This window comes from Uloborus diversus, chromosome 1 (assembly GCF_026930045.1).
Source record: "Uloborus diversus isolate 005 chromosome 1, Udiv.v.3.1, whole genome shotgun sequence".
NCBI lineage: Eukaryota > Metazoa > Arthropoda > Arachnida > Araneae > Uloboridae > Uloborus > Uloborus diversus.
The window spans coordinates 176,653,764-176,797,942 of record NC_072731.1 but is presented as its reverse complement, the minus strand read 5'-3'; the positions used below and the strand labels follow the sequence as shown (position 1 = coordinate 176,797,942).

Sequence of the window (144,179 nt, the reverse complement as noted above, 5' to 3'; positions counted from 1 at the left end):
CATTGTCGTAAAACGTAAAAGGAAAGTTCTAAGTGAAATTACGTGCTCTAAAAACGGGGTGTAAGGCAATTTTTTTTTTTTTTTTGAAATATAGGTCCCCAAAATAACTAATAATAATGTAAATATTTGGTCATGTTAGGCGGAGCATAATGCTCCCCCCTCCCCTCCCAAGGCAGTATCCAGAAATTGTTTTCGGGATGGCCCAATTTCGCACTTTGTCCTAACACACACAGATACACACACACATATATACATATAGACACACATACACGCATAAAAATATTTAACAAAGAAGATGTTTTTTGTCTCGTTTTTTAATGATTCCACTGTTTGGACTGCTGTTATTTTTATTTAAATTTCTTATTATTTTTTAAAATTAACCTTGTAGTGTTAAGGATAGCAAGAGAGAGGAGAGTTTTTGAAAAATAGATATAAAAATCTGTTTTGAGGTCTTATATGGGGTAATTGAGACTATAAAATTATGAAGAAAAAAAGCAAAGTCTTTTAAAGTTATGTATTTTTTTGCAAATCAAGATCAATCAAAATAAAAAATATTGCTTGCTCGACAAATCGACGGAGAGGAAAAATGGAGGAGAAAAGAGAAAGCACATCGTCATTTGCTCATACAGTAAAACCTGTAAGTTGACCACCCTTGCAAGTTGACCACCTGCCTACGTTGACCGCTTTTATCGGGAACGGAATTAGTCCTATCTTATATAATAAAGGAAAACCTCTGTAGCTTGACCACCTCTCTAACTTAACCACCTGTCTATCTTGACCACTAATGTACATCAAATTTGGTTTGGAGTATTGTAAAAATCCCTTTGTAAGTTGACCACTTGATTAATTTTTTAAAACTTAATCAAGCAAAATATTTTATTTTATTTGTATTTATTTTTTTATAGCTTTCTATGAATAATTTTAATGTTTTGATGCAGGATTGCCAACTGCTCCGCAAAAATAGCTTAACTCCGCAGTTCCGCAAAAAAAGTTATCTTGCTCCGCATTTCCCGGTCGAATGTTTTCAAGCATGACATAGTGTTTAATGCTGTTTTTTTTTTTTTTTTTTTTTTTCTGTTTGAGATAGCCTTTTGTACTCTGTTCAATGAAAACAGGCGTCAGTAAAAAAGTACTGAGTCTTTTCTTCCACTTGCAATATTTTGTGGCAACACTGGAATTGTGCTTAAGAGTAAAGTTATTTATTTCTGGTGCGAGGGATTAAGAGATAGAACATTTTAATTTTCAACAGCCTTTATGAACTAGGAGAGTCCAGCTTGTTGCTCTTTGTGTTATAAGTTTTACATAAAATGGCTTCAAAAAGAAAGTTAGTTGAACTTTGTTTTGTTAGTTTAGGTTTGTAAAAAGTATGAAATATTAAAATTAATTGAAAAGGGGGAAAGTACGAAAAAATTATCTGACACATATGGAATTTTTTAAAACTACACTGTCTAATTTAGTAAAAAACAATAATATTTGAATAACATTTTTAATTATTGTTTCAAAGTAATGTTTATAAGTGAGTTGAACAGAAAGAATAAGTGTGAATTTGTCAAAAAATGAATACGTAATGCAAGAAATGACGAAAAAAAAAAAAAAAATCAGTACCACCCATTATAAGCTGACCACCTGTCTAAGTTGACCACCAAAGTACTGCACCGCAAGTGGTCAACTTACACAGGTTTCACTGTATCGGCTATTAGTGTGATTTTTTTATATATATTTTTTTTTGATCACTTCTCCAACATCCCCCCCCCCCGCCACCCCCCCCCCCCCCCTTTTCATCAAATGCCCTATAGTATTAAAATTGTATAAAATGGTTTAAAAGAAACGGATTCAGATTTTTTGAGATTCAGAAAATAAGAACGAAATAGTAATATTCTGGCCATTTGGACAATTCATACTTTATTTTCTTGATAAGAGACAAAATTGAAGAACTTTTCAAGGAATTTCAAAAACGTAAATAATTTACAAAAACTGTAGAATATTTTAAATTATTTAAATCACTTTATTTGCATTTTTCAGAAATTGATTGCACAGTCTTACAAAATGGTTATAACTTTGAAAGACACGCCAGTTATAAGTTAAAAATAAATGTATAATGAACTATTTCTCGAAACAAACATTTTTCTTTTTTTCATTCACAAGTAGTGCAGAGAATGAAATAGAGTAGAGTAAGTGTTTTTTTTTTTCCTCATGCTTAAGATATTGACAGTATGCAGTAGAAGTGAGACAAAAAACAAACAATACCAAAAAAAAAATCCGAAATACTAAATTCGGTATTAAATAAATGGCAAGACATGGAACATATCAGTCAAAAAAAAATTATCTTTAAAAATATGCTTCAAACACGCGAGAATCATGATTTTGCATTTTTTACTCAGGATGTGTCAAGGAGCGGAATTTGGCACATCTTGGTAACCAAATACTAGGCTAATCGGAAACTAGGGGCCCGGCCCTTGGGGAGGCCCCGGCTCGAAATCGGTGCAGTGTAAGTTTTATGAGAGTTTTAGGGGGAGGAGGGCAGGGGCGTGCACAGGGGGAGAAGGGACACCTGTTGGCCTGGGCCCGAGCCTGAAGAGGGCTCAATATTTTTGGAGGGCTTTTATTTGGGCCCAATTACTTGGGGTGAAAATAGGGATACACAATATGTAGGGGGCACGAAAAAATCATTTGTGACAGGTCCCAAAATTTCTGTGCACGTCCTTGGAGGAGGGTGCAAATCTACCAAACTGACAAGGGGCCTGCCTTGGCCCTGAATTGAATTGGGAAAGAGAGCAGGAAGTCCTAATTAAGGGCCTAAATTTCAAGTATGCTTTGCAGCTAACGAGAACTAGAATTGCTTTTTCTCTATTTCTTCAAATTTTCCACTCTTTAATAGTTGTGAAATTAAGAATTTAAAAACTTTGTTATTTTTCGTTTCTGTCATTAGAAACTAAATAAATAAATAAATAAATAAATAAAACTTCTTCTGTTTTACAATAGAAAACATTTCAGGTCTTGGGGAGGGGGCGGTCCCGTTGGGGTCCTCTCTGGTTAAGGCCCTGCCCCATAGATCTTTAAAAAGGATAGATAGCCCTTTCTCTTACAACGCAAAATATTTCGCCTGAAGAAAGTGGGTTCATCTTGATTCTTCCGAGAATCACGTGATCAAGGGACATCGAATCTCCCTCTTCTCGGGTAGCAATGACATAACAATGCGAAGCGTCTCTAAAAGTCTAGGATTGATCTGAAAATTTTCATTATACTTATGTGAGAAATCTCTATCTGTGAATCTGAGATTTTCGAGCGAACGATGGTTTGATGAATGCGATGCTAGTGCCAATCTTATTCAAAAATTTAAAGACTTTCTGGTTAACAGAAATCTTTCTGCTAAAGGCAATTAAAGTCCCTCGCAGAGTCGAAATTTTGAATATTTTAAACAATTTACTGTATATGCGGAGCATTATATTAAGTTACTAAAAACAAGTAATGGAAAATTAATTATAGGATTTCTGCGAAAAACTAGATTTTTAGGTTTCATAATTTCTATGAAAACTGTGCTGGAAACATATAAAAAGTATGTAAATGCCCGAATTCCAGTTCTAAACTACATAATGACTTATAAGCTTAATAGGGATCACCTTGAAACGTTTTTCAGTGCGATCAGGTTGTGACGGGGATTCAAAAATAATCGTCGGACAATTTCGAAGTGCCAACAAAAAGATTATTAATTCATTCTGAAACTGAAGAGTTTTGTTTTTTGAATTGCGCTGACTTTGACAACCTTCAAATTTGAAGCGTAACAAAAATGCTTTGGAAGAATGCAACTTTTCTTCCACAACTTGCGCTCTGTTGTGAACTGCGACGACTGTAAAGCAGCCTTCTACAACAAACCAAAAAACAGGATTAATAAAATTTAAGAATTTTGAGACACATTCAAGTATAATAGCTTATTGCAACCATCGAAAGATGTATATTTGTGCAGAACAACTGAGCGTGTTAGTCGAGAATGAAAAAGTTTTGGAAATAAAACACAAAAATATAATGGTACTCATGACCACAAGAGTTATGGAAAAAATTTCGAATTATGTTTTTCTAAATTTAAATGAGCATATGTTGGAAACAGAAGCAGCTGATAATCACGTTAACAAGTTTATAAAATTAATCGGTTTTAAATATTTAAGCATTAACGCAGTTAATTCATACAATGAAATTAATTCACAAAGACCAATACGTGGGAGACTAAAAAAACTAATACTGTTTAAGGGACAATACACTAGTATTCTTCACACTTGATTTTAAATTGTCAGAACTATCGTTTTGTGGAACAAAAAAAGGGGGGGAGGGGGGTCAAACGACCATTCATGTAGTTTATGATTGGGCTGAAAAGTAACAAATGGATTTATTTTCTGAACACTTAAAAAAAAAACTGAAATTGACTAACAATTGCGAACAAACCAAAATTAGTGTTTGATTAATATATTACTGGGGTGTAATGCATGTAAATACTGTTTAATTAACTGATATTCGATTGTATTTGCATTTGTATTTCTAATTAATTTAGGGTTTTACGTATGTTTTTATGAAAAATTGCTGCACTATTTATTTATCTGTATTTGAAAAATTTGATTTAAATAAAATAAAATTTAGGAGGTTAATTTTTGTTGAAACTATTTGTCTTTTACATTTAACATTGAAGCCATTTATACTTAGGGCACTTAGTTAAGGCACTTGAAAAAATAGTTTAAACAGCTTATTTGTTATATAAAAGTTATGATGGGAAAATATCTAATAGACCATTCCATGAAAAAGCTGCCATTTTATCCTTCATTTCATTAAAAAATGATAACTTAAAAAGGCAATGAACAACATTTTTGGCTAAAGTACGCGCATACATTTGTGATTTCTTAAGCAAAAAATTTTTGTTCATTCCACCTTTTAATTATTACTTTTAATGAAACATATGAGCTGTCACGTGAGGACAAAGTGTCCACTTTTTCCGGAATTGCGCTTTTATTTCCCTTAATTGTGCAAATGATCTCGGCGAAAAGCGATTCTCTTCGATAAGGGAGTTTCTCGCGAGGGGTGTCCCATAATCACGAGATGTCCAACGGGGGATGTTGACTCGCGCCCTCGCGCTCTGAGGCAAAAAGCGGGGAGAAGGCACATTTACTCTAAGATCTATGCCCTGCACCCTCCCTCTGGATTCACGCCTGCGTACAAGCCGCCAACGCGGAACAACATCATCGAAAACCGTCAAAAACTTTCTTATGAGCTATAAAATTACAGGAGAAAGGTGAACATCAATGACATTAACACAAATCCCTGACGCCCTGGACATAAAATTAATATCATAATCATAGGTGCCCATATGGGGCAAGTGGGGCTCAAGCCTCTCCCCCTTAAAATGAGAACTTTCTTGCTTTTAGTACTTTTTTTTTTTTTTGCAAAAATGTAAAAACGCTTCTTTCCCAGCCATCAATGAATAAGTTATTAAAAATGTCAAATTTTAAATACTCTAATCTGTACTGAAATCAGTTTCCATAGGGAAAATATCCCGCTGAAATATGGGGAAAATATCTGAGCCCTCCCCCCTTAAAATTTTGCATATGCGACCCCAAGATTAATGTTAAGGGATTCTTCCCATAGAACGATGGCAAATGGCATATAATTACATTTTTAAAACTTCAATTTTATACAGGAAAAAGTTAACAGTACAAATAATCTAAAATTGCACTCGTAGAGCTTCGTCCCATTTTTTACTTGAACTTGAACTGCATTGTTTCTCTGCTTACGTTCGACGTGTTCGACTAGAGCTCAATCGGTGGCGCCCGGTTGATTGTCAGATAGTGACGTCACTGATACTAAAGCATTTTAGGTGACGTCATTATTTTAATCCGTGAACTACGGTCGCTCATCGAGCACACCCTCTGGTTGCGTTCGACGAACCTAATCAGTGTCAATCAACCAATCAACAGCTTAAAATGGTAATCGGGGCGGTAACCGATAGATGATAAAACGCTGCTGTTAGTAACCGGTAACTCATCGGTTGATCGGTGAGATTTGTCGAACGCATCCTCTGTTTCAGTTTCTCTGTCAAGTACTACAACTTTCACTTCAAAAAATTAAAGCGCGGTTTCAAGAAAAGCACAACAGGGAAAATTAATATGTGTTTCCTGTATTTTTCGTTGTGTTTTAGTGTTGTTTATTTTGTTTTTTCAAAAGAAATATAAAGAAATGGAGCCCTCCGAAATAGAATTCTTAGCAGAAAAAGAGCTGATTACTGTGATACCCAATTTTTCCCATGGTAAACTTTATTTAATTTGCGGAGATTGTGGTCCGTTTGTTCCTAGTATTCCTGTACAAGTTCCACTTTGGCTTGCTATCAATTTGCGCCAGAGACAGAAGTGCCGAATTTTACCTCCAGATTGGATGAGCCTTGAAAAATTAGAGGAAATTAAACAAGAAGAAACTGATTCCAGCATATTTTCACCAATGCCCAGTGAACATTATAAAGAAATCGCTCAGTTGTTATTTGATGTGGCGATATCTGATATCCCAAATGCTGATGAAATTCAAACTCTGATCAAAGATATTTGGGACATAAGAATGGCAAAATTACGAACTTCAGTTGATGCATTCGTTGCCAGTGAAGCGTCACATGCTCAACTTGACAATTTGACAGTGTTCGAAATTAATTTTGTGAGGCCTCTACTGACAGCTGCTCTATATCAACTTCAAAAATTTAAACGGGTAAATATTTTTTTTTCTGTTGAATTGTTTAGTTTTCTTATGTAGTGAAAAAAAATATTGTGTGGTTACATTAATATAATGTTCCTCAGTGTAATTATTAAAGTATAAAAAAAAGGATAGTGCATGTAAATCAGGGGTCTGTCCAGGATAAATAATTTTGTGAAAAATGAAATAATTTTGCAAAAAAAAAAAAAAAATGTTAGAACAAAATTTTAGAATTTAAAGATGGCACAAACTGAATCATTCAAACTTAAAGTTCAGTGTTTTCTTCTTCTATGTTGAGAATATCATTCTGGGGTGTTTTTCTAGTATTTGGCGGGGGAAAGGGGGGACAGCATCACTCTCTCAAGTATCTATTTATCTACCATTCTACATTATGTTAAATTATGCTAGAAATATTTCTGTACAGTATTTAAAATAATTGTAACAAAAAATAAATAAAATTCAGACAAGGGTTCAGCATTTAACTTTTTGACACAAGACACTCTAAAAAGCACAGAATTTCGTTTAAAACTTATAATTTCCATGATTTTAACAAAAATATAAAATGATTTTATTTTTTACCTCTTAACAAAGTGTACTAAACATCAAAAATAAAAAAAATCGTATTTCTATAGCGGATGCCAAGAGATCACAATTCTCAACGTGAAGTCATCAAAAGTATAAAAACGGCTTGTAAAAGAAATATTTTTGATAAAATTATTTTAAAATTGCATTTTAGAGTCCTGTGATAAACATATCATTAATATCTGCGTACGCAGTTGAAGCAAAAAAATTAAATAAATAAACCATGGATTCAGCATTTTAATTTTTGACTCATAAAAGAAAATCGAATTTTGCTTTAAAAACTTGAAATGAGAGTTGTAACAAACATAAAAGAGTCTTTTCATTTATTTGTATCCTAATAAAGCGAAGTTAGCTTGAAATCTAAAGAAAAGAAAACAGTAAGTAAAAGAGTTTATTTAAAGTTAATCATCCTTGTTTGCATCGAAAAATTAAACCCATTTAATTTTCTCCCAAAATAACAGGTTAAACATAGCTCCACACTGTAAAAGCGCAAATATTGACAAGCTGGTAAAATGATGAGAATATTTTCTTAAGTTTAATGCCAGACCCTAATAAGTGGCAATAATTTTGAAGTTGGTAACCTATCTGAAGCAATCATATTTTTTCCCCACCCTTACTATCCCTTTGCAGTTCTAAGTTCATTTCGCTGATTGATATATATTATTATTATTATTGTTTTTTAAATCATGAGCAGGGAGAAAAGTGCTTACCAACGCCTTTTCAGAAAAGTTTACAACAACACCGCTACTAAAATAAGCTGTGATAAAACAAAGAAAATTATTTAAAACCTAACTTATTTTCAGCTGTTAATTTCTTTCCAAGAAACAAACAACTTAAGCATTATATTTATTTGGCAGGAGAAATTATTTATCGCTTGAAAGATCGGGATTTTGTGAAAGGTCCGTTTTGGTTGATCAGATTTTTGTGAAGGGTCGGTTAACAGACCCAAATATCCTCTGGCCAGACTCCCTGTAAATTGTTTTACATAATACTTGTGTTTGATATTCCTGTTGTATATTCATAGTTGAACATCAATGCTGCCTACTGCAGCCTAGTGGTTTTGCTTACTGGCAGACCTATGAAGAGGCAAGATAGTTTGATTCCCTCTTATGCTCTTGATTTAATTTCCTTCGTCAAAAATTTACGTGAACTAATTGGAAATAGTTGATAAGTGGGTCATGAAGCACACAAATTATTCTAAATTACGTGACATGTGTCTTGTTTGTTTATCAAAAACAATTAATGTTGACATGTATAAAATTATGTATATTTAGGTATAATGAGCCTTGATTAAAAGAATGTAACCCTCCTCTCCCGTTTTCTCTTTAACATTCAGGTATTTTTATTAACTCGCTATCTTCCCCTGGTGTAATTGATTCTGGGGCTGCCTTAATGTTTAAAGATAAATGTTATGTTTCACTTAATTTAAAATAATCGTTCTAAAAATATAGTTACAGTGAAACCTGTGTAAATTGACCATTTGCGGTACACTACTTTAGTGGTCAACTTAAACAGGTAGTCAACTTACAAAGGTTGATTTATATGATAAAGCCTAAGTTCTTGCCTGAAAAAATTGGTCAACTTACAAGGGTGGTTGGTCAACTTCACAGGTTTTAGTGTAGGGGAGAGGGGGGCACATGTAAACATGGGGCAGATGTGAACAAACCATATTTTACCCAGATAACATGAGGAAAAAAATCTGAAAAAAATTCATGTTGATGGCAGCAGTAGTACTGTATACTGCCTGAAATTTCAAAGATCTCAACCATTTTGCTTTTTAGTTATCATAATAACTTCTGTTTTGGAAGGTGCCAGTAAACTTTCATGTTCCAGTTTTCAGAGTAAAAACACATTCAACACTATCTTTATTGTGATTTGAACTTTATTCATTTTGAAGTGGGATTTATAAAGTAAGTTTTTGTACTCGATTTTTTAAAAAAAATTTGAAAGAAATATTGTTTTTTATCAGATTAGGCTTAAGTTGTTATATGGGGCACATGTGAACACACTATGTAGGGGCAGGTGTGAACTGTTTACATGTGCCCCATATTGTTTTTTTTAGTTATTTCAATTTCAAAAATTGTTTAATTTTTTTATTTGATTAGGCTAATTAAGAAACATTGAATAATTAAAAATTTTAACAATTGAAGTTAGTATCAGCTGTAGCTCGACTGTGTTGGAGGCTCCAAAAGTGATCGCGGTTTGTGGAGAGAAACAAGTTGGACAAAATGTTTCAGGCGAGAAAGGTGAACTTGTATCATTTTGTGGTATAGTTAGTACAATGGGGAAACACTGTAGCTCCTGTTTTTGTATTCCCAAGAAAAAGGTACAAAGATATTTTCTTAAATGGAGCACCATCAGAAAGCTTAGGGTTCAGACATCTTCCTAGAAGTTGTAAAACACTTCTAAAAGTACTCCCGCTGTACCGCAGCAAATCCTGTTTTGCTTCTACTTGATAATCATGAAAGTCATATCTGTTTGGATATAATATTATTTTGTTGTGAGAATGGAATAGTACTCCTTACATTCCCCCCTCATTGGTCACATCGCTTACAGCCTTTGGATGTAGGTGTTTATGGCCCCTTTAAATCTGCACAGAAAACTTCTTTCAATGACTGGTTGACATTACACCCAGGAAAAAGAATAACTATATATGAAATTGGTCAGTGTTCTTCACCAGCTTTCCCAGCAGCCTTTACATCCAAAAATATTAAATCGGGTTTTTCTAAACCAGGAATTTGGCCGTTATCTCGGCTTGCTTTTACTGGCGCTGATTTCATCCTAATTCAAATAACAAGCTTAATGACAGTTAATCCTGAGGATGCGTCCACCAGCTGCAATTCACATTCAAGTCCTATCCCAGAATGTGTTAGACCATTGCCTAGAATAGAATTTCACGATTCTACTCTAGGGAAAAGTAAGCAGCGTCAAAAAAGAAAATCAAGAATTTTCACAGACACCCCCGAAAAAGATATTGTTGTCAAAGCTATGGAAGAAAAGGCAGAGAAAATGAAGATAAAATGTGAAAGAGCTGCAAAGAAAAGAAAGTTAGAACTTGCTGAACTGTTGAAAAAGGAGCAGTCAAAGGTTGTAGTCAATGACTCCGAGTCCGACATTAGCTTTGAAGAGAGTAGCCATCAAGAAATTTGTGCTGAAGTCAACCTTGCACCAGAAAATTTAGCTGTGAATGACTTTGTCCTCGTAGAATTCACTACAAAAAAGACAAAAATTCACTATGTTGGCCGTATCGAGAAAATGGAGAGTGATGAAGCAAATGTTAAATTCATGAGGAAGCAGAAGAATGAAACCTTTGTATTTCCAGAAACAGATGATACATCGATGGTAAACACTGATGATATTCTGCTAAAATTACCCCCACCTACAACTTTAGGTAGCACATATCAAGCTGCTTCTTCAGTTTCTTTTTCTGTAAAACTTGGAAGTCTATAATGTTCGTTGAATCAAGTTAATTTATTATGTACTCAATATTTATATTTTCATTGTGTTTATTAATGTGTAATAAAGAGTACTTAAAGATATGCTTAGGTGCATTTTATACCATTTATGTATCTGTTCACTTGTGCCCCAAGTGTGTTTACAACTGCCCCCCCACCGGGGCAGATGTGAACAAAATGTAACATATTTTAGAATTAATTTTTAGGTTGGAATTTACTCTTGTAGAAGGGGGATAACTGCATGAAAATATTAGCAGATGTTTGATTTATCATATTTAGCACCTTTTTCTTTTCTATCTCAAATCAATAATGAAAAATATAGAAAAATGTCGTTTTTGTTCACATGTGCCCCCCTCTCCCCTATCTGGAAAAAAAAAATCTTCCTGAACATATTTTCAACTTATTAACAAATAAAGTGCAACAAAATTCAACAAATCAAATTTCTTAGTTTGTCAGTTCCCATGTTTTCACCATTTTTTTTAGGTAGCAAAAAAATGCCTTAATTGGTTTTGCAATCATAATTTTGTAAAAGGTTTGTTTTCATGTTGGGTTAACAAAGGTTAACCCTACAGGTTTCAAGTTTTTTTAACTTAAATTATTAATAACGTGTCTTGAAAAAGTGCCTTTCGTTTTTCAAGTTAATGTACCCTAGCAGAGGCAAATCCAGGATTTTTTTCCCACTACTACCTATTTTTGTGAAAGTATTGCATCCAAATTCTATTTTTGTGAAAGTTTTTTTTTTTATCAGCATTGATTTTGTGATCTTTATAGGCACATTCTAATTTTTGTCTCAGAAAATTAGAGCAATTTAAATGTTAGTTTGAAAAGTGCAAATGTCATTAACTAATATTTCGAACTTCTTTTTTTTTGGGGGGGGGGGGGAACCTAAGAGATAGGGAAAATATCATTGTATCTCAGTTCAAAAAGCTTTGTACTGTGTACAATTCAGGAAAACACCATACCCTAAAACTGATGCTAAAAGATTGCTTAAAAGCAATTTGGCGAAAAACAGTGAAATTTGAGTTTAAAACTATGAAAAAGCTGTTACCTAAGCGATTGTTCATATAAATTATCTTAGCATTTTATTTTATGAGTAAACTATGTTTTAAACAGAAAAACATGTTTTCTATTTTAAAACACAGGTTTTTGTGAAACTTTCGTTTTTTTTAATATTGTTTCTAGAATGTGTCGATTTTCAAAGTTAGTTTTGTGAAGCTGCTGATTTTATAACTTGATTTTTGTGAAAGTACCGATTTTAAAATAAGATTTTTGTGAAAGTACCGAAAAGCGGTAGTAAAATCAATCTGTATTGGGCCCTGCCTAGAATTTAAGATATTTTAAATGAGTATCATGGGTGCAAGATTTCCGTCCTGGAGAAAATTTCCGAGACGGAGGTCGGGACGGAAACAAATTCGATGACTTTCCTTCAGTTTTTACTTAAAAAAGAAAAATTGAGTGTTTGAAAAATATGCTTTAATTACTGAACCATTCCATAACTACAAATTTACATCGACACTCTCTCGATTTTCAACCATGGGCTTGTTTTGTTTGCAACGTGCTTTTGGAAGGAGTGGCTTTTAGACTCGCTCCATTATTTCCAACTCACTGCATTGCAGACCGCGAAGTTGCTCATTATTCTCCATGATTTATCTAATTAATCATCTCTATTTGAAAATTTAGCTTTTTCTCTTTCCATTTTCGATCATCCTTTTGTTTTTTGTTTCTTTTTTTCAAAAAATGTCTTAGAGTTGAATCTAAACCCCCAATTGAGAGGGATTGCTGATGGGTGAAATGTTTACGCCACAACATAGCGCGTCCACATACCAGGCAAAACGGGAACTATCAGGGACTTAAAAGATTTTAGTGAAAATGAGAATTTTGGAAAGACTCGGGGGAAATTTTCGAGCTTGTTTTGAAACACCGATGGGCAACTGTTCCTGCATTTTTAACATGTTTCTGGTAAAATATTCTTGGACTTGAGGAATCACTAAATTCTAATGTTTTCCAATCTAACACTCGCTAGAATGGAAATATGAGGGTAGGGGGGGGGGCAAGAGAAAGAAAAGGAAACGAGAAAAATAACGGCAACACGAATTTGCGAAAAAACTCTGCTCTTGCAAAGAGAGTGAGTTTGCAAATTAGCCCACGATACTGAGGTCTTAAAACGTTTGTATTTTTGGACAATCTAAAACGAGGGAGGGGGTGGCTACTCAAGGGATCCAGAATAAAATATCGAAACACTCAATTGAAAGTCGTTTTTGAGGCTAGGAGTGGTTCGGGATTTTCCGACTGCAAACTCTTAAAAATTTAAAAGTCAAAAATGTTGAGGCTGTCTTTAATGGTGTGGGGAGGTTTAAAAAAAAAATCAGAAATTGGAGTCTTAAAAACACTAATTTAGGCAATTTTTGGTGAATTGCCGAGATGGTTTTGGTGTTCTAAACGGAAAATGTTTTGTAGCTGATGTATTAAAAACTGTTTGAGGCTATACTTAAGTTTCATAGGAGAAAGGGAATTTGGGACCCTCTCCCAAAAAGTGTTTGTAATTGAAGTCTTAAAACTTATAGGCTGTCTTTGGCTATGTCAAGGGGGAGGGGGCTCTGTTTATGCGAAATTCCGAAAGTGGAGTCTTAAAAGCGCAACTTTAGACCGTCTTGGGATTTAGGGTTCCCCTTCCTCGAAAAAAATTCGAAGCTGAAGTATTCAGAACTCAGCTTTAGGCTATCTTTGGGGACTAAGGAAGGAATTCGAAGGCCTTCTCTCAATAAGTTTTAGAACTTAATTTTTTTAAACTTCGGTGATGAATAGGGGAAATCGCAAATTTAAGTCAAATTTAGTGAACTTAGGGGAAGAAGTTTGGGGGGGGGGGGTTTCTTCCCTGAAAATTTCTCCATGCTGAAGTATTAAACTGTTAATTTGGCTATTTTTGAGTGAGTTAAGAGTTAGGGAATTCGGGGGTCTTTCTCGGAACATTTTCGAAATTGAAGTATTAAAACTTCGGGTTGTCTTTGGTGATGTAGGGAGGGGAGTTGCTCTTTCAATAGAAAAATAAATCTTAAGCACAAACTTATACTGCTTTAATAAACACAAAGAGAGGGGGGGGGGGTATTCCGCCGCCCAGCCCGAAATATTTCTGTTTCTGAAATTTTAGGAGCTCTGTTTTGGGATATCTTTAGATAACTTAAGGGGGAAGGGAGTTGGAAGCTTCTTTCAAAAAGTTTCCGAAATTAAAATATTAAAACTTTTAGGCGGTCATAAGTCATGTATATAGGTAAGAGGGGTACTGTTCCTAGAAAAAAAAAGCATTAGAAACTGAAGCCTCTTAAAACTCAAATTTAGGATATTTGTGGTAAATTCAGAAGAAGGGGTTCGGGAGTTCTCTTCCGAAAATTTTTCGAAGCTGAAATATTTAAAATGCCACTTTAGGCTATATTTGAGTGATTTAAGAGGGATGTAAGTCGGCGGCCCTCCCTGGGGTGAGGATTCAGTTCCCCTATTGATTTTTTTAAAATTAATGAATATTGGAAAGTATACCTCGTTTAAAAAATGTATCTACTTCACTGAAGTGGGTTTTTTTTTATGGCTAATTTCACCACCTGCTATCTTACGAAATAATTTATTTCCAAATGAAGACTATGGGGGAATGGTGCCAGTTTATTATCATTAGTCGCCAATACCCTTCCCCACCTTTCCTTCTTTTCTGATTAAATTGGCACTAACTTGGGTAGACTTTCCGATCAGAATTGATTTATGTTGCAAATGTGAAAAATCTTATGTCCCAAGCGATTTTATTGCTGCAATAAAAATGTTTGCGATTGGCAAAACACTAACGGCGGCGAGCTCCGAACGCTTTTAGCCCTATCCAACATCGTCTAAAATTGCATTTTTGGAACTTCAATTTCGAAATATTGCCGAAGGAGAGTTCCTGAACTCCATCCCTTCGATAATGCATTCAAAAAGCGTATAAACGTTATGAAAGATGGAGTACAATTTCGTTTTTAAAGCTTCAATTTCAAGGAGAGTCCAGAGCGTCCCCCCCCCTCTCTAATATTTTTGAAGGTCGCCTAATATTGTGATTTTGAGGCAATCAGTTTGAAAAAAATGATGTTAGAGAGTCCCTGAACTTTATCGAAATGGCCTACTATTGCGTCTTTTGGACTTCAATTTGGAAAAAATTCTGGAGAAAAACCCCCAAGAGTCCCAGTTATTGGCGGCTTTTAGGTTTTTGGAATTACAATATCAAAACGCTTAAATATTACAATCTAAACTAAGTTTGTGTTGTTAGAAAAGTCAAAAGCTTAAAACTGAAATCAGATTCCAAAACTGGCATTGTTAAAATCTACAACATTTACACACATAAATTTTTCCTTAAGCACGCATGCTTGAGGCGGGGGGCTGAAAATATTTTCCGTCTTGAACACATCACCAAACTTGCACCCATGATGAGTATTAATGTGGTTTACATCATGGAAGTTTAGAAAAAAAATCATGATTTTTTTAAATAAAAAAATGGAATTTTTAAAAATTCACTAAATCAGATTTTTAAATTTATTTACAGTAAAGCACCGTTTATACATTTCTCTCTTATTCGTTATTATCAATTATACGTTTTTTAAATTGATCCCTTCGAAGTCTAATACACATAAACCTATACCTATTATATGGTTTTTCATTTGTACGTTTTTTATACAGTCCCTTCAAAAACGTATAAACGGTGCTCCACTGTATTTTAATATATGCAATATTCTACTCAAATGGATAGAATCTACACAAATTAAATATTTAATGTGAACTTTTTATTAAAATTTACTTTTTATTATTTATTAAATCACAATTCATACAACATTTTTTAAGAAAATGAATTCTGAGGATCTAATTGTCTTCATAAAAAGGTTAGTTATGATCCTCTCTCCACTCCTAAATTGTTACAAAGGCCAGGATAAACAAAACCAAAAGATGAAAACTGTCTTTCCATTCCAGCAGATGAAGCTACGGCTGTGGTTGTTATTTGATGTAAAAACTAAATTTCTTGTTGTGTGATGCTCTCTCTACCTGTCATTGAATAAAATGAACCCTACGAGTCATAATCGGTCGTTGTATACATTTTTATCGATTACTGTCGATTTTGGAGATTGGCTACAATGCTGACAAGGCTTGGACATATTTCTTTAATAAATTCCAAACCTTGATTATTTTCTTCCTCATAATTGAAATTTCATTTCGATTTAGGGCAGAGGAGCTTAATAAAACTCCTGCACAATGGCATGCATAAATTGCTTGTTGGTATCTTTCGTGGTATTTAGCTATTTGATTCTTATCCAATACTTTTTCTAAAAATGTTTCCTAAACTTTTCCATTGACACATGCATTCGGCAAGGGAACCGTCTTCTTTTTGAATTTTATCAATAGCATTAGCAATGGGTTTTAAAACTTCATAATGTTCTGCATTTCTTTTAATACTTAAGTCCATTACTAATCCTCTGATATCAGAGTTTAATATTAAGTCTAAACAAAAAAATTATTTAAATCAATGATTTTTTTTTCTTTTTAATCAACTGATTTAAATCATGCCAACCTTGGTTTACATTGTATATGCTTACTTTATTCTTTCATTGAATTAGACTAGCTTTTTTTTGTTCTATAATTAAATGATGTATGTTTTACAGGCAGCTGCGGCTTCACAAGCAGACAGCCAGAGTCAATCAGCAAGTCTTCTATGACATGTCAATTTTAAATATGTGTCGGAAAAATTACTAATTTGAAAACTGCCACTGAAAGTGTTAAAAGTACGTTTTTTATTGTTGCAATGTAACATAACTGCATCATCTTATTTCATTATATGTTGAAACATTTTATTCTACAATACAAATTTTACAAATGTATGCTTTTTGTTATGTTTTTAAAGATAGCATAAAGGTTCATTTTCTTTGTATAAATTCATATCTGCAGCATCATGTAAATATGAATTCAATTTTTGACTGTTATTCATTGAAACTTGTACTATAAATATTTATTGCTAAAACATAAGTATTTAAATTTTATTATATGTTACGTTTTTTTCTTATGAAAGAGAAGATAAAAGTTCATAGTGTACATCCTCAGTCAGTTCATAATAGCAAGGGTACCCACCCCCTCTAAGAGCAAGAGCCCCCCCCCCTCAAATAAAAAAATACCTGTCAAAATACCCCCCTAAAAATTTCAATGGTGCAGTCTGCGCTATGAACCCCCCTGATAATAGTAATACCCATTATGCTAAATGGGGATTGACTCGAGCATCGTGGGGACCTATTAGATTTTGTAGTTTAGATGATAAGAAGAAGACAACGTAATATAGTCGACCTCGCTTATAGCAAGCAAGAAGGAACTGTGGAAAACCTCACAAAAACTCATATACACTTGCTTTGTCAGTCTTTATTTCTGTGCAGTGTTACCAGGGCCATTGCTTGGTCAAAAAAGAAGGGGGGGGGGATGTATGCGTTTGGCGGCCCATTAATTATTTCAAAAGCATGTTCCAATATCCAGAGAGAGAGAGAGAGAGAAGATTTAGCCTCTGGGGTTTAGCAGGGGTAGTCATCTTATCAGACCTTAGTACTAACAATAAAAATTGAATTGTGAGGACAATATTCAGTCCAAGGGCGGATACAGGATTTCATTTTAAGGGTGGTCATGCTCAAGAATGTAGTCTTAGGTACTACAATTTTCTTGAACCTAGGTTTCTTTATGTGACAACAAAACCACAAAATCGGCCATTGGTTGGTTGAAAACTTAATTAATTTTAACTATTATAAACTAAATACTCTTTTTATTATTAATTAAACTTAATTAATAATAATTCAATACATTAAAATGACCTAGTTAAGTTGTATTATAACGAGTAAAGACCAGTATTCACACTAGCCAACACAATACAATAAAGGAATACTATGAAAATCTAATAAAAATTAAATGTTTTATGAACATGTTACATTTAGATCCTAGTGATTAAGGTATCCGACTGCGTTCGAAGACATTTTTTTGAAAAATAACTTGGACACTTTTTTAAATGTTATTTTTTAACTACATATGTTTCAAAACTATGAAAAAAATGTAAAAACAAGCTTTTAAAATATTATTTTTTTAAAAAATGGACAAATTTGAAGAAAAATAGCGAGAAAACGTGTCTTACGCTAACAGCTATGGACAAAATTTGGTTCTAATCACACACAAACCCTTGTAGTAATACATTTGTATGACATTAATGTGTGTTTTGCTCTAAGAGTTTTATGTTATTTTTTTTTAAAGTACTGAAATATAGCCGAACAAAGTTCCTATACTGGTATTTTTTGCGGAAACAAACGCCTTTGTTTAAACTTATCCGCATGAAAATATTACTTAAAAATGAAATTAAGCTTAGCTTTTAGAGGAAAACATCAAGCATATTACAAAGAACTATCTCAGAAAATTTCACATCAATATTCGAATAACTTTTTGAGATATCATTGTTACAGTAGACAGCTTTCTTCAAAAATATCGTTCTTCAGAAAACGCGTTTAAATGCAACTTCCGTTCTGGAATTCAGTGTAAGACTCTGTAATAATACAGCTATAACTCCAGTTGTAATTCACGTAGAGTAAAAACTAAGACAATTTTGGAAAGCTAATGAATCAGACTACAAAATGAAATCATAAAAACTATTACGAATATTTCATCGAAAATGTCGATTTTAACGCAGTCGGACTCGACACAAGGCACACATCCATCCCGTATGCAGAAAAATACTATAAACTTAAATAAATAATAGTAAAAAATGTGACGGAAATCTTCTTTAAAATTAAATATTTTATGAATATAATTCAGGGCTTGATGAATACTCACTGATTTTTTTCAGTTGTTGAAAAATCAGGCGAACGAAGACATCACAGTCTCAGAGTCTGATATAAGAACTCCGGATACGTTTCCATCGGTTTTGGGTTCAAACTTTTCAAAAAAGACAACAATGTTTCGTCACCCAAACGCTTCATTATTTTTGTTACAAACTGTCCTTTTTCTAACAAACGCGTCTTTTTTTTTAGTAGTTTCCGTCGGATACAATGGGCTAATTTCCGGAAACCCTCGTGTAACGAGGTTTTGGGCTAACACGATACTAAAATTTTACATTTCTTGCCCGACGCTAAGTCCACAACACTGATTTAAACAAACTATTTACAGCTCATTCAAAAATAAACTCAGCATGAACAAAAATGGAACTATCTAAAAATAACAACATAAAAGAATAATCTACAGAGACTTTACATAAAAAAAAATTGACATATTCCGTCAACTATCGGCAATAAGGTTTGTTCTATAAAAAGCAATTCGGCGGCAGATACTTCTCTTTATTATACTGGCGCCTGAAGGCAGCTGTCACAAAGAAGACACTGTCTCAAGCAGAGCAATTTTACTGCCTACATATAAATACAGAGGTCTGACCAGAGGATATTTGAGTCCGTTAACGGACCCTTCACAAAAATCTGATCAACCAAAACGGACCTTTCACAAAATTCTGATAAACAAGACTAGTCAACCCGTGGGGAACTCCGCACTGTTCTTCGAATGGTTTCATAAGGCATTTTGCTCTTTAAAAATTTCAAAGAAAGAATATTATGAAGAAACACTGAAAAAAGTAAACGGAAAAAAGTAAGCGCACAAGAGAAGGCATGTAATTTGAAGACATCAGTAACAAAACCTCGTTAAATACAACGTTGTGATAATTTGATCATCGCTCCCCTTTTGGTTGTACGTATTTTCAATGCAAATATAAATATCATTAAAAGTGGCTGAGTGACGTGAAAAATGAGTAATTTTGCATGTGAAAAAACAGGTTGTGGCAAATACAGTCCTGCCCATGCGAGCATCTGACGGAAAAAAAAAGAAACATTAAAGAGATATTTAGGGGCACGGATTCGAACTGGCGCCATTCTGATTAACAGTACGAAGCTCCAACAAACCTAGCAACTGTGCCTGCCGTTCTTTTCGAATGCTATTCATTGAAGGAAAGCGTAATAAAGCACAGTAAAAAAGTTTTTCGCCGAAAAAAATATAAGATCATGCGTCTATGTTTTGTCATTAGCCAGCATGATACGATTTAAAATTATTTGTAGAACATGGAATTTGATTAAAGAATGAGGAAGATCTCACGTAGCGATTAAAACAAACATTCTAGAGAAGTAATAAATTCGGTTGAAAAAATAAGTGTTTTTATTTTTGAATATTCAACAATTTCCCATAGCAGGCTTCTTTAACCTGTACGGCTTAAAAGCCCGCACTTGTTTTTCTTTTAATCGAACACTTAAAATTCAAAACCAAAACCAGCTGGACTGAGTCGGTTTTTAAGTGTAATTTTTCGAACGTAGACAAAAAGTTTTTTTTTTTTCAGCCGAAAGCAGAGGAGTAGAAAATGATTTCTTACTAATGAAGTTGATAATAATTTTAATGTTTTATATCATATTCGAATAAATAAGTAAAGATTTACTGGTTGAAACTCGTAGTTTTAATTTGGCGTAGTATTTTTTCATTTGTACAAAAGTTCGAACACTGCTATTAGAAAAATCTACATTTCAGCATACAATGAAAATGTTTTTCTGCACAAAAAGGATTCCCTTGAGGTATATCTAATACTTTTTTTTATGCTTACATTATGCTCAGTGGTCTGGACGGAGTCAAAGCTTGAAAAAAAAAGGGAAGAACACCCTTCGATTAGCAGTCAACTTATCTGAATGATAACTGTAGCCTGCATAAAGGAGTCGAGACACCAAATAGCATTCCCACTGCATTTATTTTATTACGTGTGTTATCTGTTGTATGTTATGAGTACATGTAATGCGTAATATTACTGTAAATTTGCAATTATGTCGGATAGCTCGAACTGGCCCAAAGTTCAGACAGTTTATAGCCGAACGCTCTACCGAAAAAAAAAACACAGGTAATTTTTTTTTTCTTGCCGAGAAGTGTTTTTATTTTTGAAATTTTTTTTTTACAATTTGTTATCACAGGCTGTTTGAACCGGTATAACTTAGATGGCAGCACATGTTCATCATTTAACAGCACGGTTAAAATACAAAATAATTTGAACTAAGTTCTTTTTTACGCGTAGCCTTTCAAATGTAGTAAAAATGTGATACGCTATTTGTTTTTTTTGAAAAAAGAAGAAAAAAATATATATATTACCCTTTAAATTGAGGTAGTATTTTTTTTATTTGTACAAAGAGTCAAAAACTCATTAGAAAAATCTATATTTCAACATACGATTTATTATATTTTACTGAACAAAAAACAATTCCAATGTAGTCTGAAATCTTAAACCTGATACTTATATTTTCGCTTACATTATGCTTTAATTTTCTTCCCGGAGCCAAAGCTTAAAAAAAAAAAAAAAAAAACCTTAAAATTGAGTATCAATTTAGCTTTGTGTTGCATCAAGTTCTCATAACAGCTATTAGCGTTTCTACCTCATGTATTCCCTCATATTTGTTATTCATTGTTCATGTAATGCGCGATATTTTTCTAATTTTTTGATGCAGATTGTCCGGACGTGGGCCCAAACACGCATTCTCCTGGTTACCAGTCGAACGCTCTGCCGATCAAGCTATTCAGCTCTGTCGGTAACAGTGCAAGTTAAAGTTATAAATTTTACCAAAAACCTCATTCTGGTTCTTTAAAACAGGTTTTTTTTGCCCGAAAAAACAATTTTTAGACCGTGGGTCTATTTTTCGTGAGTAGCCTGCACAATAAGCTTTAAAATAAGGTGTAAATCAAAAAAATCGATCAAGAATTGAGGAAAATCTCGCGTAGAAACCAAAAACAGGCTACAGAAATAATATATAAAGATCGGATCTTTCACAAATTGTTTATTGAAAGAGCAAATCTGAAAGTCAAATAAATGTAATGCTTCTTGTTTGTTTTTTGGAAAGAAATTAACAGCTGAAAATAAGTTTGGTTTTAAATTATTTTTTTTGTTTTATCGCAGCTAATTTAGCTAATTAGCAGCGGTGTTGTTAACTTTTATGGTGATGCTTAGCTGTTATTTTGGGAGAAAATTATATGGGTTTGATTTTTCCATGCTAACAAGGATGATTAACTTTAAATAAACAGTTTTAATTACCTTTTTTTTTCTTTAGATGCCTACTTTTGAAGAATGCAATCTTTTAACATCTGATATGAGAATCATATTTTGTTCTTTTTTCAAGCTAACGTTGTCGCTGTATTTTGGATGCAAATAAATGAAAAGTCTCTTTATTTTTGTTAGAACTCTCATTTCAAGATTTTAAAGCAAAATTCCATTTTCTTTTATGAGTCAAAAATTTAAATGCTGAATCGATAGTTTATTTATTTATTTATTTTATTTTATTTATTTATTTATTTATTTTTTTTTTTTGCTTCAACTGTGTACACAGATATTAATTAAATGTTTATCATAGGGCTCTAAAATGCAATTTTGAAATATTTCTTTTACAAGCGGTTTTTATTATTTTGATACCCCTTCACTTTGAGAATTGCGATCTCTTTGCATCCACTATGGGAGTCCGATTTTTCGAATTTTTGATGTTTAGTATGCTTTGTTAAGAGGTAAACAAATAAAATCTCTTTTTATTTTTGTTAAAATCAGGGAATTCATAAGTTTTAAATGAAATTCTGTGCTTTTAAGAGTGTCTTGGGTCAAAAAGTTAAATGCTGAACCCTTGTCTGAATTTTATTTATTTATTTTTTGTTACAATTATTTTAAATACTGTACAGAAATATTTCTAGTATAATTTAACATAATGTAGAATGGTAGATAAATATGAGAGAGTTTGAATTAGTTTTGATAGTGACTGATAATGGGGAGGAGGGTTCTGTGGGCTTTCCCCCGGGAAAAATTTGAAAATTGTAGTTCGAAAAATGCAGTTTTATACGATCTATGGTGATATTAAGGGGAAGAGATATGAAGAGTTTTTTTTTTTTTTTTTTGAAATACAAACCCCGAAATTTTTTGCAATTGAAGCCTTAAAAACATATTTATAGGCTCTTTTGTTAATATGAAGTTTACCACAGTTTCAAAGCTCCGAAAACATAATTTAATCCAACCTTCAATGAAAGAGGGGGAAGGGAGTTTTGATAGAGTTTGCGCATAGAAATGTTTTTTAATTGAAGCACTAAAAGCGAGATTTAAGACGTTTTTCCATGATGTTGGTGAAAGAGAGAGGGGAGGGGAGGCATTCTCTTGAAAAATTTTCAATTTGTTGAAAACGCAGTTCTAAAAGATTTTTGGCAGTGTTAATGGGTGGAGAGATTCAGAGTCCTTCCCTGGCAAATTTTCAAAATTGAAATTCAATGAATGCAATCATAGCCGATGTTCAATACTGTTAGAGAGGAAAGGGGGGGGGGGGAGATCTCCCACGAAAAAACTTCAAAGAAACTTCTGCTGAACACCAAAACCCATTGAGCATGTTAAGAGTGGTGAACATTGAAATTCTTTACATTTGTTGTTACTTTCATTGTGATTTTTCTGCATCTGCTTTAGGTTGAGTTACAGCTATATTGATCCTCGAAAGTACGAGGAAGGGAGAGATGGGGCACATTGGACTGGTCTCAATTATTTTTTGCTATTGTTTTTATTTTATTTTATGACCAACAAATAGCACCTATGGTTCTATAAATCCTATAATGAAATCACATGGTACAGTTATATTAGACAAATTTTATTCCAGAAAGTGTTATTTCAGTAGTCCTGAGTATTTTTCAAAAACTGTAACTTTATATTTTTTTTATGCGAGAGGATTGCGAGAAAAAAATTGAGCTCCTTTCATAAAGTAAGTTTTTTTAGTTCATAATTATTGGCAATTTTTTTAGTTTTTGTCAAAAAGAAAAAAAATACATTACTTTTTCAGACCTAGAGCATAGGGTAAGTTGGTTAACTCTTTGTGGGTATCTTTGGACTGGACCAATCTACCCCACATAATTTAAAAAAAAAATTTCTGGTAAATCTTAACAATTATAACAATATTCTAAGTGTTTGATTATTATTCATTCATTTCATTTCATGTTATGCTTGTTTCGAAATAATAAGTATAATAACTTAGGGCCAAAAAAAAAAAAAAAAAACGATATATATTTTAATTATTTAATAAAGATTTATTTCATGTCTGCACTTTTTTACTATTTATATTTTCAAATATACAGTGTAACTTCGATTTAACAATTGTCAAAGGACTGGAAAAAGTAATCGTTAAATCAAGGAGCATACATATTTAATGCTGTCAATTCCAGACCAGTGAAATGTATCATTAAATTGAAGAAATCATTAAATCGTGTATCATTGAATGGAAGTTATACTGTAGTTGTAAACTTTTGCAGAGAATTTTTTTCTAAGAATAAAATATGTAATAAATGCTATAAAAAAGTTCTTGTTTGAAACATAATTTTTTTGCCAAACAAGCATTCTCCATATAACAAAATAAAACAAATAATTGATTAAAAGATTAAAAATGTATACTTATACTTAAGATTATCTAATTTCATTTTTTATATTCGATTTTAAAACACAAAAATATACTAATCTTATTATACTTTTTCTTTGAAATATATGGTATAACAGAATTATTTTCCTTTTGGATTTATTTCATTCAATGCAATGAAGAAATAAAGAACTTTTGTAACTATGCATAAAAGTAACATATTGTCGCCTCAGAGCAACAATAAGATATCTTAGGTGTTATTTCTGGGATTAGATATCTTACTGTTGTTCTGAGGCGACGGTATGACTTATTATTCTTCCAAAACCCAACTTCCAAAGCTCAAAAACAAGTTTCGTACTTCCTTAAAAAACCCTTAATTTCATCAAGCAAAATTAGGGTCCCTAAAAAACCCTTAAAAAGTCCTCATTTTTCTGAAAATTTCCTTAATTTTTTGAAAACTATATTAAGTTTGGTCCTCTTTTTCTTCCTTTTTTCTATTTTCCTCCCTCAAATCTTCATCCTCTGCAATAACTGCTGAAAACGTATCTTTGAGAAACATGCCAACGATGTCAAACACGTGTTTCGCCCAAAATTGCATGCTTTGTTTGAGATTTCAATCTTTTTGCATCCTGCAAATATTTCAATCATTTTTACTGTTGGAAGGTTTTTTCACCATATGCTGCTTTATATCTACTTAGTTTATTCATTATTTCAATAATATTTTTATTTCTTGAATTTATTTTAGAAAAAATGCATGTCAGCCAAAAAATAAATGTGGTCCAACTCCCACAGTCTCGGATTGTATTGAAACTTGAATTACTTTTTTTTATGTCTTTAAGAAAGCGTTCAAAATACTTAAGGCATATCTCTAATGGTTTTGGCTTTACAAACTGTAAAATTTTTTGGAATTTCATGATTAAATGAAGTAACTTCAAGTTGTTCTTCTGATCTTGAAATAGTATTATGAAGTTTTTTAAACCAAATTTTGAGTCTCAATCAAAGGAAAAAGGATTACAGATTATTTATGCTTGTATTTTTTTTTCTTTAATTCTTGCTGTGAAAAGTATGTCGTGCCACACGTATAGAAGACTCAAATTTTTCACTGTGTCGCAAATTTTTACTTTACAAACAAACCTAATTCTAAAATTTACGTTCTCATTTTCAATACCTTAAATTCAAATGTCTTTAATTGAAGAAAGATGTTTTTCTCTCTTAAAAAAAAAAAAAGAGAAATTGATATAATTGAGTAATGCAGCCAATATTGAACTCTGGCTCCCTCAACCCGAAATTCAAAGACTAAGGGGTTAGAAATTGCTGTCCGTCTTTTGAAATTTAAATTTGTATAAAAATAAACAAACTTGTAAAGAATGGTGCAATGCAGCAAATTTGTACAAAATGGGATGTTAGTAAGAATATAGAAATTAGTAAAACATCCTACTGGTCCTTCAGACCAGTCAACATGTATATGTACTGGTTTGTAGACAACATCACTGGTCCGCTTTAAATTTAACAATAATATGTTTGCACCTAAAACAATTTGCACTTTATGATTACATTTATTACGTTAAAAATATAACTGTTTTATTTTCAACTAATTTGTTTGGCATTAAATAAAACACTAAATTGTGATTATTAGAGACATAAATATAGATACATGAAAGTTCAAAATTACTGTATTGTGAACTAAGTTCAAAGTGGTAAACTAACAATGGGGGGGGGGGGGGGAATAAAAGAGTAAAACATTCTTCTACTGATGAGAATTTTTTAGCATATTTATTGTTTGGGAATAAAACATTCAAATCTGGTGTCTTAAACAATTAAATGTAGTTTAAAAACCAATTTCATTAAGCAAACCTTAAAATTGACTACCGAAAATTTGAGAATTTAATTTGACTATTTTTACTTAGTTTCAGGCGTAATAAATAGCCAAACATCGGCTATTCAGCTAATGCTTTTGAATTTCTTCTACCCAATCGTGATCAGAAATAGCTAGCTTTTGGTGGTCAAGCCACCAACAACCAAGTTTCACTGGCCTGGGACTAGTGGACCAGCAGTAATTTCTAACACTGTAATAACAAACAAAAAGCAATGATAACAAAACCATAGTTTACATATCTTGAAAAAAAGAGATTTTAGTTATTTTCCTTCAATTTGCCTCTCACTCCAATCAAGTATGCTGAAAAAACTAAAAAAATAATGCTTTAACAGGAATGCCCACCCAGGGGAGTGTCATGGCACAGACTGCGGCAGTGAAAATTTTAGGGAGGGGGGTGTTTTGAGGGGCATTTTTCTCTTTTATTTGTGGGTGTGTCTGTGATATTGGGGGGGGGGGGTGCACCTGGATTTAGTATGCAAATAACTTTCTTTAGCTATCCCCATTTTCCTGATCTTTTTTATGACTGAAATTTGAGAAATAAATACTATGCATTTTGAACAATATGTGCCATGTATTAATTACTATTTATATTGTATTAATTACTACCCAATTATTTCAAACATTATTAACAGGGAAAAAATTTCATATTACCTTTGAAACTAGTAAATTAGCCATTTGTTGAATTTTGGAATGTCATGAACTCCAGGGGCTATTTTGATCTCATCCTTTTTCTGCATGATTTTAAAAAGGCTCCCCCCCCCTTGATTTCCTCCTTTTTGCTCTCTGACCACTTTCATCCCTGAGATATATGAAATTTTAAAATATAATTCACTGATAATGGCGCATCATAGTCGATTGCGCCTCTCCCTACATTTTGGAAACATTGGAGTTCTTTAAAAATTTTGAGAGTCCTTAAAAAGTCTTTAATTTTTACTTTTAAAAATGAGTATGTACACTGAAAAAGTAGCACTTTTATATTCCCAGGTATCATTTAACACATCTTTTGCTAAATTTAATCTTCATTCATTTTCTCATGAATATTCAATAATTGATTTTTAAATCAATTTAGTATGTTATATTGATCTTTAAACTTTGTTTTTCACTCAACACCCAAAAGAGAATAAGGTAGTTACAATATTTGATAGTATTTATCGCTAAAGTTATAACAGATGTTGTTTACGTTATGCGGTTCAATGTACCCCACCAGGCCGACCAAGGTACCTCACCCGTGGTGCACGTTGGTCCACTTTACAAGGTTCCGTAAAAAAAATTAATCAATTCAACATTTTCAAAAAAATCTGTGGGGTTGAGATATGTTTAGTGAAGTTTATTGTAGAAAATCGAACTGCTCATTAAATGTTTTGATGAAATAAAAAAGCGGACCAACACGTCCCACCTCCCCCTATAGATAGAGCAAAGAAATTCATTGCACAAAAATCTATTAGACTTACACTATTTTTCGACTGCTCCCATGATTTTCCAAGCATTTGTCATAGTGTGGTACAGGTTTTTGTAAATCTATTCGTAGAAAGCTCCCGCCTGTGTAGTCAAGCCATGGGATAACATGTTCTCTGAACTCATCATTGATGTGCCATCGACCGCCTAGGAAAGACTTTCGATGCCGAAACAAATCAAAGTTTCTGCGAACGAGGTTGGGCAGTTCAGAGAATGTTCAAAAACCCATGTCCCAGCCAAAGCCCTGTAAGAGTCCTCATGGTTGACTACACAAGCAGCAACTTTCTACTAATAGGTATACGAAAACGTGTACCATGCTATGACAAATGCTTGGAAAATCACAAGAGCAATGTCGAAAAATAGGGTAAGGGTGGTAAACTTTTGTTCAATAAATTTCTTTGCTCTATCTGTACTTGTTTTTTTTTAACTTTCAAAACGGTATTAACTTTAAAACCATTCCTCGTAAGTTTTGCAGAAGTCATAACAATGCCATCAAAAAGTATATAATTTTAAAATGATTCTCTGCTCCAATTTTTTTTCCTTAAGGCTGTCATAACCTGTCTCAGGATTTATGACACATTGCCAACTTTTCCAATTAATCTAAAAATGCTAAAGAAAACTTTTTAAAAAAGATGTGCTGAGATGCATGACAGTAGAAATGTTACCCCACCCAAAAATGTTTATAGCTTTAAGCGGCTTTTTGCTTGAAAAAGCGAGTAATGGTCTCATAAACTTATTATTTCAACCAAGTATTTCTGAATTCCTCATTAAATCCGGGTGCTTGTTGAATTAGGGATAAAAACCTCACTAGTCCAGAACTTGTAAATTTATCTTAGAAATGATTTTAAAATGAAGTTTTCAGTACACAAAGATCTACATCTTACTTGAAGTTGACTCAAACCCCATAAGTATATCATTTGTCAGAGGCAGAGCTGCTGTGTCAGAGGGAAAACGACAGAATCCCCTGGAATTGTAAAGTCCCCAACTCCTTTACCCGAAAATTAATCTAACTCTGTCAGGGTTGGCTTTCTGCCGGCAGAAACTAGTTTTTGCCGTGCCAGTGGCAGAAACTGGTTATAACCGGTAAAAACCGGCAGAAACTGGCAAAAACTTAAAATCATCTTTAATTACTTAAGTGATTGCTAAATGATATTCATTTAAGTAAACTAAAAAATTAAGCTTCATTTCATCATTTAAAAAAATAAAATCCTATGCTAATGCAATTGATTTAGTTCGAGAAGGGAACTTTTCAATTGCAGATGCTCGTAATGTTTGGATTAATCTAACAAAGGACGAAAAATCATATAGGTGCTCAGGAAAGAGGAGCGACATACAAAATTAAAAGGCATTTCTAAATTTTAATTTGATCACTCATATGCTTCATCTAAATTGTTTGTGATTGAAATTATCACGTGCTTCAAGAAGAAAATGCCAGAATTTTACTTGCCAATAAATATTAAGATAGATTTTGTACCTAATGTCACAGTTTTGCAAAAAAAAAATGGGCCCTATTTCTCGAAACTTATTTTTCCAGTTAAATTTCTCTCACTACCCCAGTTACTACATGGTAGACCAATTAAAAAAATATATACAATCGATGAAAAATTCATGAACATTGCTTGTTCCTTCATGCATTGCCTGCTAGCTCTTCTGTTGAAAGAATATTCTAAAGTTTCTCATTTGTACATATTAGATTGAGAAACTGTTTAGATTTTAGAAACCACCTTGACTAAGAAGCAACTGCAGGGTTCAAACAATGTAACTTTTGATTTTAAATTGTGGTAATATCTTAATTAAACTGGGCTTTGGTTAATAATTATTTTTTCCATGCACTTCCTATTGCACGTCAATAATTTAAATTTTTTTTCATTTTGTGAGTTTTTGCCAGTTTCTGCCGCAAATGTGGCAAAAAGTGGTTTTTGCCATGCCGGTTTCTACCAGTGGTTTTAACCACCTCGGCAGAAACTTGCCAGCCCTGAACTCTGTAGCTATGGCAGATATGCAGACTCCAACTCCTCGGACCTTAAAACATCTGATTCACTTTATTTCCAAAATCAGGTTGACTCTGCAGCCCTATTTGTAGGCTAGACCTTTATATAGCATCATTCTAATAAAATTTGTAGCCTTCTTCTCCCTTTTCTGTATTATTTATGCTTACGCAAACTTTTTTTTCTTCTATTCTATGTAGCAAACTGTTTCTACTAAGTAAAATTTGAACCATTTTGGGTATTTTTTTAAAAATAATTTTATTGAACACTTCACTTTAAGTTACATCAAACAATATTTGATGAGATCACAATTGCATTAGAATAGGAACATAAAAAAAATGACTCAATTTGTTATAAAATTCTTAAATACTTTGGCAACACATGGAAAAATGTCCTTTATTTGTTTAAAGATAAAATGGAATGTAAAACGTTGACACTTTTTCAATGCCTAGTAAAATTTTGAATCAAACGCGCGTAAAGTTAAGTAGTCTGAATTACATATTTGGAGATTTTAAACTGACCAAAATAATCAAAATAAAAACACTGGAAGAGTATAAACAGTATACATACATTTTTTAAGTTAAAAAACTCTTTAAGTATCAAATTACTTTGTATGTAAATTTCAACTTTCTCAATATTTTTAAGTAGTACTTTATTGCAAATTGATTTGTTGGTATCTTCAAAATATATGTAAAAGTTTTAGAAAGATATATTAGGTGTTCAAAGTTCGATGTTTTTGCAATTTTCAACAATTTAACCTCCTTAATATTATAGAGAATATCACAGTTATCTATTTGAAATACATCTTATTATGGGTTTCTTTATTATTAATTGTAAAATAGATTTAGGCACTTGTAAATACTGATTATATTGCTTAGCGTATTGATGTCAAGATCAACATAGTCATGCAACAAATTACTTACAAAATATTTCCTTTACTTTAAATAAATTCAGGACTAAGATAAACACTAAACAAATTATTCCTTTTTTGTGTATGAGAGTGTTACGTTCTGACAATTGATTAATCCAACAAAAAGCCAATATCCAAGTACAAAAATCCTAATATGCCACATTACATGTTGCATAATAAAACATTGAGTAATTTATTTTGTTTAGTGTGTTTTTCTTTAAACATATAAATATCAGCGTTAGTAGCTCACCAGAAGATTTTGTTTTTAGAAATCTCTTTTATAGAATGCATTGCATAAAAACTTGATTTTCCAATGAAAACAATATAAAGCCTGTTTATAGCAAACAATCAGTATAAAATTTAAGAAGCGTAAAATATATATCAATGTAGCAAATAACTTCGTAGCTTATGAAAAAAAAGTTTGTTCATAAATAAAATAGATTCTTCCCAATTGCCTACCTTTGCATGAAGTCTTGGGAGTATCATGCATTACTTCATGGTATGGAAGTAGCTTTCACTCATCCCCAGTTGCCTGGGTGAAAGACATTGCCCTAACGGCTGCCCTCACAATTATAACGTACTGCAACAGGTATAGATCTCTCAAGCTCAACCAAGAAAATTTTTCCAGTATTTGGTATTTAATATTATAAATCCGATTTCAAGTTGAAATGAAGTGAATTATCTTTTGAAATATAGTATAGGTTTTATTATTACTACTAATAATAGGACAGAAAATATTTCAAGGTGAAGATGTCCATTAAAAATTTTTTTTATTAATGATAATGCTTTTAAAACGAGTGATAAAAAATCAATTAGAAACATCCCTCTCCCCTTCAAGTTTGCATTTTGAAAGCACTATATCATGTATGTAACATTTTCACTTGAAATATAATACTTTGATTTAAAATAACAATTGACATAAAATTAACATAGCAAATATTAAGAGTTTTAACTTTGATAAATACAATAACATCTTACAATATAATACTTATTTGTACATGTCAATAATATACATATATATATATATATATACTTTGAGGTGTTTATACAGGGTGTTCCGTTTCAACCTGCAGGGCCTTCATTTTCGTAATAGTTAGTCCTAGATGTATACTTTCAATTGCAAAAATGTTTAAAATCAGATGCAGAGTTAAGATATTGAAAGTTTGAAGCAAAAATAAAAATGAGTCAAAAAATACAAAATTTATTTTTTTATACTGGCCCTAGGTTCCCTAACTAATATTTAGAGAAATAATCTCCGTTGAAAACTATTACTAACACAAAAAACGTGACATTTGTGTGACCAAAACTCTAAGAGCTCTTCCAATTTAAAGTTTTAGGTGACCATACATAAAATGAGATTGGAACTTATCACCCTTTTAGAAGAATGGCAGGTTGTCAAATTAAAAAAGCAATTGTATTTTTCATTGCTATTCAAAATTTTTTGCCAATGTTATACCGTTATACGCAAAAAAACATTACAAAACCTCGAATAATTTGTATATCACTCTATGCACACATGTAATTTTAAACACTTGTTAACCACTATATTTCCCCCCAAAAGGTGTTATTGAGGGCGAGAGAAAAAAGGTGTGTCACAAAACGCTGCGTTTTATATCTCGGTGAATATTGGTCGTACTAATTTCAAACTTTGTGTTGGAATTATTTTTCAATGGTGATTATTTACCTAAATATAAACTAGGGGACCTGGGGCCCATATAAAAAGTTAAATTTTGTATTTTTTGACTCATTTTTATTTTCACTTCAAACTTTCAATTTCTTAATCCTGCATCTGATTTTGAACATTTTTGCAATTGGAAGTATACATCTAACAGTTGTGAAAATCAAGGCAGGTTAAAACGGAACACCCTGTATATTAACTACATTGTTATATGAATTAATAAATATAGTTAGTACGATATACATATAAAAAGCAGTACATTTTTTATTCAAAGTACAAAATTAAAACTGCTTTCCAAAATTAAGGATATTTTTTTTTTCAAGTCTTGAACATTTTATTAATATGATTTTTTATTTAAAATACAAAAAAATAACTGCTTTTCTAAATTAACAATTTTTTCTAAAAAAAAACCTTGACATTCCATTGATTACCTTTTTCTTATGGCTTAAATCATTATAAATATGTATATTAAGTACCTACTAACATCCGTTTTAGAAAAATGAAATGGCTGATAAATTTAAATGAATACAATGATAATATGCACAAAACACAACATTTACAAGAATATAAAATTTAATTAAAAAAAAAACCCTCTTTCATAACCTCGTTTTAAAGTAAGAATAGTTGTGTTATGATATTGAAATGCTCGATAAAGAGCAAATGATGAAATAAATGCAGTTTGCAAAATATACATAAAAGTAATTAAATTACTAAAATTACATTTGAATAAAATTTATTTCTTAAAACAACTTTTGATGCATGTGTTTTTTGGAAAGTTTAACATTCCCTTCAATTTCATATTTTAAACATGCATAATAAGTAACAGTTTTCCAAACTTCAATAAAAATCTCATGCAACAGAAGGTCTTCAATTAGCTTTGTATTTTGACTAACAAAACTCAAAAGTGTTACCCGTAAACTACGGAATATTTAACTACCACAAAGATAATTTAAAAACATTGGTTACAAATTCAACTATTTCTGCATCCATATTCTGATAGTTTTCAAACAAGTCTTTTTAGAGCTTGGCTTGAAGTGAATGTACTTTAGGTTTTTTGAGGAATTCTTCCCACCATGGTGCACGATCCAAAGCCCCTGGAGTTTGAACTATGACATCATATAAGTTTTTATAAACCTGCAAAATTAAAAACAGAGTTCTATATGTTAAGAGTAATACAATTTCGTACTATGTTTCTTTTACTGCATGCATAACCTAATAATAATACAACCCCCCAAAAAATGGCTGAAGTTCCTAGATTTTGGTAAAACTTTGATTGATAAACACGAAGTATTTTGAGAAATATTGTTTAAATAAATGAATTGAAATGATAAGCAAAGAGAATATTTTACAGTACAGTCAATCCTCATAATAGGGAGCATGCACTATGTCGCAAAATATGATCAAGTTGGTGGTATTTCATAGATTTGATGATGGTGATGCCAAAAATCAACATTAAAATTTAAAACAATCATTCACTTAAGCATGAGGAGGAATTAGAAAAGGCGGTTTTTGTAAACAATGTCACGTGACTGAAAACGCACAGCCATTGGGCCACGTCATAAAACACAATTCTTCCTCTGCTGCGCTACCGCTATGCAACAGTCAATGTTCATTTTCCCATCACATTGCTTTTGCTATCGCTATAATCAGGGTTCGAAAGTGGATGTCATTTCATTTTTTTGCTTTTTTTAGCGTTTTTCCCGTCTTAGTGAATTTTTCAAAGACGTCTACAGCACTTTTTCGCTTTTTTAAAAACATTTTCAAACATCATAATCTTATCTATGAGCTAAAAGTTTTCATCTCCGATTTTTGAGACAGAGGCGTAGCTAGACCCGACTTTCGGGGGCGGGGGGGGCGGGGGGGTTTCTTCTTATATATATATATATATATATATGTGTGTGTGTGTTTGTGTGTAAATTTTTTTAGTATTAAAAAAAATAAGAGGGAGGTGAATTTTACATACTTTGGAATGGCGTGCCCCAATTCCGATACTTGTGTCAAACAAAACAAAAGCAAAGAATTTTTTATTTTTTTAATGTTATGGAAAATTCAACTTTTTTTCTTTTCCCTCCATTTAATTTAAAGTGAAATTTTCTAGCAACGTCTTGTCAAAACCAGTCTATCCAAATCAGGGGGAAATCAAACATCTGATGAGCGTGTTCCGTTCATTTCAATGTGACTGCTTAATTTAGAGGCTAACACACATCTACAAAAGCTGGGATCCCTAAAAGCTAATAGATACTTCCATTTCCGCCTGTAAACTGGATGTTTGACTTTCAATCTCATCGGTGTTCAGACTATAAAGATATTATATTTATGAATATATATCTAGAAAGATATTTATTTTTAATTTTATTAGCTGCTTTAGAATTTACATAAATATCTATTTGAGAGAGCAACAGCAATTTTCGGTTATTATAAACAGTAGTCTTTTATTTTCTACTTTTTAAACCGAACCAAGCTAATAGAAATAATCTAGATTCATCTCGTTTTTAAACATTTATTCATGTAATGCTATGCAGTTTTTCTTTTGAATTAAAATAAAATTACCTTCAGAAGGGTCTGATGGGACTAACGCTGCTTTGCAGACTGTACTTCGTTTTCTTCAGACGACGTTAACTTTCTCTTTTTAGAGCACTCCTTTTCTTCATTTTAATTTTTTTCTTTGAGTTGGAAAAAGCTTGTTATCGGTCTTGTTCTTTTCATTATGCAGCAACTTTCACTTAGAATGTACTACTTTAAACAGACTGTACGTTTCCAAAAGAAAATTTCAATGGTGCCGTCTGCTCCATGACCCCTTCCTCCCCCCCCCCCAGGTGAGCACCCTTGTGTTACCATGATACTTGAAGCTGTTCAGATTAAATTTTTCTTTACAACTGAAAGCCCTTCAGTAAAGTTGTGAAAATATTTCATAACTAAATATGATCATAATCATTAAATCCATACTTACTTGCCCATCTGATCGCCCAAGAGCTGAGTTGAGAATAAAATCTGGAGGTGCAATTACGTCAATAAGTGACACTGCATCGTCTTTCAATTCAGTACATAGTCTTAAGACAGCTTTCTTGATAAGTGTACTATGGTAGTTTTTGTTACAATAGCCTCCTGTAAAATAAAAGTATGGTGCATTAATAATACAGTTGGTTCTCTGTGTAACAACTTTTTCTATTTAAAGATGACTTTTCAGGGCCTAGGACCAGGGTTGCCAGAATTAAGAACAGAAAATACGGGACAGGCTTCTAGTAGTGAAGGTGGGATGGGGGGGGGGGGAGTATTTTTCAGGCATCTATTCATGATAAATCTGAAAAATTCAATTGCAACAAAGCATTAAACCTCACAAAATGTCGCTTATCAAAGTATAAAAGTTGTTTTCATTGTGATTGACGATGCATGCGCAGAGATATATTTCTAAAATTAGTCAATGAGCAAAGAAGCAACCATTCCGTTCCTTATGGTCTGCCGCCAAAACAAAAACATACAAACCAAATCAAAAGGAAAATAATTTTTGCATTTGGTGCCATATAATTTTCTTATTGCTCATTATTTCCCATTTTTTTCTCTTTTACTTTATTTTTTCCCCCTTAAAATAATGTCTCGTGCTGTAAAATATTGTTATCAGCTAGAAGACGGGACTTTAGCCATGTCGTATGGAAGTTCCCCGGGACGTGGGACAATTTTTCAAAAAAAACAGGATTGTTTCTTGAAATCTGTGACATCTGGCAACCCTGCCTAGGACTTAAAAAAATCTATCAGGGTGGCAACAGGAATTGTGAAAAAAAGTTCCCTGAATTTTCCCCGATTTCCCTGATTCACCAAATTTCCCTGATTTACATTACCAATAATAATGGTTTTCTTTCTTTGCTCTACTTTAAATCCATTGCATGTTTGTATAAAATGCAGTATTTTAAACGTTTTAAGTTGTGTAAAGTTGTTGAACTAAAGATATATTTTAAAAAGATGCTACTTTTTTAATAAAATCAGGCATGAAAGTTTTCCGCGTCTTCGCGGAATTCCGCTTTTTTGAAAGCTCTCCGCGCTGTTTCTGAGATCGATGCAAATCCGTCAAGAACTCGTGAGTGGAAATGTGTGTGGGGGGGGGGGGGGGGGGGGGTCTGAGACGTAAGACGATCTCTAACTTCCGTGTATCGCGGAGCCACCGCGGTAATCTCCTAGCGATAAGAGCAGCTCACGTACAGAGCAAAGGCGGGGTCAAGGTAGGCAGGGTTACTTTCGTGCGGTCCAATGACGATCTTCTCCCGTCGCGCATTTTCAAAAGGGGAAAAAGGCTTGCGTTTGTTTATACCGGCTGAGGTCGGCAAAGTCTCGAAGGCGATAGTAGTCTAGCAAAAGCGTCCATTCAAATCAAGGCCGTATCCAGAAATTTTTTCGAGAGGGGCCCGGATTAGCACATTGCCCTAACACACACACACACATATAGTATATATAGACACACCAAAGGCATAAAAATGTTAACATAGAAGACTTTTTGTCTGTATTTTTAATGATTGTTTACTGTTGTTATTTTAATTTCTTATTATTTTTCTTATTCACCTTGTAGTGGTAAGGATAACAGTAGAGTGTCCCTTTAAGTCGGATGTAGAAGATCCATAATTTCAGGGGGTCAGGGGGTTTTTTCCCCGAGAAATTTTCAAAAAAAAAAACTGTATTTTGAGGCCTTATATTAGGTAATTGAGACTACAAAAATATGAAAAAAAAAAAAGGCAAACAAAGTCTTTTAAAAGATATACATTCTTTTGCAAATTAAGATCAAACAAAATAAAAATTGCTTGCTCTACAAATCATGGAACTTAATGGACAGAGAGGAAAAACGAGAGAGGAGAAAAGAGAAGCACTTCGTCATCTGTTCATATCAGCTTTTAGTGAAGTTTGTTTTTAATCACTCCCCCTACCCCAGTTTTTTTTTTCATTAAATGCCCTACAGTATGAAAATTGTACAAAATAGTTTAAAAGAAATGGTGTAGACATTCAGAAAATAAGAACGGAAGAGTAATATTCCGGTCATTTGGACAATTCATACTTTTTTTTTCTTGATAAAATACAAAATTGAAGAACTTTTCAAGGAATTTCAAAATTTAAATAATTTTCAAAGACTCTCGAACAGTTGAAATTATTTGAAGCTCTTTATTTACACTTTTCCGAAGTTGATTGCACAGTCTTACAAAATGATTATAACTTTGTAAGACACACCCGTTTTAAGTTAAAAATAAATGCAACGAAATATTTCTCGAAACAAACTTTTTTTTCAATCACAAGTACTGTCTAATCTTGAAAGCCGTGACTAGCACCGTTGAACGGTTCTATTTTAAAAAGGGGTGACAGCTTGTTGAAGAGAATAATGCACCATGGTAGCATTTCTCTTAAAAAAAAAAAAAAAAGCATCAACTTGAACCAACATTTCTAATAAACGAATCCAACGGAAAAAAAAAAAATCCCCCTCACATTCGTTATCTTTCTTATCAATATCTCCCCTATTTTGATCAAATCAGAAGCGACCTGACACATGCGCAAATTTGAGGAAGGTTGCGGTTTAAAATGTCAAACAGTAATGCAGAAAATGAAAGAGAGTAGAGTAAGTGTTATTTTTTTCCTCATACTAAAGGTATTAACAGTATGCAGTAGAAGCAAGAAAAAAAAAAGCAATAACAAAAGAACTTCCATGATACTGAATTCGGCATTAAATAAATGCAAGACAAGAAACATATCAGTCACAAAAATGATCTTGAAAATTATGCTACAAAAACGCAAGAATCGTGATTTTTGCATTTTTTACTCAGGATGTATCAAGGAGCTGAATTTGGCACATCTTGGTAACAAGATACTCGCCTAATCAGAAACTAGAGGCCCAGTCTTTGGGGAGTCCCCGGCTCGAAATCAGTACAGTGTAAGTTTTATAAGAGTTTTAGGGGGAGGAGGGCAGGGTCGTGCACAGAGGGGAGAAGGGACACCTGTTGGCCCAGGCCCGAGCTTAAATGGGGCCCAATATTTTTAAACCTAGGGTTGAAAATATGGGTAAACAATATGGAGGGGGCCCAAAAAAAAGCATTTGTGACAGCCCCGAAATTTCTGTGCACGCCTCTGGAGGAAGAAGTGCACAGAAGTCAGTTCGGTCGACATGAAAAGTCTACCAAACTGACAAAGGGCCTGCCTTAACCCTGGACTGCCCTGAATTGAATTGGGAAAGAGAGCAGGAAGTCCTAATTAAAGGTCTAAATTTCAAGTGTGCCTTGCAGCTAATGAGAACAAGAACTCCTTTTTCTGTATTTTTTCAAAATATTATAAATTTTGAATAGTAGCAAAATTAATTTTAAAAAAAACTTTGTCATTTTAATTTAGGAATTAAAAAAAATTACATTAGGAATTAAAAAAAAAACCTTTTGTTTTACGGTACAAAACATTTCGGGTTTCGGGGGGGGGGGGCGTCAGGCCCCCCCTCTGGATACGGCCCTGATTCAAATAAATAACTGTAACTTGTACTTTCAGTGCGATGTTGTGATTGTTTAGCTTATGTTGGTGTACATTCACGTGGGATTAATTATTCGTTTTCGTTCATAAAGTGAAGCTGTAACGAGCATGTGCCTTTATCCATCATCATGAATATCTTAACAGTTAATGAAGAGCATAAAGCGCGTGAAATAGATGGTGGTGAGAAGAATAAATTTAAACTTTCTTGGTTGGAAAATAAATTTAAGATAAAATTAAAAGATGAAGAATATGAAGTTACTGTGAAGGAGTGCATACAAAAGATCAATGTTAGCGGCAAAGCGAAATGCGAACTGTGCCAAGATTTAATCTATTATGGAAAAGGTGGGTATTCTGCAATTAGCAGTCACATCCAGACCAAAAAACATTGTGAAAAAGAGGGTCTAAAAAGAAAGAATTTTGTTTTGCCCTCTTCATTTTTTGTTGAGCCTCAATCTCAAGACACAGCAGTTTCTTGTCCAAATATACCTCTCTATGACAGAGTTAGCAGTTTAGAAGGTATGTTGCTAGGAGTCCTGGCTGAGAATAATCTTCCATTTACTATTGCTCCTGTGCTGATTGATTTAAGTAAAGCAATGGCATCAGACAAGAAAGCATTGTCACACTTAACGATGTCACGCACCACAGCTTCATATAAAATGCGACTTGGCATGGGAAAAACCTGTTATGAAGAGACAATGGGAAATTTGAAAAAAAAAAAAAAATGTTCCTTAAATATAGATGAAGCAACAAGCAACAATCGTATGAGAGTGTTATGCATTTTAGCGAGCTATTTTTCTCCGGAGTACAATAAGGTTGTACTTGACCATTTGGTCTCCTTAAGCGTATCAAGGGTGACTGCTGAACAGTTGTACAGTAAAACCTGTGAAGTTGACCACCCTTGTAAGTTGACCACCTGTCTAAGTTGAACACTATTTTCAGGCACAGAATTAGATCTATATCATATAATTCAACCTCTATAAGTTGACCACCTGTTTAAGTTGACCACTAAAATAGTGCACCGCAAGTGGTCAACTTACACAGGTTTCACTGTACAAAGAAATTGTTCATACATTCAGCAAAAATGAGATACCCTTTCAAAATTTAGTCTCTATATTAATGGATTCTTGCAAAGTGATGAGAGGTTCGAAGTCTGGCTTAGAAACGCGAATCCGAAATGAAAAGGCACCTCATTTGCTGGACAAAGATGGAGATTCGTGTCATCATATACATAATGCCACGAAGCATTTTTCCAAGCCATTTTGTGGCTTTGTAGAAGAATATTTTAGAGATGTTTATAATGATTTCCACTGGTCTGCAGACATGAGGGAAAAATTTGACGAAATTTGCTTCATTTTTAATGTTAAATGTACAAAAATTGAGAACATGGTCCCTCATCGATGGCTTTCAATGTATGATGTTACACTTAGTAATTTGCTAATATTTGACTGTTTAACAGTTTTTACTTTCTTCTATATCTAATATATAGAAGAAAGTATTGGATTCGTGCAAATTTTCGAATTTCGAATTTTGACGGATTCGAACGTTTTGAGGTGTGCTGAGTCCATTTCGACCATTTTTGGAAAATGTCTGTCTGTCTGTGTGTGTGTGTATGTGTGTGTGTGTGTATGTATGTGTGTCACGTCTGTGTGTGACCAGTTTTTTGTGGCTGCTCTACAACAAAAACTACTGCATGAAATCGAACGAAATTTAGTACACATATGTGCCCCTATGTGAACTTGTGCCCATTAGATTTTGGCGCGAATTCCTCCAAGGGGGGTGGAGCAATGGGACGTTTTTCGAGTTACGCGTGCTTGCTATTCCTCAGGAAGTAACTGGCGGAATCAAACAAAATTTGGTCCATATGTTGGTATTAACAGGAACAGGTGCTGATTCAATTTTGGTGTCAATAACTCAAACGGGGGTTGAGCTATAGAACGTTTCTTGTCGTCAATTGTGACTGCTGTATCTCAAGAAATAATGAACGGAATGAAAGAAAAATTTATCGGCAAGTAGCCCTTAGTGGGTATAAGAACTGATTTTATTTTTGTGTCAACAGCTAAAAAGGGGGGGGTAGCGCAATCACCCGTTCTTTTTTTCCATTTTGAGTGCCCTATCTCAAGAAGTAATGCTACGTTCTGGTTGAAATTTGGAATATATGTGAATCCATTTGTAAACAGGCTTTGGCTCAATTTTGACGCCAATCGCTCCAAGAGGTGTTGATTTTTTTTTTTTGCGAATAAAAATATTTTTATTAATGCAACAATAAGAAAGATAAATCGTAATAGATTGTCGTCTGCTTATTTCTCGTGATTTTAATTGTATGGAAATGATAGGAAATATTATCTCAATGATTTAAAATTTTTAACTGTTGCCATCTTATGTTTGTTAACAAATAAAATATTTGTAATTAATTCAAGCAAGGCTTTTAAAATCACTTTCAATTTTCGTTCTTTGCTTTGCTTTTGCAATAATTCAGACATTGGGATGGTCGTCAAGTTTTTGCATGTGTAATTTTGTTTTTGTTGGGAATATTGCTTCCTCGTCAAGCATGGGGAGGGATCAGAAAAAAAAAAGAAAAATATAGAAGAAAGTTTTGTGATGGCCACAACATACTAGTTTATTTATTATGGGTTCCTAAGTAGAAGTGATAAGAAATTAAATATTTGTATCAGTGTTTACAAACAAAATAATGTCAGTGACCAAGGAAGGAAGGAAATAAAAGAAATTTTTAAGTACTTGAACAGTAAGCAGTTAACTGTTGATGGTAGGAAGAGAAAAGATAGGATAATTCAAAAACTGTTCTACTGTAGAAGGAAACTGCAGCTGATTCTGCATTTTTATGCCTCGGTGCTCCCAGTTCTAAAGAGGCATGTCTGTCTCTTTAAAATGAAAGAGCCATTAATACACAAACTTTATGATGAGCAACAGCAACTTTTTCATGAATTCTTGTCACTTTCTGTAAAAACCTGAATTTTTGCAAGACAAAAAAGTGCAAGATATCAAGTTAGAGGATGACGTTCTGCTACCTGATACTCAAATGTATTTGGGAAAAAACACATTGTGTATCGTTGACAAATCTAAAGTCAATGATGCAGAAGTTCAAGAATTTCTGAAAAATGCTAAGGCAGCATTTGTTAGTTGTGGAAAATATATGCAAAAAACTTTGCCCTTAGTAAGTTCTTTGCTGAAATGTATGTCAGCCATCGATCCCACTGCCAGAGGTCATCACACGACATTAGCAAGACTGAAAAGGCTTCCAACATTTATAACAAATGTTTTGAATGAGAAAGAGATGACACTATATGGATTAGAAGTTCATACATATCAAATTGCTAACAACTTGCCCTCTCCTATTGAAAATGAAAATCCAGTGAGAATTGATGTATGGTGGGCACATGTTTTTAAAACTGGAAGATTTCCAAATTTATCAAAAATAGTGAGAGCTATTTTCAGCTGTTTCCATGGTCCCCAAGTGAAAGTGCGTTCAGTGCAATGAACAACATATTGGATCAGGAATGTGGCCACATTGGGACTTTATCTGCTATTCAGACTGTTCGCTACAAGCTGTTAAAAAGTGAAAAATCTGCTGTTGATTATTTTAAACGGCAGAATCCTTTGCAATCTCCTGTACAGAGTTCATTATGCAAGAATTTAAGGAGTTCCTATCAATTGTACAAAACGGAATTAGAGGATAAAAGGAAAGAAAAGGAAGCCAAAGCTGAAAACTTGAAGATATTGAAAAGTGCAGCTATAGCTAAACAAAAAGCAATTGAATCCATGAAGGTTGCTGAAAAAAAATTAAAGTTAGCTCGTAAGAGGAAGTTAGAGCAGATGGCAGCCCAGATTACAAAGAAAAAAAGAAGGAGAGAACAATAAATTGTCCCTAATTTTATGAATTTTCACAAGTATCATTTATCTCGTCCATCATTATTTATTGGTTGTTTTTCATATTCAAGAATTTTTGTCTTCATTAAGTGTTTTTTTTATTCTAAAGATTTTCTTTCTGCAACACAAGGGAAAAACTCATATGGAAACTTAGTGTGTTTTATGACTATAATATATTCAAGATGTTTAGCAAATTTTTCTTTACATAAATTATGAAATAATCATTAATCAATTATTCTCAAACCCAAAGACTTCGTTCTAATTGAGGAATATTTCTGGAAATAAAAGTAAGCATTTTTTTTTGTCTTATTGGATTTATATTTACACAAGTAATTTTGTAAATGCATTTATTGATGTCTGTATGCTTATTTTTTATAGTATGTGTGTTCGGTGTGATATTTTTAGTGTTCGCGAAAAGTTCAGCTTTTTTTGTCAGCTGGCACTTTCATGCCTGTAAAATGGTTAAAAAAAAACATATCAAGTCAATTTTTTTAGGGAAAAAACCCTACAAAACAGTATATTAAGTTTTTCTACATGGAAAGATTAGAGAAAATTAAAAAAAAAAAAACTTAACTTCCAGAAACCACTTAGCATAAGAATTTTAAGAAACTATTAAAATTACTCTTAAAAAACATATGCGTATTTATGATAGTTCAAAATAATTTCAATTACTTTTTAGTTCTAAGTTTTCAAACAGTATAATAATTGTTGCAAGAATAACAAGTAATAGTGAAAGAATAGAAATAATGTAGTTATTCTTATATAACTAATTGACATATTTATGCAAAACAGATGAAACCATTTGACATCCATTCATACGGAGCTTTTCTCTAATCAAGAACATAGGTTTTAATGAATGAATACAGCATTTTAACAATGGAAAAATAAAGATATTTACTTAAGTACACAGGTTAACTCTATTTCAAATGATTTCAGGATGTAATGGAAAAAAAAAATCTTAGATTGCTTTTGTAACAAACAACTTTGAAATGCAGGGGGAAAAAAGCAAAAAAAAAGCAATTAGTTAATTTCAAAATATATAAAAGAAGAATACAACTCGGTTATAAAATTAAAGAATCACTTAAGTCTGAAGAAAAGAAAACTTTTATGATCTGCGGTGACAACAAATAGGGGTCATTCCATATCAAATCAACCAATAAAAAATAAATTTTGAAGGTCAATGTTTTGGATTGTTATGATTTTTTGTCTGTTTGTTATACTTACCTCCAGGATGAAAAAATTGAAGTTTCAAATTTTTTCAACAATTCTTTGCAAAGTTATACATTTTTTTAATTTTGGAGGAATCCGAAATTTTGCATTGATTAAAATCTTAAAAGGGCTATCATTAGAGTACTATTTGACTTAGAAGTCTACAATTGGTGCTGTTTTGTTTAGTCTTTTATAAGGTTTTCAAAAATATATAATAGTCCAGTTGCTAAAAAAATATTTTTTTAATTTTTTTATTAAAAAAGTTTTTTTTAATTTGTAAAAATTCAAAATCGAAATTTTTAATTTTCTTGAAAAAAATATATGTTACTTAGCCTTTTGTTAGCAACATTTATTCCAAATTTCAAGATGGCTTTCTTTTGGTATCATGCAGAAATTTTTTTTTTCCTCTTTCAACAGTGCTTTAATGGGTCATTCCATGTCAAATCAACTAATAAAAAATAAATTTTTAAGGTCAATGTTTTAGAATGTAATGATTTTTTATCTGTCTATGATACACACCTCCATGATGACAAATCTGAAGTTTCAAATTATTTCAACAATTCTTTCCAAAGTTATAAATTTTTTTAACTCTGGAAGCATCTTAAATTTTACATTGTTTAGTAATCTTTAAAAGGCTATTATTAGAGACGTACCGAGTATCACTTTGGCCGAGTACCGAGTACTCGGCCTTTCACTACTCGGCCGAGTACTGAGTTACCGAGTACTCGGCCAATTATGTTTTAAGTACCAATTATGTTTTAAGAAGAACCACGGACACACATGTGATGAATTTTGAACTTATTGGAATAGTAGTATAGACCTCCTTGTCTATATAATATATATCTTCTTTAAGCAACATAAATTCAAAATTTCATGATGGCATTTTTGTGGTATCATGGAGAAAAAAAAAATTCTCTTTCAAACAGTTGCTTTAATTTTATTTGTAAAAAACATGTGTTCTAATGAAAAGTAGTTAAGGTTTAAACCGGGACTATTGTGTAGCAAAACAAGTACTTGTCAGTATTGCAAGCATATTAACAAGTTCAAACAATATTTTCGGTGAAAAAATATTTATTATTGAATAAAAAATCTAAATTTTATTTAAATTTGAAAACTTTAATTTAAAAGTTACTGAAGCTTTTTTAGCCATATTTTAAAAGCAAATTTGTTTTATTTAATTTAATTGCTACAATATAAAATTTAATATTTTTTTAAGCCCATTAAGAAGCAGTTTGAGATGTGTGTAACTCACTTTGCTACTATAGAACTCGATTTGTAGGTCCTATAGTATAGATATACTTTCTTCTTATGTAAGATTTCAATTACTTTTGCCATCTCCTCTTTCGAGACTTGGTATGTTCTGCTTGTAGCAGTGACAAGATGTAATTTGCACAGAACAAAATTTTTAGGAATGGTCAAAATGTCTGCTTTTCTTGGATAAATGAATGATGATGATGGTTCGCTAGGATAAAGGAAAGAAACCTAGATTTCTTCTTCTACCTGATCTTTTGAAATTACATATCCTATCCACCATTTGCTGTCATAGGCACAAGCAATATAGCCCACAATTTCTTCAAACTGTACATCCCCATTATGAGGGCTCATGAACTCGGGATCCTCTGTACTAGAGCCTGGTTTTGGATCTTTGCTGAACTCATTCATAATATCATCAGTTTCGGGAACTAAAGAATGTTTTTGCTTACTTATTTGTATGCAACAAGCAGTAGAAATTTTCATTCCTTCTTCAATGCCATATGTTAGTGTTGTCATCCACAAGCTAGCAGTTCTTAGATCTTTTTTCACCCAATATCCTTTCTTTTTAAATGGATTGCAGCAAAATATGCTCCATTGTTTATCCATTTTCAACTGAAAGTTGGCTCTTAACAAAAATATGCATAAATTTAACATTAAAATAAGAATAAAACTTGGAAAAAAATTTCTCAAAGAAAGCAAGCAGTAAAATTTAGAATGTGCACTGTCGAAGAACATACAAAGTTCTGAAGATTTCAATGCCTCTGTAGTGGGAGAAAGCAGACATATTACACCAGGAGAAAGCCTAAGGGTTCGTTACAGCAGGCAGCTGATGAGTGGAAGTGGCTACTTAGGGGATGGGTAGCAGGGATGTAGGTGCTGAAGCATGACTCATGATGGTTAAGCCCTTCTACTCTATCAACCCATGATTGAAAAAATGTTGATTGGAGACCTTTGCTTTACTGAATTATTTCAACACTTTCGATTACGGACCATTTGCCATCGATAAGTAGACTAATATATTTTCAGTTAATAAATTTCAATTCTTGGCTATTTAAAAAAACCTGCACATATATATACATACATATATATTTCTGTATAAATAAACATCTATATATATATATATATATATATATATATATATATATATATATATAAAGGAATCACACCTCCTCAAATACTGTACAGCCCCCCCCCCCCAGGGATGAAACCTCTTTACAGAGAAAAATGCCCCTTAAACACCCCCTTAAAAATCTTAATGGCACAGTCTTTGCCATCCCTCCACCCTCCACCCCCTTTGGATGATCCAGCTGATCAAGCAGTATGAATTGTTACATGAATAAAGATGTTGAAAGAGGATTTTTTTTTCTTATGATATCACAATAATGCCATCATGAAATTTTGCATAAATGTTGCTAAAGTAAGACTTAATAACATAATTTTTTTTCAAAAAAATTAAAAATTTCGATTTTGAGTTTTTTTAAATTAATTTTTTTTTTCAAAAAAATGTTAAAAAAAGAAAAAGGTAGAACTAGGTCATGTCATATATTTTATAAAACCTTATTAAATACAGAACAAAACACTACCAGTTTTAACTCTTTGAGTCAAATAGTTTTTTAATTACGGCTGTTTAAAGAAAACGTGTCAGGAAAATTTTTCAACTTCGTCAAAACTTTAAAATATTATAATTCGAAAACAAATGAGTGAAAAAATCCAAAACTTTGTATATTTTCTCTGTTGTGGTAACACTCCATTGGAACAAAAAATGAGCAAAATCCAAAGACATGACGTTTTGACCATTGGTTGATTTGATATGGAATTACCCATAGTATAACGGCAAAAATAGTTTTTTTTTTATATTGAAAGTTTAATTTTAGCAATTAAATTAAAAACACGAAGAAGTAATAACTTTTAAGCTTTTATAGTATTAATTCAAAAACCAAAGATTTCTTCTTGAAATTGTGATTTCAGTACGCTAATTACTTCAAGAGAATGGAATAAAGGCAAAGGAGCTCAGGCATTAATGAAGGCTTCCTCTTTGCCTGTATGGTTGTTTATTTTACGTAGCATTGAAAGCATAAAAGGAAATTTCAAGCTAGGTAAAATAAACAACCTAACAGACACAGAAGCAATCTTAGGAAGTTCATCCTGTGGATAATAAGTAAGATTCAATACTTTGACGTTGAGGAAAAAAGATGCACAAATATGCGGTAGTGTATAATCGCTCCTCATTAATTTTATTCATTTATTTATTTATTTTTTTGAACAGATAATTGGCGGAAAATGCGCAGGGAATTAGAGTACTTACTTTTGTAAAGCAAAAAAAAATTTTTTTTTCTTCAAAAAATTAATTTTCCCTGATTTTTTGTAATTTTTTCAAAATTCCCTGATTTTCCCCTGATCTCCCTGATCTGTCGCCACCCTGTCTATTTAAAGGTATATTTTATATATTTTTAAATACACAATACAGTTGCTTCACTAGTTCTTAAGTTAGGTGGAAGCGTTCTAGTTATAACACTTCCATCTATGGCAACACCCCCCTTCCTGGTCTCTTTGATTCTCAACACAAAAGCAGCTTCCATTTTCATAATTTTTGCATTTTGCTTAACTTAATAAACTTTTACAAATTTCCTTTTTTTTGACTTTTAATTGTACATATGGAAGATTCGCTCATACTTAATGTCATGCTACCTTCCACGCACTTTATAGCTGTTTAAGCACATAATCTTTAGCTTTTCTTTAATTGTCAGAAACTTTCTCTCTCTCTTTTTTTTTATCTTCACAAGATGAAACAGCGCTCTTAGGCGTCATTATATTTCAACAACTTTCACATTTAGCATGAAAAAAAAAAGGAAAATGAGCAGTCATTTGTATAAGCGATGTATCAAACTAGTACCGTGCGGGAACTTTCGCTCTGAGTAATGCTAAAGGAATAAAGGTCTATTCACGAAAAAAAATTAGTAGCCAATAACAAAGCCGATACTTACACATCGCGATTCCCTTCCGAAAATTTTCGTGTTGCAGGCGAGGAATTCGCGTTATGTCTAAAATTCATTACTGGTGGAAAAAATCGCGTTATAGCGGGAGTCAACTGTATAAAAAATAATTTATCCCTCCTCCCAAATTCCGAACTATTTGCAAGAAAGATTCTATGTTTATCTTTTAACATTTTCTAAGTAGAAATTTAAGGAAATTCCAGATGATTAACAAAAGTTAACATTTTAAAATACCTTTTGAAAATGAAAGACAATAATGACACTCGACAGGGCTTAATTTTTAACAAAATGAGTATGGGACCCTATAATCTTCCGAACCTATTTTAGAGTGTATATAGCAAGAGTTCCGCCTATTATGAGGAAATTCACATGAAACTGAAAAGTAGTTAGGAAGCTGAGCTCCTATGCAAATTAAACCTTACATTTAATATAGATTGAAAGAAAAGAAATGTAACTAGTTTAAACCTGGTTTTCAAAGTGACTGAATAAAAATGATACACCACCTACTAATTTTTCTACTTTTTTCAGTTTCAAACATTATAAAAAGTATCTCCTACCTCTCATAAAAAATATAATAATTACCTTCATGAAAAATTGAAAAATGTTTCTGCATACACCATAAACCATATAAGCATCCAAGTTTGTGCAACACACTTGACAATTGTTGATCAGAATTTTCTTCAAAAATGAAATTATAGAACTTCTGGAGAACAGCATGCTAAAAAATCATTAAACAATTATTTATTCGGTTGACAAGAAATTCAACTTAAGTCATTAAAAAAAATTTTGAAAACTTTACTTCGTTCAAATTTATTGTTTTTGGAAACAAACTACCGGAAACCTGATACTTTGATAAAATGAGAAAAATAAGGGAAAAAGCCGTATATTTTTATTAGTTTTATTAATTTTTTATCATTGATTGTACAGTTCAGAATAAAATTCTGGTTATGCTACTGGAGGAAAGGTGTTTATATCAGAGTTCTTCTGTTATACAGGATGACAAGAAATAACTTGGACACACATGATATATTATAACTTCAATCCTAATGGAAATATTGCAACCAAACTTCAAAATAAATATAAATACATTGTTTGTTTAATATCTTTAACAAGTATTCAAAGTGGCTACCTTTACTCTTAATACAGAGATTTAAATGTGTGTAAAATAGGAATTTCTCAATAAATGATCAAAAACCCATTGTTTCTTTGCCATATTTCACAATTTTGTGCAAAAAGTGCATTATTTGGATAAATTACATTTTGTGTGTGTGTTTCTTATTTATTGTGTGGAGGATTTTTTTTTAATATAACCAGTTGTAATTTTTCTTTTCGAGACAATTCCTTTCCTATATTAACATCATCTTCAGTAATTTTCTCTTGATCAGGATAGGCTTGTGTTTGTGTTTCATTAACTCTTTGGTTGGAAATTTATTATGAGCTTAACTTGATCTTTTTTATTGGTTTCTCCTCAAAATTTCTTACAATTGTGTACATATCTAAAAATATATGCCAGTTGGTTTTGCCTTTCCTCTATGTAAATTTTCATGATTACTATATAGTTGCTAAGTGTTATCCCACCAAGTAGACAGCTCAATACCGAGAGAGAATAGCACCCCAATACTGGTGAAAGCAATTCAGCATTTGTGATACTTAAAAGGAAAGGTTTTTCTCAAAATTTATACAGTTGAGTCAAATATTAAAAAATATATGTCATAAAATATTGTTGCAATTGATGGTTGGAATAAATTATTCATAGCACAAACGCAGTCGTAGTTACACTTGAAATTCACTTTTCACAAAAGAGCAAGTCAGCTTTCAAGGACATTTTTAAAAAAAAGTGATGTACACAAACAAAAGAAAAACTTTTATCCATTGATATTCTATTAATTTGTGCTTCTGAAGCCAAATTTTTACATCAATAGTTTGATTTTATTACTGTCTCATTGAAAAACGTAACCTTTGAAATATAATAGATATATAGTAAGTTAAATTGAAAACTTTTTAATTGAAACATATTTTTTTCAGCTAATACCGAAAATACCGGTATTTTACCCCAGCAAATACTGGTATTCCGAAATTCCAAAATAGCTTGAAATACCGGTATTTGGTATACCGTTATTCCAATCACTATTTGCAATGTACAGCAACATAATGTACAACTACTTTGGTACAAACTTCGACTGAAAGTTAAGTTTAATTAACATATTTATTGTATAATGAATAAAACTTTTCTGAAACTAAGCAAATAAATTAAAAGATCTTGCAACTGTTTCAAATATTATTAAGTGATTGAAAGCTCAGCAGAAAACAACTTTAAGAAAAATTCTGAAATCAGGAAATACAAAGTGGAAAAAATATATAAATTATACACTTAACCCTGTTAATTTTTAGAAAAAACATCTTTTAGTAAAACTCAGAACACATTTAGAAGATTGTTTTAATAACTAATAAGCAGATATTTTTGCATGTACAAAAACTACACCCTGTCCCAAAAATATAGACACAAGCATAAAATACAAATGCGGGGATATATATCACATATGTGTACAATGATAACCAGTACGTGAAAGAAAAGTTTGGGTAATTTATTTTAAAAACATCATCTGTTGAACTTATTAAGAAAACTAGAAAATAGAGTGTCCCATAATTCCAGATACTTTTTAATTAATGAATTATATTTAAGGTTGAGAAACACAGTTAAAAAAAGCAAATATGAAATTGTGTTTCCATTACTTCTAGTTACTTCAGACACATGGTTTTCCAATGTAAGTACTAAGTTATTCCTGTGTTGAAAAATATTGACTTCAAGTTTCATATAATTTTAATGCTCAATGTTGCCACACATTTTACATTGCATTTAAGTTTAGACTAACCAATGGCCATTCCATGACATTGATATTATTCATGTTGAACTACAGATCTGTTGAGTTGGATGCATCAGTAGGTGCTTTGTCATGCTGAAATAGTATTTCAGAAAGACAAAGCACTTACTCACATGCCTAACACAATAAATATGTAGTATCAATGTCATGGATTGACTACCACTTAGTCCAGACAAAATTCCAATGGAAAATGTGTGCGAACGCCTGGCAAGAAATTTATTATGGAAATGGAAGCCAATACTTTTCAACCAAGGACTTTAAAGGAGCGATAGACCTGGCATGGAATCATTATGAACTCCTCCCATAAGTGATACAAAACTTGATACTTTCAATGGAAAATCATGTGATGAATGTGATTTAGGGTTATTAACATTTGTAACTGTGTTTCTCAATCATTTATAAATTAAATGCTCATACCAGAGGGCAAGGGAGGCAACCGCCCCCTCACTTCCAAAAGTAAAAAATCCTTGCCCCCCCCCCCCTATTGGCAATTTATTGCTTTTTTTGGCATTTTTTAAAGTTTATCTGAAAACGAAAAAACTGGCAGTGTATATTATCTTAAAATAAATTTTTTGATAAATTTGCAAAAAAAAAAAAAAAAACTGACTTTACTGACAAATTCTGTAAATACTGACTAATACTGACCAGTTTTATGCCCTGATTGCATAAGGATTTCTTTAGGGATGCCAAAGTTTTATGAGGTTTAGCCCACACCCTTGTCTCCAAGATAGACCAAGCAGAATAATCCATTGGGTTCAATTCTGAGGATACGGTGGCCATTTTTGAGCTCCAATGATGTCCGTAAAATGTGTCTTGCTCCAGTTTTGAGTGCCTTTAGCTATGTGTGCAGGTGCGGAATCCTGTTGGAAGGTCCATCTTTTGTTTCCAAAGAACTTATGCGACCAAGGTATGACAGCATCTTGCAAAATGAGTTTGCAATATGTTTCTTGATTAATTTTTATCTCTTGATCAACAATAACAAGTGGTGCTTTCCCACAAGCAGATGTCTCCCTTCCCCCAAATCACTTATGCAGGGAATGGGACAAAATATCAGTAAGCGAGTTGTGGCCTACAGCTGAAAATTTTGTGACAGGTTTAAAGCTCTGTATTAAGGCTAAAGGTAGTCACTTTGAAAATTTGTAAATATATTAGATGAAATAATGTCACATTCATTAAGTTTGGTCATAATATTTTCATTAAAGTTATAATGTATCACGTGTGCCAAATTATTTCATGTCACCCTGTAATATCAGACTTGAGAGTGGGATGTATCAAAATGCCTGAAAATATGCGTAAATGTACAAATTATTATAAATAAAAACAGTAAACTCACGATTATTCATCGATACCAGATAAAATACATCTGAGAGGAGTAATTTAGATTTAATTTAGCAACATTTAGTGAAATTTTTAGTCTATTTATGAAATTTGAATCTTAGATGAAATATACAACTAATGCAAAGCGCTTCTCTCAAAGCACATTTCCCGCAAACTGCCTTCTTGCATTCTGGACATGTGTTCCATGTAGGATTTCCATTGCAGGACATTTTAACCCAACATTTGACTCTTGTTTCTAAACTGTTGTATTTTCTATTATTATATTTCTCGAATCAGTTTTTTTGAATCGGTAGTTTCTGGAAGTTTTGATTCTCTGTATAGAGCGCAAAGCTCTTCACATAGCTGCCAAATAAAATTTCTACAACTGAGTTTCTTTTTTCCAGTCACCTCTTTATAAAGAATACAAGCATTTATCGCAGATGTATCCAGAACATTATAAAACACGTGCATAGGCCAACGACGAGTTCTAGATTTTGTACTATAAAGACGTATTATTTGGTTTATGACATCTACACCGTACTTTGTTTCATTGTAATACGTAACAGTTTCTGGCTTCCTTTTCTCAGTGTCATCAATACTTACTGTGCTATGAAGAGAGTTCAGTATGAATACATATTTATCTTTTTTCCCTTGGTATGCAGTTAACGTTATATCCTTATCTATTTTGAACAACATTGTGGAATGAAGGTTTTGCTTCCCTAATTTTGCTATTAGTGGCACCTCTCTATGGTCTCTTCTAAGTGTTCCAACCAGACTTGTTGAATGAGACTTAAATTTTTCTCCTAATTTTAGGCTTGTAAGATAATTGTTGGTCATAGGCGGATTTAGGGCTGAGTTCCTGGGGGGGGGGGGGGGCAGGATTTTTTTTTTTTGAGCAATATTAGTTGTAATCAAGGCTGGTTTAATTTGCGTGACCCTAAGCTTTTTCAGGTTTTGGGTCTCTTTTGTAGCCCGCACAACTTTTACCTACCAACAACCTACCCAATTTTTAGGGGCCCGGTGGGTTTCTCCCCAGGAGGAATTTTCGTAAAATAGGTATAAAATTCTGCATTTTGAAGCCTTGTAAGGGGTAATTAGAACTACCAAAATCTCAGAAAAAATAGCAAAATACTGTTTTGTGAATTACGATAATAAACAGCAAAAATTGTCTTCGTGTTGAAAAATCAGTGACAGCAGTCCTCTGAGAGAAAAAGCGAGGGAGTTGCCCATTTGGAAAATTCATAATTTATACACTTGATAAGAAATAAAATTGAAGCACCCTTTGCTTAGGAATTTCAAAGACTCATCTAATCCGTTTCAAGGACTCGAGAACAATTAAAATTATTTAAGGCACTTCATTTGCATTTTCCAATCTGTGAAATTTTGTACTAGATTGTACAGTTTTACAGTCTTGTTCAAACTTTGTAAGAAACAACTTCTTTAAGTTTTAAAGGCAAAAAAAATTATAGATTTCTCATTGTAACTTTTTTTTTCAATAACAAGCAGTGCAGAAAACGAAAAGGAATAGAGGTAGTGTTTTTTTTCCGGGCAGAAGAGATTAACAATATGCAGTAGAAGTAAGATAGAAGCAAGCAATACAAAAGAATTTTCAAAATACTGCACTGCATTTGGGATTAAATAAACAGCAAGATAGGAAACATGAGAGTCATAAACACTTATCTCCAGTAATATTACACAAATGCGAGAACCAGGATTTTTACATTTTTGATGCAGAATGAGGCAAGGAACTAAATTTAACATATTTCGGCATTTATCCCTCTACCCCCTTCCATTTGTTAATAAATGCTTAAATTTATGGTTTATATCCAAATTTTTCCAAATTTTTAAAGATTTTCAAGCACTTTAAAATGAAATTTATTTTTTCAAGTTCTTTTCTTTTTTTTTTTGTTGAGGAACAAATCAAGAAATTTTTGGGAGTTAGGGGCCTTTAACAAAGCTGGTGCCCTAAGCTATAATTTGTTTAGTTTATAAGTAAATCCGTTTTCTTTTAAATCTTTGTTTCAGTTTCTAATTTGTTGAAATAATCATTGATTATTTTAAGTATTGCAGCTGAATGCATAGCTCGTTCAGTGAATATTTCCATTTATATACTTGCCCTAATAGCTTTCAGTTCAAAGAAGTCGTTTTCAACACATTTCTGCATCCCCGTTACTAATTGTAATACAATGTACGGTGTGCCCCCCCCTCCCCCCCAGAAAAGGACAGTCGCTATTCTCTTCATTTTCTCTTCTGAACTATTCAAAAAAGAAAAAAAATTGGTTTTTTTCTTTTAAGGTTTTGGAAGGTGTTTGTTACTATAAATAAAGTTCTCCCAGACTGGGGGGACACTGACCCCCCTCACCCCCCCCATAAATCCGCCCATGTTGTTGGTTGTTATATTTCTACCTTTCCCCAAGTATGGTTTAGACAACTTTAAAACAACATGCACATGAACAGCTTGGTGTTTTGGTCACTCACTATCTGCTCCAGTAAAAGGAAATCTATTTAGAACATATTTGGAAATGCAAACAAGCCAAATTTTATTCCAAATTTATCCGGCTTATTCGGAATACATTGGGTAAAAGGACATCTAGCTTTAGATGGTCGAAGTTGCTCATCTACAGTGAGGTTCACTCCTGGTTTGTAGCATGATGACTGTTTTCAATTAAAGGATACTATAAATCGGAAGCCAGAGCAAATTTATCAGATTTTAAACGCTCTCAGTTTTGTGATCAAAGCGAAGGAAACGTATGATTTCCTTGAAACAATCTCTAGTCATAGTCTGAAAAATAGAAGGGACTCCAGGTGCTGGACCATAATGTACTCAAAGGAGAGTTTTTTGCTCCGTACACTCCTCGTGTGTACATAATTGAAAAACAGCTTCGAGTTCATTGACAGAAACAGTCTAAGTATTTTGCTGAGATGCCGGCGAGCTTCTTCTTCAGTACATTCTTTTATGTGTTGAATCATTTCTCTTAGCATATCATGTAGACCAGGGTTCGTACGCTCCTTCAAAACTCCTTCAATACTACTTCATTTAGGTAATTTTCTTAAAGGGCCCTTCAAACTCCTTCATTTTGGTTTTAACTCCTTCAAAACTCCTTCTTTTTAACCTCCGACACACAATGGAAGGGGGTTATAAGTTTGACGTGTCTGTGTGGTCTGCCTGTGGCACTCTAGCGCCTAAAAGGATGAACCGATTTTGAAAAAAAAAAGTTCGAAAGGAGAGTTGATCGAGAGTGTTCTTAGCTAGGTTGCATCTTTAGATGACATAAACTAACAAAGATATTAATTAAAAACCTCTAAAAGGTTTTTCACGATTTTTGCCTTGAAAACATAGTTAAAATTTTTTAAATTTAATACCAAAATAAAGATAATTTTTTCGTATGTCTGATAGAATGTGTTTGGAAGTTCCATGTTTCATAGAATTTGAATTATAACATGTTTTTAAAGCAGATTTCCATAAAGGCTAAGCCTTTATTCACGCTATTGATAACGAATTCATTGTTGGCCGACAAGGAAATTAAAAGCAATGATTTAAACTTTTTATCTGTTGCCAGTTTCTATTTAATAGCAAATAAAATACTTGTCATTGATTTTTAATAATATAAGGCTTTTAAAAGGAGTTTTAATTTTTCCTCTTGATTCTACAATTGCAACTCATTTGAGGGGGAGGGGTTAAAATTTTTAATTTTACCGTTGCTTGTTTAGAGTTCAAGACTACATAATCTTCCTCTATGACAGTAACTTAAAATACTTCAATTGGGAACTAACTTCGTCACAAGGGCAATTTTAATGTAGTAATTTCGTGCATTTTTTTTTTTTCATAAAGATGTGATTTACGAATTGATCATAGTTAAGTCATAAAAATTGACGGTGAAACTTTTATTAGAAGACTGAAATATTTCGTAAGTGAAGTAAACCAGGCTTAAATGGTGCTTGGCTATTTTTTCAAGTTTTATGATTATTGTTTTTCCCTCCACCCAACTCTCAGCAGCAAAAGTCAGGTTGTCTAATCAATATTTAAATATTTAAAACTACATAAGTAGATGTACTGTATTAAGTGATTGTGTTAAAAAAACAATTGTTTAGCAAATCGCAGTTATGATATTGTAAAAGGGTCATCCACAAGTGATGCCATGCCTTGAGGAGGAGACGGGCTCATGAAAGTGTGACAAGGGGAAAGGAGAGGGTGGCAAAAAATGACATCACATAGTTATTGTAACAATATGTTTAGAAAAAATTTGACATGCGACAAGAGGAGGAGTTACGCGAATTGTGACACTTTGCAATAAAAGGGGAAGGGGATCAAATATGTTGAAAAAAGTGTGGCATTTAATGACAGCCCATTGAGTACTTCTTCAAAACCTCATTTTACTCCTTCAAAACTCCTCCAAGACTCCTTCAATTTATTTAATGTAATTGAGCACGAACCCTGGTAGACCTCTTGCTTCTTTTACTACATTTTGGGCTGCACTTTGATTTATTATACCAGAAGGTGGAATTACTTTCCATACAGTTAATTCCATTACAGTAATCCGCAGAAATATCTTCCATTCCAATTGAAGGTAAAATTTTATGAGCAAGACTTTTTTGGCGACGTTTTGGACTAATACCGCTACAAATACCCCTGGTACGCCCACGTCCAGGATTTTGCAAAGAATTTGCTGACTCGGCTGCATTTTGGGCTGCACTTCGAAGTACCTGAAGGACTATACCAATTAGATTCCAAAAATTCATTATCAGAAGTTTCAATGCATTTATTATACTGTAAACTACTTTCAGAATCACTCGATTCAATATCAGAATTTTTGCTGCCAGTCCTTTGCCTCCTTCTAAATCACTCTTTTCACTATCGCAGAAATCAAGCTCATCTAAGTGCTGCAATTCTCTCAAAATTTCCTTCTGTATCAGTCCACGTGCACGACACATTTTCTCTAATAGCTAAATAAAAACAGAACGAAAGCTAGTATACCATGAGGTTAATCTCTACAAGTCAAAATGTAAAATTTATTCCTCTATAGAAGAGCAACCGTGATTGTTAGTCGTCCAGTTGCCACCAGTGGGGGGTGGGGGGGGAGAATTCTAACCATCTCTAAATAAAGGAAGGTCAAGGTCAAACTAAAGTAAATGACACTTTTCATACGTGTAGCAAGTAAGTAGAAACAGGAATTTCTCCGTTTTGTTCTAAAATACGTTAGGGGCCACTCTGGCCCCTCTTGTCATGCTAGGCATACGGTTCAATATTTACTCTCCTATGAGGCTGATGCTTAAATGCTTAAATATACCCAAAAAAAGGCTCAAATTATGAAAAATCAGAAAGAGACAGTATGTTAAGTTAATTATTATTCGAGTTACTGAGAAACAAAAAGCAAGCGGTGCCACACAGGCCTCTCCATTGTTCTAGCGTTAATCTGTTTGCACTATTTTCTCGCCTATGTGTGTAATCCATTTGCAATAATGACGGATCCTTTTTTAGCTTTTATATACAATTTTTATACACTGTTACCATTTTAACTATGGTTTAAATTTATGCAAGTATTATTGATCTTTCTACAGCTATTGCATGCACTAGTATCATTTTTTTACTTTGCATATCATCTGCAAATTTGCTGATCTGCAGTTACTGTACCACCCAATTTCGCAGATAATCTGGAGTTTACGGTACATATATTTAACTATATTGTGTTAATACAGCAAGATCCACAAATATCAAGTTTTGAAAACATGAAATAAGAAGAGAAAATTAAAAATAATTTTAAAAAGTAAAAATCACCGAGCATACAAAATTGTTTTTTGAAATGTCTACTACCGAACTTGTTCATTGTTAGTAACAACCATATGCAAATAAAAAAAATCTTACTTCAAAGTATGCAATGGACAAATCTCTGCAGAAAAATACTTGGCTGTTGCTTCTAGCAACAAAAGTATCATTGTACTCTCTCATTAATCCATCAAATTTGTCAGAGCTTTGCTTCATAAGGTAACAGACTAACCAACGATATGCAGCTAATATAACTACAAATACAAAAAATAAAATAATTACCTTTATTATAACATATTCAGGTTTGAACTGTAAATGTTACATTTCAAAATAATTCAAAAGAAATAATAATTGCTTTATTAATGAAGTTCTTAAATTAAAAAATGATACACAAGAGAAAAGGTAGTGAAAAATTCAAGTTTCTCTATTTGGAAGAAGAGATACTGTTTATACTGAAAATATTACCCAATGCATAACATTAATTGCAAGATAACAGAGGAGTTTATATTTTAAATACAATGACACAACGTGTATAAAGTACAAATAAAAGCATTTAAAAGCGAGTTAAAAAATCAGCAAATAGCTGTTTCAAGGCTATAAAGTACAAATAAAAGCATTTAAAAGTGAGTTAAAAACTTAGCAAACAGCTGTTTCAGGGCTATCATCAAATGAAAGCCCCTTCATCAGTTCATAAAAAGAAGAATGAATGGTTCACCAATGCAAACCAAAAAAAAAAAAAAAAATGAACAAAAAATGGAAGGAAGCAAAGGAAATAGACAAGGAACCGGAAACTATTACGTCACAGGAACAGCAAGGACACCTATACAGAGGGCTATGTCACGGACGAAAATGTTTTTAAAGATAAGATTTCCAAATACCAGGGAAGGGAGGCGTACTCGACAAATCATTAACTACTGAAGCAGAACTTTTCCAGATGTTATAAGATTCCCAAAAATCTAATTCTAAATTGAAGAACACCCATGAATAATTTTGGCTGGAGAAAAACCGAAAATATGATTGTACGACCAACAATGTTGTGCAATAGACAAGCGTTTTAAATCCTGTTTCTTGACATAATTTTCATGTTCTTAAATACGGAATTTAAGAGAACATCGAGTCTGTCCTATGTATGTCATTTGACACTAACAAGAAATGCTATAAATTTTATAAATTAGCATTTCCTTTCATTTCTTTCTTTGACTTTCTTTTCCTTTCATTTTTCGTTTGGTTTGCATTGCTGAACCATTCATTCTTCTTTTTATGCATTGATGAAGGAGCTTGTATTTGATAGCCCCGAAACAACTGTTTGCTGAGTTTTTAATTCGCTTTTAAATCCTTTTATTTGTACCTTATGCACGTTGTGTCATTTTACTTACTCTACAGTACAAAGTTTTCGACTGCTTTTTTTACAAGTTTATATTTTGTCCCATGGAAATAAAACACTAAAAAAAGTGATGCTTCTGTAAAAACATGATTAGAAGTAGGTACATTTACTTACTGTTAAATATTTAAAATATAAATCTGAAAGTGAATTACCCTCTGCATACGGCTCTGGCTCTTTGAGCGGGAAATCAGTTTCATCCCAGACTACAAATGACGTGAAAATCGTGGGCGAAGAATTTTTTCCCCCTTTTCCAATACTGATCCCGCTATTTACCTGTGTAAGTTAAAAAAACATCATTTGATGCTTGTTTTTGTAGCTTTGCTTTATGCTGGTCCTTCATGGGATAAGCGGCCATTTATTAATTATGTAAGGTCCCGAGGGGGAGGTGGAAAAATCTCTACATACCCTTACTTTGGGGGGGGGGGCAAACCCATCCTTAAGTAAAAATTTTCAAGTCAATATTTTACATTAGAAATTGTGCGGTTTGGCAGGGATCCTATTTCATTTGCGTCTGGAAGGTATTAGGATGAGCTGTTTTTCATTTGTTTTACAAACAATGAATAGAGTAAAATATAATGAAAGAATGCATGTCGCGATATGTATGACATGTTTTATTTTTTAATAAGTATCGCATCATATGCAAAAAAAATGTCGAAAAAACATTCAGTCTGAATTCCAACTTTTTAGTAAATATTTCTTCACAAAAAAGTTTAATTTTATAATAGTGAATTTAATAACAATTCCAGGGATGAAAGATTTGTTATTTTATTATTTTGGAAAATGAAATAGAATCTTACAAAAGAATAAAGGGGAGGGTTACAAAAATCTTATGTACCCTTACATGGGGGAAAAAAGTCAAAAAGTGCCAAAATCATCGTTACATAATTAATGAATGGCCCCTAAGCATTTCTGAACACTATGCGGGAATAAGAAATGATGGATGGATTTTTTTTTTTTTTCACATTTATGTGTGTGTGTTCTAAGAAAGTAAACTCATATTTTTCTCTCAATTTTTCTGTTTTATTGCAAAATTTCTGTATTATTTTTTGAGATAAACGGTTAAAAATTACATTTATCTGAAAATAAAAAAAATCGAATGATTTTTTTTAAACTTATAAAACTTGCTTGCTGAAATAGCAGGTGCCGTATTATAATTTTTTGTAAACGTAAAACATAAAATTCTTGTATTATTTTAATAGAACTGATAAAGATGTAAATTGTAATATATGTATATTAAGAGAGAAAACATTAAAAAATCGACCCGTAGTTCAGAACTGGAAAGCATAAAAACTGAGCCGTACACAGAGGTTTAAAAACTTGGAGAAAATAGGGTAACATCTATAACTTCATGTTGGTACTCAACAAAACATAAAGAAACCACAAAAACTGCTTGAAATGCTTGACTTCAATTAAGAAAAACATAAGATTTAATTTAAGGAATTCAGTTATTTTCCTTTTTTGATAATAGAATAGGAGTAGAGACTCTTTCACACTCAAACTTTCCTTGGCTATGCCATTGATTATACATGTATAATGTATATATCAGTGTGAAAGATTGAAACTGAAGAATATAAAAATTCACCCAAAATATTCAGCCTTTTGCTAATGTTTTTGCTAGTGAACCTTGACATTTATCAGGCTTTGGTTTGTCACAGTAACACATGCATATAGTTTCTCTAAATCTGTAACACCCTAAGAATTGATGCCGGATTTTCGGAAGGGTTTAATAAATATACAGTATGATTAGTTTTTTAAAAAAACTAGTGGAAGATTTTGAGTAATTGTGCTGTGGTTATGTACATCTTGTTTGTTAGAATTTACTTCAAATACAAATGAATTTCATCTGTAAGTGATTAGTACTTAAACAAGACAATGATACAATGTAAACATTATATTTGTGAGTGTTTGAAGTTTTTCTTTTTATGGCCATTGCATCATATTTGCTAAATAATGTGATGACTCATGACTGTCAAGAAGTTGAAATAAAATGAAGCATCGTGTAATATCTGAGAGGTTTACCTTTCATGTCCAAACAATCTTCTAGTACAGATGCTCGAAAATTTTCTTTCAGTATGCTGTCCATGTGATCAAGAAAAGTTACACTTTCTAAGTGAATGAATTCAGATCCTTCTGCATAGACAAAAAAAAGAGTGTTTCAGAATACAAACTTTTCTTTATTAATTTGATATAAATAATACAGCTGAATTTTGCTGACATAATGACAATATAAATACACTTTTTTGGTGCAAAAAAATAAGACTCTAAAACTATACAGCTCTAAGTAATAAAAACTATACCCCCCCCCCCCCCAGTGGCATAGCTAGGGAGGGGCAGAAGGGGTAGTCCGCCCTGGGCGGCACTGTTTAGGGGGTAGCAAATCGATGCTTTTCATGAGAAAAATAATTCAGCGTATTTTCCCAAAATGATTTTAAGGGCATAGACAAACTGGAGCCAAAAAAAATAGTCTTGTACACTATGATCATAAAATTACTCTAGCGCTTGCGTGCTTGGCCAAACAAACATTTTTTGGAAATTTGGAATTTCATGTTTATAAAACGTTGCCCCTAAAGACCCACATGTACCATAAAAACATTTAACAACCTATCAGCACCACTGCTGGTTCTTCTTTCCCTTTGTCTGAAGCGACAAACTGAGTGAGATGGCAAAGGGAAATCATGGAGCCAAGGGTTTTTCCACCTTTTTTTTCCTCTGTACTACAGTGGAGGAAACAATGAAATGTCGTAAGTTTGCGGAAGGAGCTAAAATATTTTTCGCTCCGCAATTTTTCGGAAGGCTAGAAAAGGATTTAAGAAAGTGTTTCTTGGAAACTTTCTATTAAAATGAAAAAATGTGTGTTGTAAAGACACACGATGGAAGTGAAACTTTTATTTCAACTTTTTTTTTTCGTTTTATTCTGTACTATCACTTTACCCGCACGTTTTCTCTTACACGACGCTGTTGTTCTCCAAAAGTAGATAAAAAGTGCGTTTTTTCAAACTGCAACTTCAGAGAAATTCTGAGGTAGGGGGTCCCAAACCTATGAGCAGTCTCCAAATGTCGCCACAGACAGCTTTGAATTTCTTTTCCGAAATTTCCAAGGGAAGCCCGCAAAACCTTTTTTTCTCTTCTGAAAGATAGACAGCCCAAAATAGCTTATAGCTGAGAGAAAGACTTCGGGAGGGAAGCTTCCCTCTGCCCTCTCTTTCAAAGTTATCAAACAAAATTTTAAGTCGTTTTTAAGCTATCCTTTTCAAAGTTTCCAGGAGAGAGCCGTTTGACTTCTCAACATTTTTGGTGACAGTCACCAAAGATAGCCAACAATTGGGTTTTTGGAACTTCGCTATCAAATAATTTCTAAAGAAAAACGTAGAATCTTCCCCATTTTCTTATCATCACCAAATATAGCTAAAAAGTAATTTCAATTTAGAAAATATTTTGGGAGGAAACCCCAGTCTTTGTTGGCATTAAGAGCAGCTCTAACAATGCCAACAAACACATCCTACAATTGCATTTTTCAGTTAAGTAAAAAAAAATTTCTGATCACACAAAGGAACCTTAATGTTTCGAAAGATAGCAATAAAATTGCAGTTTTAACACTTCAGTTTCGGGAAAAAAATTTTCACAAGCCTCCGACTTCTTAACTTTACCAAAGAACTTGTGAAACTGACTTCTGTTTTGAAAAAAATTTTGGAGAGAACCCCAATCCTCTTTTCTATTAGCGCCATAAAAACAGGATTTTGGACTTAAATTTTGAAGTTTTGGGTGGAGCCCAATCTCTCACTCTTCTTCTGTAAGAGAAATATGGAAATAAATTAGTGATTTAATAATGTTATTTGCATTGAAACTGGGGAATTAAAAATTGTCTGCATAAGAGGGGTGTCCGCCTTTGAGGGGTGTCCGTCAGGAGGGGTTTTACTGTATTGCAACTTATAAAGTTAAAGCAACAATTAGCAATCTACGCAACCATGTTTTCTCTTGACTTTTGGAAATCCTGTTCTTCTTTGAAATGTGTGCCCCTTAACTCTTTTAATAAAGTCTTATAACAGTAAAATACAATTTTGCTTTCAGTTTTGAACAGCAGGAATTCAGATTTACTGTTCAGTTTAAAACAGTGTCTCACAAACCGATAGAAAGGAATGCTTTACCTGCTTTTTTTCTTAATAGCCCCAGCAAGTAATTGCTAGTTTGTTGAAGCAATACATTATTGTCTCCTTCATAAGTACAATTTGCATCATTATCATTTCTTAGATGTCCAAAACCACTAGCTGTAATAAAAATACAAAAAATAATTTTTCTTGCAAAAACTTGTTAAAATATACTAAAATCATGGTAATTACACAATATATGTGTTAGCAATCACACAATATATATACTTATTGCACAATATTTTTATTAACACACACAATAGTCAAGTGCAATACAGTCAAGTCCCGACTTACGCGAGGGATGCTTTCCAAGACTCCTCGCGTAAGTCGAAATTTCACGTTGTGGAAAAATATGTGTATACAAATTTTTTAGAAGCATACCAAATTCTTTTGGACGCTTATGAACACTCTCAAACTGCTTTAAAGCATTCCTCAACTATACATTACAGTTTCTTACATAAAAAAACTGAACTTTTACTGTATTTAAAAAATAAAAAACTGTTTTATTCAAGATGAAATACTAAGATGCACAACGGAAGGGAAAGACATAAAATAAAACACGGTATGCACAGTATGTAGCAATAATAAAATGTTGCACTATAATAGTACTGCACAGCATATAGTAATATATTTATTAGTACGCATGAAAGATTCACTAATATTTATTGTTGCGCTACCGTCGACCTTTTGTAGTTGTTCAAGCATCTCCAGAATGTTAGCTCCCCTCCCCTCTTTTTTTTTTTTTAAATTAGAAACTTTCTTTGTCTTCCCATTTTCACCAAGTTTAGATGAAGGTGCCACTAAGGTACCATTATATTTCATCAACTTTAATATTTCAAATGAAAAAAATTAAATAAACGAATGATGCTGAGTGATTAATAACGCAATGCGTAGACTAGTTTGGTGTGGAAACTTTTGCTGTAAGTGATGCCTAAAGGGATGTAATAGTATTCACGAAATCAATATTTAGTGGCTAATGATGAAGCTGATACTTCCTTCCAAAAAATTCGTATTATAGACGAGAAATTCGCGTTAACTCTAAAATTCGAATATGTTATAGCCATTTTGCGTAAGTCAAATCACGTTGTAGCCGGAGTCGACTGTATAGAAAATGCAATGATAAGATTTTTGGAAAAAATGTACATTAAAAACTACTAACTTGCAATTTTTTCTTTAGCTTTACTTTTTGAAGTGGAGCCATACCATGTTTGCAGGTATACTGAACCTTGCACTGGTATACTGAAATATATTTAGCTACCAGTGTGATACATATTTACTTACCATACGCAGCTTCTTTTTGAGGTTTTTTTTACTTTTAGCTCTTTTATGGATATAACAGCTTAACAATCCCACAACAAGGGCAAAGTCTCATTTTGCACTTCAAAATTACTTACAGAAACTTTTTTATTGCATTATAGAGGATGAGTTTGAGCATTATCACTTTTCTAATTTTAATAAATATAAAAGTATAAAAAGATGTAGCATAAAAATATTGAAATTACAAAAAACAATTGGTTATGCACAAAATACATGATAATACCTTGTAAGTACCCATGGCCTCCACATGCTTCTCTGCATTCTTGGATTGCGTCTCGAGCTGTCCATGTAATAACTGGTTTGGCTGCAGAACATAAAGCATGAAACTCCCCAACTTGGTCAGACTAAAATTTAGTACACACACTTTAGTGGTTGGAATTATTGCATTCATTTTTTCATTACTATTTTTAAATACTATTAAAACCACTATTTTAAATTCCTATTAGATATTAGCAGTTTACAAAATATTTTTCTGATTTTGCTGATATCATAAACAATTTCATTTTGCATATGATCAACCTCGTAACATTCAGTCTTTCCATCTTGTTTTAGGAAGACTTTAAGGCTTAAAATAATCAGGTTCCTCCAAATCAAACTGAAACTTGAGCATTAACTAGTCATCCTATAACACTGTACTGTAATAGTGTTCTGTAGTCATAACAGTGGCTTTAAACTTAAAGTAGCATTTTTCAAAAATTACACTAGTCAACAAAAAACAACTTTTTCTCTGCATCCTGGTTTTAGTCAATTCCTTTTAATTTTGAGTCGAAAAACAAATATGGTAGTGTTTTTTTTTATTATTATTTTATTAGCTCTTGTTTTCAAGATACACAAAAGCCCACTGAAGAAAGATGCACAGCAACCACACATTGATTTGAAATAAAAAAAAAAAAAATCCTGTGCAATAAATATTATTAAATAGGTCCTGTATTATTCAACAATGTTTATTTTTCCGAAAGCAGTGGTTGCTTTTGGCCCGTTGCTGTAAACACTTCATTTTGCATAGCTTTTCGTATGTCAAAGAAGTACTTCTTGTAATAGCTCAGCAGCATTTAGCGACCATTATAAACTCAGCCCAATGACCCTGATATCTGCGTTCTATTGTAAAGATATCTTGGCAAAACCTTTCCTCATGCCCATCGCTCATAGCTTCACAGTTTCTAAGCAAAATATCCTGTTGGAGGAAGTGAGAAAATAAGAGTTTCAGAGACTTATCATTCATTAATAGTCTCAGGATTTTTTGACCAACTTTTTTTTAATTCTCGTCTTCTCTACTGCTTAGAAATACTTGTAAATACTTGTACCTAAAGCTTCCTATTTGTTTTTTTCCTTCCTTTTCAAATCTGTTCTCAAAAACTGATTTTCATAATTGCGCGTATTTGAAGAGTCATTAAAAATTCTCTCCTTAACCTTAGCTTCAATACATCTAGGAAGTTTCCCTGTAAGGTATTGGAAAACTGTCTTTGTTCACAATTTTTCACAAAGTTTTTATTATCCCCAGCAGAACGAGCATAGATGGAATTTTAAATTTCTTCAAGTCCATTTCGGTTTTATGTAGTGACATTTTCTAACCCAACCAGGGATCGAAGTTTAGAAGACAGTTCCATGGGGGGTGGGGGGGGGGGGGTATCTGCCAGGAAAAAAGAACATTAGTGAGAAGTCACTATCCTAGTTGTCTCTGTAGCTTGAAAACTAGAGCTAATCTGAACTTTTTATGATGATTTAAGTGTTTAGTGTCGGCAAACTACTTCGGAAATAGCTATTTTTGAGCCCGATGCATTTTTGATGTTGACTAGTGTTATTTGTTTATTTTCTGATTTAGAAATGGCATTAACAGTGATATAAGAAACCAGTGTGAAAAATAAGAGTTTTCTAATTAATTCGGTTTGTTTCTTTTACTTGCACCAATAGTATTAATGCCTCAATTCCAAAAAAACTATCCAAAAACAAAACACTCATAAAAATAATTTAATCTAAGATATTTATGTTTTGCTCCTAATTTTTTCTCATATTAAAGTTAGTTCACTGATTGTTTAATAGTTTGTTGGATCAGTAATCATAAACTTAATTAAATTTATAATAGTGATACTTTAAAACAAATTGTTTTTACTAGCAAATTATTTTCAAGGATTCCTAAAGCTCATATTACACAGGGCAATTTGGATCGCTGCAACATCAAACAACTATGAGAAAATTTCCATGTTCGTTTGCAAGCTTGATGTATGTAGAGGAATAGAAGAGAGCAGTCGACATGTTCCGGGTTGAGGATTCTCAAATTCAATTAAACTGGCAATGTTTAAAGACGCCTCAAGAAAAAAAAGCATGCTTTAAAGTTGCTTTTTATCCCCCATAAATAAAGTGGATTTGCTTGGTTGCTGCACATAATAGCAGCTTTATGTGAACAAGTCATGACAATGAAAAACATTTCAGAAATCTGGATATTTTTAAAAAAAAGAAAAATAGTTGGAAGTATAAAACAGAGTGTTAAAAGTTTTGAAAAAATAAATAAATAAGGTATTTAAATAAAACTGTCTTGCAACATTATGATGTAATTAGAAAAGAGTTACATCCAAATGTGACGACCAGCAACAGGCTCTGGGCCCAGCTAGGCTGGTCCTAGTGAGTTTATAAGTCCCCAATGAAGATCAATGGTCCTCTTAACACTAGAAAGACGGCGTTTTGCGTATACCTAGAAAGACGAGCAGCGGTCACTTTGACCGCCATACTTAAAATAATAGAAATTTCCTCCTTTCGGGATTTTCAGCCATAGAAAAGATTTGTTTCATAGTATCAAAGTTTAATTTAACAATTTAATCCTAATATAGTCTGCAAATAAGTCTCAGATAGCTTTTTTTTATTTTACGTTCGATCAAGTGAAATACACATGCTTTACACAATTGGCATTGAGAAAGAGGAAATTTGTACAAAAAAGAGGAAATTTTTTTAGCATGTAATAACTAACAAGTACTATAATCAATCATGCATGTGTTTGATTTAAAAAATATCTTAATATCGCAAGATACCGTACATTACTATCTTTTACAGTATTTCGAAATACTTATGTTATCACGTCACCTGTATATTAGTCATTAACAGTTTTTTGTTTGGAAGTTAGAACAAATGCTCGTAGTTTTAGTTCCGCATAATTTAATTTCACACTATTTTAATCTTTTTTCTGAGCTACTTACTTTTTTATATGCAGCAAAATTGATCAGTGGGGATGACTTGGCGGAAATTGAAGAAATAGGAGTTCTGTTTTTGAAATTTTCTCCTTTTTTTCGGCGTCGGACCCTTTTCACTCTTTCTTTCACTACTTTTTAAATTTTGAGCATCAGTTTTTATTAGCGAGGTTTCTTCTCTTTCTAACTCAGAAGAACAATCCTTTTCTGCAAATCTAGGCTACGAAAAATATTCGCAATAATCTCATGAAAGCAAACTATTCTCATCGCTAGAAATATATTTCTCTTCAGATAAATCAGACTATTCATTCAAACCATAATCTGTTTTAGATATAAATCTGCAACAGTTTCAGGAGTTCCTATAAGTTTTGCTTGTCAACGGTTCATCTCGACATCATGAAGATAATTATGTGACTGAGCACTTCATTATCACCGAAGAAAATAAACGTCAATGCTTCAAGCAAAGCACATGTTTTGGTGCACAAAACAATTCCAGCAAACATTTTTGTAATTTACCTGTTTATATTTACTTCTTTTTAGACCCAAAGTAATTTCACCTGTCCAGTCACATGCTTTTCAAATTTATCTTTCCCAACTTTGCCCCCTGTGCAGATAGCAGAAAACTGAAACCATGCAACCAGCAGGTGTTTCGCATTTTCCTAACAGTTCAAAGAATTAAACCTGACCAACAGGTACTACTCAAGCTCAAAAGAACATTACTCACCCTGACAATTAACAATAGTCCATAGTACACACAACTGATAAGCGAAAAAAGAAGAAAACGGATGCATAAAAAAAGGTTCACTTAGCGGTCAAAATGACCGTAGTCAGTCTTTCTAGGTATAAACATTTATAGCGACTATAATAATAATCCTAAAAGGAAAAAAATTACTGTTGTAAAATCTTAATAAATAGTTAGGAAAAGTCAATGAAGGAAAAAGAATTTGAAAATTAAACGCAGCAAATATGAGCATTTGAAAATCGTTTGCGGTCAAAATGACCGCTTCCGTCTTTCTAGTGTTAAAGCTATCTACCCACTTGCTCATTACCACGTCTTCTGGTAAGCTGTTCCAAGTACCCACAACCCTACTAAAGAAGTAATTTTTCCTAATTTTCAGGTCAGCCTGAGTTTTGAATAGCTTAAAACAATGTCTCTTTGTCTTGCTTTCCGTGAGAAAATGTAACCCCTTAACATCTTTCATTTTGATAAATTTAAATAACTGAATCATATCCCCTCTGGCCCTCCTTTTTATTCTTTTATCGTGTAAAAAATAATCGAAACCCAAATACGCATAACGCATATGTACATTAAACTGATGTACTTGGCTTGACTATCATATCTTGCAATAAAAAATGATGTAAATTAATCAGAATGAATAATTAATTTAAACATGATAACATCTTTAAAAATAGTTTAAAGATGTTCTCATGTTACTTGTTTTGTCTTGCAACACTACGATGTAATTAGAAAAGAGTTCTTTTACTATATAAAAAATAATCAAAACTCAAACATGCATATGTACACTAAACTGATGTACTTGGTTTATAACCTTTATATCTTGTGATAAAAAAAGATGAAAATTGTTCAGCATGAATAAGTAAGCTAAACATGAGAACATCTGTAAAAATAATGATTGAAATCATCAAGAATTTCAAAACAGTGTATCAAAATGCATAATACAGTCAACTTTCAATAACTCAAATAGTCCTTTATCTTTTAAGTTTTCTTTGGGTTCCAATCTCTTCAGAAGGCTGTGGTAACTTCCCATTACTCAAACTTACAATAACTCGAAGATTTTAGCCAATTTCCGAGTTATCATGAGTTTACTGTAATTTTTAAAAATGCTTTTTCACCACCTGAATCAAAAATAAATTTAATTATAATTCGACATACCAATTCTGATGTCTTTTCTCCAAAGATGATTTTCATTTGAATGTTTATCAATTCATCATTAAACCGTGAAACAAAGTGATAGAGTGTGTATGTGGCAGCAAGATATGGCAACAGGCGATATTGCTGAAAAATCAAGAAATAGATCTGTTATGTTGTGGATGTATTTCTGCAGCAAAAAAACATTAGTTACATAATAAAGTTGTTTTTTTTGGGGGGGGGGGGTAACTGCTATGTGTTCAACTTAAAATTCAAATTAACACAATAGAGTGTTGATGGTTCAGTTTTAAAACACTGGTCACAAGTGGTATATTTTGAGTTAAATTATATGAAGTATTGATAAAATAACATTAATATTGAAGGGAAAAAAATGATGAGAACAGGATTAATAAACTTGGGGCTAGAACAAGCTTTTGAAAATATATCAGGATTTTTAATTTTTTTTTTTTTTTTAAATCAGGACACAAATAATAAATAATGCATTAAAGTACCATCCTACTCATGATGCAAATTTTAAATGTCCCTTAGCATTTAGAAAATTAGAAAAAGGAATAATCATAATAGCTTGTTAAAAACGCATCCCAGGATTAATTTACGCTTGATGAATATCAAACATACATACAAACAAAAGGCTGCACGATGTATAACTCATGTTCAATTCAGATTCAAAAGCAGATCTGCCTTGACAATAGTCTTAAACATGAAGACTTACAGGAGACAACCAATTGCATGAGCACTGAATGAATGAAATTTTTGTTTTTGCACCTTGACAGTAATAAACAGATGCTAAAACAGAGCTGGGCAATAACATGCAATGTTTTTAACTTAGGTAAGCCAGGGAGGGATTGAGAGTTAATGAAAAACACTTGAAAGTTTTACAGAAAAAATAGGGCTGGTATTATACTAATTCTTGCAACATATTTTCTGTTTGTCCCTTGCAAATACTTTTAGAGTAACAAGAATTGCACTTGCTACAGAACATATTGAAAATACTTTAACTAAATGCAATATGTCCCTATTAATGCAATATACTCAGTATTAACACAGAAGTGAAACACTGAGTTGAGATGTCATGTATGGATTTAAAAAACTTAAATTAATTTTTTTTTTAAAAAAATCTGCCAGCTATTCAGTATTTAAATTTTTGGTATTTAACATTTAAAGAGCATTGAATTTCATTAAAAAATTGTAATTCAATGACTTTAATTAAAAAAAAAAACACAGAAATTTTATTTGTTTTCTTCTTAACCAAGAATAGTAAACAGCCAAAATGCAAAAAATCATATTCCCAAAGCGGATGCAAAGAGATCACAGTTTTCAAAATGAAGGCATTAAAAGTATAAAATTGGCATATAAAAGTTAAGTAACATTATTTTAGAATTGTATTTGAAAGCTCTTTGATAAACATATCATAAATAAATTTCAAGGTAATTGAAGCAAAAACAAAATTGAACTCGAGTTTCAAATTTCATTTCATAAATCAATATCCGAACACAGGTACTACACGAGGTTTACACGAACTCCCTGTAGGCCTATGCAACAAAAAGCAAGTGAACTTTGTTCTACACATTATAAAGAAACCAAAAAGCTTTTTATACACTTTATCACTCTGAGCTGAAAAGATTATTACTTTTCTGGACATTTAATTTTAAAATAGATACTTACATGAAGTTGATACTCTAATATAGGAACTTCCTCTTCTCCTTGGGGTCCAAATTGTTTCCTAATAGCAGAATAACGAATAGCAATAGGCAAACACATTTGTAAATTAGCAACTGACACACTGAGAATACCCATTCTTCCCAATGACAAAGATCCTAATGATGCACCAAATCTCTTATTAGGGTCCTAGACAATGAGTTTAAAACAGTAATTAAAACATAAGCAAATTGCAACATTATCTGATTAAAAATAAAACATAAATGTAAGAAAGAAAAAAAAACACTTTAGAAGGACAAAGTATTTTTTTCTTCAAACATGGAATTCAAATTGAACCTATAATAAGATTAGTAATTGCTGAAAAACATCTGGCATGCTGAATAACAACAACTAAAATTATGAACACCAAATAAAGTCCTACATGACCCTCTCGGGATCCACACCTGGTGTGAATTGTGAAGTGCTCCAAAAAAGTACAAAGATTCAAAGCTTATGGCTTACTCACTGGTTAATGAAGTCCAAGAAGAATAAAGTTAGATTAACGAAATAAAATTTCAGTTATTTTCGAAACATTTGTATTCATATATATAAAAAGTTTACTTTATAAGGAGTGATATATCTTCCATCAGGGGTTACATCCCCAGTTCTACTCAAAAGGCTCTCTCGAGGAATTCTATAATTTTGGAACGTCATAAACCTATAATTTAAAAGGAAAAATTACCAGAACACATAAGATTAAACATTTATTTAAAGCAAAACAAGAATATTAGAAATGAAATACCTATCAAGGTTTTTATTGAAATACCTATAAATATGAAAAGTAGTTTATTTTTGAATACAAATATTGATTGAATTATATAAATCAACTTTATGGAATTCAATAATTTTCGGTACAGATGTAATGAAAAAATTGTAAAATTCCCTTCCAAGTTACCCGTTGATGTGTAAGTGCCCCATGACTGATTAAACAGCTAATATTGTCCTATTGAATGCATAAAAATATCAGAATGAAAATTGTAACATGGTATAAATTACAATTTCATAAGAAAATTGAAAGAATTACAGCATATTTCTGCAATTTTTTACTTTTTATAAACACTTTTTTGGGGGGGGGGGTTACATTTAGCTGATCACTGGTACCTTACAAATTGCTCATAATTACAAGATTGTCAGATCAGTTTTTTCTTACTGATATTTCAATTTTAAATATTTTAACCCTAACCAGAAATTTCTTGGACTTTTTTCAAAAATTGAAAATTTCCAGACTTTTCCTGTTTGTTACTCAGGTTGGGAGACACCCTGTTTCATTTAGTAATTTCAGTTATTTGAAGAAGTTGCTTCTTAAGGTATAAGTGTACTGTGCAAAAAACTTTGCATTAACAATTGGATTTATTTTTTATTCATACATATTTATCTATTATTTTCAAAAGTACTTTGAAAATAATTGTCTTTGAAACATAATATCTTGATTAATTACAGAAAATCATACCCATTATCTATCCCTTGAAGACCTAATTTTGGACCCATATCACCAACAGTGATACCAGGATAAGGTAAATGTGTCTTGGGATCTCGAATAGGAACTATGAAGGCATGGAGTCCATGACAATTACCGTCTGGTGTATATAACTGCGCATACAATGCAGCATGTGTAGCACTTTGTCCTAAGTTTCCAATCCACATTTTGGTTGCCTCTAATCTTGGGGTATTCAAAATAAATTCCTGTAAGAAAATACATAATGTTTCATGAGTATCAAAAAAGGTTTTTAGAAGTTTATTTTTTAATGAATTGTGTTGCACCGTACACAGGACATTGTAAACTTAAAAGTTTTTTTTTTTCTTTATTCTACTAACCTGAGATAATGGATCATATGTGGCTGTAGTCTTCATTGCTCTTGTATTAGTTCCGTGAGCCATTTCAGTAAGTGCAAAGCAACCCACAGCCTATAATTTGAAAGCGAATTCGAATAATCTTACATGAAGCAGAGAGAAGCAAAGGTATGTAGTGGACATTTTAAAGTTTTGAGTAACACATGTGCAATGTTCAAGTTCTAGGTAGCTTTTCATTGAAAAGTTTTATTTAAACCATGATGTATAGCAGCACTTGCCAGGGTTACTAGTACCATCTCTTTCCAAAAAAAAGATGTGTGTTCCTCTTAATCTGCTAGCACTGTAGTGCTAATAGAAAACTGCCACATTTTAAACATTTTTAGATTTACTAACTGAATGCTTCATAAGCTTTAAAAATGGTTTTTGATGCTCAATTCCTGAAATTTTGCTGTGGGCAAGGATATGGACTGGTGTTTCTGTAAGTGTAAACCATTGAGCTATAATATATTAAGAGATGAGAGAACTGGCTGGTCCATTTTCTGCCCCAGCCAGTATGGAAAAACAAGCACTCTTTCCCATCTAAATGCATGTTTTATTTGGCTGAGCTTTTTACCAAGCATGTTTCAGACCTTTCATCTGTTTGAAGTGGGAATGGCGAAAGAAACAATCTTTTCCCATTGTACAACATGTTTATTATGCAAAATGTTTGGCCATAATTCATATGATATCCCGACCACGAGCTTCATAGCTGAAAAATGGGAAGTTCTCTTTCCTCTTCACATTACAGCTCATTGGGTGAACTAAACTTCCTCGTGCAGTAGTACCCCTATTTCTGAAGCTCTGGTTCACACCTACATGGTATGATCCAAAAGTAATGAGCCTCATGTTACAATGAGGCATGCGCACACTCAGGGGCGGCAAATAGGGGGGTCAAGAGGGGGCGGTCGCACCCCCAAAAGTTTTGAGCAGAATAATAGAAAATAGGTGAATTCAATTTATGTTAGTCGGAAATCAATGTTCATTAAAAAAAATCTCGCTGGTTCTCAGTAACTGATGAAACTCGACATGTTCCCAGACTAGAAAAAGTGTTTTTCGTTATTTGGATGATGACTTAGAAATTCATGAAGTATTTTCCGGCCTTTTCAGAACATAGAAAACTGATATTAATTTTGACCAAAGAAGACATTTCCTCATTCAGACTAAATATTTCATACTTGTGTTCCCAGTATAATGATTGTATTTCCATGTGAGAGGCTCGTGCAAACTGGTGTGGTTACATGGTTTTCACAAGAAATATCCTTTATATTTTAGATTTACTTTTATGCTCATTTTTAAGTTAATATTTATTTAATGAGCGTTTATCGCTAAGTTCTGCTAGAAACAAGTTTGAGCTGCTCAATGCATTATATGCTTTCTTAGAAACTTCTTAAAAATGCATGTGATTATTGAATAAAGAAAACATATCAACAAATACTTTTTATTGGGCTCTATAATTATGCAATCTCGGAGTGACCCAAGATGGTCTTCAAATGAAAAATTAAGCCCCTCACAGTTTTTGAACTTTCCTGTGTGACTTTGAAGAGCAAGACATAAAAAGTGTTTTCACACAATAACTTTGTTACTTCAATTAATTTTTAACTATTCCAATCAGCTCAGCTAGTAGAGAGGGGTTTTTTTTTTAATGTTTTAGGAGGTTAGAGAATTATTTTCGAAGCACAATGGGCAAAAAAAAAATCTATTTAGATGTACTGACAAAACAGTACGACACTAGGCACTGATAGATTGGTAACACGATTCCCTGCTCTCCCGAATTCTAAAAATCATGCATTGAAACTTTTCCGAAAGGTATAAAAACTTTAGTATCGAATTAATTTGTTTGATAACTTATTAGAAAGTGAGTCAAAATTTTAATTGTTACTAAACACTAATTTTTATTCATATTAAACCTATTTTATGATCACTTCCTGTTAGCTAATGTGTGTTTGGAACCGCACTGTGGTAATACATATTTAAGAAACTCGACCCCCCAAATGAAATGCTGAAATGCCGCCCCTGCGCACACTGCAGCTCGCTCCGCTTGACAGCAATGGTGGTGAGGGTTGTAGGCCATAGACTAATAATAAGAGTAGACCGAGCTATGGCAACCCTTTTGCTGCTCATAAACCAAACCATGTGACTGGTGGATATCCTAGCAATAGCATGTGTTAATCGTAGCAGACGATCAATGCCAGCGCGAAATAAAATAAATAGAATTTATGGAACACGGAAGAATGATCTTTTATGGAGTCCGATTTGTAAATTTGTTATTCTAAGTCGTAAATATTTTGTTAATATAGTGAGTTTTTCGTTTAGATAGTATTGTGCATTTTCTTTAGTCAATTTCAATAACTCTCTAAGCAATAACAGATGCAAGCGACCAAGAAGAATCAGCAAACGGTAAGATTTTTACCTACAGTTTCAATTTAAGATACCGATTAGTACATTTTTGCGTTAACGCAAAATGTTTACGCCATTTCGTTCACGCCAACGCTGACAGCTCCAAATGAAATAAAAGTTACCGAAAACTGATCAAAAACTATTACTAATGTCAAAATAATGCATAACTAAAAGAAAAACAGTTCAATCTCTGCACCTGGAAGTTTTTTTTAATGAAACACATTGTCGTAAAATACATGTCGAGTGCCAAACTGTAGATAATGCTGCCATCTAGCAACCATGCTGCCAAAGTCTTCGCCAAGCCCTTCCACTAGTCACATGATACATCTATGAACCAATTTTCTTCATCAGCAAGAATGAGAAAGCTCGGTCTACTCTTATTATTAGTCTATGTTGTAGGCTTTACAGCGCAATGCAAGTCAGCTGCCTCCCAGGTTTCGAAGCGGCACCATTGGCCTTAACAGTAACACCTATATGGTGATTCATGACACGTGCAATATAGAAAGTTCCTCAGAGAAATGCAAAATGATCAAATTTTTTGTGCCTCCAGTTTCCCTTATAAACGTTCGCAATTCTTCAGCAGGCGTTTGGGATTGTCCTATTCGCAATCAAAAAAGTGGCATCAGGCTTTTCGTAAAGCCGGGAAGTGGTGATTGACGAATTCCAGTTTGGACGCCCATAGTCAGTCCGTATTGCTGTGAATGTACAACGAGTGTGTGAATTTTTGAACACGGACTGGCCTTTGAGTCTCTACCAAGTAGCAAAAACCCTGAACTTATCAGAGACAACAGTGCAACATATTGTTATGGAGGAGTTTCACATGCGAAAAGTCTGCACGAAAGTTGTACCGAGAGTCCCGACTGGAAAAGGTCAGAGTCAACTTTCCTGTAGTGCCTGTTCCTATTGTCCGGGCTTGTGGCCTCCTAACTTCTCCTTGCTTTCACTATTAAAAATCAGCGCTGAAAAGAAAATGTATCGTCGCCATCAAGGATATCCAAGTACGTCCAAGGCAGCCCTTGCAGATATACTGGAACAAGGCTTAAAGGATGTCTTTGACTCCTGGAAAAGCCGCCCACAGAAGTGCATTGTTGCTGGAGGTGCCTATTTTTAAAACTATTAGTCAGTTGTACCAATCAGCTCAATAAATATTTTTTTTAACACAGTTACTTTTGGATCCTACCATGTATGTCTTTGATCTACTATGTATCCAGTGCCTGCGTAGTGAGAACTGCTTACGTGGCCCATGCCATTGATATTTTTTAACAATGTGGGGGAAACATAGTAAGCTACCTTCTTATACCTCAAAAAAGAAGGGTGGACAGAACTTTATAATTACACTGGCAAGGAGCTGCTATACAAGCTTCCTTTTAAAATCATGATTATTTGCTTATACACAGGGTCTGTATAAAAAGTAATGAGACTGATTAGGTCGGTGGTGAGGGTTACTGGTGGGACTCACTCCGGTCCACAGTCGCCTGGGAGTTTTTGTTTGGACAGCATCATCGTTATAGTGGACCTCTGTTTCAAACGTCGGTTCCAGTTCCAAAATGCCAGATAACATTTGAGCAGTGTTACGCGATTAAGTTTTGTTTGGAATTTGGTAAATCGGTCTCAGAGGCTTCAGAGATGTGTAAGCAAGTGTTTGGAGATAATTTTCTGTTGAAGGCGCATGTGTTTCAGTGGCACAAGTGTTTCAAAGATGGCCAGGAGATCGTCAAGGATGAATCTCAAACAGGTTGTCTGTCAACTAGCAGAACATACGTAAATGTGGAACACCAGTTAAGTGTGAGAACGATTGCAGATGAAGTTGGACTTGATAAAATGAGTTCACAGCATCATCCCTGAAAACTTGAGAAATACTGGAACCCCCCCCCCCCCATTCTAAAACTTCCTGGTCAATAATAGTATCTCTATGCTACTCCAGCCCACCTACAGCCACTATTTAGCTCCAGCCGACTTCTTTCTACTCCCGAAGATGAAAGCATCACAAAAAGGCCATCACCATGGAGCTCTGGAGGCTGTGAAGGCGCTGGTACAAGACTTAAAGGACATTCTGGAAGCAGACCACAAAGAAGTCTTCGAAGCTTAGAAGACTCGCTGGGATAAGTGTGTTCTAGGCTAAGGGTCTTATTTTGAAGAATTTTAGGTGTGAGTATTAATATCTGCAATAAATTCTTAGAACACAGCTCAGTCTGATTACTTTTTATACAGACATTGTATGTTACTTAATTTATACACAATTGGCGTAAGACCAGTCTTTATAGAAAGTTATAAAAACTGGTCAGTTTTTATAACTTATTGCAAAAATTATTACAATAGTTGTTATCCCCAAAGCAGAATGCTACTAAATTTGCGGCCTACGTTGCAGAACAGATGCCTAAGCTGGAGAACAATTGTGTTTAAATGAAAGAAAAACTCAGACAAATTTTCTGCAGAAATCTCACAGAAAATGTTGAATTAGATAAGTCATCTGCAGGAACTTTAGATTTATTTTGAATTTTAAAAAAATCTGCAGAATTTGTGCAAAATTCTATCTTGAGTTGTATGATATTCGTAGAAAATCTGCAGTTTCTGCAGAAATTTCATATACTAAATCTGAAAAGATTCTGATTTTTCTAGCTTTTTTGGTTCCCCTTTTCCTTATTTTCCCCAATCAGTTTTCATCTACTGCAATTTCCTCCATAAACGTATGTTATAGAAACATACCAACATTGAAACACGTCCATTGCCAAAAATTGCGCGTCTTGTTTGAGACTTCAATCCTTTTACACCCAGAAAATATTTCAATTATTTAAAAAGTTTTGAAGCATTTTATTATATGCTACCCTGACTTGACACATTTTATTTATTATTTTAATAATTTATTTATTTAATAACATTATTTTAATTGCTCCTTCATGCCATGTAAAATTAACCAAAAAAAAAAAACATGGTTTGACACCTAGGTTCAGATTTTTATAAAACCCTTGCTCTTTCTATGCATTTTAGAAAGCATATAAAATATTTTTGGAGAATCTCAAAAGTTCCGGTTCAGGTTCCACAGAAATGTGCAACAGTGAAGTTTTAAAAAATGAAGAAAAAAAACCCCTTCCTGTATGGAATGATTTTGCTTTAGGGCTCCTGATTTGTGGAAAAGATCACGTTGGTTGTTTGTGTATACAATGCTTGAAGTACTTGCAGAACAAATTTCAGGGGTCTGTCCAGGATTTTTCACAGGGTCCGTTTTTTGTGAAAAATCAAATAATTTTGCAAAAAAAAAAAAAATATTATTATTATTATTATTTTTTTTTTGCAAAAACGAAAGTTTCGACTCTTGAGATGGTGGAAACTGCATCATTGACACTTAAAGTTGAGTGTTTTCCCTCTTTTCTGTTGAGAATATCATTCTTTAGTGCTTTTCTAGTATTGGGGGGGGGGGATAGGCATCGCTCACTGGGAGATGGGCACCCCTCAAGTATCAATATTTATCTACCATTCTACATCATGTTAAATTATACTAGAAATGTTATTTGTATAGTATTTAAAACAACTGTAAGAAAAAAAAATTCAGTCAGGGGTTCAGCATTTAAATTTTTAACCCAAGACACTGTTTAAGAGCACAGAGTTTCGTTTAAAACTTATAAATTCCGTGATTTTTACAAAAATAAAAAAAATATTTTATTTGTTTACTTCTTAACTAAGCGTACTAAACATCGAAAATGCGAAAAATCAGATTCCCATAGGGGATGCAAAGAGATTGCAATCCTCAAAGTGAAGGCATCAAAAGTATAAAAACGGCTTGTAAAATAAATATTTTGGATAAAATTATTTTAGAGCCCTATGATAAACATATCATTAATATCTGGACACAGTTGAAGCAAAAATAATAATAATAATAAATAATTAAAATAAAAAATAAACGATCGATTCAGTATTTTAATTATTGACTCATAAAAGAAAATGGAATTCCGCTTTAAAAACCTGAAATAAGCTTTGTTACAAAAATAAAGAACCCTTTTCATTTATTTGCATCCAAATAAAGCGAAGTTAGCTAGAAAAAAGAATGAAATATGATTCTTATATCGAATGTAAACAGATTTCGTTTTTCAAAATGTAGGCATCTATAGAAAAAAACAGTAAATAAAAGAGTTTATTTTAAGTTAATTATCCTTTTTAGCATCGAAAAATCAAACCCATATAACTTTCTCCCAAAATAACAGTTTAACATCGCACCGCTAGGCGCTAAGTGGTGATTAATTTGAATTTGGTAACCCTATCTGAAGCGATCACATCCCCCCCCCTACTACCCTTTGCAGTTCTAAGTTCATTTCGCTGTATTTTATTGATTATTAAATCATGAGTGGGGAGAAAAGTGCTTACTACGCCGATTCAGAGAATGTTGACACTTTTTCAAAGAAGTTTACAACAACGCCGCCGCTGCATAAAAGGAACAAGCAAAATTATAAACCAAACTGACTTTCAGCTGTTAATTTCTTTCAAAGAAACCAACAACAGGCATTATATTTATTTGGCTGTAGTAATTATTTATGGCTTGCAGGAGCATCACAAGAGTGCCGATTTTTTTTTTCTTTTGTGAAATTAGCTGATTTTGTATAAGTTGATTCCTCTAATTTAACTTTAAAAAAGGTTCCAACCATTATCGTTTTTATACAGGAAATATGCTGTATTATTTTAATTTGAGATTTGCTCTTTCAATAAACAATTTGTGAAAGATCCGTTTTTGTTTATCAGAATTTTGTGAAGGGTCCGTTTTGGTTGATCGGGATTTTGTGAAAGGTCCGTTTTGGTTGATTGGATTTTTGTGAAAGGTCCGTTTTGGTTGATTGGATTTTTGTGAAGGGTCCGTTACCGGACCCAAATTTGCTCTGGCCAGACCCCTGAATTTGGTAAAATGATTTTAAACTTGCAGAACATTGTTAAGTATTCTGCTTTGGGGGTTATAATAAAATATTACAATAATAGTTCATATACTCCTTACACACCTTCTTGCCATTTCATTAAAAATACCACAACAATGGTTGAATTTCAATGAACATTTGAAATAGGAGAAATGAAACATACTTACTTTGAAATCTTTCACATCATTGATTAACTGCATATGGCGCTTTGTTCCTGATAGTCTTAATACCATGATGAAGTACTGAGATATTTTTGAAAAGAACAAAGTTATTAGTAATTAAATCATAAAAAAAGTTATGCAGAACTTACTAATACAAATAATTATAAACCTAAAAGTAATAACAAGCAAAAGGCTTTGCAGAAAGCTAAGCTGGTGTTAATCAATTTATCATGCGCAAATAAAGATCAAAAGCATCATGAAAACTCCTTACCACATTGCAAGTAAGAGCTGCTTTTAGTAAATTATTCCAAATGTCTACAGCCCTCTTAAAGTAGTAATTTTTCCTAATTTCAAGATTAGTTTGGGATTTGAAAAGCATAAAAAAAGACCCCTGGTTCGTCACTATCCTCGTTGGTCTTGTTCTCCTTTATCACTAACGAAAGTCCCTTCAGTAAGCTCTGAATTGTACAAGTTTAATATCTTTATGGCTGAAAAAAAAAAAAAGTTCCAAAACCAGCCACAAAAAATGCCTAGAGTTATCCAAGCTCGCTTTAGTAGCATGTTAAAATGCAGTTCAATGCATGACATTGCAATCTCGGGAGTTTTTGTGTTTACAATGTCGCTTAACCATAAAATCAAAATTCATCCGTGTAAAACAAAATAAAGACATCAAATCAAACTGTGTTTATTCAAATCTGCATAAAATGAGGGTCTACTGTATACAATAATTTTGAGTTTCTCTAGTGATGTATTCATCTTAACATTACAATGAATACATTTGATTTTTTTTAAATTATCATCCTCTCATTACATTTTGTAATAGGTTATTTTATTTATAAAAATATTTAAATCGATCAAAGAAAAAAACAATTCTTCATGAAGAGGGGGAAAAAAGGCATACATACCTCAATTCCTAATAGTAATTTTAAAGCCAATGACCAATCAATCATTCCAACACAAATGTAAAGATTTAATGCTATAAGAGGATTTTCCCTGAATTCTTCATCTGTAAAAAACTGGTATTCTTTAATTCGCTTCATTCTTTGAAAACAAAGTCGGCGTGCCTCTTGTAAAGTGAGTTGAGCAGACGGCATTCGATGAAACAAAGGATCAGCTTCCAAAGTTTTCCACACTCTATTCTGTATAGATGAGGATTTTGTTAGATAAAAATGTTGATGTTTTAAAATTCACAGCTAAAATTAACCAACCACTTTGTAAAATTAAAATGTTGTTCAAAAGCTGAAAACAACGTAGAGCGTACAATCTTACTTTTGTCCTTGCCCCTGCCTCAGATTTAAATAAAAGAACAGAATTTTTTAAAATATAACTAAGCAGTTTTTATAATGAAAGATATAAGATGTTTTTATATTTAAAAGGCTAAAATAACTTTTTTGGGTCAGAAAGGACAATTGAAATATTCCTGTAGTTTTTGAAACTTCCAAGAAAATGACACTACAAACGAAGAAAAGTGCGGCTCTAGTCATTTCAAATCAAACGTCCCTAATAAGAAAAATATTCATGTTTCAACACTCAAAGTTATGATTGAAAGCTAGATCTAGGAAGCGACAGAAACTGAAAAAAGTTCCCTGACTTTTCCCTGATTAAGTTCAACAAGTTTCCCTGATTTGTGTTGATAATGGTTTCCTTGCTTTGCCCTACTTAAAAGTCATTGCATATTAAATAAAAGGCAGTGTTTAAAACATTTTAACCTGTTAATTAAAAATATATTTTGAAAAGATGTTCTTTTTTTTAGTATAAATAGTACATTAAATTATCTACAAGGAAATATTATACAAAATCTAAAACAAATACTTTACTTCCAGTAATCAGTTAACATAAGAATTCTAAAAAATCTTTACAAACACTCCCAAAGGAATATCTAATTACAATAAAACTAAAAACTTTATATGGAAATAATTTTGAACTAAATTTGCAAGCAGTACAATTATTGCTGCAGGAATAGCAAGTAATAGTGAAAGGACAGAAGAAATGTAGTTTTATTTCATAATAAATAATGGACACATTTATGAAAAAAAAAATTGAAACTTTTTAACAATCAGTCATATTGAGCTATTCTCTAATCAAAAACTTAGGTTTCAATAAATGAATACAGCATTTTAACTATTAAAAAATAATAAAAATATTTATTTATGTACACAAGGTAACTCAATTTCAAATGATTTCCTCATTTGTCGGAAAAAGAAATCTTAGTTTACTTTTGTAACAAACAGCATTGAAATGCAAAAAAACAATCAATTAATTTCAAAATATATATGTATATATAACTTGGTTTTAAAATGAAAGAATTTTAAAGTCTGAAAAAAAAAAAGGCGAACAGCAAATAATACGATGGCAAAAAACAAAGTTGCTTTTCATTCAACATTTAATTTTAACAATTTAATTAAAAATGCAAAGAAGTAATAATTTTTAAGCTTTTATTTGCATTAATTTAAAGAACAAAGATTTTTCTTGAAGTACGCTAATTACTTCAAGACAATAAGTAAAGGCAAGGGAGCTAAGGCATTGATGACGGCTTCCTCTTTGCCTGAAGGGTTGTTTATTTTACGTAGCATGGAACAAGTGGAAGGAATATTTGAGCTACATAAAATAAACAACTTTACAGACAAAAGCAATCATAGGAAGTTCATCATGTGCTTAATAAGTAAAGATTCAATACTTTGATGTTGAGAAAAAAAGATGCACAAATATGTGGCAGTGTATAATTATACCTTTTTCTAAACAGATAATTGGCGGAAGATGAGTAGGAAATTAGGATACTTAATTTGGCGAAAAAAAAAATTTTTTTCTTCATTTAATCAATTTTTCCTGATTTTTTTTATTTTTTGAACTTCCCTGATATTTCCCTGATTAATAAAGTTCCCCGACTTTTCCCTGATCTGTCGCCACCCTGTAGATAATGATAAAAAATTATCTTTATGACTTGAGCCACCCCGGCTATACCTATAACTTTTCAGGGTCAGAAAGGACAATACAGTGAAACCTGTGTATAACGATACTATCTATAACAATAACCTGTCTATTACGATACTTTTTTTAGGTCCCAACACTATTATTGTAGACAGGTTTTACTGTATTTAAGTATTCCTCTAGTTTTCAATTATTTTAAGAATGACTCCACAAACAAGGAAAAGTGCAGCTCACGCCAGGTAGAGAATTTCTTATCATTATCTAACTTTGTGTCATAAATTTGAGCGTTGAAACATGCACATTTTTCTGGGAAAGTTTGGTTTGAAATGACTTGAGCCATACTTTTCCTTGTTTGTGGAGTCATTTTCTTGGAATAACTGAAAACTACAGGAATACTTAAATATTGTCCTTTCTGACACAGAAAAGTTGTTTTGTCCTTTTAAGTGCATTATAAAAAGTGCTTGGTATTTTTTAAAAAAATTCTTGTATTTTATTCTTTTTAGTGTAAATGTTTTTCAGAAATAGAATAATGTTACCATCATGAAATTACACCTCTTTTTTTTCATATAAATGCTTCATAACTAAAAAGAGGAAAAAACAGTCTAAAACTTTAAGCATTTGGCACTAAAAATAAGGGTACCCCCCTAAGAGCAAGGCCCCCTCCAAATGAGAGAAATACCCCTCAAAGCACCCCCTCCTAAAAATTTCAATGGCACAGTCTGTGCCATGACCCTCCCCTCCCTATGTGGGCACTCCTACTAAGAGTTATTCCTTGTTCCCCTCTAGGATTAGTTTGTGCGCTAATTTTATTAGAACCATTTTTTTAAAAATGTGGGCGAAACTAATTCATACTTCACTACATACAAGTTACTTGTGATAAAGATCCAAATATGTGTCTTTACTTAGCCCCGTTTTCAATTATTGTCATAGATGAGGATAAAAATCCTAAGAATGCAATGATAGTGGATAAATTTCATGCTTGCTCCAGAGAAGGCTTGATACAAAATTTTTATTATGATTACTATAACCTTGCTTTTGATGAACCTCACCAGTCGACCGGTAAGTAACCGGTTACTAACCGCAGCGTTCTATGATCAACCAGTTACGCACCGGTTACCATTCTAAGCAGTTGATTGATTGGAGCATGTGATTATTAGCTGTCACGTGATTAACTAACCAGTCGTGCTCGTCGAACGTAGCTAAATATTGCTGTTGTAAGGCAACAAAATTTGTTACAATGAATTTTATATTTAAACATTTAATGGGAAAATGTGAAATTTACTGTTTTCCATCCGAACAGAGATAATAATTTTATTTTAGAATTGAATTTTTTAATGTTAAGTTGTACCTTAAGATTAAGCAAATCATTTAGTAAAGTCCTGAAGTCTCTAAGTGGATTAGTTGCTGAGATAAGCAAAAGCCTCAGATTTTTTCCGTGACAATCAGGCCAAGTACCTATAGAAAAAGTGCTTAAAAAAAGAGCAGAAGCAGTGAAATGCAGGATTGAATTATAAAATGATTTAAAATCAATGATTTCTTGTAAAAAAAATCAATCTAAATCATGATTCAAATAGCCAATTTAATCATTGACACCTTAATAGTTAATGATTAAAATTGTTGACTACTAAGTTATTGACTACTTTATAATTAATGATAAAAATTGTTGAATTTCACCGACACCTAGACAGTTGATGATTAAAATTGTTGATTTAAATCATTGACACCATGATAGTTAACAGTCCCAATATATTTCAAATAATATGCTTAAATGGAAAATATTATGCTTAATGAAAAATTTGGTGTCCCAATTCTCTCATCATTCAATATTGTATTTACTTTCAAAGTGATGTTGTAAGTTCAATGAACTTAGGTTATAAAAAAAAATCAATAATTCATTAAAAACTTATTTTATGGTAAAATGTTTTCGCAAATAATTTTGAAACAAATTATCAAACATGCAGGATAAAAACAGCTCTTACCTGAAAATCCATCATATCTTTTCCGATGAATAACAATTTCATTTGCTTCCAGTCAAAGGATGCTCTCTTCCGATAATGATCCAAAGGACTTGGTGGAAAATCATGAAGCTCTCCAAGTTCTTCATCTTCTTTTATAGTTAGTTTTGATTCAGTATTCATGGTTAGCTAATACATAAAAATCAAACCATTATACTTAAACAGGAAGTAAATACATTAATTGTCTACGAGAAATACAGGCAGAAGAATAAAAGAATGCACAGAATAAAACTTGGGCTAGGACAAATTACCCACTCATTGGAGAATAGCCAATAACAGTGGCAGATTTACTATGGAAGGGGGGGGGTAGTGGGGGGCAACCGCGCCTCCTAACAGTCATTTTCTGAAAAATAATTTCTAATATGTAATTGAAAAAATTACTAGCAATAGCTACTATTATAATCAAGTAAATTCTATAAATTTGCATTTAATTAGTTTTAAACAGTAGTTTAGTTGAGGATGGACAACGTTACCCACTTTTTAACATTAACCCAAGCTTGTGCCCTCCGCCCCCCCCCCCCTTTTTTTAAAAACTTCAATAACACTACGCGGCAAAAAAAATACTTTAAAAAGCCATATTTCTTGTTGATTATAGTGATTAACACTCTTCTGAGAGGCTAGAGAAATGCAAAGTTCAAAAGCAAGTTGGGAGACTCATGAGTGTATTCCTTCTTAAATATTTAAAAAATCATTAAAACTAATCTTTTTTTCCTAGGGGCTTGTTTTACAATGTTTTTACTTATTTTCGGCACAAAACCAGAGTATAGGACTGAAATTCTATGAGCACCATGTTAAAAAAATATTAACTCTTTGAAGAAAAAAAAAAGAGCTCTAGGGGGTGGAGGAATTGGCTCCCTCCCCCCCCCCTACATGACAGACAGGGGGTTGGCTTTTACGGTTTTAAACCGCCACTCTCTTGAATAGACTATAAATCTGTCCCTGGCCAATACATATACATGTGGAGAATTCATAGATAGATTGCACTTAATCCAATATTTCTAATAGTCTTTTAAACCATTTACATCCTACATCTACGGACATATTACACAGATTCAAGCAGTAGTGTATCCAGAGAGGGGTCATGACCCTCTCTTTATAAGTAATCAATAATGAGTAACCAAAAATAGTCTTAAAGTATGTTTTGGGGACTTATGTTTGGAAAAATGTAACCTAGACCCCCTATTTATGACCAAAAATCCCTCGTATGACCCGCCTTCCTTTTCAAACGACCTCCTTGATAAGTCCTCAATGAAGATCAATGGCCCTCTTAAAGCTATCTACCCCCTTGCTCATTACCACCTCTTTCGGTAAGCTGTTCAAAGTGCCCACGACCCTACTAAAGAAGTAATTTTTCCAAATTTCCAGGTCAGCCTGAGTTTTGAATAGCTTAAAACAATGACCGCTCGTCTTGCTTTCTGTGAGAAAATTTAACCCGTTAACATCTTTCATTTTGATAAATTTAAACAACTGAATTATGTCTCCTCTGGCTCTCCTTTGCTCAAGGCTATACATATTAAGCCTATTAAGTCTATTATCGTAGTCTAAATTTGAAAGTCCTCTAACTACCTAGTCTAGTAACCCTTCTTTGAACCCTTTCCAATACAGAAATATCTTTCCTGAGATAAGGAGACCAAAACTGAACAGCATACTCCAAATGAGGTCTTACTAAACTTCTGTATAACGGCAGAAGAACATTCTTAGATTTGCTTGAAATAGATCTACTAAGAAACCCAAGCATTCTGTTGGCTTTGTTACTCGCAATGCTGCACTGTTGACTAAACTTGAAATCCTGATTTATTAAGATACCCAGATCAATAACGTTTTCTGCCCAATTAATGACCGAATCCTGTAAATAATAACTCGTATGCTTATTTCCATGACCTAAGTGTAGCACTTGACATTTCTCTACATTAAGGCTGCTCTTCAGTGGGAAAGAAAAACGATCTCGCTTGAAAATGGGCTTTTTCTTTAAACGAAAGCAATGTTCATCAGTGAAGTGATTGACACTTCAACAACCAATAGAACGAGCGGTGGCCGATGAAAGTGTGGATCATGTGACCTGTCACATTTTGCAGGGGGACAGACCGGACGCTCCCCTGCTGTGCAGAGTAGTCGAAGGAAGTAATAGCTGACGGCGAAATGAAACCGCAGCTTTTTACAGACCCTTCCAAGGAAATTCTAGTTCTTTCCCTCTTGAGTCTTGACTACATAGGTAAAAGAAAAATAACTCAGTGTAAAAGGCGAGGCATTTTGCAATCCCGCTTGTGATATTAATTTATTTGCATTTGCACTAAAATTAATTTTTGAAACGAAGATTTTTTTCCACATTAATACGGTTCCTGATCTCATCTAGGAAAAATTAACGAATGAATGAATATTTGCAATAAATAAATTTATAAATTCGTTTTATTTTTAGAAAAATGTTCGTTATTGAAAATTGATAATATCAAAAAAGGAAGGAAAAAAAAGATAGCCTGCATGACCACACTGAATTTTAACGAAATGAACTCCAAATTCTAACCAAAAAATATTCTTTAAAAATGGATGATCCTATTTAATAAATTTGAAAAATCGAGTGCCGAATAAAAGTGGGGACTAACTAGTTATCGGTTGGCGAAATTCTTTCACTTCCTCTGCCTGTTTGCCACTCTCCCCAACCCCATCCGAGTTAGCAGAAAACATTCTTAAAAATGAAACTAGATCCTCTTTGCATAGTTAATACTTGATTGTACAATAAACATTAATGCCACTAATTAGTTACATTAACCTTTATTTGAACTGATAATATTTATATTTTAGTGCTAAATTAAATACTACTTTGTTGGTTAGTTACCTGTTTTACAAATGTAGTGGCGACTAGAAAAAAATGTGGCTACTATAAATACCTTTTCTCACCACTGGTGACCAGAAAATTCCCCTAATCTTTATCTTTGAATCCTTTTCTTTTTGAAAAAATATTTATTTATTTATCTAAGTACTATATGCAGATGAGAAGGCTACGATAGCATTTCTCAAGGGGTTGTTATGGTGAAAGTTCTTTCAAATTGAGCATAACAACGACAAAGTCGCGGACGGCTACGGATAAGGATTTCCTGAATTTGAAAAATTAAAGATTTTTCTCTGATCTTTGTATGCAAGGGTGCTCACCCTGCTCCAAGCTCAAAGGCAAAAATCACTCCTTCCCCCACTCTCAATGTTTGTAAACTATCTTGCGTTGAAATTTTGCAATAAAACTAAACCTAGCACTTTTAGAGTCTCAGATTCCCAGTTACTAAATTCGGCAAAATACATGAGGTATTACATGCACTATATGACCAAAAGTATTGGGACACTTTCAAAAATTCACAATTTTACGGATTTCTCAAAAAATAAAAGACCAATTGCTCTCTGCTCTGTAATTTTTTTCTCATGAAAAGTATACTCCAGACGTCAAATCCAATAACAATTAAGTCTGCTATTCATTTAGGGGACCAGCAACAAATAATCTGTTCTTATCATGAATCACTCTATAACGATGGCAGGAAAGTGTTGCCAGTTTGCTAACAATTCCTTACCATTCGTCGCCTATCCTAGAATTATAGAAATTCGGCTCATTAGATTGCTGATAACTTTTTAAAATTTAAAGAAATTGCGGTGGAATTTTTTTCATGGATTGTAGGATGTATCTGAGCTTTGAATTATGAACGTTATAAATTGCTATCTTTCGTGTCTGCGCAGTGAAAAATTAATAGCTTTAACTGTTCATATTTCAACAAATTTTCAATATTTTAACTTCAAATTTTATTATTATGTTTCTCTAAAATGCTGTCAAATATTTTAAAAGTTTAGTAACGTTTGACGAAATACTCTGCGTAATATAAGGCGAAAACCTTCAAAAAAATTTTGCATTTTTGAAAGAAATGCTTATATTTCCATGGGTATAAGAGATACTTTCACAAAAATATAAAAATAAGTTTTTGATAGATTTTTAACTCATTTCTGAAAATTATAGCTTATTCCCAGCAATTTGCAATGAAAAATTATCAAAAAACTTTTTTACTCAATTTGTTGTCGGTCCCCTAAATGAATAGCAGACTTAATTTTTATTGGAAAATGACAACTAGAGTATACATTTTATGCGAAACAAATTATAGAGCAATTGGACTATTATTTCTCGAGAAATCCCTAAACATGTGAATTTTTGAAAGTGTCCCAATGCTTTTAGTCATATAGTGTATATAGTGCTTCTACTTCAACACATTGAGTTTTTATTAAAATTTTCTAATAAGTCTTGTGAGTGTCTGATCCTCGTTAGTTGTCATAATAAATATTAAGGGTTGTACTTTTTCTCAGGAGAATAAAATGAATGTTCTAATCCAATGATTATCAAGTAATTTTCATTCGTATAGAACAAAAATCTTTTTTGAGATCCCACATTTTCCATTCTATTGACTCCTAGTAATATGTAAATACAGCGAGAGAAAGGATTTAGCTTCTTGTTTAGGAGAGGGAACCATTTCTATATTTAATTAACATGATCTTTATCGTAAGCATACTATTTACTCAGAAATACTCCCTATTTTCCCAAGCACTCTGTTTGAGGGCTATGCCTTTTAATTTTCTCGAAAATAAAAATTTTCAAAATGCACTTTTAGACGATCTCTGGTAGTATTTGGAAGTAAGTAAGAGGTCCTGTGATCTTCCACCAGCAAATTTTTGAACTTGAAACGCCAAAAACACAATTTCAGGTTCTTCAATTCCGTTAGGAAACGGGGAGTTCGAAAGCTTTCCCCGGAATTTTTCGAAATAGTTTAAAAATGCAGTCTTAGTGTGATGTTGGGGGGGAGGCAAAATTTTTAAAGTGTTATAAACATGATTGTAGGCCATCTTTAATAACGTTGGGGACATGCAGGTTTTTGAAATCCAAAAATGCAATTTTAGACGACTTTTTTTTTTATGGTCAAAGAAGGACTTTTCACAAACTCCCTTCCCGAAATTTTTTGAAATTAAAGCCATAAAAACGAAATTTAAGACGATCTTTAATGATGTTTTTTTTAAGGGAGGGGGGGGGGGTGCTTATGTGACCTGAAAACCTTTATGCCTGTAATTAATTTTTTCTACATTGTATTAAAATGCTGATCTAGCTTCTGAGAATGAAAATAGAAAACAGTGAAAACTTGTAACCCCCATTCTATATTGTTCACATTTTAGTTAGCTTTGTCGGCAACACAAGGCTGAAAACGTCATTAAAACTAATACATACAATGCTTAGTAATTCTACCACGGTGTGTTTTTTACATTAACTGAATCATATTAAATTGCTAATATATTTTTCATGATTTTCTATGTGTTTAATGAGTATGTTGGTGTACGGAATGTTTTCCGCAATTGAATTTTCCACCTCCCAAACCTTCTAAAGAAATTTGACGAGTCTGGCTCTTAAAGACACAAAAAATTTTCAAAATGTTTGTTGAGCTGTGGAAAGCACTTTATGTGTGTACCATTTGTAGTAACATAAAACACATGTAAAACGATGCAAAATACCCAGTATCTGGAATACGATTTAATCTATATATACAAATATTTTTCTACTGGAAGGGAAAAATGTCAACTTTTCGCATTCGACAGCATTGTAACAATGTTCATTATATTGTAAATAAACAATTTGACTCAGAAATATTCCTTTCAAATCTATTTCTTTTCAAACCACAAATTTGAAAAAAAGCAGATGTTGCGAATTTAACAGCTAATAGCACGCATCTACATGGATTCACTTTCAAAAGCACTTGATTCTTCACGAAAGCCTTAGGAAAAGAGGAAAGAAGAAAGGACGTCCAGCGGAGGTCATTGAGGGGAACTAATGAGAGGGTAATAAATCTTACACCCCATTAGCACTTACCCCTCAAAAAGGGGAGGTTTCTAATATAGGGCGGGGCGAATGCAAAAAGTGAACGTATTTTGAAATTTTTTTCAATAGTTAGAACATGATATTTGTTTAAAAAATGGTCGCATTATTTCAAACAAGATCTCAAAAGAGAGCTGGAAATATTTTGCGTGTCAGGGCGTTCTTAAAATTTCGATAGCACGAGTTGCAGATGTTTTACAGAGCGAAATGTCCAACAGTACCTCGTTTTCGAAGAAATTCATTTTTTCTCGAATTTTAAAAAATCGGAGAATGGACACATCAAAAAAGTAAAAACTAAAAGAAACAGACATGGTCTTGAAAAATACTCAGAAAAAAAACCGGATCCGAAAACTTCACAGGAATTTGTAAAACAAGCTCCAACTTTCTCCGTAGGTTAACATTAGATCCGAATCTTTCAGACTCTCAGTGAAGAGCACCCTTAACTGCCATACCCCACTTAGTTATATGACCTAAATCCTCTTGAAGCTGTTTTATTTGTTCCTCATTATCTACAATCCCCATAACTTTTACATAATCAGCAAAACTATTTATGTTTATAGACATATTTTCATCAATGTCACTCATAAAAATAATAAACAGAAGAGGGCCTAAATCTGATCCCTGAGGAACCCCACTTAAAACTTCACTCCATTTAGAATGATATCCCCTCACAACCACTCTTTGTTTCCTTCTCTTTATGTTAAAGAAAAGAGGGTGAAAAAAGGATATACAATTTTGTTAGAGAACTCAAATTTCTGGGAGAAAATAATGTTTCAGAAGCATATTTGAAGAAATTCAACTACTTCTCAATCATGAGATGGTTGACAAACTCATTAGACAAAGAAAGAATTGTGAAAAACATCGGTAATGCACACATCAGTTCAGTAACAAATGGTTTCTACTTATGTGAAAATCGACATGATTATTGCCAACATGACGAATTTTGATCGCTGGAGATCATAAATTAAAGATTTGAAAATTAAAAATCATTATTATTTTCATTGCAGAAAAATTATTTTCAATTGTGCAAAAATAGTTTTAGGAATTAATTTGTTTCCTGTTTTAATTTGAGCTACCGACATGACACTTCATTTGATAGAAACAGAAAAGTAAATATTGGAAAATTCTACCTGTAATTCGATACAACTGAAATGAAAACTTTCGATTAGAACTTATACATCATATAAAAGACCTCATCTCGCGCAATCCATTGGAGAAAAAGAAATGTTTTTACTAGAAATATCCATTCCGGAAGTTTGCACTACAGACACAACCTTGGGACAAGCATATTGTTTTTTTTATTTATGTAAATTAAATTTTTTCGAAAACACAAGAGTCAATCCTCATAGACAAACATAAAACAAGTTACTTCATTTTGAATTTGCTTCTGCTGAGATGTTTTATACTGCACAGGATTTTTTTAAACTTGCGATTCCAACATGGGACAGTCACCAACATGATTTTTGAGCAACAAAAAGAGTTCCAGTGTCATACATTAAAGTAAAACCTCAAAACTTTGTCATGGTTTGCATGTGCTATGAAGTTAACTATATAAAAAAAAATGGGGGGGGGGGGGCGGATTGGAAGTGCTTGAGAAATTCATCTGGGACTTAAATTAGCACTTTTCCTGATATTCACTTAAACATTTTCTGAAGTTACAATAGCATGAATAAAACTATTTTAGGTCAGGATTGAGGAGGGTGTATGCAAAAGTTGGGTTTCTCAAGTTCAAACCCCCTTTACAATGTTTCAAAACTATTCCAAAAGATGTTTTTCGCATGTTTTTGCTGAAAAATTATTTGTACTATATTTTACTTTTTATTTATTTATTCAATTCCATTTGAAATTAAAATTATATCATTACTAAAAACACACATTAACTCTCAGCGCTGCACTTGCAGTAGTTATTTCAAATATCATATCTTACAAAACAATAGTACGCAACTTTTTCCTTCCAGATTTTGAAAACTAGATGCTACCAAAAACATTGAAATTCTTTAATTTTGAAAGTGCCTATCTCTTTGGTCCAAATTTGGGGGGGGGGGGGGGGGGGGGGGGGGGGAATGAATGAACGTACATAAATGAGAGCACATATTTATTCCTATGAGCAGGGCCTGATCACCCAAAAGGCTCAGAAAGCTTGAGCTTCCCCTCAAAATTAATAGGGGGCCCAAAAATAACTTAAAAATTTCAGTTTCTGCTTTTGAATGTATTTTTTAAAAGTATTCAAACATTAGAGCTTGCTAAATAAAAATTTTGGAAGAATTTTAAAAAGCGAGGACACAGTTCATAAAACATGGTAGCAAGCTATTTTTATCTGTGGAATTTGCAACAACGTGCTACAATATACTTTTACCACGCTTGTTACATTTTATAAAGTCATAAATCTAAAACAACTAACCACCCTTATCTGTTGCGACTGGGTGTACAAAAATATGTAATGTACAAAAGTTTAATATGCCAGGGGGGGGGGATAAACTTTTATTGGAAGTCTGCTTGGCTGTTTTTTGAAATAATATCTATAGCATTAGTGAGTTTAGTTTCAATGTGCGTAGAATTTTTAGAAAATATACTGAAAACAAAAGGTGGGGGGCCCTGAAATGAGACTTAGCTTCCCCTAACTTCAGAGGTTAATCGGGCCCTGCCTATGAGTTATTAAAAATATGCATGCAGTTTATTTAATTCAGGGACAAGGAAGTTACCATTTTTTCTTTATTAAATTTGCTCATGTTAAATAAGCAGCACTTACTCAATTCAATAACATATTGCAACAAAAATCAGTAGAATATATGAATGAAATCAAAATCATCTGATCATAAGATTTTCAGAAGATTGGTAAAACCCTCCCCAGACAAAAGCCTGTTTATGGCCCTGATTTAGGAATAGCAGAAGTATTATGTTTCATAAAATTGTAGGACTTGCAATAATAGTGTCATCAGGGACACCTGGCTGGAAGTCCCTGTGACATCAAAAAGTTTCACTTATTCAACAAACTTTGCTGATAATTTAGCAAAATTCGAAGACTTCAAGCAAAATTTGCAACATCAAGATTCTTTTTTTTTAAATGTTTTCAATGATACCTAATGTTCATTCTCATTAAACATTTTGAATGAGTGATATGTAAAGATAAATTGACAAAAGCACATTAATTAGATTCAAAGTTTTCATGTACATTTGCAAAGAAACATATCAAAAAGCGTACAAAACATCGATATACAGAAACTTGAATTAATTTTACGGTAAAATAAAACTAATGCAGCGTAACAAATGAAAATATTCGAAAAAAGGAAAGCAAATTGTTCTTGGAAAATTACACCGGCAGAAAAAAAAACATACATAAAAATGATAAATGTCAACAGAGTCAGTTCCCAGAATAATGGATCGAGCTCTTTAAAAATCATACGGCCACTACTCAACGATCAAGCTTCGAATATCAGTAGATCAATTTCATAAAACATAAAGTTATAAACATACCAACTTGATGTCTTCAATTTATATCCAAAACGAAAATATTACAAACATGAGTGTAAATTTAGGACCAAAAACCGTTGTTGTACAGTTTACAAGGCACACCTCAGAACCATGCGCGCCGGCAGAAAGGTAGAGTCGATGCCGAAAGAAAACAAAAATGAGCGTCTGGCGAAGAGCCATTCAGAAGGCGGGTCCATTTGTTCTATTTTGTGATTGGTTTACTAGGTTATCAATGGAAGCTAAAAGAAAAGCAGCAAAAACCGTAATAAAAGATATAACAGCATTGCGAAATCACTTTAAAAATTAAGCGTTGTCTATCCTTTCTCTTTTTTTCAGTCACGTCTCACGCATGTTGTAAAAATTCCCTCAGCTGTTGTGCTATTGATTTTTTTTTTTCTGTTTTAATCTCAGTATGTATATTTTCCACCCAAAAGGATGGCGAAAATGACGAATTATCTTGTTCCTAAATCCATGTTTTCTGACTCAAAATGTTCAGTGAAATAATTCAATTCCAATCCAATCTAGAAATAAGCTGTCAAACATTTTGTAGACTATCATGACGTTCTGGAAAGGGGAGAAAGGCGAGCGACTGTGACTGTGGTGTGCGCAAGGAGGGGTGTGCGCTGTGCGGGGGGACTTTCCCCGAAAAGTTTTCGAAGCTCCAAGAATGCAGTTGAACAGTATCTTCGATAATGTTAAGAGGAACGGGGGAAGGAGAAGTTTCCCTTTTAGCAATTTTCCCAAACAGTTCCAAAAACGAAATTTTTTGGCGATCTTCAATGACGTTATAGCAGAGGGGAAAAGGGATGGAGTTCCACACTCTTCCGCGAACTTTTTTTCAAAATTTAACTCCTTAAATACGCAATTGCAAGCCACACAAAAAAAAAAAAAAAAATGGGTTTCAGGACTCTCCCCCGGGAAATTTTAGAAATTAAAATCCGAAAAACGCAATAGTAGGTCTCTTTTTTATGACATTAGGGAATAATTTTTTCCCTATAAGTATTTATTATTAAAAGTGTGGCTGAGTGACTCGTGAAAAAGCAGTACAGTAGCCCCTCGTTATATCGCGCCTCGTTATATCGCTCATTCGGATATATCGCTTTTTTCTTCTGTATAACGAAATATTAAAGCCTAAAATAAGAAAAAAAAATTTGCTTTAAGTTTGAAACCATTTCTGAAAACATATGGTATTGCTCAGAGAAGGTATCTTTCTTCTTTGTTTTGTCAATGAACAAAAGGAAGCTGTTCTTCTGAATTCGCTGGAAAAGCAGCAGTACTTCCTGTCATCCGAATGTACATGTACATACCAGAGCAGTATATTTCAGTTTCAATTTTGTAAACTACTTGACATCTTTTGTATTGATACATTGCTTTTAGAATGGGTGAGAGACATCAAGCAGGTGTCATACTAGCCCACGTAGAACAGAAAAAGAGCCCTTCTTTTAGCACAGAAAAGATTTTTGCTTGGTTGCACAAATAGTACAGTAAAAATAGGGGTCGGACCCAAACATCCAAAAAAAAAAAAAAAGCTAAACCTGGTGCAAATTGTTTATTACCCTCCCAATAAGAACAGGTAAAAAGTCCCACCCCATTGTGCGTCGGGTTTTGGAATGGGGGGCATCTAAAAATTGCAGTTTTGGGTATTTTTTCAGAATTTTTAGAATAAACTTAAAGTGAGAATATTATGTTATACTAAATTTAAAAGCATAAAATTAAAGGTGTTTGACCCCCAAGAGGGATGACAAAACCCACAAATGCTACAGAGCCCCCCTATCCACGGTAAAGCGAAGCAGTATCCCCGAACCCCCTCCATACATTTCATATGGAAACATTTTATGCTAAGAAAATTGTTAGAAATCAAGTGTGTCCATTTTCCAAGAGCGATGGTGCACCTCCTCTCAAAGCTACAACACCCCCCCCCTCTGCCAAATAAAATAAATCCTCACCCCCCCCCCCCCCACCTTTTATTTCAAGTAGAAGTATTATTTCATGCAAATCTAAAATGCATAAATCAGGACTGTCCACCCCATAAGAACAGTAGCTCACGTCCCAAAACGAAATTATGTACTAAAATATTATCCTCCCCCCCCACCCCCTCTGATGGTGCACATTTGATTAAATGGCCAGAAAAATAACGCTGAACTGTTTTTTGCTTTCAAATGATTTCTCCTAAGCTTGTAACAAAAAGTCTTCGTTATCAAGATGTTTTTTGGAATCTAGATCCTCAGCAAAATCGTTATTGTTGCAGCTATGTCTAACACAGTTTGTGCATATAATTGAGCACTTCAGTCTACTTTCAGACTTTTCAAACATTCACTATATCCAATGAACCCCTCAGAGCAAGCACAAGATTTGAGATGCAGAAAGTCTTCTAGAGCAGAAGGCTTGGCTGTTGTAATAGGACTTCATTTATATTTCTGTGGTGCTTTCTTTACACCCATCAAAAATGACACTAGCTTTCCCATACTTACAAGTGACCTACACGCTGCATTGCTGGCATATTTCCTTGAAACTTACATATCATTACCAAAAATATGTTCAAGCGGGTATCTTCCTTCTATTACATATGAGGCAGTGAGAAGCAAAGGGCAAAATTAAAAATTTGGAGATAACCAGTACAAATGGTTGGTGAACCTCTCCTATATCTTGGGGCAAGAAATGGTCCTAGTAGACCTGGTAGTTGCTTCTATACAGCATGATTTAGAAAAAAAAATCAATGAAAGTCTACCTAGGATCTTATCTTTAAACGCGTTTTATTCAAAACTTGAAAATGTCCACTTACATCCCTTTGCTTCTCACTGCCTCATATATGACACCAGCTGTTCGTTCTGTGATTTTGGATGAACCTTTTGCTTCAGATAATAGTACTTTAACGACACAGGATTTCTTTCCTTCTGAAACCAGATTCATCGAATACACTGATGGAGGATCAGCGCATAACTCGTACCAGAAGTTTTTAGCAATTTGTTATTCCATCTTTACTGTTCATTCGGTGTAAAAGATGGTTTGGGCTTACACTACACATCTTTACAGATAGTAACTACTCTCGTAACAGAAGCTAAAGACATAACTGCTTACCTCCTTTACAAAGAAATGCCACAAAATTGTTTGCCTTCAATATGGTTTGATGTTACTACCCGAACGTTAAAGGTCTTATCGCAACTCACCTTATCATCAGCGAGCAATACCCATACCAACTTGAGAGGGAAGAAACTTCTGGGGCTTTAGAAACGGATTGAGATTTCCAAACTGAGAGACAAAAAGGTGTAAATATTTAGCATTCTATTGATGTATTGCTCATTGCTCTCATTAAGACTTGTTCTATCGTTGAATCACTACAGGTTCTAGACCACCTGAATTTGTCACTGCGTTAGATCGATGGATAGCTGATGTTTGATGTGATCAAATTTTTTTTATCGCATAATGTACTCAAAAGTTTCAGATAGAGTTGCAAGTATATGTCCGCATATTTAGCATAATTCACATAACCAGCTGCGTAAAAGAGAGGTAGCTTGGTGTTTGCAAATGAAAACCCCCACCGACTTAGAGGGTGCAGAATTGCAGTATTGCCCGTCTCACTATTGGCAATTCCGGTTTGTCCCACTCTTACGGTGATGGCAAAAGATTGTAGAAAAGTTGAAGTAAGTTAATCAAGAAGAAGTAGGGAAACTTTGGTCAATTTGGACTTTTTTTATGCTGCACAGGAATTTTTTTTTCCAGCGCTCTAAACAGTTTAATAACTCCAGTCACAAATAATTTGGTGACTGAGCTCGCTTAGATCTTTTAGAATTATCATTCTGACATTACCATATCATTGTGAGGCATTTTGTACTTCGGAAAAGTTTAAGTCAGGGAAATTCTTTCGTGAACTTCACTGCAGATGTGCACTCATTGTGATTTTGGAATGTAAATTCAGGGTCCGCCGCCCCCTCAAAGCGATGGCGCACCCCTTAAGTGTGACGGAGTACCCATCAAGAATAAAAGTCCTCAATAAAGAAAGAAATACCCCTTGAAAAAACTGCCTTAAAAATTCCAATGACGCAAAGCTGTTCCATGGACACCCCCGCCTGTACACCCCTGTTAATTAGAATTTTTTTACGTGAGAGTTTATTGTTTTACTATTATAGAGTGGTTTCTGCGAGGTTTCAGAATTTTTTTTAAGTAATAGAAATTATTTTTATTTAAATAGAGGATTATTTCGTCTCCCCCCCCCTTCCCCCCAAAACCCGACGCGCAAAGTGCTGGGACTTTTTACCCCTTCTTGCTGGAAGGGTAAAGAGTAATTTGCAACAGGTTTCACTTTTTTTTGGATGTTTGGGTTTGGCCATTTTTTGGCCTAATTTTACTGTACTAAAACCAGGATTTGCATCAAACAAAGGAAGAATGATCTGGACGGGCAAAATAGTTTTCTGTAAACAATGTGACATCAAGTCAAACGGATTAGAAAGTCTGTTGGGAATAAGAGGGTATTGGAATGCTCATTGCTCACTCTTATCTAGCGGTAACTCAGAAAGATTGTCTTCATTTGCCATTTGATGTTTTAAACTTTCTGACGGTGAAAATTTACTTAAATTTCAATCTTGTTTAAATATTAATAGGTGGGATAGTATATTCGTGAACTCTACATCGAAACATTAGAAAATCATTTTAAAAAGAACGAATGCTAATTTACTTGTGTATTGGACTTATGATTATTTTTAATAACCTCCGTTATATCGCGCTTTCGGATATATCGCTCTTTTTCTTTGTCTCCCGAAAAGCACGATATAACGAGGGGTTACTGTAATTGTGCATGTGAAAAAATAGTTTGTGGCAAATACAGTCCTGCCCATGTGAGCATCTGACGGGAAAAAAAGAAACATTAAAGACATACGACTCGTATTTATTGGCACGAATTCGAACTGGCGCCATTCTGATTAACAGCACGACACTCCAACATACCTAGCAATTGTGCCTTCCTTTTCGAATGCTATTCATTGAAGGAATGCGTAGTAAAAAACAGCAAAAAAAAAACTTTTTGCCGAAAAAAAAAATAAGATCATGCGACGTCTATGCTTTATCATTAGCCAGCATGATACGATTTAAAATTATTCGTTAAGCATGGAATTCGATTAAAGAATGAGGAAGATCTCACGTAGCTATTGAAACAAACATTCAAGAGAAGTAATAAATTAGATCGAAAGTAATAGGTGTTTTTATTTTTGAATATTGAACTTCCCATAGCAGGCTGCTTTGACCGTTACGGCTTAAATGCCCGCACATGTTCTTCTTTTAATCGAACACTTAAAATTCAAAACCAAAGCCAGTTGAACTGAGTCCGTTTTTTAAGGGTAATTTTTCGAACGTAGACAATTTTTTTTTTTTTTTTTTTCAGCCGAAAGCAGAAGAGCAGAAAATGATTTCTTACTGATGAAGTTGATAATAAATTTGATGTCTTATATCGTATTCTAATTTTAAAAAAATAAAGGTTTACTGGGTGAAACTCGTAGGTTTATTGGGTGAAACTCGTAATTTTAATTTGGCGTAGTATTTTTTCATTTGTACAAAAGGTCGAACACTGCTATTAGAAAAATCTACATTTCAGCATACAATGAAAATGTTTTTCTGCACAAAAAGGATTCCCTTGAGATAAATCCAAAACTTCTTTTATGCTTACATTGTGCTTAGTGGTCTGGACGTAGTCAAATATTTAAAAAAAAAAAAAAAAGGTAGAACACCCTTCGATTAACAGTCAACTTATCTGAATGATAACTGTAGCCTGCATAAAGGAGTCGAGACACCAAGTAGCATTCCCATTGCATTTATTTCATTACGTGTGTTATCTGTTGTATGTTATGAGTACATGTAATGCGTAATATTAATCTAAATTTGCTATTATGTCGGACAGCCCGGGCTTGCCCGAAATTCAGATAGTTTATAGCCGAACGCTCTACCGAAAAAAACTTATCAATTTAACCGAAAAACTAATTCAAGTGCTTTTAAACCTTATTTTTAAAAAAATAAATAAATAAAAACACACACACGCGTTATTTTATTTTATTTTTTGCCGAAAGCGACGCAAAAAATTGGAAAATTGTATTAGAACTTCGCTTTAAAAAAAAAAAAAAAATCTGCATAAGAACTACAGGCTGCATCAAGTTTTTGCAACAGCTAGGGATGTTTCCGAAAACTTGATTTTTAGACTGTAAGTCTATTTTTCGTCATTAGCCGGCCTGATAAGTTTTGAAATGAGGAGGAATTTCTTCAAGAGATAAGAAAGATCTCGCATACTGACAGAAAAATAACTCACAGAAATAATATATAAGATAAGATATTGAGGAGAAGTGTTTTTATTTTTGAAAATTTTACAATTTGTTGTCGGAGGCTGCTTGAACCGTTATGGCTTAGATGGCAGCACGTGTTCATCATTAAACAGCACGGTTAAAATGCAAAATAATTTGAACTAAGTTCTTTTTTAAGCGTAGCTTTTCGAATGTATTAAAAATGTGATAAGCTACATGTTTTTTGCAGAAAGATGAAAAAAAAAAAGTATTTTACCCTTTATTCTTTGTAGTAATTTTTTTATTTGTAAAAAGAGTCAATTACTTATTAGAAGAATCTGCATTTCAATATACGATTTATTACTTTTTTCTGAACAAAAAGAATTCCATTGTAGTCCGAAATCTTATTCGTGATACTTATATTTTCGCTTACGTTATCCTTTAATTTTCTGACTGGAGCCAAAGCTTAAAAAAAAAAAAAAAACTACAATTAAGATTCAATTTAGCTCCATGTTGCATCAAGTTTTCAAAACAGCAAGGAGCGTTTCCATTTTATTTATTCTATTCCTTCATATTTGTTATTCAGAGTTATTAAGTGTTCCTGTAATGGGGAGCGCGGTATTTCTCTAATTTTTTGATGCAGATTGTCCGGACATTGGCCCGAACACGCATTCTCCTGGTTACCAGTCGAACGCTCCGCCGATCGAGCTATTCAGCTCTGTCGTTCTCAGTGCAAGTTTAATTTAGTCGAAAACCTCATTCTGGTTCTTTAAAACAGGTTTTTTTGACAGAAAAAAAAAATTAGACCGTGGATCTATTTTTCGTTATTAGCCTGCACGATAAGCTTTAAAATAAGGTGTAACTCAAAGAAATCGATCAAGAATGGAGGAAGATCTCGCGTAGAAACAAAAAACAGGCTACAGAAATAATATATAAGGATTTAACCCTCTCATGGGCAAGACTTGTGTCATTGATTGAGTTCCCTTTTCTTGGCAATGCAACTTTTGAATCAATTCTTTTTCCTCGATAGGGAAAAAAATTGATTCAAAAGTTGTACTGATTAAAGACTTTATAATAACAAAGTAAACATATTTACTCTTTGTGTAATTCTATGTGTTTCATATAAAAGTGATTTTCAGTAAGTATGTTTTTTTTTTTTTCATTCTCCGGATTTTCAATGTTCCGGATTTGATCGGATCCCAATTATTTCGAATTATCGGTTCTACAGTAGTGTCGGCATTGAAAGTAGTAAATGATTGTGCTGAGTGAGCAGTTAAACTAGCAAGAGATTTTAATTAGTAACTTACTAATGATGATAAACAGAGTCAACTAATTTTTCAAATGGCACAAATCAAACTGAAAATTGGTGGATTTTCTCGTTAAAATTTTTTTAAAAGTAATTTCAGCAAAAAGAATATTTAAAATTTTAATTATTGCTCATTATTAAAAGAAAAGTATGAGAGAAAATGTTTTTGTGTTGTGTAAATGTTATGAAACTTGGAGAAACAAAAATAGTTCTCAATAAATTAGGTTTTAAAAACTTTCAAGGGTGTTGAGTTGTCACTTAAGACTCTTCAAAGGGTCTAAAATTTTGTAAGACAGTTATTTACATCAAATGTCACAATTATCCATGGTATGTGAGTTGTAATTCTAAATATTTTTCCCCCGTACAACTTTGGGTTCAGTTGTTCAATCGCATAAATTTGATTTTTGGGATGCAGAGAGACCTGGAAGATCAAGAATCAACTAAACAATTTGTCGAATCAAATGAGAGAAGCAAGCGGGGGATTTGAGGGAGCAAGTAGTTGCGAGAGAATTAATTTATACTGTGCTCAAATGAGTTAACGTGTAAAAGGCAATGCCCATGTATCTAAAACAATTAATGATATAACTTTAACACCAACGAGAACCGTAAAATTCTGGTAAACCAGTTCACTTTCAAAAAAATAATAGTTATAAAATTAATAAATTTAAAAAACAAACAAACGTTATGTTAGGCTTTGGCTGTCTCTGTGTTATTTATGTTTGGGCATTTAATAACCATCCCAAATGCAGGTTTGGGAACCATGGATTCCGCATTCCTTAATTGGCCCTCTTATCAGATTATCTTGCAGTCCCCTTACAATTTTGTCGAACTTTTAAACATACACATAAAAGTAAGCTTAAATCTTTTTTCATTACTGACTCTTTTTCGCGAGTGCCTAATTGCTTATGAAGGTGCCTAGCCTCTAGCCTTCCCCATGTAGGGATCATGTTGGGAACACCCCAATGATAGAAATACGTCTAGAAGATTCTTCTCTGATCCTGTAGAAGCTGGTCAAATTAAAGCAATCGATAGAAATTCTTTGCATAAGTTCAAAGTGATAATAGAAGAACAGTCCAGTGGTCACATCATTTGCGGAATTTTTTTTTAGTTCACATATGCGAAACTACTAAGTTTATTTGCAGCTCTACATGGCTGGCATTCAATGCCATCCTCTGTACACAAAATTTTAATGCGTGGTACTGTTGTATTTCACAATTTATTCAGCCAATTTTATAGATATCAGCAGAAGCAGCGGTGTATCGATATAAACAGTTTAGGCGTTTGTGTAGATAAAACTCTTCTCGCAAATTTTCACTCATGCTGTGCGACAGTGATGTAGTAAAAAGTATTTTTATTAACTTCCGAATCTTAATTTAGCAGTAACAGACTTCAGTCATGTATAAAAAGAATAAACCGTTTTCTTCTGAAATCAGAAGTCTTCTGCTCCTTGATATACGATGTGTGTGAATTGAGAACAGCGATGAAAAAGACGATTGAAGCGATGATTTAGGTTTTGATATCTAATTTTGTATTATATAAACGATTTTTTTCTTCTTATTTCTTAAAAATACGCATTGAATAATACCTTATAATGCTTCGATGTGAGTTTTTGATAGATAATGAACATAAAATAATTTTGGCCAGGTTTTCGGTTCAAATACTCCACTGTACGGTGGTGCTTTCCTACCTACACAAGTACGTATTCACCAAGTTGACATACTAACTAGATGTTGCTGAAAACAATTTATTTCATTACAATGTAACAAAGAAGTGAAAAAGGATCCTATCTTCATACAGAACTCATTTTAGTTCTTAAAAGGAAGCGCAAAAATACTGATAGGTTAATTTCAAGTTCAAATCCCTTAACATTAGCGCCTGCGGTAAATTCCGCACTTGAAGACGGATTTACTTCAAACAAATTTTATTAGAAATAGCTCTTGACGACAAACTCCCGACTCCGACTTCGAGAATTTTGGGACGCTTGATTTCGACTCAGACTCCTGTGCCCGACAATTAGTCGTACTCCGACTCCACGACTTTGACTCTGACTTCGTAATTTTGGCGAAAATTTATACACGGAGGAAAAATGACTGACTCCGATTCTTGGATATTCGACTCCGACTCCTTTATCCCAAAATAAATCCGACTTCGACTCCGCAAACATTGGCAGAGTTGCGAGGGAAATGACCGATTCCAACTCCGAGTCTTTGAATTCAATACCGTCGGCCATAGGCGTAAACTAAGGAAGGGCATAGGAGGGAGGTGCACCCTACTTTTTTTGAGTCATGGGCAGAGTTATTATTTCCCCGCCCCCTAATTTTTAAGCAAAAGATTTTTTGAAATTGTTTTTCAAATGATCCATAACCTTATTTTCAAATTATAATAAAATGTAATTCGTATGTTTCCGATGCATTGTAATGAATTATATGCAAAAGTTGTATCCTTGTTGTTAACGGTTCCCAACCGTGGTTCGCGAACCCCTGGGAGTTCAACAGAGATTTTCAGGGGGTTCACGAAAAAAATATTGTAATGTCGGAGTTTTAGCATGCTTGTTTCTGATAAAGTTTCATATTCAAGCGGTTTCAAGCAAATTTTGCTTCTATTTTATTCATTTGGCTCTCGCGCATTCGATATTCTTAACATGAAAATATTTGCATACTTCCAGACATATTTTACATTTAAATAATTTAGTCTGTCATTGCAAAGTGCCAGTTTTAGCGCCTCCAATGAGAATGATAGCCCTGAAGTCATGCTGAAAAATCTCTACTTATAAATAAAATGTCCACAGATGAAAGAATTTGAAAGCGTTCGTTTCCCCAGGAACGTTTTATCGGAAAGGTTGTTTAAAGTTGATGAAAACATTACATGCGTATGCGAGCGTCTAAAATTATTTTGATGTTTGGTTTCTTTACCATTTGAGTACGGCAAAGAGCTATCCCTCTTCTCTTGTGTTGAGTCAAAAATGCATATAAGTGAGATTACACTGTTATTAGTTGCTATGATTTTCTACATTGACTATAATTTACTTCGAGCTTTATTGTCGAAAAAGGGAAAGTATGGCTAGAAATTAAAAAATACCCCAGGAAGTATGAAAAATTAATTGCTATAGAAAATTTCGCGGGCGAAAGTTTGGCAGTGTGAGGTTTACGCAGTAAGAAAAAAAAATCAACGGAATTTAACCATGCAACTTAATTTACGCTTATATGTAAATAAGGAATTTATGAAATTTGTGTAGGAAATTACTCTTGTAGTAAGTGAGCTTAAAAATATTTGTTATGATAAAAATTACCTTTTGTGTAAAAATTAGAGTAAATGTGTATATTGAAAATAGACGCTTCTATTATTTTCAATAAACCATACCTGCCAATATCTACTGGGAAAAAATCCAGTAGATCATTAAAAAATCCAGTAGATGTTTGCGACAGATTTTTCATTGTTGGATAGGAAATAAAGTAACTTTTTATTATCCTTCTTAGTACAATCAAATGTTCCTTACATCTTATACACAATCAAGAGAAATGATCAAAAGTTAGGAATCTCCCGGAAAAACCAGTAGAGTTGGCAGGTATGATAAACGTATTTTACTCTGCACTAATAGCATAATTACAAGAAAATTCCTCAACAATCGAATAATAATGTGCGCAGTATATCTTTATCAAACAGCTAGGCACATAGTAAGATCATTTAGTTAATCTGAGACAGTTCCCTGAAAGGTATTTTAAAGGTCATTCCTTAATTGACTTCTGATTTAGTGATAATATTGATGAATGTAACCTTGTGTCAGAAAAATTTCAGCCAATTTTTGAAACTCTTTATTCCACAAATATCACATTTTCATTTTTTTTTTTCAAAGTTGATTGAAAGTCAACACAGAATAATCAATGCATTTATTTCTTGGTGAATTTGTTTTGCATTTATTTTTTAGCGATCATTTTAAGTTCGTAGCAATATTTGTAATTCTAATATTTTGCAAGTATGTTTCCGTTCTACTTATAAACTATGTAACAGCATCAAACTAAAAAAGATCTCCCAAATTTTACTGTCTACGTGTGTGTGTGTGTGTGTGTGTGTGTGTGTGTGTGTGTGTGCGCGCGCGCGCGCGTTTTTTCTTTTATTTTCTTTTTGCTTGTTACTTATTACCTATAAAAAACCCCACTTCTTTCGGAGTTTGGAAGGGGTTCGCTAGAGGGAAAAGGTTGGGAACCGCTGCTTGTAATCTACAGTTTCCCGAGGGACTCCCATCTGGTATGTCACGTCAGTGACAGGAACAGGGGACCCTCGGGGGTAATGCTTGTAATCTACCACCAATTAGTAATTTCAATCCATAATCTGTTTTTAAACTACACCACAGCGGTAGCGGTGCAATCAGAAGCCCAGAAGAGGCCCGTGTACCTGATCCCAAAGTGCTGATGACCCTCCCCCCCTCCTTTCCTCCCAATATATATAGACCTAGTTCACTAAAATCCTTTAGGAACTAAACTCGGATTACATGCCCCCCCCAAAAAATGAGTGTTTTCGAGAAAAAGCGGAAATTTTAATTAATATCTCCGGTAATTAAAGTTCTACAAAACCAAGGTCAAGCTAAGAACACTTTCGATCAAGTCACTTTTTGAACGAAAAATGAACTATCAAAATCGGTTCATCTGTTTAGGAGCTATGGTGCCACAAAAAGACACAGTGATACACACTTTTAAAACTTATTTCCCTTTCATTTTTGCAACGGGGGGGGGGGGGGGGGGGGGGGGGGGGAGGGGGATACAAATTGGCTTCTGAAATGATACTTTATAATTTAAATAGGGAATAAAACCTAATTTAAACGGAATTTAAAAGTCTTTTATTCAAATATTTAAAAATTTTTAGAATAGAAATTACCCGTTTAAGATCCGTCAAAAAAGTAACGGATACGAATACGGATACAGATCTTTATTTTTCCTCGGATATCCACGGATACGGATATCCGGAACATCACTAATTTTAGTTGGATGGCAGAATATGAATCAAATAAATTTCCCTTTAAGAAAAAGTTTGCCCCCCCCCCCCCCACTTCAGGTGGTTAAGTTACGCCTCTGCCTTCGGCTCCCGAATCTGACTCTTTTATTCCAAAATGAGATTGACTCCGACTCCGACTCCACAGCCATGGTTTTAACTGTGAAATAATTAGTATTAATACGACTTGTTTTTATTTTTACTCTAAAGTTTTAATTTGTGTATTCAGTTTTCGGCAGTTAAACTCGAAGTCTTTTATGTTTCTACATTAAGATGTGCCAGACGATTTTTTTTTTCTTTTTTTTTTGACAATGAAAATTATTCCTTTAAGTTGACATTTTATTGTTTCTTTTTATTTTGGACTAGTGATACCCGCACGGCTTTGCCCGTAATAGAAAAATCAAAAGGTCTTTGGGTTCGCCTGTATATTTACAAATAATGTATGGTGAATTTTCTCGCCAGTTGGCTTGTACCCATCTTACGGTTCCACGTTATGATGATTTCGTATCTCGCCAATTGGCTTGTGCCCATGTTACGGTTCCACGTTATGATAATTTCATAACTTACTCGTCCATCTTACGATATTTTTTTCCTTAAAATTGGAATAGAAAAAGAACCACATCGAATTTTCGAAAAATCGCTTCGAGGTGCACACCCCCATGCTACATACTAACTTTGTGCCAAATTTCATGAAAATCGGCCGAACGGTTTAGACGCTATGCGCGTCACAGACATCCAGACATTCTCCGGACAGAGAGACTTTCAGCTTTATTATTAGTAAAGAAGATAAAGATAAAGATTCTTTCCCATTTTATTAAATTTCTGTGAAAAATGGGCTTAAAATTGGAATAGAAAAAGAACAAAATCGAATTTTCGAAAAATCGCTTCGAGGTGCACACCTTCATGCTACAAACTAACTTCGTGCCAAATTTCATGAAAATCGGCCGAACGGTCTAGGCGCTATGCGCGTCACAGACATCCTACAGACATCCAGACATCCTCCGGACAGAGAGACTTTCAGCTTTATTATTAGTAATATAATAATAATAATAATAAAGAAGGTACATTAATTCATTTTAAAGAATTATTTTTTGCCAACAGGGGAAAAACAAACTTTTTTTTTGATATGATGTGTTTAATTTAATAAGTTTATTAATTTTAATTTTTTTTTCTTTTTGAAAGTGGTTGAAAAAAAAAAATTTAATGGAAAAAGTGTATTAGCTGCTTTGTTTAAAAGGTGATGCTGTTTTATTTGTTCGTTTATTTATTTATTTTTTTTTACGCATCTAATTCTTTAGATGAGTAAAGCATGTTTTATTCCTAGAAATCGGCTTAAAATATTAAAAAATTATGTTTGAAACAATGTGCGATTTTAGCTATTTTTGAGAATATCGATCTGATACTAGAAAGTAGATATGGGAAAAAGGGAAAGAGGCTCGTTTAGTTCTAGACGGAACTTCTTGTTAATTTGAATATCATCTGTGAATGTAAGTTGAATAGTACAGGAATGTTCGTCGCTGAAGATCTGCGATACAATTCTGACTATGCAACATGCGATGCTCCTTTTTTTTAAATAATTTTTTTACAACCTGAAATTTTTCCAGACACAGGGCTCAGAGGAACATACTCTGGTTTTGTGTCCAAAAATAAGTGAAAGAATTGTAGAACAAAACCCTAGAGAAAAAGACTGGTTTCGATTATTTTTTTAATATTTTAGGTGTACTAAAAATTTTAGCGTCCTGGAATACCGGTGTCGCGATCATTTCACTAAAATAACTAGATGCTAGTTTATCGTGTAAAGGTGTATATAATGTTGAAAGAGCTAAAAGTTTCTGCGTCAAATAAACTCAGGACTTGGTCTTAAAATACATCCTATTCTAGTTTCTAATCTTTTTTTTTTTTTTTTTTTTGAAAGAAAAGCCTGAAGCAAGAATTGAGAAACTTACTGAAGTTTCTTGACCAAGGTCAGTAACTTTTAACCTTGAATTATTGTAGCGGAAACCGTCGGGAAATGCTTGCCGGATGGTGGAACAATGATAACTTGCAACATCCGTGCAACGATGCAAATATGGATAAAAATTAATCCGTATTTTTTTTTCCAACTTTTTATTTTGATATTATGCGTTATACAAGACTCATTACATGATTATGCATATCAGAAAGCAAACGTTTTATTTCAAAGTAATGTTCACAACGTTAAAAAAGAGAAAAAAAAAATGAAAGAAAAAAAAAGAAAGAAACAAGGTCATTGTTGTGCCCCCAAAGCACTGCAAGAACAGATGAACATCATGCATCGCAAAAAAAAAAAAAAGAGGGAAAGAAAAAGAAAAAAACATCCCAGTATTCATTTGAATTTTCACCATTTGAATTTTCACATCTTGAATTCAAAATATAATAAAAAGTCTTTCTTTACATATCAAAATAATATTTTTTCCTGTTGTGTCATTAACTCGAAAACGAAAAGACGTTTTCTTCGAATTGAACATTTTTTCGACTATTATTTCCTTATTGCTTTTAAATTCTGCTATTTGAAAAAAGAAACGGCACATTATGATATTCCACATTATCAAGTGACAATTTCATTTTCGTTTAGGCTGTCAAATTTTTCTTCTCTTTACAATTTATCCTTGTCCAAAGTTGAAAGTTGAAACGACTTCGTAAAGATCATTTTATGAAATGTTTCTAGAAGTTAAAAAATACTTTCCTGCATGATACAATATATGCAAGGACATGGTTTAATGTATTTATTTATTCATTTATTCTTACATTATCTTTTCATTATGCATTCATTCTTTGATTTACTCATTCATTTGATCAAACATATCCATCAATAGACAAATAAAAACTATCTCATTAGAAAAAAATATTTTAATTTTCCTTTCGTCCCATGGAAAGTTTTCTACTTTTTTTTCAAGGTACAAATTTACTGCTAAAAATAAAAAATAATATTTCAATGTAAGTTTTATCATAAAATACATTGTTCTTTCATTATGTTCTGTAAGTTTCAAAACAAATTTCCATTTTTTTCATTTTGAAAAAGTTATCTTACTTGTTTCACTTTGCCCCACATTCCCCACTTGTGGAGTTGTTTTGCTTTGGTTTCATACCTTAGTGCTTTATTGATTGATCAGAATTGAATTCTCAAAACTAAACCATTTAACTACAACATTTGTTAAAGAATTTTACTTAGCTTTTTCTCATTATAATTGTTGTTATTATTATTTTCAGTTGTAAACATATTTCCTTATGTTAATCTATTTACTCTTTTGAAAAATTAATACTTTTTAATACTAGTACAGTTCAATCAAACAAATGTTAATGTTTAATTAAATGTAGTAGCTTATCACAGTTCCTCATTTTAGTTTACAACAATAGTAATTTTTCTTTCTCAATTTTTACTAAATGTTTTAACTTCATTCAATGTAAGTAACTTTGGTTTGCATTCCACTCCATTGATTTGTTTAGGTTCCAAAAATGTCAAACATGTTTCAAGCATGCTCAAAAATTTTATGTGGTGAGCAATGTGTTAAAATTCTAATCTCTGTAAAGAAAAACACTAAAATTGGAGCCTAATTCGAAACTAGACGTGACAAAGTGAAAAACATATGAATGTATGGTATTAGAATATCGGATTGAAATGAATACATGCAGTTAAAAGCATTCCAAATAATAAATTCGATGAAAGGATTCATTTATGCATGGTTAGCAAAGAAATAAAGTGAATAAAATTTAATTGAAGCTATTTCAAGGAAAATGAATAAAAAAGGAAAAGGAAAGAGAGGAAGAACTCAGTTATAGTATATGTGGTACTAGAGAGAAGAGTAGAGGGAAAAAAAAAAAAAAAAAAAAAAAATATATATATATATATATATATATATATATATATATATATATATATATATATATATATATATATATATATATATATATATATATATATATGTATATATATATATCAATTTTATATATAAATAACACCAGACAATGGTATTATATATAAACTTGAAATATATATATATATATATATATATATATATATATATATATATATATATATATATATATATATATATATATATATATATATATATATATCAAGTTTTTTAAAATCTTTTTTTTTAAGAACTCATTGATTTATGAAGCCGTGATATATAGGACAAACTGTTAATGAAATTTGTGTCAATAATTAAAAGAAAGTAAACTCTTGAACATGCGTTTTTATTTTCGTTCGGCGGAAGTAAATAAATTCATTTGTACACTTTTATCAAAACGCAATGAAAAAATTTTTAAGCGCAATCAATGTACAGTTTTTAATATTTTCGAATAACGCATGAAAATTAGGAAATAGTTTTAACATTTAATTTACAGTTCGTTAAAATCAACAAAAATTCTTACTAAAAGAATATTACGAAACAATAAAATGTTCAGATATTTTTGTGCATGAAAAGTAAAATAAGAAATAACAACGTCAAAAAGCACAAAGGGCAAATTACTGCAGACACGTGTTTCGGCGTTCTTTGTAACGCCGAAAAACGTGCCTGCAGTAACCTGCAACTTGTGCTTTTTGACGTTGTTATTTCTTATTTTACTAAAATATTCGTTTCATGTGGTGAAGAAATGCTTAAATGCTTGCACCCATGAAAATTCAGTTTTAGTTTGATGTAAAAATACGTCTTGTAAAAACTCTGTAATCACTTTATGAAGAAAAATGAATCATTTGATGGAATTTTTTTAAAAAAAGAAAACAGTATAATAAATAAACACTAACCTGAAATTTATTTCTTCTGATCAAACTTTTAAGTGAAGTGTGAAATCACTCCTTAATATAAGATCTCACAAACATGAGAATCAATTGTATAAATTTTACTTCATAAAACTTCGGGATTTTGAAATTTTATTTGTAACTTCAGGAAAAATTGAGCGAATTGTCTCTTCAACTAATGTCAACAAATACGAATATACAAATCTCCGATCTAAACCTCTTCATTGTTGAAGCTGTTTCACTAGTTTTCGCAATATAGCCCACAGCTGGATCGGTGAAAAAGTAGTTCTTCTCTCTTGATTCTTAAACGTCCACTACAAGGCTATTTTCAAGGTTAATATCGCATTCGTTAATGAATAAAACATTGAACATTCCTGTCTCTCAAAAAGTTTCAAACATCACAGAAAAGATGAGATTTGAAATGAAAGATGCAATTAAAAAAAAAGTGGTGCCCACACTGCGGCCGGCAGGCTACATGTGGAACGCAAAATTAAATCCATGTAGCCCTTTGTTTTATTGAATGTCACGAATCGAAAATCGCTTTCTGGAAACTTTTTAAACAATCTGGCAGCAACCTTCTCCGAGTCAATTAAATCATTTCGCCACTTAACTACATAACCCCTCTAGTCTAGTCTCCACCCCTAGCATTTTTTGAAGGTTCGCAGCGCCCCGTCCCTCTTAAGTATTAAGTTCGGTGTGCCCTGCCACGTTTTAATTATATCTTAGAGCCCCCTCCTTGCCGCTTTGAAGTTTCCACAAAACCGTCATCACTAAAACAAACTTTTTTCCGAAATACAGGGTCATACAAACCTGGCCTTGGAACGTGGCGTGTTTTCTTTTGTCCCACTGGAATAATCTGAAGTTTTTACGTTTTAATAGTTTTTTTTTTTTTTTTTGCTTGAACACATTAGAAAGCTATTTCCTTATTTATAAAAATACTTGAGCTGTATGCATGTACAGTGGACGCCTGTTAATTGAATCAGTGGTTAGTTTAATCAACCGCTTTAATGAATCAAATTGTCAAAAACAGAATAAATCCAGCTTTGCTGAATTAGCCGCTTTATTGAATCAGCTGCTGAATGGAATTAAAACTATTTAGAACAAACGTGATTCATATAGGCAGCGACCACTGTAGTAGAATACAAAAAAAAAAAAAAAATTAAAAAAATTTTTTTTTTTTTTTTTTTTTTACAAAATATCTATCACAATGTGCCTTTAGAATTGAATTAAAGTGCTCTCTTATCTAGGATAACCCTGACCGTTTTTTGTTCCATGGGAAAACACTACGCCACTGAACTTTTTCTTTCCTGTATTTTCATTTCGCAGGTACAGGCTAAAAACATTGTCCATTTGCAGTAAAATATTCATAAATTGGTTTATGGAAAACAGAGACAATCTTCTCATTAGTACAAAAAATATTAAGTGATGATGACAGCAATTCTGGACTGGTAATTTTATGCCGTTTTCTATGTTTTCCATCAGAAAAAAAAAATGTTCTGGCTAGCGAAATTCATCTAAATATGAGGTGTGCTCCGCGGGTGAAAAAAGGTTGAGCACCACTGCTATAAAACAAAAGAATGTTCAAATCGTGTTATATAATTTTATCTTGTCTTAGAATGAGGTTCCCAAAGTGCGTACCACCACCACCCTAGGGTGCCGCGGAAAGAGGCGTGGGGTGCCTCGAAGTGTCCACAGTTTTAACAGGGTCAGTTGGGGTAAGGGGAAACAGAATTTCTACGTTTTAAATCTAGATCCTTCACTTTCTTTCCGATGAATTGGGACATAAAATTTTGTGTATTGTGCCCTAGACCACACTGTATGAGTAAGTGGGTATGAAAATTTTGACTTGTTTGCGAATGAAATCATGTTTCCTTTTACCGCAGTGACTAGGGGGTACACAATGACTGACCCCGGCCCTGCACCACCATCTAGGTCACCTCAGGGAACTGACCTTTTGGCCAGGGACTCCTCATGTCCTTCAGAAACAGCTCAATCCACTTACTACTCTAGGCACCGTGGACCCAGGTACAGACCTGACTCCGGTGGCACCCATTGCCTACTCGCTGTCCCACTGTTACCCAGTGAACAAGAGAAGGGGGGGGGGGGGGTAAATGGAAACACCTAAATTGCGCATTAAAAATCGTTGGGAAGGTAGAATTCGTAAATAGATGATTTTAGTAACCTCCCACAGGACAGGTAAAACGAGCTGAAACTGCAGGGGTTCCCACCCAGTAAGGGCAAGGGTGCACCCCCCTCAATACCTCAGAACCCCCCAAAAGCAAGAGCCCCCTCAAAAAATGAGAAAAATACCTCTCAAAACACTCCCCCCCCCTAACATTTTTGATGACGTAGTCTGCGCCATGCCCTCTCCCCCCCCCAGGTGGGCACCCTTGGAAACCAGCTACAACGCATTTGTAATTGGAGAGGAAATGAAAGAAAACACTGAGCTCTTAGACAAAATAATAACAACTTTTTTTTCTAAAGTGTCATCTTCAAGCAATAATGATACACGCGGAATTCTCAGAATCTCTTCCATATAAGACCCAGTCTTCATTCACCAACAGTTTAGTTTCAAAAATTACCACAAGCCATGTACCCCATGATGCTTCCTTTTCCCCCGATTGAACCTATATATACATTGAAAAAACGGACTGGGGTGAAAATTCTAATTCATCTAAGAGCGGCTTGAATTGGAATAGTTGCGGAACCCCTGTACTTGGGGTACTGGAGTACTCTCCGCCATTAACGATCACTTTATTCGTGTTAGCATATTTTATGCATTTCCTTATAAGAAAATTGGGAGCAATTAATAACTGCACACAAAAAACGTGTACTCCAAACTAATTCATCATTCAATCATAATAGAGATTGTTGTACGATAAAATACATATGCGAATGGTTGCTGCGTCTGAAATCTTCCCAAGATTTATGCTTTTCATCTCAGTTTGTTGTAAGATTTTTAATAATATCATTTAACAATGAGTTGTGCCTTTGCTTGTTTTTAAATCATTTATCATGTTTTTTTGCTCTTTAATGAATTTCTTTGTGACACCCACAAGTTAAATGATGAAATCCAACATAATTTTGTAGCAAGTAAATAAATGAAGATAAATGTATGGGGGAAAAACACGAAGAAAAGATTAGTTTCAAATGAAGTTTCAGAAAATAAATATTTTCTCTCAGTTAATTAGTCTACATTAATTTATCTTTTTTTTTAATTGTCGATTTGACTAAATACATTAAGAAAGAATTTTATGAGGCTTAAATTACATTACTCTTCATCTGAGAAGATAGCAAAAGTTTTGGAGCAAAAGAAAAACATCAGTTTGAGTTTCAATTGCAAAATTCTTGCATTCGATATTCTTCTAGAAAGTTCTAAAACAAGAAAACGGAAGGGTTTCTTATACTGAGGATGAAAAATATCTTGCCAAACCATAAAGATGTGGCCGCAATATTGACCTCTGAAGTTCCACGACCTTCCAAGGACTAGTTTTGTTTAAGGTTAAAATCTTGCTCAGAAAAACGAAATACGCTGCGAACTTGTTTCTTCTCAAATAACCTGTTATTAAACTTTTTCAACACTAAGCGTAAACATAAAACTATTCTTTATCAGAAAAGAATCTTCTATGGAAATTTACTAGTTACTCTTTGTTTACGTTTTCTCCTACTGAAATAAAATTTTCCCCTTGAAGTTTTGAGGTTCATATCATATGTATGTCAATTTTTTCTTGAATATTTCACTACTTCTCGAGAATCGACAGTGAAGTTTAAGTAAAACAATTCTCATTTATTGCAAGCTCGTATTTAGGGGCTACAAGGAACCTCTTTTTCATTGCAAAATTAGCGAGTTTATTCATTGAAAGACATCTGACAAAACTCCGAAACACGTGTTTGCAGTAATCTGCAATTTTTTGCAATTAAATTTTGTTATTTCTTATTTTACTTTTCAAGCCCAAAGGTTTTTATTTAAATGTATTCAACTCATTTATGTCCCCCTCCCTCTAGGAGCGATTGGCGGAAAGACTAATTTTCTCTATGTCCCATCGCTCTGTTTGGGAAAAGGGTGTAATTTACGTTGTTTAAGCAGAGACATTTCTTGCATATCGTTGCTTTTCATCAGTAGCGGCTTTTAGGGGGGGGGCGCACAGGGGGCACGTGCCCTCCTCCCAAAAGGATTAATTAATTTCACTATTTTATTTATTATTTTTTTAAATGACCTTTCCTTTGTACTTTTTTTACGTAGCTAATTAAAAAGAACACAAAACACACACACACACCCAGCATATTTTGAATAAAAGCATTTTTGTTTGCTAAAGAAGTATTACTGGAGTTAGAGGCCCAGAGTTGCAGTATACATTTAACTCATTGGCTTCAAATTCAAGAGACCGCACTATCGCGATTCGTCCATTAATTCTTCTTTGATGGAGTCAATAATTAACATTTTTTTTAATCGTGTAGTGAATCAATAATGACCTAAAAGAGTCATTTTGATCTATGAACCTATTTGCGAAATAATAGATTTCTTTTTCAGCTAATAAAAGATGCAAAATGAAAGAAATCATGTAGTAGTTTCTTAGAAAAACCATAATTTTTAATAGAAACGGCATGTAGTATCAATATGTTATCTCAACTGTATCATGGCTTTAAGAACAAATCAGCAATTGTTTTGAAATTCACACAGAAATAGTTTCTGAACTCTTCAGTGAAACTTATATATATTATGAAGTTATGATTAAATTAATTTTAAAAAACTCAAGAGAGGTATGGGTTTATTTAATAACCTTGCCTTCGTGTTATAATCATTATGACAATGTTCCTAGGTAAAGCCGCTCATTGTCTAGCATCTTGGTGACATTATATTGGGTTTAGTATTTAAATGGCTTGAAACGTTAAAGATGTATTCCGTCCACATTCAAAGTACGAGGCGTATTTTTAAAGTAAGTTCCGTTTTGATATAAAAAAAGAACGAGTACAGATAGAGCAAAGAAATTTATTGCACAAAAATCTACTATCCTTACGCTATTTTTTAAAATTGCTCCCGTGATTTTCCAAACATTTGTCATAGCGTGGTACAGGTTTTTGTATACCTATTCATAGAAAATTGCCGCCTGTGTAGTCAGCCATGGGATAACATGTTCTCTGAGCTCATTATTGCTGTTGTGCCACAGACCACCTTGGAGAGGCTTTAGATGCCGAAACAAATGAAAGATGCTGCGAGCGAGGTGAGGGCAGACCAGAGGATGTTCAAAAACGCACCAGCCAAAGCCCTGTAAGAGTCCTCATGGTTGACTAAACGGGCGGTAACTTTGTACGAATAGGTATACAAAAACCTGTACCACGCTATGACAAATGCTTGGAAAATCACGGGAGCAATATCGAAAAATAGCGTAAGGGTGGTAGATTTTTGTGCACTAAATTACTTAGCTCTATCTGTACTCGTTCCTTTTTTATATAAAAACGGAACTTACTTTAAAAACACGCCTCGTATATTAGTGCATAATATTCATGTACTTAGAAGTAGTTTCATTAAGGGTGCTCTTCACTGAGAGTCTGAAAGATTCGGATCTAATGTTAACCTACGGGGGGAAAGTTGGAGCTTGTTTTACAAATTCCTGTAAAGTTTTCGGATCCGTTTTTTTTTTCTGAGTATTTTTCAAGACCATGTCTGTTTCTTTTAGTTTTTACTTTTTTGATGTGTCCATTCTCCGATTTTTTAAAATTCGAGAAAAAATGAATTTCTTCGAAAACGAGGTACTGTTGGACATTTCGCTCTGTAAAACATCTGCAACTCGTGCTATCGAAATTTTAAGAACGCCCTGACACGCAAAATATTTCTAGCTCTCTTTTGAGATCTTGTTTGAAATAATGCGACCATTTTTTAAACAAATATCATGTTCTAACTATTGAAAAAAATTTCAAAATACGTTCACTTTTTGCATTTGCCCCGCCCAAGAATAGTTACCTCCCCTTTTTGGGGGTAAAAGCTAATGGGGTGTAAGATTTATTACCCTCTCATTAGTTCCCCTCAATGACCTCCGCTGGACGTCCTTTCTTCTTTCCTCTTTTCCTAAGGCTTTCGTGAAGAATCAAGTGCTTTTGAAAGTGAATCCATGTAGATGCGTGCTATTAGCTGTTAAATTCGCAACATCTGCTTTTTTTTCAAATTTGTGGTTTGAAAAGAAATAGATTTGAAAGGAATATTTCTGAGTCAAATTGTTTATTTACAATATAATGAACATTGTTACAATGCTGTCGAATGCGAAAAGTTGACATTTTTCCCTTCCAGTAGAAAAATATTTTTATATATAGATTAAATCGTATTCCAGATACTGGGTATTTTGCATCGTTTTACATGTGTTTTATGTTACTACAAATGGTACACACATAAAGTGCTTTCCACAGCTCAACAAACATTTTTGAAAATTATTTGTGTCTTTAAGAGCCAGACTCGTCAAATTTCTTTAGAAGGTTTGGGAGGTGGAAAATTCAATAGCGGAAAACATTCCGTACACCAACATACTCATTAAATACATAGAAAATCATGAAAAATATATTAGCAATTTAATATGATTCAGTTAATGTAAAAAACACACCGTGGTAGAATTACTAAGCATTGTATGTATTAGTTTTAATGACGTTTTCAGCCTTATGTTGCCGACAAAGCTAACTAAAATGTGAACAATATAGAATGGGGGTTACAAGTTTTCACTGTTTTCTATTTTCATTCTCAGAAGCTAGATCAACATTTTAATACAATGTAGAAAAAATTAATTACAGGCATAAAGGTTTTCAGGTCACATAAGCACCCCCCCTTAAAAAAACATCATTAAAGATCGTCTTAAATTTCGTTTTTATGGCTTTAATTTCAAAAAAATTCGGGAAGGGAGTTTGTGAAAAGTCCTTCTTTGACCATAAAAAAAAAAAAAAAAAGTCGTCTAAAATTGCATTTTTGGATTTCAAAAACCTGCATGTCCGCAACGTTAATAAAGATGGCCTACAATCATGTTTATAACACTTTAAAAAATTTGCCTCCCCCCCAACATCACACTAAGACTGCGTTTTTAGACTATTTCGAAAAATTTCGGGGAAAGCTTCCGAACTCCCCGTTTCCTAACAGAATTGAAGAACCTGAAATTGTTTTTGGCGTTTCAAGTTCAAAAATTTGCTGGTGGAAGATCACAGGACCTCTTACTTACTTCCAAATACTACCAGATATCGTCTAAAAGTGCATTTTGAAAATTTTTATTTTCGAGAAAATTAAAAGGCATAGCCCCCAAACAGAGTGCTTGGGAAAATAAGGGGTATTTCTGAGTAAATAGTATGCTTACGATAAAGATCATGTTAATTAAATATAGAAATGGTTCCCTCTCCTAAACAAGAAGCTAAATCTTTTCTCTCGCTGTATTTACATATTACTAGGAGTCAATAGAATAGAAAATGTGGGATCTCAAAAAAGATTTTTGTTCTATACGAATGAAAATTACTTGATAATCATTGGATTAGAACATTCATTTTATTCTGTGACTGAATACAGGATACGATAATTTTTCGGCACAGAAGTGCGTAACACAGAACTTAAAAGAAAAAGTTTGTCTTGTTTGTTTTTTTTTTTTTAATTGTGAACCCTTACTTGTACCTGTAATTGCTTTCCTAAATGTAAGCTGTTCATTTTCATTTTTGTTTCAACTTTATGTATTTCCTGCAAATCTGTTTCTTGCCCTTTTTTTTATTTTTTATTATTGATTCATTAAATGCAAGATGCATGAAAACGAGGCAGAGCGATAAAAACTTTAAAATCTGGCAGAGCGAGGCGTTGAGATTTTTTTTCATCTAAGTATTTCGAGATTTTTTTTTTTTTTTTCAGGCAGATATACATGTAGGTAATATTTTCGCGCCTTCTGAGAAAAAGGACAACCCTTAATATTTATTATGACAACTAACGAGGATCAGACACCAACAAGACTCATTAGAAAATTTTAATAAAAACTCAATGTGTTGAAGTAGAAGCACTATATACACTATATGACCAAAAGCATTGGGACACTTTCAAAAATTCACATGTTTAGGGATTTCTCGAGAAATAATAGACCAATTGCTCTATAATTTGTTTCGCATAAAATGTATACTCTAGTTGTCATTTTCCAATAAAAATTAAGTCTGCTATTCATTTAGGGGGCCGACAACAAATTGAGTAAAAAAGTTTTTTGATAATTTTTCATTGCAAATTGCTGGGAATAAGCTATAATTTTCAGAAATGAGTTAAAAATCTATCAAAAACTTATTTTTATATTTTTGTGAAAGTATCTCTTATACCCATGGAAATATAAGCATTTCTTTCAAAAATGCAAAATTTTTTTGAAGGTTTTCGCCTTATATTACGCAGAGTATTTCGTCAAACGTTACTAAACTTTTAAAATATTTGACAGCATTTTAGAGAAACATAATAATAAAATATGAAGTTAAAATATTGAAAATTTGTTGAAATATGAACAGTTAAAGCTATTAATTTTTCACTGCGCAGACACGAAAGATAGCAATTTATAACGTTCATAATTCAAAGCTCAGATACATCCTACAATCCATGAAAAAAATTCCACCGCAATTTCTTTAAATTTTAAAAAGTTATCAGCAATCTAATGAGCCGAATTTCTATAATTCTAGGATAGGCGACGAATGGTAAGGAATTGTTAGCAAACTGGCAACACTTTCCTGCCATCGTTATAGAGTGATTCATGATAAGAACAGATTATTTGTTGCTGGTCCCCTAAATGAATAGCAGACTTAATTGTTATTGGATTTGACGTCTGGAGTATACTTTTCATGAGAAAAAAATTACAGAGCAGAGAGCAATTGGTCTTTTATTTTTTGAGAAATCCGTAAAATTGTGAATTTTTGAAAGTGTCCCAATACTTTTGGTCATATAATGCATGTAATACCTCATGTATTTTGCCGAATTTAGTAACTGGGAATCTGAGACTCTAAAAGTGCTAGGTTTAGTTTTATTGCAAAATTTCAACGCAAGATAGTTTACAAACATTGAGAGTGGGGGAAGGAGTGATTTTTGCCTTTGAGCTTGAAGCAGGGTGAGCACCCTTGCATACAAAGATCAGAGAAAAATCTTTAATTTTTCAAATTCAGGAAATCCTTATCCGTAGCCGTCCGCGACTTTGCCGTTGTTATGCTCAATTTGAAAGAACTTTCACCATAACAACCCCTTGAGAAATGCTATCGTAGCCTTCTCATCTGCATATAGTACTTAGATAAATAAATAAATATTTTTTTCAAAAAGAAAAGGATTCAAAGATAAAGATTAGGGGAATTTTCTGGTCACCAGTGGTGAGAAAAGGCAATTATAGTAGCCACATTTTTTTCTATTCGCCACTGCATTTGTAAAACAGGTAACTAACCAACAAAGTAGTATTTAATTTAGCACTAAAATTATCAGTTCAAATAAAGGTTAATGTAACTAATTAGTGGCATTAATGTTTATTGTACAATCAAGTATTAACTATGCAAAGAGGATCTAGTTTCATTTTTAAGAAGAATGTTTTCTGCTAACTCGGATGGGGTTGGGGAGAGTGGCAAACAGGCAGAGGAAGTGAAAGAATTTCGCCAACCGATAACTAGTTAGTCCCCACTTTTATTCGGCACTCGATTTTTCAGATTTATTAAGTAGGATCATCCATTTTTAGAGAATATTTTTTGTTAGAATTTGGAGTTCATTTCGTTAAAATTCAGTGTGTTCATGTAGGCTATCTTTTTTTTTTCCTTCCTTTTTTGATATTATCAATTTTCGTTATTGAAAATTGATACATTGAACATTTTTCTAAAAATAAAACGAATTTATAAATTTATTTATTGCAAATATTCATTCATTCGTTAATTTTTCCTAGATGAGATCAGGAACCGTATTAATGGGGGAAAAAATCTTCGTTTCAAAAATTAATTTTAGTGCGAATGCAAATAAATTAATATCACAAGCGGGATTGCAAAATGCCGCGCCTTTTACACTGAGTAATTTTTCTTTTACCTATGTAGTCAAGACTCAAGAGGGAAAGAACTAGAATTTCCTTGGAAGGGTCTGTAAAAAGCTGCGGTTTCATTTCGCCGTCAGCTATTACCTCCTTCGACTACTCTGCACAGCAGGGGAGCGTCCGGTCTGTCCCCCTGCAAAATGTGACAGGTCACATGATCCACACTTTCATTGGCCACCGCTCGTTCTATTGGTTGTTGAAGTGTCAATCACTTCACTGATGAACATTGCTTTCGTTTAAAGAAAAAGTCCATTTTCAAGCGAGATCGTTTTTCTTCCCCACTGAAGAGCAGCCTTAACCTTAAGAAATCCTAAAATAATAATAATAATAATAAAAATGATAAAAAAAAACACGCACATTTAAAAATAAAGTCGTCAAAACTTTGTTATGAAAAAATCGAAGGCGGGGGGGGGGGGTATTCAATTTTCCGTGCCCCCTCCAAAAGATTTTTCCGTATCCGCCCCTGCTTTTCATGTTATACTTGTTAAAACTTTAGAATTACAGTTAAGAGCAACAAAACTGACAAGCAAAATGACAACTCTGTTTATATTGTTTTTTCAACTGCATCATATCGTCTAATATTACAAATACCATGTACAGTGAAGCACCGTTTATACGTTTCTCTTTTATACGTTTTTATCAATTATACGTTTTTAAAATTGGTCTTTGCAGAGCCTAATACACATTAACCTATACCTATTATATGTTTTTTTCATTTGTACGCTTTTTTCATACAGTCCCTCCAAAAACGTATAAACGGTGCTTCACTGTATTTACTTTCTCATTTTGGTTTACTTACAAAAAGCAAACATTACTGAACCGTACGATTTTCTCTTTCACGAAACAAGAAATTCTCGGTGTAAAAGAGTAAAAGTCTAAAAACAAACGAAAAAATATATAAATAGTGAAGAAACAAATAAAATAAATTAATAAATGATTATTAATTTGTTAATAAATGTTTAAAAGGCGAAATCAGTCATTTTTTGACGCCAAAAAAGGTTTATGAACAAAATGAATTTTGAAAAAATTCTGACTTTTAGTTATTGACTTTTAACTTGTTTTTATAGTTTTTAATTTGTTTTCAGCAAATAAAATGTAAAAATAATAATTTTAACATGTAATTTTCAAAAAAAAAAAAGTCAGTCATATTTCATGTTCAAATTTACAGTAGTGTACTATGTTTTCACTGCCAAATTTCCTTTAGCAAAAACGTTTGGGGAAACTATCACTCAATTGATATAATTTCTGCGCTATTTTGTCATTCAACGTCAATTAAACCAAAAAAAAAAAAAAAAACTACCGTCGCACTTGCTTATAACGAGCCCTGATTTAACAAGAGCCCGGATTTAGTGAGGAAATCAAAAATACTTGATTGGCACAATGTTAATTCTATGGGAGCATAGCTCGCTTTTAACGAGAAAAACCGCTTACAGCGAGCAATATTTTTGTGATTCGTAAAATTTCTCTTGACTTCCAGCTCAGTTTATCCTTTTAATGGTAAATTTTCTTCAACATTCCAAAGTCAATTAAAATTAGTAATACACCATAAATCCTGAGAACAAGCAACGACAAGCACTTTTCAAAAAATTGTGGAGAAAAGAAACGTTTAAAAAATACAGTAAAACCTGTAAAGTTGACCACCCTTGTAAGTTGACCACCTGTCTATGTTGACCGCTTTTGTCAGGAACGGAATTAGCCCTGTATCATATGATGAAGGAAAACCTCTGTAACTTGACCACCTCTCTATCTTGACCACCTGTCTATCTTGACCACTAATGTACACCAAATTTGGTCTGGAGTATTGTAAAAAACCCTTTGTAAGTTGACCACTTGGTTTATTTTTTTAAACTTTCTTCAGCATATTATTTTATTTTATTATTTATTTATTTGTAATAACAATAATAACATTAATATTTTTTTTGATGGCTTTCAAAGAATGTTTTTAATGCTTTGATGACATACTAGCATTTTAGTAATTAAACCAGCAGCATAAAGCTTATGCTGCTTTTTATTCTTCAAACTTGTTTTTCATTTGTTGTTCTATTTGAGTGAAAATAAGTGTCAGTAGAAAAGTTCAAAGTTTTTCCTTTCAGTTGCAATACGTTGTGGCAACACAGGAATTCTGCTAAAAAGAGCAGGCCTGAATCTATACATTTTGGGCCCCCTGCAAAAAAATATGTAGGGCCTTTCAATAGTGGTCAGCAGTGTCCATTTGAAAAGCAATTAGCCTCAGTGCTAGTTTTTTTTTCTATATTTTTTCATCAATTTCTAGGGTCGTTAGCCCCTTTAAGGACGCGGGGCCCTCGCACTGCGGGTACGCAGATCTGGGCCTGCTAATGAGTAATGAGTAAAGTTACATGTTTCTGGTGCAAGGGATTAAGAGATAGGACATTTTGATTTGGCCTTTATGAACTGGGGGATTCGAGCTTGCTGCTCTTTGTGCTATAAGTTTTACATAAAAAGGCTTCAAAAAGAAAGTTAGTGGAACTTGAGATTAATAAAAAGTATGAAGTATTAAAAGTAATTGAAAATGGAGAAAGCCAGAGAAAATTAGCTGGCATATATGGAATTTCTAAAACTACAATGTCTAATATAGTTAAAAACAAGGGAAAAATAATAAAAGTATTTGAATAGTATTTTTAATTATTGTTTCACTTTCAATAATGTTAAACAATGAGCTGAACAGAAAGAGTAAGGGTGAATTCCACAAAAAATGAATACATGGTGCCAGAAATGACAAAAAAAAAAAAAAAAACCCCGCCCTTTATAAGTTGACCACCTGTCTAAGTTGACCGCCAAAGTACTGGACCGCGAGTGGTCAACTTACACAGGTTTCACTGTATTATGCGTGTACAAGTGTATTCCTCAAAAAAAAAAAAAAAAAAAAAAAAAGACATAACAAAGAGACATTCAGACAGTTCAAAGCAAAGCAAACAACTTATATTGAACCGCATAGTGATTAAAAAGAAGAAAAAAATGCAACTATGGTGATTTTTTATTATTTTTTTTCACAAACTTGCTTAGCACTCGGTTAAAACGAGCAAATATCGCGGTCCTTTTGCACTCGTTATAAGACTCGTTAAACTGTATTCTCAATTTGACTATCTCAGATTTTAATGAAACTTTCAGAAAATTTGCTACTTAACATCTTAAATGTATGGATATATATAATTTAAAAATCCATCATTCATGACTGATGAGTAATTAATTTTTGAAATTCGTTAAAAAGTGCATTTTTCTTTTAACTTACCAGCGTTGCTTCAAAATGCTACAACTGAAGTTATATGGGAACTAAGGAGTTCCCATTCTATTATAGCTCAGTTCTATAATAGCTCATTTTAAAGAAAAGTGCACGCTCTTTAATTTGACTTGTAACTTTTTCGAAAAAGCATTTGCTTTCACATAATTTTGAAATTTTAAAATTAATTTCCTTTTGAAAGAGTGTGGAAAATTTTGAAAAAAAAAAAGGTGTCGGGTGTTCAAAACATATTATTTGCTGTACTGCCGATCGCTTCATGGTCCCAGCCTGAAAAGTTTTTGATGTATACATTAAAATACATTAAAAATCACACGTTATTTTCAAAGTTTTCAAAAAACAATCTCAAAAATGCTTGAGTTTTTAAATTTTTATTTTTGATGAAATCTTTTTTTTTTACTCGAAACATATGCAAGTTACATGCATTATTATTATTATTTTATTTTATTTTATTTTATTTATTTATTTATTTTTGAATGAGCTATTACACATCTCTGTAGCTCCAACAAAACTAGATACAGTCGACTCACTCTATTTGAACACTCCCTAATGTGAACGCTCCGATACATTCTGAGCACATTGTGATAGTCCCGGCGAAACCCCATAGACTTTACATATAGGCTGACTTCTCTGTATTCTGAACACCCTATAATATGAACCCCCAGTATTATGAGCGCTATTTTAACCCCCTTCCAGTATTACCTCTCCATATAATGAATATGTTCACAATTGGTACTCGGGAATACATTCACAATTTTATCATAAAGATTGAGTGGCATGGTGGAGAGAGGAAGATTTTTTTTTTGCCCTAGATATTACTGCATCACATAAAATCATTCAGATGAGCAATATGAACCTGAAGTTTTTGCCACTGAACCATACTTTAAGAATACAACTATTGTAGCAAGTACGCAAGTATTATTAAACCTGTAAAATACGATTACCTTCAAAAGCAAAATGCAGCTGAGAATCACCCGGAAATATTTCCACTTGGTTGATAACACGTACCTTGCTAGAGAATAAGCAATGGAAAAACATATTAAAAATTACTCTTTCTTTTTCAGGTATTGTATCGATTGCTGTATTGTAATATTTTATTGCTGAATGTTATATAACACTTTTTAAAATAAAAAAAACGGAAGAATTGCCAGAACTTAGGTCTTACTGAGTTGAATTAGACATTGCACTAGCCGCCAATCCAAAATTCAGCGCCTCTTTTTCAGTAACTGATATAGTTCAGTAGTCCAAGTACTGAACATAATCCATTATCGCAATAGAATGTATATACAAGGTGTTCTGTTTTAACCTGCAAGACCTTTATTTTCGCAACCGTTAGTTCTAGATGTATACTCTTTTAATTTAGCATCACTCAAGTTGAGAAACATACTTTTCAAATACAATAATCCATTGCCATTTTTATCCATAGGTTTGACAAAATTTTCGTCAAACCGAGTTTTATTTGTAAGGGTGGAAGAATCTTTTTCTTGCGGATTAGGAGTTGAATTAAAAATTTAGTGTTGCCACTTCAGAAACTAACAGCAATTCTAATTGAAGTGAAATATTCTATTAGACAATAACTGTTGCAGATGATATTTTCAACAGTATATACTAATAGGATGTTTTATACTTTTATTTATTGAAATATGTAAAGAATTAAATTATTTTTATCACGTAAGAAACAAGAGAGCATGAAAAAATTAAAGAGGCTATAACTAAGAAACGTGATGTGTTAGACACCCATATCATTTGGCAAATTTGGTTACAATTAAATAAGTAACCCAATACACTTGATAGTAGGTCATGTTAGAAAAATCGTGTCACACAGTGTTATCTTTAGAATGAGTAGAATGTTATAAAAATGCGCATTTAGTTCCATGCGTTCAGTAGCATAAATCGTAAGTATTTGCATTTTCTCCTCCCCCCCTTTTTAATTGTTTTTGTGAAGCTTATTATTATTATTATTATTGCTTTAAATCTTTCTCATTTAAATAAAAAACGTGAATTATAAGTTGCTTTTAAATAGAGCAAAATATATCAAATCCTCAGCTTCCAAAGAGAACAAAAAGAATGTTTTAACTTGAGGAAGTTTCGAGTGCCTTTCTTTTCTTCTCAGTCTCAAATGTTGCCATGAGCACCGTTTTGTTCCATTTCTATTCTAAAAATAATAAAACATGTTATATCACTTCGCAGTTTTGTAATACGTATCTTTCAAAAGTATTACTTAACAAGAAAAATATTACAGGTGTTATCTAAAGCTTTGGAGTACATTCAGTTTTTATCAGATCATTGATGTATCTCGGATTTTGGATAATTGTCAAAAAACGCTATTTTAGGAATAATTTATGATTTCGAAAAAAAAAAAAAAATGCCGATTAACGGTAGAACAGCAGCGGAAGGGCAACTCCCTCCCATCTCCAAGAAAACCTTTGGTTTTCATACCTATCGTCAATCTTAATACGGTAAGTTATGTGCATAAAAGGGCAATTTTGATTAAAAAAAAAAGAAAAGAAATCTATGGCTGTGGAGTCGGAGTCGAAGAGTCGGAGCCGTTAGAAAACATGCTGACTCCGAATCCGGGCTTCTTTTTTTCTTCAATTTTCACTGACTTCATATATCGAAATTTCTGGCTACCTACGCCGTCCCCAAGTTTGCTTGCCAAGTTTTTTTTTTTTTTTTTTTACTTTCTTTAACTAATAGGAAGTGTCAGCAAACTTTTTTTTTTCCTTACATTTTCTAAGTAAGCACTTTCAACTTAAAATAATGATATTTTTTTACTTCGACCTCAGTAGTAAAATAGCAAAAGGAATGTGTCCCTTGAGCTAGTCAGGACTTATAACTCAGAAGGAAACTTCTGAGGGTGTTTGGTAAATTCAAATAAGTGTTGGCGCAAAATCGTGAATCCAAAATATCCAAAAAAATATATCTGTTTTTTAAATCTAAAGATATGTCTATAAGCTAGGTTCTCACTAAAACGTATGAAATAAAATAAATACTATATGATTTCTTGATTACAACGCACAATAACTGCAGTTATCTTAAAATCTTCATATTTAGGTTAATTCTAAAGCAGTCAATAAAATTAAAATTAAAAATTTAGCGAAGTAGAAACATAGGATATCATCATAGGTTTACAATGAAATACTACGTGAAAATTTCATGAAACGGAATTAATGCTTCAATCCCTTTAGGGGTTTTTCCCCCTTCTCATAATGGGGGGGGGGGGGCGGGGGATTGAAAAAAAAAAGTGAATTAATAAATGTATGATTTTAAAGAGCCGGAGTTGGAATTGAAGCCGGACGTTCAAAAATCCAAGAGTTGGAGTCGGCCATATTCTTTTCTACTCGCAGCCCTGAAAAAATTCCAGAAAGTAAAAATTGATTGCGTTGGCCGACTAACTGAGGCCGACTAATACTGGGAATACTATAAAGTGTGTCCCTTCGAAATAAAGTTCCCTTCATTGCGTGCCATAACTGAACACGAAAGCTACCAATGAGAACGAAACAAATACGAAATGAAGCTTACACGCAAATACATATTTACTTTATTATCTAAAGGAGTCTCGCCTTTAGTTGGGAAGGGAAAAAAATCGAATGTGTGAAAAAGGGGGGAAAACAAGATGTTCCGCCCAGAACGAAACGACACTATTTTACCGTATGGCTGCATCGACTTTCTAGCATCTGGTCCAAGTTCTGTCCAATATACCTTTTAAACGTTGAAAATTGATTTCTAAAAGCAAAATATGATTCTCTCATTTGATGAAATAGGTACGTAAAAAATAAATAAACAACAAATAAAGTAACAGCATCTTTTGAACAATGGAAGTAAAATATTTTCTTTTCCGTAAAAAATAATCTTTAATTGTTTTTAAAGAAAAAAAAAGAAACAATAGCACATGAAAAAAAAAAAAAAAAACATTTAGTTCAAAAAAAAAATTGTTCTTTTTTGGGGGTAAAAATAAAGCACCTAAGTTTTTTAATATGACTAAAGTGAAAAACCAACGTAAATAAAGCACAAATTTTGAAGAAAGTACAGCATATATCTGTTTAAAGGCTACAATGGAGCCTCTTCATCAGTGCAAAAAGCTCCCCAACGCAACCGAAAGTCGCGAGAGAACTGTTCTCTCGCGACTTTCAGTTGCGTTGCGATTCGAAAGTTATGTTTTATAAATTTATTTTATGATCTAAAAGTTTTCAACTTGCTGTTCATATACTTTATAGGTATTTTTACTTTAATAAAAATGCGAATTAAACCACGTGAGGCGAAAATAGGGATATTTCTTGACCATTCCATGAGAAATTCATTTGTAGCTTACCTTCTGATTCCAAGTGACCTTTCAGATAAAGTAGATCATAATAATCCGTAAATTACAGATAAAACTGATACAAAAGAATCCTCTTGCTTTAGTGTAGCAGTGAGTGTTTTCTTTCTTAGGTTTGTAGAGCTTTAGAAGATATCCTAATGTTAAAGCGCCACCTATGTTTAGTTAAAAACCTCTGGCTGCAACCAATTCAGGGAGTTTAAGGTCAGAGCGGCTGAAAGAATGCTGCTCTCAAGTGTATGAAATTAATCATAATAAAAGTTATACAGTCCACTTTTGTTGTAGTTCAATGGTTGTGTTGTGTTGCAGAGTAGAGCCAACCGCAAGAAACCAGCTAATAGAAAAAGATAATCTTACCTAGAGGTAAGAACATGGTCAGTCGAGCTGGAGATTAAAAAGAATGGCTCGTGAAGAAATGTAACGCAAGTTGAAGACGCATGGAGTGAAATAACTTACGCATTACGATTCGAATCCTGTACATGAAAGGAGGTGAGTAGCAATTTCAAGTTTGAAATTAGTGACTGCTAAATAACCAGAAAATGTCTAAAGACGCGAAGGAAAGTGAAATTGAGTTGACACGCGTTAAAGCAAAACGTTCTATCGTAAGAAGAGCAGTGACAAATTACGTAAAGAAAATTGAAGGCAATCTAAAAGAACAAGACGTTAACTTTGAGGAAATATCTGAAAATTTAGAACTGTTAAAGCAAAAAGAGGCTGAATTGAAAGATATTGACTATAAGGTTGAAGCGCTAACTGAAAATCTTGAAGAATTAGATAGCGAGTTAGAAAGTGTTTTTGCGTATAACGAAAAAGTAATACTAATTAAATTTCGTGCTGAGAAAAAACTGAACGAGCAGAAGAAATCGGAGTTAAACGTCTCCAGTTTAAGTAGCGCAGATAAAACAAATTACGGAAGTGAAACAATAAAGCTGCCGAAACTTTCCTTGCCCAATTTCAGTGGCAATATTATCGACTGGCTAACGTTTAAAGATCTTTTTAATGCAACAGTAACAAAAAATGAATCTCTATCTGATGCTCAAAAGCTTCAATATTTAAAAACCTCGTTAAGAGGTGATGCTGCGAAAATTGTAAATTCTATTCCAATATCTGATAGTAATTTTAAAATTGCGTATAATTTGTTAGATGAACGATACTCAAATACAAGAGAGCAAACTTTTGCTCACATTAAACGCTTTTTGGATCTTCAAAGCATTCAAAATGAATCCGCTTCTGCTTTGTTGACTTTAGTAGATAATGTCAATGAAATAATTCGTTCATTAAAAACGCTGGGTCAATCGGTTGATAAATTTGGGGATACCTTAATGTTGTATTTAATATTACAAAAATTAGATACTTCCACTAAATTATGGTGGGAACGCCAGTCAAAGAATTCTGAAATTCCGAAACTTAGGGATTTAATAGAGTTTCTAAAAAGTTACGCTAGAATAATTCAAAACAGTAAGGATTCAGTGGATAAAGTTCAAAAGCCCACAAGTTCTAAAGTTAACGCTTTGGTTGCGGTTTCTGTATGTTCATATTGTAAAGATAATCATTACTTATCAAAGTGTGTAAAATTTCGCAGTCTATCCGTACCGCAAAGATTTGATTTCGTAAAACAAAAAAAAACTGTGTTTTAATTGCCTCTCTAATGTGCATCTAATTAGAAAATGTAAAAGCGGTAGTACTTGTTTCAAATGTGGGAAGAGGCACCACAGTATGTTACATCAAGAAAATGAAAATAGGTCGATACCTAGGTTTCCTTCTGTAAGTGCTAAAGAATTTATTCCTTGTTCAGTAGATACGAGTTTAGATTTAAATCGCAAAAATGAAGTTACGCCTATAGTATGTGCAAATAATTCATATGGTAATCAATTGGGAACTAGTATGAATAATAGCAATTCATCTGTTCTTTTATGCACTGCTGTAATTTAAGATTAGAAATTCTAAAAATGAGTGGATAAGTTGTAAATGTTTGCTGGATACGGGATCAGAAAAAAATTTCATTAGGAAAGAATGTGCCAAGCAATTGGGATTGAAAATTAACCCTGCTCAAATTTCAGTTTCCTGTTTAGGAAGTTATAATACGCTAAGCAAGGGAGCAGTCGAGTTAGTATTTTCCTCTCATTTTGACACTGAATTTAAGATAGTAACCTCCGCTTACGTCATTGATAAAATTTGTGGGGAATTGCCCAATTCTACTACGCCTGTGAAATGTTTTAATGAGTATAAGGATTTATTGTTAGCAGATCCCTCTTATTTTAAGAAAGAAAGCATAGACATTCTATTTGGGGTAAATGTATTTTTTTCGCTTGTAAACGGAGAGGTAATAAAACGGGGTGAAAATCTTCCGTTTGCAGTATGTTTTAGATTAGGGTGGATAATCGCAGGAGCCACAACGCTCAGCTGTTGTGACTTAGAATCTAGTTCTGTTAATAGTTTAAGTGTTACTACAGATGAGCTAGTTAAGTCGTTTTGGGAATTAGAACAAATTCCGTCAACACAATCGCTTACAAGGGAAGAAAGGCTTTGTGAAACGCATTTCTTAGAAAATTATACGCGCAATAAAGAAGGAAGGTATTCTGTTAGACTTCCGTTTAAACCTAATAAAAAACTGTTAGGTAACTCCAAGGCCACCGCATTTAAAATGTTTCATAGTCCAGAAAAAAGACTTCTGAAAATGCCTGACATTAATTTGCAATACAAAAAGTTCATGACAGAGTATCTCGATCTTGGGCATATGGAAATCGACAATACGGTATGCAAAGAAAATGCTCATTATTGTATTCCGCACCATCATGTAATTAATGAGTCTAGTTCCACCACAAAATTAAGAGTTGTTTTTAATGCTAGTGCAATTAGATGTCATAACATTGCAATTACAAGTGATTTACAAAAAATGTATCGCCAGATAGAGATTCATGATGCAGATAGAGATTTTCAAAAAATTCTGTGTTGGCGGACCCCACTAAACCAATTTCGATTTATAGGTTGTGTACTGTCACGTATGGTACCGCATCTGCTAGCTATTTAGCTAAGCGAGTACTTAAACAGCTGGCAATTGATGAGGCAGCGAGATTTCCAAAGGCAGTTGATCTAATCATGCATAATTTTTACGTTGATGACTGCCTGTTAGGCGCTAAAACGCAAGAGGAGGCGATTGATCTTATCCATGAACTGAATGATCTCCTTAGAAGAGGACAATTTAAATTGCACAAAGGGTGTACTAACAATTCGTTTGTGTTGGAAAGACTACGCAAATCAGAGGGCTTGTCCGCAAGTAGTGTTCTTCTAGTACCGCTGATTCTAAATTTATTAAAGTATTGGGACTGAGATGGAACCCAACGCTCGACGACTTTACGTATAACATTCATTTTTCGGATAAGCACAGAGCCTTCCCTACAAAAAGATCTATTTTGTCTAGTGTGTCAAGCATTTTCGACCCCCTTGGGTGGTTGTCGCCATTTATTATAACTGCAAAAATTTTGATTCAAGATTTGTGGAAATGTCAGTTATCGTGGGATGATCCTGCGCCTCCGGAGCTTAAGGAGCGATGGATTAACTATAGCAACGATATTTCTCAACTTGAACCTGTAACTGTGCCTCGAAGAGTTCTTTTGCACGAAGCGTCTAATATTGAACTGTATTGTTTTTGTGATGCCTCTGAGAAGGCATACACTGCAGTAATTTACTTAAAATCTTCTACGTCCAGTCATCAAGTTAGCCTGTTGACATCGAAGACTCGTGTTTCACCATTGAAAACAATATCGATTCCGCGACTTGAACTTTGCTCAGCTGTGTTGTTAGTGCATTTACTACAAATCGTTCTTTCGTCATTACATATTCAAATTGATGCAATACACGCCTTCATAGATTCCACAATCGTTTTAGCATGGTTAAGATCTGAGCCGTCACGTTGGCAAATATTTGTTGCTAACCGGGTTTCTGAAATACAAGGGATCCTTCCTATTCAACACTGGCGCTGGATTCCTTCAGACCAAAATCCAGCAGACTGTGCAAGTAGAGGACTTTTACCCTCTGAACTGCTTAAGTTTGAATTATGGTGATCTGGTCCTCATTGGCTTAGACACGAGGAAATTCCACATGTAGAAGTACCATCGTCAACGGACGCTATAAAAGAAGAGCGAAAAAAGGCTTCGTGTTTATATGAAACATCGTCTGTTGATTTTCCAATAATTGTTAAAGTTTCATCATATGTTAAATTACGCCGCATGATAGCATGGTGCCTACGTTTCATTAAAAATGCTCGATATCCCAAAAATCGAAACATTGGCTATCTGACTAGTGATGAAATGAAAGCCGCTAGAAATATTTTGGTGAAGATAGTTCAAAAGCAAGAGTTTTCCACTGAGTAGATTCATTTGGAGAATAAAAAAACCACTTCCTGCCAATAGTAAATTACTTTCCTTAAAGCCATTTATAAATGAAGATGGTGTAATACGTGTTGGTGGTAGACTGGAAAATGCTCCTTTTTCAAATGAAAGAAAACATCCCATTCTCCTGCCAAAGAATCACCACTTAACTACCATTATCATTCGCTCCTATCATGAAACATATTTACATGCGGGTACTATTCTTTTGTTATCTGTTATACGTAAGGAATTTCGGATAATTAACGCTAAGTCGGCCATTAAAAAGGAAATTTGGAAATGCATTAAGTGTTTCAAACTCAAGGGAAAACAGCAACCCAGGTGATGGCTGATTTGCCGCGTGCTAGAGTAATGCCATCACGAGTGTTTTCAAAAACCGGTCTAGACTTTGCAGGACTCTTTCTAGTAAAACCGCGATCTGGCCGCGGGGTTAGAACCTTAAAAGTTTACATTTGTATTTTTGTGTGTTTAGCCGTAAAGGCTGTGCACATTGAAATTGTTGACAATTTATCTGCAGACTGTTTTATAGCAGCACTAAAACGATTTGTGGCGAGACGAGGAAAACCAAGTGAGGTATTTTCGGATTGTGGGTCAAATTTTGCAGCTACAAATAAAGAATTGAATAGAGTTATTGCACGTCTCCAAAAGGAAGAACCCGTTCATAATTATTTCGCCAACGAGGGAATTAAATGGAACTTTAATCCGCCTTCCGCCCCTCATTTTGGAGGAATTTGGGAGGCAGCTGTCAAATCCGCAAAATCTCACCTAAAACGTACAATAGCAGACCAAAAATTGACTTTGGAAGAATTTTCAACGCTAACGACACAAATTGAATCTTGTTTAAATTCCCGACCGTTGAGCCCTTTGTCAGAGGATCCATCCGAAATATCTGCTCTTACTCCTAGGCAATTCTTGGTTGGTATATCGCTTTCTTCCATACCAGAAGAAAATCTTCTCAACGAAAAAATTCCCCCTTCTTATCGCTGGAAATTAACTCAACAGATTTTTCTGAGTTTCTGGAAACGATGGTTACATGAATATGTTGCCGCGTTGCAACAGCGATCCAAATGGGTACGAGAACAACCAAATATTAAAGTAAATGATTTAGTTTTAATTCAAGAGGACAACGTTCCTCCTCTAAGGTGGAGGTTAGGTAGAGTAATGGAAGTTTTCCCTGGTTCGGATCAGAATGTGCGAGTTGTTAACATAAAGATCGATACTGGATTTTTTTCGCCGACCAATTCATAAAGTAGCAGTTTTGCCTAATATGGACTGATGAACTTTAGGTGACTGTTACTAATGGATTGGTAAATAATTATGTTTTGTAAAAAGGCTTCTTTACATCTGTTTTATTCTTCTACAAACTTTAATAATGTGTATTTCATATTTGTTGCCAGTAATGTATACTTGATAGTAGTTAGTTCTCAATTTTTTTTTCTATAGTTTATCATATAATTTTTGAAACCATATATGTTTCAACGTGGCCCGGTATGTTAAAGCGCCACCTATGTTTAGTTAAAAACCTCTGGCTGCAACCAATTCAGGGAGTTTAAGGTCAGAGCGGCTGAAAGAATGCTGCTCTCAAGTGTATGAAATTAATCATAATAAAAGTTATACAGTCCACTTTTGTTGTAGTTCAATGGTTGTGTTGCGTTGCAGAGTAGAGCCAACCGCAAGAAACCAGCTAATAGAAAAAGATAATCTTACCTAGAGGTAAGAACACCTAAGACCGAAGAGAGAAAGGTTGAGCAATGAAGAAAGTACATAAAATGGGTTAAAAGCAGTGACGTGCGGTTCACCCAAGCAAATCAAACAGAGCTTGGGCACTGTAAAAACTTTCATTTTTCATTTGTTGCTCATAAGTGACAGAAAATATGAATTCTAAGTTTTTCTTGTCTGGACTTTCACTGAAAACAAGTTTAAAAAACATTTGTCAGTCACTCATACGGTAACACTCACCCCGGAGCATGTGTCCCCAGGCAAAGAAATAAGGAAAGAGAAAACCAACAAGTCTTACACAACAAGTCATGGCGGCATTTCACCATTTCATTTGGGGGGTCGAGTTTCTTAAATATGTATAACCCCAAAGCGAAACCAAACACACATTAGCTAACAAGAAGTTGTCATAAAATCGGTTATCATACAAAACATCTCGCCACTAAAGTTTTTATACTTTTTGGAAAAGTTATAATGCATGATTTTTGGCATTCGCAACAGCAGGGAATCGTGTTACTAATCTATCAGTGCCCAATGTCGTACTGTTTTGCCAGTTCAGCTAATTGGAAAAGCCCCCCCCCCCCCTTTTATGCTTCGAAAATATTTCTCTAACCTCCTGAGACATAAAAAAAATCTTTCTCTACTAGCTGAGCTGATTGTAATAGTTAAAAAATAATTGAAGTTACACAAAGTTATGTATGAAAACACTTTTTATATCTTGCTCTTCAAAATCACCCAGGCTACTTCAAAAACTGTGAGGGGCTTAAACCTTTCATCATTGAATAATCTAGTCATGTCGGCGCTCTCAGCTTCAATGAGATATCATCTGCCTCCAGCTCTGTTATTCACTAATCCAGACTTATGAGTCCATAACAAGGACGAAACTGCAGTCTCTGGATGTGAAAACCATTCTGTCGGTATATTGCTTGTAATTTTTCTTGCCTCATGCTAAAAATTTTACTCACAGTTGAAACATTTTATTTTTCGTTTTCAAAATTCAATCCAAATAACCATAATCCCAGCCAACCATACAGAAAAATAATTATCATCAAATCTTGTGTTGATTTCATTCGAAACTGAATCTATTACTTCATACAAAATATTCAAAAATCAATGTTTGACTTCACATCATCATGTGGATTTTTGTCACTTTTTTTTTTATGCGCCTCTTTAAAATTGTCTCGGAGGAAGGTTTCTTTTGAAAATTTTCACGATCGATTGAAATATACATCTATAAAAAATCCTTTTTCAGTTTCAATTGTAGATTGAGCTGAGGTAGTATGGTGCATAGATCAATTGTAGATTGAACTGTGGTTTGAACAGTCGAGTAGCGGATTAAAGATATAAATTTTGATAGAGTAAAGCATTTTTCAAAAACCTTTTCCCGATGCAAACAAATTGGATAAAAATTCAAACGAAGTCATACATGCTAAAGGGCATGAACTTTTTCACCATTGAAAGAATCGTTTTGCAATAATTCTTCCAGTCATCAAATTACTGCTTTGAAGTCATAGAGAAATGTTTTTATCGTTTTTACTCTTGAAGATTATCTTGTGTCACTCCGCGATTGCATAATTATAGAGCCCCATAAAAGGTATTTGGTTGATATGTCTTTTTTTACTCAATAATCACATGCATTTTTAAGAAGTTTCTATGAAAGCATTATAATGTATTGAGCAGCTGAAACGTGTTTCTAGCAGAAGAAAGCGATGAACACTCATTAAATAAATATACGCTTAAAGAATGAGCGTAAAAGTGAATGTAAAATATCAAGAAATTTTCTTGTGAAAACCATGCTGCCACACCACTTTTCACGAGCCTCTCATATTGAACATGCCACACAAGTGTGAAATATTTAGCCTATATGAGGCAATGTCTTCTTTAGTTAAAATTGACCATGGTTCTCTATCAGTTTTCTATGTTTTCAAAAAGCCGAAAATACTTCATGAATTTCTAAGTCATCATCGAAATAACGAAATACTTTTTCTAGTCTGGGAATGTGTCGAGTTTCATCAAACAGTTGCTGAGAAACAGCGAGATTTCCTTTAATGAACACTGATTTCAGACTTACATAAAGTGAATTCACCCATTTTCTATCATTCTGCTCAAAAAATTTGGGGGTGCTACCGCCCCCTCTTGTCCTCCCCTGACACTGTCGCCATGTCCCCTATCCCAGTTACCTCGGTGACAGGAGCAAGGGACCCTCGGGGAGTGATGTCCTCTATCCCCTATCCAATCATAAGAGACCGTTCGAAACCAAGCAAGCACAATTCAATACATGGAAAAATAATAGATTGGCTTTTTTTTTTTTTTTTTTGAAATCGTCTGGCTTGAAATAATAATAATAATAATACTCTTGCCTTCTTGACCTTTTTACTTCCTTTTACAAAAAAGGAAGTACTGTATTCGCGAAAAAATTTTCACTCAAAAATCGACCTTATTCCCCTTTTGCTCACCCCCGAATAAATGATGAGTTTTTTTTCGACCTGATCATACGTGCCTAAACCTAAGAACGTATAGACTCCCGAAATATTCATTTTGATGATTCCCGAGTTAATTACAACGAGTTTTCTCGTGACGTCTGTATGTACGTATGTATGTGCGTATGTATGTCACATAACTCAAGAACGGTATGTTCTATAAAGTTGAAATTTGGTATGTAGACCCCTTGTGGGGTCTAGTTGTGCACCTCTCCTTTTGGTTGCATTCGGGTGTTTCTAAAGGGGTCTTTTACACCTTTTGGGGGGGGGGGGGTAATTATTGTTAATTTCGATGTAAACTAAAGTGGTGTTACAATTTAGCGGACACTTGGCGATATATATCCAGTGTTTTGGTCGCCAAGTTTTTGTCGCCAACCTGGCGACAAATTTGGTGGTTTTTTTTTTTTTTTTTTTTTTTTTAATGTGGTTTCAATTTGACCACTGTTGGTGATATTTAGAGAGTAAACTATTGAATACAATACTTCCTTTACTATGTAAAAGGAAGTAAAAAGGCAAGATGACATTAATTTAAAAAGAATAAACGTAGCTACAGCCAATTTACTGTAAGCTGGTTTCAAAAGTTTTTTTTTTTTCTTTGTATACTCATGTAAATAAAACATATGATTTTAAATAAAAACTGGCGTAAGTTGTGGAAACTGACCTTTTTTTGACCCCAAAACAAACATCTGTCAACCGTGACATTTACCCAAAAGAAAATCCGCCTTCTTCGAAACATTTTTTTCCAGCTACAGCACTGTATATATACATATAGTATTACCAATAGACCATGTATAGCGAAAAAAGTAACAACAAATTTTTCGTTAGTTCAGCCGGGGTAGCGGAAAACTTAATTAAAAAAAAAAGTCGCCTAAATATTAGAAAATTTCATAATTATTCCACAGTACCGATGAGATTGGAAAAAAAAAAAAAAAAAACCGCAACACCTTTTTAAATGGGGGGAAAAATTGACAGTTATAATTCTTATTAAAAATCTCTGGATATTAAATATTAAATAATCGACTTGGAAGTCGCTAACCAAGTTAAAAATAAAGCCAAATCAATATGGACGGAAGTATATAGAAGACAAAAGGATCGGCAGAAAAGTGATAAAAAGTATTTTTAGAAATAATTTTGACAACAGAAAGTGTGAGAATGATTTTACCAGATGCGTGTGCGTGGGACAGGAAGTGGAAAGTCCCAACATTTTGTTAGTGGCCCAAACAAGTTACACAAAACATTACTAATGGATACATTGAAAAATTGCAAATGAACTGCAACGGTTATAGAAAAATAACGAATAAAGCAGAAAGTAAAAAGGTTCGAAATGAATAAACTGTACTGCACTGGGAAAAAGTAAATTTGACATCGATTGAGACGGAGAGTTAAAAATTTGAAGATGAATGCAATTTAAAAAGAAAATGCGATTTTATCACTAGTGTATCAATAAAATGTTCCAAACTGCTCACCGTTCAGAAGAACGGTCGTTCCTTTTTAACGTGAACGAACGTATCCGTTCATTTTAAGGATTTGTTCTTTTTTTGACACGTTCGTTCATGAACGACACATCTATAATTTAAAGTATGTAATAAAAATAATCGTACAAAAGTTTTGAGATGAAAAAGTTACCTTGCAAACTGTAAACAAAGCGCAGTAAACCGATTCCGATGCTTCGCATTTTTCTAATACAGTGACACTGGTAGCACGAATTTAAATGTTAGTTTTCTCTAACGTTGCCAACAAGATGACATTTAGCTGCATACTCTGAATCTCCCGCGTACTTTTACCCATCAGTCTCTCAATCGTATTATGCAATACGATTCTTGAAATCAAACACCACTTTTCCATTAAAGTATTGAAATTAATATCCTGTGTCGTACATTATTACATAAGAGGTTATTTTTCATGCTAATTATGAGCAAAATATTTTAATCACTTGTGAATTTTAATCGCCCTCTATGAAACGGATTTTCGAAAAACAAATATGTGAGTATTAAATTAAAAATTCACAAAACAGCTTATTTCTTATTGACAACTAATAAATAGTCAATTGAAACCAATCGGTTCTATGCAAACAAAAAGGAGAAAAGACATCAGACAAATCTTTTGATGCGGCTGTCAAAAATCATTTAATGGGTTTCAATACAAGACATTAATCATTTTTGCCAGTTGCTCTACTGTTTACAAATACCGTTTTGCAATTTTTCCTCTCTATTAATGAGCTCTTATTATTTCCTTTTACCCTCAATCAGTAAAGTCACATGATACAGTGTCTTTCATTCTGCTGAATTGCAGATTTCGTTGAATATTAAGCAAAGAACACATTTCTGAGAACTAGTGATTGCAATACCGGTATACCAAATATCGGTATTTCAAGCAATTTTCCAATTTCGTAATACCGGTATCTGCTGAGGTAAAATACCGGTATTTTCGGTATTAGCTAAAAATTATAAATAGTTCCAATTAAAAGATTTTCAGTGTAACTTTGTAATTTTTGTTTCCATGATACAATACCAAAATCAATCTATTGATGTAAAAATTTGACTTCAAAAGCACGAACTAATAGAATATTATTAAACAAAAGTAGTGGAAAGATTAAAAAATCATATTGTCATCACTAGATGGTAAGATGAATCGCATTTTCGTGAGCTTTTGTGCACCATGTATCTATTTTTTCCATTTCTTTGAAAATTATGAAATGTGGCAACGAAACAATATGTTTTCATGCATTTTTTTAAGAAATTTCAAATACCGGTATTAATACCGGTATTCCAGTATCACGTTTTAAAAATACCGAAACCGGTATTGAAATTTTGGTCAACCCCTACTCAAAACCAGACTAACGTAAGTCACATTATTACTGTTTCGCAGAGGAACTAAAAAATTTACTTCTGGCGCATACAAAGGATGCGGCTCGCACTCTTTTATGCTGGCAAATAATTGGATCATTTCCGAAATTTTAATTTTTTTTTTCTGAAAGAGAATGCAGAAAAACATTGGATGAGACCATTTTTTAAATAATTCGACATATTTTAATATTTTTAAGAAATTGTTTTAATCGGTGCGCAGTTTCAATGCGGCCGTTTCCGAAATTTTAAAAGTTTTTTTTTTCTGAAAGAGCATGCTTAAAAACATAGGATCTGACCATTTTTTAAATAATTTATTTAAGTTTAATTTTTGAAAAAAATTACTTAAATCGTTGCGCTTTCATTGTTTACACTTCTGTCGTGTGACATCACAAATGATGAAATGCCATTCAATATTCACAGAACAAAATATTTAATTCGTATCTTTACTCACTTGTATTGGCAACGATATGATTGATAGCAAGCGTAGAGCGCAATTTTAATTCGCTGCTTGATTATCATAACGTGGAAACGTAGTAGAAAGATGCGCCAAATTGCATCATTTGTGACGTCATAAAGACCACGTCTTGTTTGAAGAATCGGACATTTAAAAAAATTAATTTAAAAAAAATGTTGGGAAAATGAAAGTGTTTTCTGGGTTCATGTAATTTTTTTGCTCATTCTATCCATTTCAATGACTAAAAATAGTACTTTTGACTGAAGGTAACCACCCTATTTTATTTTTTACGCTTCTGCACATGACATCACAAACGATGAAATGCCATTCACTGATTCCATTAGCGCAGAGTGCAATATTTAATGCGCATCTTTACTAACATGCACTGGCAACAATATGGTTGACAACAAGCGTAGAGCGCGATGTTTAATTCGCTTCCGAATTATCAAAAGCTGGGAACACGGTAGACAGCAAGCGTCAGCATTCAGCGCGCCAGTGAAGTACGCGTCAAAGTTCATCACTTGTGACGTCATAAAGATCACGCCTTGTTTAAAAAATCGGACATTTTGAAAAATTAATTAAAAATATCAATTTAGTGAATAAAAGTAGTACCTTTGACTGATGGAAACAACGCCATTATAAATAAATTTGTTTTCTCTACTAATAATAAAGCTGAAAAGTTAAAAAGCGATAGCTCTGTGCAGGTAAATTGGATAAAAATGAACAGAGGCGTAGCTAGACCCGACTTTCGGGGGGGGGGGGGGTTACTTCTTTTATTTTATATATATATATATATATATATATATATATATATATATATATATGTGTGTGTGTGTGTGTGTGAACTTTTACATACTTTGGAATGGGTTGCCCCAAGTTCGATACTTGTGTCAAACAAAACAAAATCAAAGAATTTTTTTTTTGTAACGTTTTGGAAAATTTAACTTTTTTTCCCTTTTTCTCCATTTAATTTAAAGTGAAACTTTCTAGCAACAGGTCTAGTCAAAACCAGTCTATCCAAATCAGGGCAAAAATCAAATATCTGATGAGCGTGTTCCGTTCATTTCAGTGTGACTGCTTAATTTAGAGGCTAACACACATCTACAAAAGCTGGTATCCCTGAAAGCTAATAGATGGATCCATTTCCGCCCGTGAACTGGATGTTTGACTTTCAATCTCATCGGTGGTCAGACTATTTTTACTAACTTGGTTCGCACTAAAAGCATGAAATAAAATAAAAAAAGACTTCTTGATTATAACCTGCAAAAAATGAAATGACTTTTCATATCGTTATATTTATGTAAATGTTGCTTTTTATATGTATTTACATTTATGCTAGTTCTAAAGCAGTTAATAAAATTTGAATTAAAAAAGAGGGAAGAAATATAGGCGGTAGAAAGTTATTTGCACAAAGCTGCATACCATCTGTTCTCCTTTCAAGTTTTTATTTTTAATTTTATTACCTGCTTTAGAATTTACATAAATATCTATTTGAGAGCAACAGCAATTTTCGAGTGTTATAAACAGAAGTCTTGTTTATTTTCTACTTTTTAATGCGAACCAAGCTAACAGAAATAGTACAGAACAGTCTAGATTCATTTCGTTTTTAAACATTTTATTCCTGTAATTCTATGCAGTTTTTCTTTTAAATTAAAATAAAATTTCCTTCAGAAAGGTTCGATGGAATTAATGCTGCTTCAGCAGACTGTGCTTCGTTTTCTTCAGAGGACGTTAACTTTCTCTTTTTAAAGCAACCATTTTCGTCATTTACATTTTTTTTTTGGGGGGGGGGGTTAAAAAGCTTGTTATCGGTTTTGCTCGCTTCATTATACAACAACGTTCACTTAGAACAAACTATTCTAAATAGTTCAGACTACACGTTTTTAAAAGAATACGCAGTAAATACTGGCTGACATTTTCGACAAATCGATGTGGTTGCCGTGGATTTTCTGGTTAGCAGAGGCCGTTTTGACTATGATAGCACAACGCCCAACAAAAACCTTATGTCTCAAATTCCGGCCATGCTATCATCTTCGGATTCGAAGCCCAATGATCTTCAAAGCAGCAAGCAAAAGCATTTTCTTCAACTCGAAACAGAAAGGGCTGAAGGAGCAAAAAAAACGAGAAATGCGTTCCACGAATAGGTTTTCTAGGAAGATTAACGAAAGGACAGTCGTTTTCGAGCACTTTCTTGGAAGAAGAGTAAAGGAATGAAATTCACAGGTTGAGTATTAGTTGCGTGATGGATGAGTATTTCAAGTTCATGGTTAAAGGTCATT

At 33.1% G+C, this 144,179-nt stretch overlaps 2 protein-coding genes across 2 annotated transcripts; one reads left to right on the top strand and one right to left on the bottom strand.

Annotated features, from left to right (window-relative positions):
- Window positions 1-6,117: 6,117 nt before the first annotated feature.
- Window positions 6,118-16,650, top strand: LOC129223291 (DNA replication complex GINS protein PSF2-like). The gene is made up of 2 exons (XM_054857860.1): window positions 6,118-6,732; window positions 16,418-16,650. The coding sequence occupies exons 1-2, from the start codon at window positions 6,217-6,219 to the stop codon at window positions 16,469-16,471; spliced, it is 570 nt and encodes a 189-aa protein (XP_054713835.1). The 5' UTR covers window positions 6,118-6,216; the 3' UTR covers window positions 16,472-16,650.
- A 16,139-nt stretch (window positions 16,651-32,789) lies between these two features.
- On the bottom strand, window positions 32,790-95,215 carry LOC129223280 (peroxisomal acyl-coenzyme A oxidase 3-like). Its single transcript, XM_054857849.1, has 16 exons — window positions 95,098-95,215; window positions 85,704-85,868; window positions 81,702-81,935; window positions 80,803-80,877; window positions 73,326-73,415; window positions 72,961-73,193; window positions 72,072-72,168; window positions 71,478-71,660; window positions 69,816-69,938; window positions 64,966-65,086; window positions 63,426-63,545; window positions 61,300-61,410; window positions 57,996-58,150; window positions 48,516-48,651; window positions 35,060-35,214; window positions 32,790-33,243 (listed from the first exon to the last, which is right to left on the bottom strand). The coding sequence occupies exons 2-16, from the start codon at window positions 85,860-85,862 to the stop codon at window positions 33,127-33,129; spliced, it is 2,109 nt and encodes a 702-aa protein (XP_054713824.1). The 5' UTR covers window positions 85,863-85,868; window positions 95,098-95,215; the 3' UTR covers window positions 32,790-33,126.
- Window positions 95,216-144,179: the final 48,964 nt, after the last annotated feature.

Excerpts from the sequence above, each read along its gene's own strand:
- LOC129223291 (XM_054857860.1), top strand. The coding sequence starts at position 6,217 with ATGGAGCCCTCCGAAATAGAATTCTTAGCAGAAAAAGAGCTGATTACT. Across the intron at positions 6,733-16,417 it reads AACTTCAAAAATTTAAACGG|GCAGCTGCGGCTTCACAAGC; the intron begins GTAAATATTTTT and ends TATGTTTTACAG.
- LOC129223280 (XM_054857849.1), bottom strand. The coding sequence starts at position 85,862 with ATGAATACTGAATCAAAACTAACTATAAAAGAAGATGAAGAACTTGGA. Across the intron at positions 81,936-85,703 it reads AAGATATGATGGATTTTCAG|AATAGAGTGTGGAAAACTTT; the intron begins GTAAGAGCTGTT and ends TCATCTATACAG. Across the intron at positions 73,194-73,325 it reads CATATGATCCATTATCTCAG|GAATTTATTTTGAATACCCC; the intron begins GTTAGTAGAATA and ends ATTTTCTTACAG.